Genomic DNA, 144,179 nt, shown 5'->3' with positions numbered 1-144,179 from the left:
ATCGAATTCACCGTATACCAAAACTGAATGAAATATAAAAATTTAAATGAAAATGAATATATTTATATACTACATTCGCTTCTGGTATTAAATGAAATACAAAAAAAATTTATTTCTTATTGACTGGTCAATTTTATCAATGAGGCTCTATAGTGCTTTTGTATTATGTTTAATATTAAGAAACACGTTACGATGAGACTTTATAATACATTATGAGTATCATATACTGCTGTGCTTTAGATTTATCGTATATTCATATATATGTATACATGTATTTACAAATATATGTATACGTGTATATAAAATTAAAATATATTTATATATATTAAATTAATTTTTTATTTAAAAAGCAATAAAATAATAATAATTTGAAAATTAACCATTGTTAATTTAATTTTGATATGCCTCAAACCTCATTAATTTATTAATAGTAAATATATTTTATAATACATCTTTACTCTCTATTTATTAGTTTTTCCAAAATTTTGTAGAAACATTTTTTTTAATAAACTTCTTTAGTTATTGCTGCTATTGAATCAAGCTGATAAGTTTTGATTTTTTTTTATTTCAATTTTTGTAAAAAATTGTTTTGAATTAACAGTATTAATCGAATTGAGCGAAATTTCTCAAAAATAGGAAGAAATGGTAAGTATTGCGCTGACAGAATAGTGAATTATGCCAGTCATTTTCATTAACCTTTAAGTTTTTGGTAGAAAATTATATAAAAATCTATTGCAGAATATTTAAAAGAATAATATGGTGCCCTGTAGAATTACTCAACATGGATAATGGTCTTATGACCAAAAATTACTATTTGAAATGCTTTGAAATACATTACTTTTAATGGGATTTTTTTGATGATTTTCCTGTTAAAATTTGTTACGAAAGTGACAATTTAATTGTTCCAAAAAGTGTTCATTACTTTTCAATCATTTTAAATGTATAAATCAAGCGTGGCTTCATTTTTATTGATTATCTTAGTAAGTATTTGAATGAACGTGTAATTTTGATTAATCCAGGAAACTGCTGAATATTTCACTTAAGAAGGGGTTATTAACTATAGAGAGTTTGAAAATTCTTTGCGTTTCTGAGATTAATAAAATTCACTACCTTAATCAAGATTAACAAAAAATTAATATATATAAGAATTTCAGTAATTCAAAATTTATGAAGATATTATGAGAGCAAAGTTGAAGATAAAAAATGTATATAAAATGTTTAAGTTCTTCACAATTATTAAAAAGGTATGTACACAAAGTTTGGCATCAACCGAATAAGAAGGAAAGGAAAGAATATGAAGAGAAAGAGGAAGAAAAATTGAGCGATAAAAAGAGGGTGAGAAAGAGAGGGAAAAAGCAGGTATTAATTGAAAACTCTCTAGCCAGGGTCTCATTAAAATCGTTCTATCGCGTTCCGCACATTCAATCGCAAATTGCTGTCTCGTCGTGGCTTCGCGCACTTTTCTCGCTTTGCTCTGCAACTTTGACTTCTCTCTTTACAGCGCGATCACAGCCCTCGAACGTGTGCGGCAGCCTTAAGCCCAACTTTTCCCGTACGTTTAGCTTGTAATTAATTCTACCAATTCAATTAATTCTCTATCATATCGTATATACATACTCGTGTAGCTTGTACACGCGATATTTTGCATACTATTCAAATGTGCCAAGTCAGGCTGCAGTTGGGTATTGCGATCTGGCCGTATACGATCGTCATTAGCGCGAAGGGCCGTAAAAATTTGTCATCAAAATATTAGGAGAAATATGGAGCGTTAAAACGCGCACTCCCGAAACATCAATTAATCACGCTCGAGCAGCATAGCGGAGCGGAAGCAGTTTTATAATGTGGCACGCACGCAAATCATAAACGTCAACCTTGATTTCGTTCGACGACATGGAGAAAGAGAGAGAGAGAGAGAGAGAGAGCCCAAGTACCGGCCAACCCTAAAATTTAATGCATACCGCTGCATTTACATCTCTCCGTCTGTGTACGTGAAAACATATGGTCAGGTATATGTATATGGGGATGCCGGCCTGAGATTGCGTGCACCATGAGCACCACTGCGAGAATAAGTGTGTTCTATGGCTCGTATATGAAAAGAGAAAGCGACCCCATCGCGACTCGATGCAAGCCAGCCGACAGTTACACGCCATAGCCCAGACGTATACGTGGGGCGCATAAGAGGGTGCCTTTTGTATATTGCTCTACGTGCGATGTAAGTGTGTGCGTGTGTGAGCGAGAACGTTGTTATACGCGTATTTTTTAAAAGTCTTGGCTATAACAGTCAGAGAGAAAAGATGCTAATCACACCTCTATATGTACGAAGCTTCGATAGTATCTCGCGTGCTAATGCGCTATATCGAAATTTCGTTTCGCTCGTGCGCGAGGCAACTGTGCGCTCACGATACGCGAAGCGACGATTTTTCTCTCAATCGATGAGAATGAAAAATTTCCCTCTCATACATGTTAAGTGCATTATCCTAACACTCTTGGCAAGGCATCAAGAGAGCGCGAGCGAGAAAACTTTTCGATATTTTCCGCTGGCGTTGCTGCACTACACACTGGCGCGCGAGAGAAATCGAATCAAATGTAAAGTCGTCGCGCAAGTCGTCAGATTTCCCAAACTCGCGCCCTATGTAATCTTCGGTGTCGCTTGAAAAATGCATTATATAACTTTGAGAGCACGTTCGCAAACACGCATACGTACAGGGATCGAGAAAAAAAAGTGCGCGAGAGAGCGAAAAAGTCTTGACTTTCTCGGGGTGTGACTGGCACAGCGTCTGCACTCGTTGCGGCTCTCGAGCCGAGACGGCGATGCGCTTGCGCGTTACGATTTTGAATTTCAAATGCGACCGGAGCAGAGCAGTTCTCCCGGCTCAAAGTCCTGTGCGCGCCACATAATTCAATTCTTCCATCTAAATATGTATTTATGCAGATGATGCGCTTCACCTGCACACGAGCCCGCTCGCGTATATATATCGACAAATGTACATGGGCGGCACAACAAATGTATATAGCCATCGTCCCGGGCCACGGTATCGTCGCGTTACACGAAAATCTTCGAGTAGGCGATTCAACAACTATTTATTCGTCTTACGATCACTAAGCTCGCACTAAATTCCAGTAAACTGCAGTACAGCTACAAAGTCGCTAATTTATCCATAAAGGCGGTAATGAATTGTCGCTTCATCGCGCGAGATGCCTTATCTTAGCTATTTCTCTTGGTCGTAAAAAGTGTCGGGGGCAATTCCAAGTTCGTTTCGAGCAATGCCCCCAAGACAATCGCGAGGAGGAAAAGTATATATCTTGGCTGCAAGCTGCGCGGAGCAAGGCCCCGGAGTTATAGGAGAGCAGAGCATCGCTGCAGCCTCATCCCAGTAACGTCTGGCGCACGCAGCCGTGCGAGCGCGGCGAAAAACCCCTGCGAGCGTCACCATGACGACGGGGGCGCAACCCAGGAGCAGCACCAGCACCAGCACCAGCAGCAGTAGCAGCGGCGGCAGCAGCAGCGCACCCAAAAGGCCAGGCAGTCGCACACATACATGCGCAACGTCTGTGCTCTGCTCTCTCTCTCTCTCTCTCTCTCTCTCTCTCTCGGTTCATCCACCTCTTCATGTTTTATATACAGCCTCGTGTTTTATATACAGCCGCTTGTTCCGCAGGCTCTGGCTCGCTATATAGTATTTTATTCTGCAGAGACGCGCGAGTTTTGTTTGTCTGTCTGCGCGAGGATGGATTTCTCGCCCGCACACCAGCCGCCAGATTTTTTTCCCTGAAATTTTGATCGAAAAGACAGAGATGGAGCGAGCGATGAGATAGAACCGAGAGAGCGAGCAGCCGATTGAAGAGCTTTGATTCGCTTAGCTCTGGTGCATGGATTACCGAGTGGACGATTACTTTGACGATTTCATTTTATTTAATAAGTCTGTAAGCCGCACGTCACAGAGCTAGTTTGTTTAATTGTTTCGAGCCCGCCTTTGCTCTTTGACCGTTGAGCCTATTCACGGATATTTTTTTCTCCCTTTTTTGTATCGCCGCTCGGAGCGATCCTCTCGCAGCTTTCTCATTCCTAATTGAAGTTATTTACAATTTCAGTATAGCCCATCAAAGGAAGCAATAAGCAAATGGATGTCTCTAGCTGACTCTGGATTTTCGTCGGCCGCTGCGTATATATACACAACGAGGCGCAAAGCTTCATCTCAAGGAGTTTTATTCACGAGCCAAGAGAGAGAATACTTCAAGAAACGAGATTTTTTTCGACTTTTCAGAATCTTCCGAGCTTTCTATATCGAGGGGAATGTTACATTCATTATTTTATTCGTTCAAATACTCCGCAGAGCTATGACTCGCCCTTACGATTGCATATATACGCTGTATAATATCCATGCGGTATCCGCAGCCGCTTTTATTCAGCAATTAATTAAAAAATCCGGATCGTATCGTTTTAATTGCAATCGTTGAGATATTTTTTCCAGAGCTCGATAAAAATTCATTTAATGCAACATTTATAGTAAACGTAAATATTTCCTCGAATAATGTCGACTCGCTGAATATTGAAGGAGACGAAAGCTCTTATTAAACCGTCTGGCAATGTATGCGCAAACTCGTCTGTGTAGCTAATTTTCGACTCTTCGCGCAGACACAAGCGCTATTCACCTTTTTTTTTATTTTCATTCCTTCGAAAACACCCCTTTTTTCAGTGGGCGCACGCGCCGACAACGTTGGAAACAAAGTTCTTTCCTCTCACGTATTTATAATGTATAGACTTTTTTATCTTCGAGGCTTGCCGGACCCCACCGTGCGCGTCTACATTTTTCTCTCCCTTAGGCCATTCGATGGATAACGACTTATTGAGCTTTGCTTTATGGTCTTCGATCGCGTCGTCCCAACGTCGTTGTCATTTTTCAGACAACATCTATGTATGCCTGAGTAGGTCCGCACGTTATTGTCACTCCACTCGAGGCAGCGCAAGTAGAACAAATCAAATTTAGTCAGTCGCTCCTTGGGATGAAAAACAATTGAAAACAGATTGAAACTAGTCGCATAATGCGCCATCGAAGCGAACGATATTCCCTTTTTCTGATCCTCGCAGCCCTTTCTATGGCAAGTTCATAGTCCAAATGAAAATATCAGCTTCGCGTAGTTCGTTGAAAGCATCCCTCGTGCATTTCGCTCCTTTCTTCTGCACCGAGGCAAAAATCACGAGCCACCTACGCTTTTCTCTGCGCCGAGATGAAATCGGTACTAAAGAGCTCCTCGATCCACTCCCCCTTTTTAGATATCACGCACCCGCGCCACGCCCTTAAACGCGACTACAAGTCTCGCTGTGCACTTCTCTTTCTCTCTCAGTCTCTCTATACTATATAACAGACATACATTTGTGTCTGATCCATCGCACTTTTCCGGCTCATTTTGTGATAATACTGATGCGACTACATTCACTAGTACATTTTTGTGTGTATAATAATGCCTACGCCCGCGCGTTGCAACGAGTAATGATTATTGCAAAGGAGGGGAGACACACGTGATGGATTACATACGCGTCATATGTTAGCCGCGTCTGTCGCTGTTTTTCTTTCTTCTCCTTTTTTTCGCTTCGTGCTGCACAGTGCAAACTGTGATACACGGACGATGTAAAAAGGGATGAAAATATAATCCGCACAATGTAAAAGGATTAGAGTCGATTTTTTTTTCGTGAGCTGTTTATTCGAGCGACGCTCGTCGAACAATCATCGGTACCCACATAGCATGAACGCTTTCCAGAATCTTACAGAAAGCTTTCAGAAAAGTTTAGAGAGCTTCCAAAATACTTTCTTGAAAGCTTCCTGTAAGTACGAAATGTCTTCGACAAACCGGTCGCAAACAGGTTCCATGAAAGCTTCCCAAACCCTGGGACGAAGACTTTCAAGAAGCTTTTCTGAAAGATTAGAGAAAGTTTACATTTAAGGTTTCAAAAAAGTTTTTAAACAGCTTCCAGAAAGTTAAATAGCAAGCTTTCAAAAAAGTTTTTAAACAGCTTCCAGAAAGTTAAATAGCAAGCTTTCAAAAAAGTGTCTAAACAGCTTGTAGAAAGTTAAATAGAAAGCTTTCAAAACAGTTTCTAAACAGCTTGTAGAAAGTTAAATAGCAAGCTTTCAAAACCTTTTCAAAAACCTTTCAGAAACCTTTCAGAAAGTTTCCAAAAACCTATCAGAAATGTTTCAAAGTCACATTTCAGAAAAAATTTCAAAAAAATTTCATCGTAATATTTCACAAATTTACCAATTTCCTCCCATTCGTATTGACTGAAATATTACGTTGGACCCTTTTTGTAATATTTCATGTAGATTAATTTCGAAACATTTCTGAAAGGTTTCTGAAAGGTTTTTGCTAGGTTTTGATATTAATTCGAGATCATTAAATTAATTATTAATATATTATTATTCTGATGGTAATATATATGTGTTAGAATTATGTAAGAATTTATATCAGATTATAGTGACGCTGAAAGTAGAGAAAAAAGTTTATTATTATTTTGCCGGTCTCGGGGCTCGAACCTGGATCCTTCCGCATGACAGTCGATTACGCTGGCACCTTGACCACGATGACTCTTTACGTGTGAACATTATTTGTAGGTCAAACGATAAGGATAAAGATATTTTAACATTGATTAAAAAAATATTTGGCTGACTTTTAATTGCATAATTAACGTTTGTTTAAATTTAACTGGGAGTGAAAAATAGTTTTTCCGGGATGCGAAAAACTCAATCGCGATGTATATGAGTGAAAGATTTTTTGACAACTTTTATGAAACGTTACTTTTGAAACGAAATTTTTGAAAGTTTCTTGAAATTTTCCAGAAAGGCTTTATAAAGAAGAAAGAAGAAAGAAAGAAAACAGGTTAGATAAATTCCAGCAAGATAACTTGCAAGATTACAGTTACCATTCCACTAAACTTACTATCAACTAAAAACAATATTTTGGGAAGCTTTCAAAACTCTTTCATAAAAGTTCTCCTATAACCTTACAGAAAGTCTCCGGAAATATTACATCAAAAGTTCGAAAACGGAGTTTTTGAAAGTTTCTAGGAATTTTCCAGAATGGTTTCATGAATCTTGCCAGCAAGATAATTTGCAAGAGTATAGGTACCAATCGACTAAACTAGCTGTCAACTAACCACAATATTTCGGGAAGCTTTCAAAACTCTTTCATAAAAGTTCTCCGACAACCTTACAGAAAGTCTCCGGAAATATAAACGTTTGAGGGCAAGACTCCTGAAAGATGAGGATTTCAGGCGTACGCAATTTGATGCTCTCTCTGAGTGGTGAGTCTCATGCACACTTCGAGTCCGTGAGCAAAGAGCAGACAAGCCCACCCTTACACCCAAGGCTAAACGGGAGGTCACTGCTTTTATACGACTTTCACTGTATAAAGATTGTAGTTTGCGTCGTGGCGCAGCGCGTAAGTTTTTGCCTTTACAGCTGGGCGCCCGAGTTCGATCCCAGCATCGAGGTAAATTTTTTTCGCGATCTTGCTTTCTTGATCTGTACAATTTTTTTTCCTTTTCTCCGGGCTTCAGACTAGCATATTTTCATGTGAGCACATTATGCATAATTAATTTATAAATAATTAAAACATTTGAGTTTAACTTAATAATGTTACAATAGATGATAAATACGGAAAATTAACTTCATTGTAATAAGATTTTCATTTTTTAAATTATTATCTTACATTGTACTTATATTATTATTAATTAAGTTAACCTCAAATGATTTAATTATTTATAAATAATTTTTACTTAATGCATTCATATGCAAATATGCTAGTCTAAAGCCCTGAGAAAAAGAAAAAAAATTGGACAGATCAATCAAGCAAGATCATCGCAAAAAAAATTTACCTCGATGCTGGGATCGAACTCGGGCGCCCAGCTGTAAAGGCAAAAACTTACGCGCTGCGTCACGATGCAAACTACAATCTCTAGACAGTGAAAGTCGTATAAAAGCAGTGACATCCCGTTTAGCCTTGGGTGTAAGGGTGGGCTTGTCTGCTCTTTGCTCACGGACTCGAAGTGTGCATGAGACTCACCACTCAGAGAGAGCATCAAATTGCGTACGCCTGAAATCCTCATCTTTCAGGAGTCTTGCCCTCAAACGTTTATATTTCCGGAGACTTTCTGTAAGGTTGACGGAGAACTTTTATGAAAGAGTTTTGAAAGCTTCCCGAAATATTGTGGTTAGTTGTCAGCTAGTTTAGTCGATTGGTACCTATACTCTTGCAAATTATCTTGCTGGCAAGATTCATGAAACCTTTCTGGAAAATTCCTAGAAACTTTCAAAAACTCCGTTTTCGAACTTTTGATGTAATATTTCCGGAGACTTTCTGTAAGGTCGTCGGAAAACTTTTATGAAAGAGTTTTGAAAGCTTCCCAAAATATTGTGGTTAGTTGACAGCTAGTTTAGTCGATTGGTACCAATACTCTTGCAAATTATCTTGCTGGCAAGATTCATGAAACCTTTCTGGAAAATTCCTAGAAACTTTCAAAAACTCCGTTTTCGAACTTTTGATGTAATATTTCCGGAGACTTTCTGTAAGGTTATCGGAGAACTTTTATGAAAGAGTTTTGAAAGCTTCCCAAAATATTGTTGTTAGTTGATAGTAAGTTTAGTGGAATGGTAACTGTAATCTTGCAAGTTATCTTGCTGGAATTTATCTAACCTGTTTTCTTTCTTTCTTCTTTCTTCTTTATAAAGCCTTTCTGGAAAATTTCAAGAAACTTTCATAAATTTCGTTTCAAAAGTAACGTTTCATAAAAGTTGTCAAAAAATCTTTCACTCATATACATCGCGATTGAGTTTTTCGCATCCCGGAAAAACTATTTTTCACTCCCAGTTAAATTTAAACAAACGTTAATTATGCAATTAAAAGTCAGCCAAATATTTNTTTCCGGAGACTTTCTGTAAGGTTGTCGGAAAACTTTTATGAAAGAGTTTTAAAAGCTTCCCAAAATATTGTTGTTAGTTGATAGCAAGTTTAGTGGAATGGTAACTGTAATCTTGCAAGTTATCTTGCTGGTAAGCTTTATAAAACCTTTCTGGAAAATTCCAAGAAACTTTCAAAAATTCCGTTTTTGAACTTTTCATGTAATCTTTCTGGAAACTTTTTTCAATCTTTCATGCAAGCTTACTTGACAACCTTTTTGTTACCTTGGAGAATGGTTACTATGAGCTTCATGAAAGTTTGTATTGAAACCTTTCTCGAAACTTTCCTAGTAAGCTTTCATGCTATGTGGGTATTACTCATAACAATGGTCGGCCGATCGGTCGTCATCTCGGGATATAATTTTTGCAGACGAGCTTTGCATCGAAATACAATCAATCGATCCCCTTCCGCAGTACGTGTGTGTGCACAAAAAGCGACGCGAATAATCATCCGATACGAGCATCATTTATGCTTCATAGGCAAGACATTATACATTATACACACGTATACAAACAGAATCAGCATAATTGATCAAGCGCATGATCAAACAGGATATTGCGAAAACAAATGAAATTAGCAGCAGCAGCAGCAGCAGTCCAGCCGTGGGCTGGGAGGTATTATCATGCCAGCATTGGCTAGATTCGTATCGATAGCCGAATACGAGCCGAGCATACACGCACGGTCCATGCACGCAGGAGCAGAGCAACAACGTCTCCAGCAGTAGCCCGACGCGCAAAAAGAGTAGAGCTTTATGTAGGTGCGGGCTGCTGCTACATGCAGTGGCAGAGAATGGAGAGCTTTTGAAAGGAGAGAAAGAGCTAAAAAAGAAGTGCGTCGTTCCCGGGCAACGTGGCTGCTGTTAGAGCTGCTTCCCCGGTAATCGCTGCGCGATGCGCCACGCCAAGCTGTACATAAAACCCGGCCGGCCGGGTCGATATACTATATACTACGCCACATTGTAGTCGTTTCCCGCGCGCGCGCTCAATTCCGCTAAGCGCCAGCTCGTTGTCGTATTTTTCGCACTAGCTGCTGTTTACGTTGCAGATCTAATTAGCGGATCTTCGATCGACTCGTCATTTTTTCGCGAGCCATTCCTGCGCTCGATCGTGCAAGCTTCATTTTTTCCTTTTATTTGGCGAAAAAGTAAAAATTCGAGTAAGAAAGACCAGGTGAAAATACGGCAAGATGAACAGATTAATAAATAAATAAAAGAAGAGCAAAGTTTGAAGATTGGTAGAGGAGGATAATTGGGGAAATCGAGGGGGCGAATCGTTGCCGCGTCGTCGTAGGTACGGCATGGCGCATGAGGCTGAGCGAGGGCAGCAGCGCAGGCAGCCACGAGGTTTGCACGTTGCGTTTATTCTCGCCGGGGCTCGTGTGCTCCGCTGCTCTATAGTATCGATTCACCGCAGAGCGCCGCTCGAGAACTGGCGGCAGCCGCCACCAGCGCGCCAGCGCGCGACTTCTGCAGTATGCGCATATATATACAGCAGCAGCAGCAGCAGCAGCCACCCCCGAGCCACCCCCGGTCGCTCTAAATATATAAACGTACGATGGCCTAGGATACTGACGAACTAACTTGGCCCCGCAGCCGCGTCTCGCTCTCGTCGTCCTATACGTTATACGTACGACGCGGCGGCGCACTCCCCCTTTTGCAGCGCCAGCAGCAGGATGCTGCGGTGGCGGCAAAGTTCCTCTCTCTCTCTTTCTCTCTCTCTTGCTCACTCGCTCGGCAGATCCTTTTTTGCGCGCTTGCTTTGGGAATTCGCAGATAGCCGCTCCTGCGCCACACGTATCAACAGCTATGACTGTAGAATAAATTCTTGAGCCTTATCGGATTGTTGTACAGCCCAGAGATACGGTTTTCGCACAACTCCAGAAAAATAACATTTTTCCCCGCTTTCTTTTTAAACATAGGTTTACGAATTGTCGTTAAAAAAATAGTTGAAAAGGAGGACACTATCGAATTGAAAGTGTAAACATTATTTCATCGCCTTCGTGAGAACAGTGGAGATATTTTAAAAAATTTTAATTTACTACCCGAAAGCTACATTAATCAAAGCTGAAAACATACCTTGCAAAAACATGGAAATTCATTACATGCTTGTTGGTGCTAAAAATATTTACCATAAAATTAATGTTAGAGTGAAAAAGGTTTTTTTATTTCACGTAGAACAAACAAACGCCATTAACTTATATGATTCGAATTAGAATTTGAACGTTTTTGAAATAAATTATTTGGGACTGACTGGTTTTCTCAGTACCATGCTTCACTTATATCAAATTATGTGCACTTTGTCACTTGAAGTTTTACAGAAAAAGGTACCCGCCACCTAACGGTAGAAATTAACTTTAATTATGATTGGACTTAATATTTTTAAGGATGAAAAATATACCAATGTTAAAAAGATGATTATGATCAATCAAAATGTTTAAGTTTCAGTATTTTTTGTTCGTATCAATTATTTTTTGTTCGTTTGTGCATTAAAAATAATGTATATGATAACATTTTAGTGCATTTTTTGTCCGCTTTATGTAAAAAATAACAATACTAATACATTTATTTTCAACAAAGATTTTATCGCTACCCTAGCGCAGAAAGGTATTTGTTTAAGGGCTAAAAGGGGGCTTAATAGTTTTTAGTTTCTCATTTACAGTATTAGGCTGTAAAAGTGAAAAAAAATTTTCTTCTGAAGAACTGGCATAACAACCCTTTTACAATAATAATTTGAAAGTATTTTGTCCAGTTAGATACCTAGAAACAGAAATCATGGCCAATTGTCTATCGAACAAAATGAAACCTCAACCAATTGTTTTGATTAATCCGATGACTTGGAATTCTAGCATAGGTATCTTAGATATGTGAAATGGTTATGAAGAACGTTAGTAAACTTACATCATCGTATTTAACTTTTTCTAACTGGATAAATACTTTCAAATGGGCTATTGAAAATGGTTGTTATGTATATTCTTTAAAAAAAAATTTCTTTCACTTTTACAGCCTAATACTGTAAATGAAACATAAAAACACCCCTTTTAACCCTTGAGCTCAGAGGAAAAAAGGGTTTAAGTCCCTATCTTATAACATAGTCCACAGTTACCTTTCTGCCTCCAATTTTAAAGATATACTTTTCTGTGCTGGGACGACGTTACGTAAAAGCACCTTAAATGAAATTCTCTATTGGTTACTTGAATTTTAATGTCTTATTTCACATTGAATTTGGCTTAAATTTAAGATTATTTTCAACAGTGTATACTCTTTCAGCTAATTATGTCACTTTAAATATTGCGACAAGTCTTGGATAAACCTCGCTAGTCACATCTGAGCCTCATATGTATCGTTCGAAACAATACACTATATTCTCTATGCCTACAGACAGAGACGGGAGGGGTCGCGCAGCGTATATATACGTATATAAATGCGGCGTAGCAGATATAGGTACTTGCGGGAGTCGAGTACGAGCTCTCTGGAAGCTCCACGCTGGTATCGAGGCTGCGGCGGGGCACACAGGTTCGTCCACCCCGCGAGCGCAGCCAGTGACCGAGGCAGCTGGGTGGTCCTGGCGGCTGGAGCGTTCCAGGATAACTCGACTGCGTACCCATATCTGCATAACGCTTACATATTCTACGCCTATCTTAATCCAATGGGCTTAATATTTTATTTAAATCTTTCCTCAATCAGTATTTCATTTGAATTTCAATAATACTTAGTATTTATGTTTTAATAAATTACTGACAAATGTTTTTGTATTTAAACATCTTTTTCTTGAATAAACAATTTATATACTTGTTTTAATTCAAATCGCTCGATTTATCACAACTATTGTCACGTTCAACAAACAGAGTAAATTTGTATTCGTCATTTTTATCAATAGTGTTTGGAAATATCTGCATTGACTTTAAATAAGACATTAGATCACTACTTGAACTCAACTCAAATGATTGTAGCATGGTAATCTAGCTAGAGGCAATGGTATGTGACGAGTGTACTCCATCACGTTAACCGCAAGGACATATGGCCTAACGGCAAGTGGTCGAAGAGCCAGAGAATGAGTAGATCATTTTACTGGAATCTGGGAAGGATATACAATTTTGAATTACCAATTACTTCGTTACCTGCAACGGAAAATTTAAGCTGAGGTTAGATGAACTCGAACGTGGCATAAGGGACGCAGAAAGTCTCTAAGCGCAGGTCAAACGGAAATGAATAAGATTCGTCATCACCTTTATCTGAATATAATAAGACCAGTTGACGATTGAGTTCTCAATTTTTATGTGTATCAAACCAAGTTTCATTTTCTTGAAAAAACAAATAAGTATATGAAGATATTTTTTCAATTTATTGAAACATTTTCATTTACTGACAAATGAAACATTCAAGTCCGATTCTAGTTATGTAATAAACAAATGTTCAAAGAAAGTATATTTTTAATAGATGTATTCAGCTTTATACAATATTGATTCATTTTAAGAATTTGCGCTAGTGTTGTTCTGTTAAGAAAAAGCCTCCATTCAGTAAAGTTTTGGTTAGCGTAAAAAGTAACTTCAGAGCAAAAAGTTCATTCACACAACATTGATTTTTTCCTTTTTGCCATGTGGCGGTGGCGGCGGCGGCTGCAGCAGCGGTAGCGGTCTCCATTAGCGATGTTCGCGTTAATTTCAAAATAGGGAGTGAAAACCGAAAAAAAGAGAGATGCAGGGATGAAAAAGGTTCGAGTAATGAGTTACTGCACTTTTAGCCAGTGGTATATAAGAGCATGATTAATCTACACTTTGCCTCGGCTATTGGTCGTAATTCAGTGCAATACGGTGTACACCGACTGCGCGCAGTGCTTGATCAAAACTAGACGTGAGAGATATTTTTCACGAATCATCATCGTCATCGTCCTTGTTATGATTCCAGCCTGTAGGTAATTAAAATTTCATCAATTTTGAAGATCACCGATCTCCGACGCCTCAACGATTAAAGAGCAATCATCGTTCACGCGAGCGGTTGTATTTTACAATCTGCCAAATTGCGCGCCAGCTGAGAGGCTGCGGCGATATATAAACACGTATGCAAAAGACAGGTGTCTTCGTGTTTGTAAACACCGAAGTTACACACGCGATAGACGACGGCACCTGTGGGCCGATGAAATATTAATGCGTCAGTCCTTCGATTAAATTATTATCACGAATTGGCTACAGCTGCAAATCGATCTACTTTCATCGTGACGCTGTATACGATAGTTGACGAGTTGATAAAACTCGTGAGCTTTCGAATAATTACAAGACTTACATTTCATGGAGGGGTCGAGTTGATTTGCAATTTCATTCGTAGCAGGAACGAAAAAGAGAATAATCCTCGCATATTACTCTTGAGAGGTTTAAGCTTTCGTGCGTATTAAAAAAAAAAAAAGAAAAAAATGAAATAGTCTGGCGTGCTGGGCTTGAATCCTTCAAATGTACACGCAGACGGAGCTTCTTCGCTGGCACATACACAAAGCTCTCACTCCTATCTCTCGCTCTGTCTCTGTTTACGGGCGAATGAGTTTCGCAATAGTCGATACAGTGTAATACAATGTACATATATGTGTGTGTGTGTGTGTGTGTGTGTGTGTGTGTGTGTGTGTGTGTGTGTGTGTGTGTGTGTAGATAGGCACATTCGCGCATTCACGTACATATACACGAGCCGAGCACATACACATCGTAGCATGCGAGAGATCGTGAGCAAAGTCCATGGTTTATACGCTGCAGCCCCTGCGCAAACATCGACGACTGCGTAATATGTATGGTGCTTTGAAGAGCGCCGCATATCATCCCTTCCTGGACTGCACAGCTTGGGTTGGGTAGCTGCTACTGCCTCGCGCACATATAGTACACAAGGCATTTAATTCTGCAACTGCTCGAAGTATAAACGCAGCGAAGTAAGGGCTTCACCTATACCATCCCTTATGCCATTATTATCATTGTCGCTGACTTTAACCCAAGTGCAACCCTTGCTATGCTGGATTCAGAATTTCTCGCCGTTGCAGAATTAAAGTGCCACACAGTGTACGTACGTGTAGCTGCTCCTAGCTGACGCACATACCCGACGAAGAAACCAAGGTAAAATATGAACTGTGCGTGTCTGGGACGATGGGCAAATATTTGTTCAATGGCTTGATTGGCCAAAGACCGGGTCTCTGATTGCGTTTGGCGTGTATACGTGAGCGCGGCTCTTTGCATACACATTTTGCTGTGCACATTTTGCAAACGTGATTTCGAGTCATGCAATTGCGATGCTTTTTCAATAAAAAAATAATATACCGACGCATCGAATGACCCGTAGAGAAAAAATTCCAATCGGTTAGAGTTTCGAGTCTCCTCGAAGAGTTGGAAATCGTAACATCTGTAGGAGAGCAATGCGTGCCGATAGGCATCCCTCGCATAAGTACAGCTGAGCGTTATCGCGGCTTTCCAGGCGAGCCTATATACGCGTACCAGCAATATATATTCGTATGTTTGACTTGTGCTGGCTGATCTCTTGCCTATATAATATAATCTCATTCCTCCCTGCTCCGCACAGCTGTACATTGAATTTACTCTTACTTGTATGCAAATCGATAAATAGCTTCTATAATTTGAATATTCATTCGATTCCATGTTACAAACCAGTTTTTTATGCGATTTTCTAGTTTATTTTAACGCAAAGATAGATTGTATAAACTTTGTGCGCCCGGAAGTTCATTCATCCAGGAGACAATAAAACAATCATTTTCTGGCAGTTTCAATAAAATCAATTCTTTTGACAAGCCTGATTTAATGCTTGTGCTTGTTCGTTCGATGGATTACCAAGGGTAATAAAGTCGCGCCTCGAAAAATAATTCAGTAATCGTTATAAACGCTCGGGCAAAATTTCCAAATATTCCAAAGTAAATCACTGTACTGTACGTAATAACATAGTGAGGCGCGCGCGCTCGAGCAAGATACACATTATCATATTATATCCACTTATTTAATCCTCTTGTCGAGCCGAGCTTAAAACTCGTGATACATATCGCGATGGGTGTGCGCGTGTGCCACGTCGTACCTAGCAGTTCGGCACAAAAAAGAACGAAGTAAAAAAATGCACAGGCCGTGCACTGCACCTGCTGCCCCGAAAGGAACAACCGATTGACATTCGACGCGAGCAGCCGATACGTAAACGCATACACCGGAGCTGATTTTTATCGCCAGCTGGTGCGTTTATATACTGCTACGATAAATAAACGACGTGAGTGCATTACTTTATATGCATGCGTGGTTGTTTACATGCCATTTCTAAATTTCACAGTGTCGGTTTTAGCGTAGGCAAATATATTTTCTAAGCAAAGACAGAGCTCCATCCTATGGAAACTGCACACAAAAGCCTCCGTCACATGTCGCTCGTGGTAATATTGCGTAACGTGGCTGCGAAAAAGTCGGTAGCCAGTCCCAGTAATACGTACATATATGTGTGCGTTGTCGATGTCTCGGGCTCATGAGCGCGCGCGAGCACACATACAAGCGGAAGGCAGGTGATGGCTTTACCTCATACTCGTTTCTGCGCGTGCCGAGCACGTGTGTGTGCGAGTACACATATAATATATATCCTAAATGGCACGCGTCTTGCGTCTTTCTCCTTCTCGCTTTTAAGCGACTCGCTGCTTTCGCGCGCGAGACCGTAAGACGTTAATAAATGGCAGGCAGGATGGGCCTAAGGCGGCCGAGCCAGCAGCAGCGCACCAGCAGCTGCACGGACGAATACATTTTTTCGTGCGCCACACAGACGGACGCACGTACATACATATAATATAATATAAGGCGCTTGGAGAGAGAGAGAGAGAGAGACAGAGACTGGGCCCTCATCGTCGCGATGTATATGTTTTTTTTATCGCGAATGCTGTCGAGATCCTTCGAACGATACGCGTGCGCGAATCCTTGGCGTATTAAACGAAGCCTCGGAGTTTTCATTGGGTCACGCGCGCTGATACCCGTACCGATGTTTATCGATAACCGATTGAATTTTGATCCCGCAGGACTCGCTGTTTATGGCGCGCGACAAACGAAAATAAGAGTTTTTTTATATTGGCCAATAAAATAGGCAAGTTATGGATTTTTGCGCTTGTGCCACGAATAAATTATGAGCAGCCCTGGAGCACTGCTACATAAAGCGAGCTACTGCGCACCCGAACTGTATGTACTAGCACGAAAATGATACAATATCGTCGGAGTAAAAATAAGAAGCTTGAGACAAAAGAGAAATTGTGAATGAATAAGACACTGGACCGAACTACTTCTTCTTCTTTTTCTTCTTCTTCGCCTTCTTCGTCTTCGGCTACAAAAGAAAGCCCGAGCACGACGAGTCTTTCTCTCCCACAGGCATAAAATTACTCTATACGTTGCTCGGGCCGTCGTTGTCTACACGAACTACTTGGGTGCATCCACCAGCTGGTATGCGGCGACACACAATGCTCGGACCAATGAACTCCTTTTTTCGGAGCGAAGGAGCAACGAAAATGAGAGGAAAAAAGCAACACATCCACGGATTCATCCGCCGACGAGAGCTGCTGCTGCAACCTGCTTTAGAACAAAAAGAAACACAGGATTTCGCCCCGTTTATTATGGAGCACGCACGCTCGACGCTCGATGAGAAGCACAGGGACAGGGAGTTTCCTGCCTCACTATGTGGCATTATTTCGTATTTTCGATTGCATTAAACCAAATTTATCATAATGAAACGTATATAAAGGCACTCTATGGTAACGTTGATTTTAAAAAATAATTATGCTCAATTTCATGTAGTACAACAAGGATGATGTGTCTACCATTGCCTTGCCACAAAAAAAAACAATACACGTAAAAAGTAATATGTATTATGAATAATAAAGGTATGATTAAAAATATTTTAATCTTTTATCAAATAATAATAGTATTTGGGAATATCATTCGGACTAATTGATTTAATTATTGTATATTTCGGTGTAAAACTGTGAACTGTTTTTTTTTTTTTTTGAACTGTGAGTCATTTGTTATGATTTTAGTTGTTAAGATTATGGTGCAGTTTTATTTATTTTTTTTTTTTATTATTCTAGTTTTAAGTGCATTTATTGATTTTTTTGTAAGTGTGCCTGAGCACAAATGGCAATTCCTTTCTTACAGGGCTCATAATCCGCCTCTATATGGGTTCATATGTTTAAATCGAATGAATAAATAAATAAATAAATAAATATTAATGGGAAAGCTGCGCGAACACTGAACCTTGTGAAAAGTGTGTACCTGATGGCAAATAACAGTCAAACAACCATAGTGAGCTCTCAGAACGTAGTATATATTTTTTGCGCCTCAAGTTGTTGAAACTCGAAGAGGGTGGCTATTATATGATTTTCTCTTTTTGCCAATTTCAACGTATAGTATGTTTTTAACAACCCAAAAGGAAGCAAGTCCAGTCGAATAGTTTTCCCATTAAATTTTCATCCTTGTGTAACGTTAAAGGATGAGTTTTCCGCTTCACTTAATTTTTAACCCTAATACTTTAAACTTTTAAATATATTTTTTCAGAGAGGGGATAATCAAATGTAAATATCGCATATATCAGTAACGGGTCAACCGAAGAAAACAAATTTGCACACGCATATGTGCACGTATAATAATGACGCCAGCATGTGTACGCGTGAAAAAAGGAAAAAAGGAGATAACCGCTCGACTGCACCACCTGTCCCGCACCGAAGCGTGCCATTTTTTTCACTCCAGCCCATGCTTATTTTTACGAATTGTTGTGATGATTATGCCGAGCGCTGGCCAGTATTGCGGCACTATATACCTTTAATTAACCTTAATGTGAGTTTGATCATGACTTCTGCCACGCGACACGTTGATACCAGCATTTTTCTTCGGTGCTACTTTTTGTTTTCATCCAAATAATGTGGATATCTTTATTAATGGTGCAAACACAAACTGTATAAAATTTGAAGAAAGAGGGATTTTTTAAATGTTAAATGCTTGCAGTCCTTAAAATCGTAATATTGCGCGAGATATTTTGAAATACTTTTAAGTGAATAATATACATAGTGACGTTGTATCAATAATGATATTAGCAATATTTTATTCAAAATAGATAATTTTTAAAATTAGCAAAAAAATACCAACCTGTCTGATGCATCGGATGCAAAAATGCTTTGCTTAAGCCATGTTGCATATACATTGACGCATGTGAGAAATATCCAAAGAACCAAACACACGCATCAAAAAAAGAGAGCATCGTTTATAAGACAAAGAGGATGAAGAAAAAGGCAGGTGTTACCGCTGAACTCACCGAAGCCGCCTGGCAGCTGCCTCTTATACACCTTAGATATGCCATGCCTCTCCGTCTCCTTCTCTTCCGTCCTGTGTGGTTGTTGTTGCTGCTGCTGCATGTGTATTGGAATTGCTCAACTTCTCTTCAGGTAGTACTCGACGACACTTATTAGTACTCAATAGTAGATACTTACTTGTTAGTTGATTTTCGTAGGAGTGCTTAACTACTTTCTGAACCACAGTGGTGCAGAATATATTTTTTGAATGAAATAATGTCTAACTTGAGAAATTATATTTTATGTATTATAGTGTAATGTATCCTGATAAACACGCCTGATTATTGACTTGATTATCGCAAGACATTGTTAGAATGGAAAAAGGGGAAAAATGTTATTCTTATTACCACTTAAAAAAGCGAACTAACAAGACACACAACTCAAGTTCACGTCGAGCCCTGGCTTCTATAGATTTTTCTTTTCTTCGTCTCGTGTGCATGATATGCCAAGCATATCAGCTACTGAAATGATAAGTACTCTCGACTCTTGAGCCCTCGAAAAAATTTCATTCAAATCCTTGATGCAGGAAATGATGCACATTAAAGGTGTGGGAGTACTCGATTTTTCTAGACTCACTCGACTCGAGTTCAAGTCGAATCAGAAAAATTCTGGTACTTGAGTACTTTTTGAATACTTGAGACTTTTCAGTATCCGACTTTTATTGAGTACTCTAAATCCAATTTAAGTTTATGCAACAATTCATAAGGTCGAAGTCACAATATCTTGCCAAAGTAATTCTCAGAAGAGAAAATGGAAAATGATTTGCTACAGCCCGCGGTAGTAGTCTCAGATCCTTTTTGTCTCGGGCATCGATCTGTACCGGCTGCTTAATGTCTTTGTTAATCTTAAAGAATGATTCCGCCATGTCATAATGTTTTATTTCTCAGTTCAAATTTTATTATGCCTTATCTCAGCAGTGATTCGACCATCTTCTTGTGGCTTTAGGTCAGAGCAAACCGCAGCGGCATCCAGCCCAACTCGTTAAGGACATAAACTCGCACCAGCTGATATTTGTCACTTGTAAACTCGAATATTATCTTTACCAAGACATCAGCATTATTGGTTCTCTTGCAAATAATATATGCATGGGTACCTAACCCTTGTTTGACCAAATTTATATTCACGCCGTTTATCAGCAGTAATTGTAATAAAACAGAGCCCAGTGTAACGGTGTCCAGCCCATCTTGTCTCGGGAGGTCCACCAGCACCGAAAGACGTTCATCGTTATTGTTTTTAAAGATTAGTTTTATAAAGTTATCATCGTAATATTTTTTACAAATAATGTGCAGAGATGTGCATCCATTTTTATCAGCCAAATTCGAACTGGTGGCATTTATCTGCAGCAATTTGATCAAATTTCTGTGGCTGTATTCCAGTGCCAAGTGTAATGGTGTGTTACCGAAATGGTCCCGGGTGTCAACCTGCGCCGGCTGATATTGCTAAGTTCGAAGACCATCTCCACTAAGTAGAGTGAAAATAATGTACAGAGGTGTCATTTTCACTGTATTGGTCAATTGGCATTTTTCTATAAAGGATATTTTATCAAATAAAATTCAAAAGTGAAGAAAAATTATTCTTGATGTATAATATGTATTTGTATAATCTTCTCAATCTTCAACGGTCATCTTCTCTTTTTACATCCCAATATTTTCATGACTGAAAGAGTAAAGAAAGATGAATCTAATCAGCTTTTCAGGTTCCGGGCCTCATAAAAATAGTATTGAATCGAGGGCAGTGGAGAATGATATTTTTTCTATCCTCCATCGCAAAAGAGTAAGCTGCTTGCTGACTCTTGGAAATTGGACTGATGATGCCAAATTTCCGAATTTCCAAATTTTTTAGACGTAAAAGTATTAAGAACTTCCACAAGCTTAGTCATCAGACATTCAGCCACCACCTTTGCGGGACCTAAATGAGCCTTTGTGTCACACACTGGTGCAGTGTTACAGTCGATGTCTAGTACGATTCACCAAAGATAACCTAGCAGCATCCGGGCGTTGCCTCGGTTTTTGGTATGGATGATCTCAAACACTATAGATTGTGGTGAAATTTGTGGAGGTATCACTCATTTGGTAGGACCTCTCTTGATCAATCAGTGAGTCACTACCCATACTGGGTTCAACGATAGAGCTTCCCTGTGTGTGCTTGTAAAGAAAGATTTGGCAAATTTCAATTGAACTAGTTGTAAGTTTTTAATGTAACAGAATTGCTATCATATTTTGACATAATACACAAGTAAAGATATTGAAAAATGCTTGTACTAATTCTCATGTTTGTGAGATATTTTAAAATTGATAACATTTAAGGAGGTGTATTAACGTCGATGAAATATTAAATCAAAGTAATGATGGAAAATATCAGTTGTTATGTTGAGGGATCAATTTGTAAAATTATGAAATAAATACAATAAGAATATCAATAAGTACATTGTACTTATCGAAAAATATTGGATAATAAGTTAATAGTTTTATAAGCCATAAAGAATAATAATTTTTGTTATCATTATTGGAACAAGCTCGCAGGCACAGTTCAAAAAGGCAGTTTTTCTCGTGGCTTACTGGTAACACAATTTTCATAAATATAAGCGCGCATAAAAATAATTCCTCATTGAAAGTTGCAGCATTTACGTGCATACATATACATCTCACTCCTTCTTATATAGCTTATTACGCCATGAACGTAAGTTGAGACTACTAAAAAAAACTCGATTGCCTCTCCTTCTGCGCCGCAGTCTGGCGCGGCGCGCGCGCCTTACATATACCAACGCAATCGTATGCGTGTGTACGCGTCTACAGTCCTTCGAAAATTGCAGGTTGCTGACTGCCACGAGCGGCGACGGCGGCGCAGCATCAGCAACTTTTGTTGCTCTCGTTGTATTTGGACCCCAAAATCGTTTCTCTTTCTCTCTCTCTCTCTCTCTCTCTTTCTCTCTTTCTCTTGTGTGCCTCTTTGTTCGCGCAGGTATACTACCTGTGCAGCTACGTCGACCATCCGGCCTCTACATTGCAGCCGTAGACCGTGTGCGTGTGTGCGTCTGTCTGTGTGGATATATTCTGGGGCCTTTTTTGCCAGTGCTCGGAGAAGAGAAAGCGCCTTCCTTGAAATCTCGTTCAAAGCGACGAGATTGTAAGCGGGCCTTTATTTCTTATCGGTCTCTTTAATGCTGATCTAGTAAGTGTCTCTGCTGCTGCCTCTACACAGGGTGTCGCTTTGCCCGTCGACGCTCATGCTAGACCCAGCAAAGAACTTGTTATACGTATTCCAAAATATTTTTTTTTATTTCTGATAACTGGCAACCAGACTGGAGTATTGCCCATTGTTGGCCTTGAATTCCTACCTATTTTGAAGCGCATGAGTTGGAAATAAAAATCAAGTTACTCGGTTTATTTGAAGTATCCCATAAAATCTTTAGGTACGTTTTGTTTTGTACATTTTGGAATTCATCGTTGAAAAGAAGAGAAAGAGTTATATTTTACCAAGGATGGCGTTCACACGAGTGACCCTGAAAAAACTTTCATGCATTGCATTAATGCATGTATTTATTTCTTATGAGCATTCCAATAACAACAACACCTGATGAGCGATCTGTTATATTAAAATTAATGTGATAGTAAAGGACATTTTTTTCTTTCATTGAAATGTTCATGTAAAATTACTTTGAATAAAATTTGCAATAAATTTAAGAACATTTTAACCGTGTACATTCGTAATTTTGTTTTAATGTCCATCGATTAAATGCAATCCATGTCTATTATTTTGTACTTCGTAATGAATGCAAAAAGACCTTACAATTCATAGGCGAGAAAAGAAGGAGCTGGTTTTTTTAGTTACTGGTGCGTATACAAGCTATAATGGAAAAAATATTTTAATCAGAGTTCGATCAAAGAAATCGTATAGATCTGCGCGCTACGCGTCATGGGCAAAAAAAAACAACTACATTTAAAAGTCAGGCATCAGCCTCGACTTGGTTCCTGGAAAAATTGGGTATCTTTCTTGAAAAAGCACCGAGCGGCGTAGACAAAAAAGCGATTATCTGGCTAGATGGATATACGATTAGTCTGATTTTCGTCTCGCACTCATTTACTACATCCTTAGGTGAAAAAATTTCACCTTCAGTCGAACATTGTAGTTTGCTGCGGCACGTCCAAGGTAATAAATCGAGAAGGAGATCCAGACTGATGTACGAAAATTTTCGGTTAAGTAAATAAGGAAATAAATTATTTCGCCTTATAAAAACGTTAATGTTTATAAAATTTCTGTGTTTCATACTATCGAACTTGTTTATCATTAGGACAAGTTGATGAATCAAGCAATAGGAGCAGCGGCATTGCTGCAATCTTGGACGAGACAAAGAAATGAGCGAGCATCCAGGCAAGTAATCCACGTACTCCCTCGTACACGTACAAGGGGTTTGTTTTCTCTCTCTCTCTCTCTCTCTCTCTCTGCCGGTTTCGGCTTCAGCCAGGGTCTCTTGCGAGGAATTCAATGCACGCTAGGTAGGTATACAATGCATCGCTGCACTTTGCTCGCATACTAGGTGTGTTTACGATCGCGAGCTGCCGGGCGATGCGCACGTGTTTGCTCGAGTCTATGCTCTGATACTTTAGAGAAGCGCGTGACCAGCTCGCATACCGAATGTTTCTTCGACTGTTTGCGCAAGAGAGTAAAATATTTTCATGCATCGATTTGGAGCGTACGTGCAGTATGCGCGAGCTAGGAAGCTCGGCCTCGTCATGTCACAAAATATATATATGGGTCAGATTCAGAATTTTTCAAATAAACCTGCGGGCGAGGTTCACGGATTTTCCTGAAATTTTGGTATGTTATAGTACATGATAAAAAAGTGCCAAAACCAAAATTTTGGACCCCCTCCCCCCTCCTACCCCCCACTTCCGGTATATACGTCCATTTTCTATCTATATTTTTTCTGAAGGCCTGAAGCTATTAAAAAATCTGAAAAAATTCATGAAGGTACTTTTCAACAATCCAAACAATCTTGAATTTTTTCAGATTTTTCGAGTGCTTCAGGCCTTCAGAAAAAATCATTGAAAATTTAAATTATTTTATTTTCGGTGAAATGGTTCGATATACCAGACCGGAGTATTTTTTTCTGAATTCTGACGTCAAAAAACGATTCCTTGAATTTTTTCAGAATTTTTCATTCATGTCCATTCAGCCTAGAGCTGAAAAACCGCTTTTTTTCACGAAAATAATTTTTTTAAGGCGCTACGGAGCCTCAAAAAATCTGGAAAAATTTTTTTCTCATTTTGTTCATCAAAATACATAATCTCAAATTTTTTCAGATTTTTTAATTGAAGGCGATAGCGTCTGGAGCCGAAAAACGTTATTTTTAACAAAAAAGGTTCCTGGAACCCGATGGTTCCGGTAAAAAAATTTGAAAAATTTTTTTTTGAATTCCTTGTCAAGTTTTAATAAATTTTGACCGTTGCAAAAGTTCGATTGGAGCTTCCTAGCTCATTCTAGAGCATAACAAAGATTAATGCGAAATTCTGAAGACATCTGAAAAAAATTTAAATATGATGAATGTCTTCAGAATTTCGCATTAATCTTTGTTATGCTCTAGAATGAGCTAGGAAGCTCCAATCGAAATTTTGCGACGGTCAAAATTTATTAAAATTTGACAAGGAATTCAAAAAAATTTTTTTCAAATTTTTTTATCGGAACCATCGGGTTCCAGGAACCTTTTTTGTTAAAAATAACGTTTTTCGGCTCTAGACGCTATCGCCTTCAATTAAAAAATCTGAAAAAATTTGAGATTATGTATTTTGATGAACAAAATGAGAAAAAAATTTTTCCAGATTTTTTGAGGCTCCGTAGCGCCTTAAAAAAATTATTTTCGTGAAAAAAAGCGGTTTTTCAGCTCTAGGCTGAATGGACATGAATGAAAAATTCTGAAAAAATTCAAGGAATCGTTTTTTGACGTCAGAATTCAGAAAAAAATACTCCGGTCTGGTACATCGAACCATTTCACCGAAAATAAAATAATTTAAATTTTCAATGATTTTTTCTGAAGGCCTGAAGCACTCGAAAAATCTGAAAAAATTCAAGATTGTTTGGATTGTTGAAAAGTACCTTCATGAATTTTTTCAGATTTTTTAATAGCTTCAGGCCTTCAGAAAAAATATAGATAGAAATTGGACGTCTATAGGGGAGGAGGGGGGTAGGAGGGGGGAGGGGGTCCAAAATTTTGGTGTTGGCACTTTTTTATCATGTACTATAACATACCAAAATTTCAGGAAAATCCGTGAACCTCGCCCGCAGGTTTATTTGAAAAATTCTGAATCTGACCCATATATATATATTACAATCATATTGTTGCAGCTTTTATTATACATTTTACAAGGAGCAGAACAGCTAGAGCAGAGACGTTCCTGCTGCGACAGTATATAGAAGGAGCAGAGAGAGAAAATGAAAAATAAACCGGCTATAAGAGCTCGAGCTTCGAGCTCAAGTTGAAAAAGAATCGAGAAAGAGAGGGAAGCTGCGCGCGCGAAAATGCTGTACATGTGTGCTATACACATATATAGCCAGAGAAAAAGGAAAAAGAGGCCGACGTAAGGGGGCTGCTGCTTCTGCTGTTACGGCACCCCTCATCTCGCTTTTCTCTCTCTCTCTTTCTCTCTTACACACACACACACACACACACACACATACACTCGCACAAACTTGTGTGCGTGGGTATGTATATGAATACCCAGGCACATACACACGTTCAACTGTACAAGTATAAATGTGCATATATAGCAGCGCTATTGATCCTCACATTTGTAAGTGTGTGTGCATGTATATAATACGCTCTTACCGCGCGCAACATCCGCTCGTACTCTAACACACATGCAACGCATACACTAATACACGTACACCCTGCAGATCCGCGTACTGAATCGCAAAACGTGTACACAACGACGTGTTCATTTTTTACTTTCGATGCTCGCAATATGTACGTGAATAATCTTGGACTGAGGACTTTTTTACGCGTAAAAATGATGGTTTTGATGACGAACGACGTTCAATGCTTTGCTTCAGCATATTTTCATGTTTTTTTCTAGTTTTTGGAATCGCGTGTTTTTATACGATTATGAATACTGCACACTTTCCGAGGTATTAATTTCAGAAATATTACGAGAGCCATTGCGTACGTTTTCGATCGAATTTTGTGAAACTGTATCGTAAAATTTACAAAAAAAAATGATTCGAAGCTTGCTATGGAAGAGATAAATGTCGCAAGCATAAATTGTTGAGAATCGACGTACGTTCATTATGCATTGCACGGCTTACTTTCCATCTCTTTATAGGCCGCGTACAATGTAAATTGTTTATACAGCGATTTACATGAAGTACTATAAATATCGTTTGCTCTGGTCGAGGGCTTTTTGGCTCTAGCCAAACGCAGCTCTTCAGCAGTTTGATTGATTCTTGAGTTGAAATGAAAATTCCTCGGGCGAGCTGCAAACGGGAAACGTTTTCAAGTACAAGTCGTGTGTGCAACGCTCCGAGGGTATCCAGCGAAAGTGTACTTAATGAAATTGCACGAATTGTTTTCATTCGAATTTGATAGCCCTATAAGCAAAGCCTGTAGCCACAGTGCACTCGAGCAGCGCGCCGAGCCGCGTTGTTAAAATTATCCGATGAAAACTTGATAAAATATTTATCCTAAGCGGGCGAGTACTTTTTTTTCGTCTTTGTTTTGGCTTTTTTTGTATTCGCGTGCTGATCAAAGAAGCGAAATTTAACTCTAACTTTGCGCGTTCGAGGGAGCAGAGTACAGCGGCAACGCCAGTAGCAGCAGTAGCAGAGGCTCACGTAGTATTGAAATCCACGTTACATAGGGATGCTGCGGAGAGAAACTACGAACTGCCGAGCGAGACAAACAGGGCGTGTCTGCTACTGCTGTATGCGCTGCTATACTGCCGTATTACTAGCAACGCGCGCGCGCGCGCCCGCTCTGCAGTGCCTTTGCCGCAGTGGATAATGATGCCGATCTCTCTATGTGTGCGTCTGTGCGTATACGATGTGCCTTCTATGTACACATATAGGCATGTATTCAGCGCAGAAAACCACGCAATTTCGTTATTTTAAGAGATGAAAAATATTTCAACGCTATGCGAATGTTAAAGGGTGGCGGAGGCGGTGGTGGCGGCGGAGGCGCTCATTACGATACTAGCTCTCGTATTAAATTCAATTATCTCAACGAGTCTTCGACAAAATATTACCATAAACCATATTAACCTTTTGAAAAGGTCTTAAACCTATTACAAGTGCAAACACACACATACACGTACTCAGGTACGTGCATGAGAGTGCAGCCAAGTGTATTAATATATAACGTATGTACTGAGTTAAGACCGTTCCACGTCGAAGAACATAATATGTGTGTTTGTGTCGTCTTTTGCAGCTCTGCAGGCTGCCATGTGTGTGTGTGTATGTGTGTTTATACGTGTGCTCGTGTGTGCAAACCGCGTGCAGGGCTCGTTACAGGGTGACTGCGCATAGCTCTCTGTGTGAGTACCTATACGTATATGTGTGCGACGCACAAAGTTTTGGCCGCGTGGAGAAATAATCGCATTAAACTCGAGCGACGCCGCGTATATATAATATATATGATGAGATCCAAGAGACTCGTTGGCTCGTACCTTACAGGAGCTCCGAGCAAATATTTAAAATAGTCGACTCTGAAAAGTCGGGAGCGATTCGTCGAATTTTAAAATAATAATTTCGACTTGAGTTGAATTTTGTCGTGCTCTCGCGGGCGAGCGGCCGAGAGCCGACTTTGAAAACAGCGTCGGCGACGACGGCACCCCCTTGCATGCGTTAAGTTCACTGAACGCCAGCGCAATGCTCCTTTCAGAAACGGGAATAAATTTCAATCTTTCGTTCCTTCTCTCGTAGCCGCGCGACCCTCTCTACCCCTGTACCGTGCGTTCTGCTCTTGTGCTCCATTGCTGTGTGTGTGTGTGTGTGTGTGTGCAGTGTGTGTGTACAACGCGGTATATATTGCACAACAACAATCGAAGGGCCGTTGGACGAGGGACGTTGGCGTCTCGAGTGCCATTTATATGCATACGTATAGCAAGCAGTGCCCCAGCGCGCCAAACAACGTAATATTCGCGCGAAATGCTTCATCGTCGTGAACGCGGCTGCATATGAAAAATTTCAGATTACGCGATTGCGCTTCGTTTAAATCGAATATGCGAGTTGTAATGTGCGTAGAGTATATATATGAGCGTGCCAGACGACGCGAGCTTGATGCAGATATTGGCTTTTTCGAGTGTTCGCCTCTCTCTCTCTCTCTCTCTCTCTTTCGCTTCTATTGAGCTGCGTACGCATATATATACGCGCTTGCGAGGAATTTCCCGGATATATTATTTGATTATATACTGAAATTTTGCTCGGCGATATGAAAGCGCCTATGTGAAAGCGCACAATACTTTCGATTGGGAATATTTACATAGATTAGCCGCGCGAGTACGTTAAATATTTCAATTCGAATTCACGCAATTTTTGATTTTTTTCTGCGCTCCTTTAACTCTTTCTCTCCGCATGCTGCGTTATGGTGTGGCACGCGGTTTTTTTCTTAACATTGTCGTCACGCTGTCTCGAGTACCTCAGGCGCGCCTGGTCTCGATGCGTGAAGTGAAAAAACAAGAGAGAAAAAGAGAGAGAGAGAAGAAAATAATGATAATGATAAAAAAAACTTGGCCAGACCCCTTGGAAGAAACCAAAACATAGCAGTCTAGTGGGGTTCTCCTTTCTTTTTGCACGCACACCCTTTTTGCAGAGGCGCTCATTAAACCAGTTTATTAGTTGTTGAATAAAAAATGAAAACTCGCTCTCGTGCACACACACGCATTTTTGCATGCATGTGTGTGTGTGTGTGTGTGTGTGTGTGTGTGTGTGTGTGTGAGTGCGCGTTTGTGTGTAGCTTTTGTGCAGCACGAGAATGGAGCTCGGCTACCTTCTGCTGGTGCAGCTACTGCCGATGGTTTTATTGTAACGGACGTAGTTCTATGCTAATACGCAGCGTGTGCCCATGGCTGAGTGCGGCCGCACAGTTATCAAGCCTTCCTTTTTCTTGGCCCATCGTCTTGGAAAATAAGTCGAGACTCGCGCTATATCAACGTATATGAAAAAACTTTTCTTCAGCGCATTAATTTTCGTATTGTTTTAATGAAATGCTCGGTTATTAATTCAAGATGATAATTAACTCGTGAGAGGGAGGAAAAGAGAGAGAGAGAGAGCGAGACAAAGTTGGCGTAAGGCAGCGGTAATATTCGCTCGCGCTTTAAGCCACACATAATCCCAACGTAAACGAGCGGCGGCGGCGGCGGCGCGTCGCAATGGTTCAAGCGGATATACGTATAGACTAGCGGATCCTCTCCCGCAAGCTGTAGTCTCCTCAAAAGAGCTTTTATTAATTTGGCATACCTGTGCTTCTCGTTGCTTCCGAACTTCTCTCTGTGTGTACACAAACACACAGGCAGCAGCTCAAACAGCCTGTAGATTCCCAACTTGCATAATCATGCACCGGCTGTTTATATCGTATACTACACGCAGATTATTTAATATATTCTTGCCTGTTTGGCGACGAAAGCGGATAAATATCAAGCTCGTTCGTTTGCAAGTTCAGGAATTCGTGATCGTCGAGGTACTTTGTACCTTCTTATCGTTACGATGCCATCTTCTGGCTGAAAAATGTCGATCGCTTCTCGCTCGCTTCTTATACACATTGATATTTCGTTTATAGGAAAATGGCATTCACGTAGCGCCAGTACATAAGGGTGGCTCCGCACAAAAGCACAGGAGATTCTAATCTCTCAATTACTATCGGCCGTCATACGACGCGCGCACGCATCAAGGGATCCCAGACGGCCACTATATAGCTTAGTCGACGACGACGACGACGACGACGACGACGACGACGAGACGTGGGCTAGACGTCGAGAGCCGAGTAATATCATGGGAAATATTTGAGAGCCTCGAGGATTCGCTTACATTGAAAGTAATAGTTTACCGAGTATTAGCGATGATACAAATCGTATTTTGAGTTAATGTAAGCATTCTTCATACGTATATTTTTATCGAAAATATGTGTAAATACGTGGATGGATCTGCCGCCCTAGCTCGAGCGCAAGCATGAGCACAAGCATGAGCAATACTCGAGGAAAAAAAATAGGAAGCATTTTGGCTATAAAATACAGCAATAAAGGTTAATAGCCCAAGCCAGTTCGTGCTCGCACTTGTCGTAGGATTTTTTGCAAGCACAACTTTTCATACGATATACATCGTAGAGCGTGGCTATTAGTATATATATCGAATATTTTCAGGGCGGGTCTCTCTTTTCTGGCTCTCTCTCTCTCTCTCTCTCTCACTCTATAGCAGTAGCCTGTGCCACTTTAGCACGGTACAGAGTGGTGCAGTGACCCGCGCGCAGGATTTTCTATATTCAGGCGCCTGATAAATTATCCACAGCCAGCCCCCGAAATATATATCGGTGCACATAGCTGCGACCACAGCTCATTTATAAAATCTGCATAATACATGCCCTCGCGACCCGACCGATGCACGTGTCTATAATGGCCATTTTTCAGAGAGAAAAGCACGAGAGAAAGTTTGCGAATAAGCTGATACAATTCAATTCGACGCTTTCGTGGATATTTTTGTCCATGACTATCGCAAAAAAGCCGCCCGACACCTAGAGAAGAAGATTTAAATAAAAAAGTGTACAAAGTCCCGTCAGGCACATAAGTTACAGCATTACATACTTCATAGAGAAGCGTATAATATACGTTCCATAATCGTTCTTTTTTTTTTTGCAGCTAGATCCAGGCATGAGCGCATCGTCTGTGTGAGTGTCTGTGCGTGTAAGTAGCATCCACACACGTACACGAACTTGCATAGCAGAGTGTATGAGTACGCGTTCAACGCCCAGGGGGGCTTTAACCCCCCTTTTCCACAGACATAGCGCAGAAGCAGCCCGGGCTGCTGCAGCGGTGGTTGCTGCGTCAGGCACAGCAGTAGCGCTCGGGTCAGTGGCCTCTGGTAACATTGAACCGTTCCACACATACATAGTGCGCACACATCGATGGTGTGCTATACCACCCCTTCTTGACGGAAGAGCAGCAGCCGCAGTTACGGGCGTTGACGCATGCGCATCAAGACGTGGAACCCAATCTCTACGCCACCCACTCTCTCTCGTCTGTACTGCTCCACTCTATATAATACTACTGCCGAGAGCAAAAGGAGAATTTTCCACTGCAGTAAAAGTTGAGAGAAATGTTTGTATGTGAGAGAGAAAGAGAGCAAGAGCGAGAGAGAGATAGAGAGAGAGCGAAACGAGAAAAGCAAATGTGAGATTTTATTATTGTGATGTGTAGAGATAAATTTATTTTTTATGAGGACTTTTGCTGCAGTTCAACTACAAGAATTGTAACAATGCTGCTAATTTTATTTGCATACACTGATTGTTGCAGATAAATTTTTTTTCAAAAAGTCCTTGTTTTCAAACTTTTGCTACTAATTTTTTTAACTTGAATCAAATCTTTATCAATAAAAATGTGCTCGTGTCAAATTTTCATTGTCAGTACAATATCATTGTGAGTACAATTTTTTTTGGTCGTTGTCAAAAAATGTTAAAACCCTTTCAAATTACAAGTGTTTTAATTTCAAGCGAATAAAGTATTATTTAATTTTCTTTCGTATTCATAAGCAAAATTTACGTTACTAACTTTATATGCGCAACTGCTTTTTGTATACGACATAATAGGATTTTTCAAAGTATAATAATACGCCAAGTTACACTCTTATTTAGTAACAAAGATCAAAGAGACGAGGAGTCCAGCATGGGGATGAAAGTTGCAGCTTAAAAAGATATGCACTTAGCACGGTTTATGAACAAGAATAGAAATGAAATTAAAAATGTTCAAGATATAGCAAGAATTAGAAACAAGCAAAGAGAACTAATATAGGGGAGAGGTTTCATTTGTAAAGTTCACTCGAAGTACAACATTTTCCCGAATGAATAACTTGGAAAAGTTTGTCTAAAATTGTATCAGCTTATTTTTTGCACAACAAAAATTATTCAAAAAATCTTGTAAAATGGGTGACGCTAACTTATCACGTCCGTTGGTCGTGTACTATACAATGTGAAAAATTTCCCTCGCGAAAAGTTCTTTGCTTAGAAATTAACCGAGCGATAAATTATTTCGAAAAAGTTTGCCATGAGAATAATCCCATACAAACACAGCAGAAACTTGGTGCCATAATTCAACGTTAAAAACATCAAGAAATCTCTTTACGCAACGTTTCGCTCAGTTATAGTAATAATCCAATTAATTTTTTTTCACCCACGCTATATAGCTACAAATTAAAGATCGAGCTTTTTTTCTCCCCCATCGACGCAAACTGCGTTCCGTTCGCTCGAGCAGCCCAGAAAAGCTGCGAAGCAGCAGCAGCCCCGACGCTATATTTTTCTTCTCTTTTTACTCTTTCGCTCTTGCCGCCGACTTTTTCTACTTAACGTCGAACTGCGCACGGCAACCGTTACACACGTACTAACGTCGGTGGTCAGCGGCAGAGCTTTGACTTTTTATTGCTCGCGATAGCCACTGAAGAAATGGTGTTAGTGAGTTAAGGGATTTATGGCTGATAGCGTAGCTCGAAAACGCCTATATACCGGAGGATTCTACAGTATCGAAATGAAATTGAAAAATTTATGGAATTTTGACCCTTTTTATTGTGAAAACTGATCGCGATGTTCATTCCGTGGAGCAGCTTTCATTCTGTTCTTTTTGCCTTTTATTCTGTCGGCGCGACTCGTTCTCTTTCCTTTATCTAATCGCTCGAGCTCGTTTTTTCTACGTAGCGCGCTTTACCACCTTCTTGCATTCCCACTGTAACATGGGGACATGTTGAATGTTGGTTTTGCTTATTGCTTTTTACCGAATTCGTGCGCAGTACGAATGATTTGTGACTTTGTATCACGGCTGCACAGGGGGTGCCAGCTTGTTTATAAGAATGTTGATTTTTCCAATGAAAAATGTTCGGATCATTGGAATATTTGAACAACTTTTTACACTCGTTGATTGAACGATATAACGTTCCGACTTATATTTTTTATACCAAGCATTTTCTGTTGACATTTTTCAGCTTATCTGATTTTTACGCCTTTAGCCGCGCCAGTAGGTAGATAAAATAATGAGAAATGAAATCAGAACTTCTTCTTTCTTATGCGATATTTTTAAAATTACTCTCGAGAAGCTCTGAAAAAAGAAGACGCGCAATTTCAAAATATCGTTTGCATAAATATCTAAATGAATTTCAACTGACGTCAGACACCAGACCATCTGTTTTTCGCGGCATGTTTGAACTTAAATTTTCATTTGCAAATTTAGCGTTTTATTACTTTTGGAAAAAATGGTTAACCATAAAAAAAATATTGAATTTGCGTATAAAATAGAAAAAATGAATGTTACCGTATCGGAGCCATTGATTGATTTCATAATTTATCGGTAGCATTGCAATTTATTGCTCTCGTTCTAGCTATATAAACTAATTAAATTCATGTTGTAATTTTATATCTACTATAAAGTATATACTTATGATTCTTCATTTATACAGGTAAACAAATCCGTGCGCGTATCTATATAATATGTATATGTACAGAATAGAGAGCGAGAGAGGGTAAAAAAGTATGTGCAAAAAAAGACTGACTCGTTTGCGAGTGAAGCATCGCCTCTATATATATTTACGAGCTTTGCAAGCGTAGGCTGGAGAGATCGAAGAAGACTTGCTTCGCTCAAAAGCGGGGGTAAAAAAGGCACTGAACTCTCTCTCTTTCTCGCTCCATGAGGTCGAGGGTTGCAACGGCCTCGTTTTATTTCCCCGCAAAGCTCGTGCGTGTAGGCGAGTGTATTTTTTGCTCTCCATCCGTTCGCTACGATGATCTTTACGCTATTTACATGAGGCTCTTATAGATGATCATACGATGAAGATAACTTTATTAGCCGATCCGCATCAAGAATATGCACTTTATGGATCTTGACTCAAAATTTTGACTCGCACTGATACGATTTTTTCTTTTTTTATGAGCTTTTTTAAGGTCACTAAAAAGTATAAAGCTCAGATAGATTTTTTAATGTATGTTCACATTTTATTGCTGGTAAACATGAGATATAAGGATTTTTCAAACGTGGCTTGCGCGTTAATAAGAAAATGGTAAATATAATACGAGAATTCATTTTTGTATAATTTCAAAAAATTTAATTAAATGCCCAGTTAAAATTAACAGCATAATTGAAAAGTGTAAATGTATACGCGTACGAAAATCTAAAGTTTTGTCTTTCGGTTAAATCCTCAGCTGGAGGTGGAATATAATCGCAAACATAATCTGTGAAAGCTCCTAAAATAATTGCGAAATCCAAATGAATAGCTCGAAGCAAGTAGAAATACAAAAGTACAGTCAGACACAATACGATCTAATAAAAATAATTGACGCGGCGAGGAAATTTTCACGTTCCACCCGATCGCAGCCGAAAACTCGATGGTATTTGCGCAGCGATTGAAAAAATAATACCGGAAGATCACGTGAACGGGTTTCTTCCGTCACGGGGGTTGCATATAGTATAGGCTGACCTCGCGTGACCGAAGTTTCGGGTGCACCGCGCTCAGCGATTGGTATATATTATTATACGGCTCCTGACGGTGTTTCTCGCGGTCGTTGGCCGCCCAGGGAGTGCCCTCTCTCTCTCTCTCTCTTTCTCTCTCACTCGCATCTCCCGGGCGTTGCGCGGGTTGAACGTCCTCGACTGACCCAGACTCTGAATCGATCTCGACACGACTGTATAGCTGCGTACTGCAACTTGCGGCACATATATACTGCACACCCACCCCACTCCCACCCCCACGAGTTTGTGTGTGTATTTTCTAGAACTACTGCTGCTACCCACGTGGCTTTCACTACGTGTCGCGTGGGGAGTTACAAATACGTAATGCGATGTTGTTGTTCATCAACATTCATACCTGAATTCATACCGATACCTTTTTTGTTTATATTTGCCAAGCCATGTGTGCGCATAATAATATAGCGCACAGAGCTTGCATAATTTTCTCATACCAATATTTTTTATCTATTTTTCACGATGCGCTTATATCGTGTTAATTATCTGGTATGCATTTTTTGTACTTTTACATACGTTGCGGAATTGAAAAAAAAGTTTCGCTGGGTTTTCATCGCGAGTTTCCACGGCGTTGACCTGTACTACTGAAAACGTTATACACAGTCACTGTTCTAAATTTTTCTCCAGAATCATCGAAGCACTTCGCATCGTGTGTCGTATTTTTGAGTGTTACGCAGTTAAAACTTTATTAATTTATGGGTACTTGCGAGGTTTTAATTCGTGTAACTTTTTCTTACTCCGAAATAAATGTGTACATGCTCGATTCATTCTCAGGGGGAACCTAGATCGTCGTCGCCTGAAGAACGGCCAAAGTTACGAGTAATTTCAACTTCGAATCATAGAAATATGTACGTATAAAATTTAGTTGTTAGATACGACCAAACGAATTTCATTTCGACTACTGCAAATAAGTTTTGCGCGCCTCGGCTTTACGCAATCTCGCAATTTCCTAATTAAAAACAAGTTTGTTCGTCGCTGTCCGGAGCTGCATGCGTACACGGCTTTTATACTTCTATACCTATAATAAACTAGTACTATGAGCGTGTCTGCTCATTTCTATCGCATAGCAAGACTTTGAATAGCAGTAGCATCAGTAAATGTACGCGCAAAGCTTTTTACTTCATTTTTAATAAATAAATGGAGTATTGCTCTTATTCCCGGAGGCTGCTGCTGATGCTGCTGTTGCTGCAAAGTCACTATCGAGGGGTGGCTCTCGAAAAGAAAGAAGGGATGCGCGAAAGGGTCGCGGGGGTAATGGCCGGACAGTGTGCCGAGCCATGATTTCAAAAATCTTGAGTCACACTCGCTGTTATACAGTTGCAGATATAGTGCAAATGTGTTGCAAGTCACGTTTACACGAGCTCGTAGCATTAATTGCGGAAACCGAGTTTTCCCAGTGCGACGTTTATTCGCGGATTCCCGGCGCATTAATGTGCTAAGTAGTATGCGTCGAGAAAGTGGAACATAACGTGGCCTCTTAATTTATAAATCATCTACTCGTATAGCCGAAATAAATAAAACTAATTATATTATTATATCGTGATTAATTTACGGATCGATGAACGACTGATTCGATTTCACCTCGTCACTGCATTGGTAGATCGGTATGTAAATTCGCATTATGCATCAAGATGTATCTAGAACTGCGCATTTAATTAAAAACGACCCGTACGTGCGAAGGGCTTGAAATAGTACAAGATTTCGGACGGGAATATACATATCGAGTCTCCAAGTCTTTTTCGCGCAGCTACATAATTCAAGCTCACAATCTCATTCGGCGCGATCGTACAATTAAACTCGCTGCGGATTCTCTCAAACGTACATGCGTATATAGATATATTATACATATGTAACGCCTATAGAGCGCATGAAGCTATAGTTATACATGGACGCCCAGTGGATGTCTCGTCAGCACATATACCAGCCACCCCCCGACGCGCGAGTCTTTGATTTATACGCCTCGGACTTACTCGAACACGTATCTCACGCTCAGCAGCGACGCTGCGATTGATTTGTGTTCGCGTTTTCTTCCCCCAGCTCAATGTGCGCGTGTGTGTATATATAACGTCAAATTTGCACTGCTCCAACATATATATGTATATCTAGTGCGACGCTACTAATTCAAAGAGGCAAAATTTATCGCGTGCGAAAGAGCAGCGATTTGCTTTGAGCGTCAATGATGCGCAGAAAATGTTTTTATCTCCGACGATAGACGAACAAAGATCGAAAGGATATAAAAAAATTAATTGAGGAGTAAACAATGATTATAATTTGATAAATTTTATCGCAAATATAAAAAAAATGTTCACTCTCTCGAAGTTTATTAGCGCACCGAATAATGGCCGTGTCGCTTCCATACCATTACGCTAAAGTATGCACACATTTACGAGACAAAATATTGGCCGAGCGTGAGTCGAAGCCCCGGCTCGTTATTACCCATATCAATAGTCGATTTGCCATTTGGCGACGTGTCAAAAATTCGCTTTTATCCCTTTCCAAAATGCGGAGCAAATACCTGCTCTCTCGGAAACAAAAATGTCGTCTGTGTTTTTTTTTCATTCTCATCTGCATGCCTCGCTAACATTATATATAGGATGGAACAGCTGCTCTGGCAAAGTGCCTAAAAAACTATTTGCGACGCGCATCGATGTACGGATATATATCTATATAAATGCCTTGCCAACTAATCCGGGGAGAGGGACTCGGCGGCGCAGGGTGAGTTCCGTTTGCCGTACTGCCAGGGCCTGTATAAATTTCCAAAGAGACAATTTTCTATTACTATTCTTGTGAACAGGAAATCGAAGCAAGACACTTCCTCTCGCTCTACGGCCAAATCGTGTATACACGGGGTGGTGTTTACGGCAGTATTCGTTACGACGTTAGCTCTCTCTCTCTCTCTCTCTCTCTGCAACGTCTCGAGACTTTTAATTGAATTTGCTGCTTCGTGACGTGCGATGGGGGCATTCTCCGAATAACAATTCTAAACACGAATCAATACCATTATGCATTGTATAGCGGAGTCGCGCGAGCGGAATATGAATTTTCCCTTCATGGTATAACTGACGAACGAAAAACAAGTGCACGTGAAAACAACGAGTAGCTTTTTAGTCAGCGATGAAAAAAAAATCGAAAGCTCGCAAAACAATACGTATATGCTGCACTTCTGCCTCGAGAGCTCGAGCTGCATACATGCTTAGCCAAGTGAAGTTTCGCCTCTGTTGGGCTGAACAACAAACTTCGCCCAGGGAGAGAGAGAGAAAGAGAGAGAGAAAGAGGGAAGTTTTAAGTTGTTTAGCTGGTCTCAAGTGTTTCACACACCGACGGCCGCGTAATAATCATGCGAAGGAACATTTTTTAACCGCTGTAATATCTCGCCCATCGTGACGTGTTCTCTCGGCTAGATTTTAACGATAGTACACGCCAGCAAAAAAATGGTTTAATCGCGCACGCGAAATTAAAGTTTTTCTCCGTATTCAAGAGAAAAAGAGAGAGAGAGAAAATAAGTATGAACAAGCAAACTCTATGTAAATTCGTATGATATGAAAATTGCATGTGCTGAGCTTGCACGTTACACACGATGTATAAACTTGAGTAGTACGCGGTGCGGTGTGCTTCGCACCCGGAAGCGCCTTGCTATACGAGCGTGTGTATGTGTGTGCAAGTGTGCATGTGCGCAGTTCTATAAAGGCAGTACAGCTGCCAGGAAAAGCTGTGCCCCCGGGAAAAACTGCAGTGCGAGCTTCTCCTTCGTCTTGCCAAAAAGAATTTTCTTGACTTATAACTCAGCGCGAATCAGACAACAATTTTCCATGTCAATGCTTTTAATACGTCCGTTTTTCCCGCTCTTAATTCTTTCTTATTCAGTGCAACAATTATCCAATTGAACTTTATACATTTTTGCATGCTTACCCAAGTAACAACGGCTTCTTGAAATAAACCATATACTAGATAACAGAGCGCAAACATTTTCATTAAAAATTCGTTGAAATTTGAAACAATTAGAGAGTCGTATGGAGCCAACTAACACGTTATTTAATCAATAAACTACTTTTGGAAGTGAATCTACCTTATAAGCGGTACTAATTTTATACGCTCAATAATTTTCGTAAAATGACGTATTTGCAGCAGGTCGGCGCAGCCATTGTTAATTAATAATGTAGCATCAGTCGATAAGCCACGCCGCACATCATCGATCAATTGGGATTTCTCCGCAGAGTCAACAAAATGCCTAAAGCTCGCGAGTCATATTTACCAGAGCTGATCCTTTAAGCTTTTTACAATTACGCCATAGAAAATGTAAAATTATCCAAACAGAGAGGGAGAGACAAGTTGCTGGGCTACGTGCTCGTGCAACAAATAAATATTTATCTCAGGCATGCACCACGTGTTCCACTGTCTAAAATTGTGAAACCAGTTGGATGGCAAATTTGCCTACACATCCAGCCACCCACACTCGCAGTAGCTCTAACGATGGAAGAGGGAAGGGATGGCAAAAAGGAGGTCGAGGTGCATTCACCCTCGCGACCGGGCGTCGTTGCTGCGGCGGCGCGCGACCTCGGCCCCGGCAGAGCAATGCTCAGCAGCAGCAGCAGCAGCTAACTCTCTAGCACCTAGAAAACTGTTGCAACCCACACCCATTTGCGCGAATGCGTACGTATGGGTGTGTATGTATGTGTGTGCGAGTGTGTGTGTAGATATAAAGTTGAACGAGCCCGAGGTTGCGAAAGGTCACGCACCCTGTCGAACGTTCACCTCTAGCCTCTCGCTCTCCTATATCTCTATATGCGCGAGTATCGAGAATTCTAGATGACGCCGAGCATCCTTGTTGTATATGAGTCACATGTAGAGGATGCCTGAAAGTCTTTAATGGTGATGCAGTTTAGTTTCTTTGTACGATGCTTGGCAGATGAACTAGCGTGGAAAAGTTCGCTAATATTTTTTCTAATGAAACTAAATTATTTTTTAAATTTGAACTATTTAAAAACCAATGCAGACACTTATTTCGAAATTTTCAAAGTTAATTTACATAGACTGGAAAAAATTGTTTTAGACTTATTTCTCATTTTGTCAAAATTGATCATATCTAATGTCATTTAATGTTTTCGTGAGAACCGAGCTCTAGTTCACTTTTAGAAATAACAAATACATAGTTGATTCATTTTTACAACTGCGATTTTTATAATTAAATTTTGAAATGAAATAAACTAATTAAAGAAATGTAATCTTTTTATTGAATTAATGAAGTACCTATATTATAAAACATACCTATATTATCATTTGAGCCTTTTACCTTCTGTGAATTTTCAATAATTTATACCAAAGCTGTTCGTGAAAAATTTGAAAAGTTTAAGTTAATTATTCACATTTCCCATCGACGCTAATTTAATACATATTGTACAGCTACTCAAGACTTCTGATTCGAAACGATCCATTTTAAGAGACTGCAGAACTTAATTTTGACAATTTTATAATTTATTTCTCTATAAAAAAAGAGTTTAATCTATTTAATATTACTTCACAAGAGTAATAGATTTATAATTCAAATTTAACAGTTCTTCTTAACTTAAAAACTACGCAGTCGGTCTCTAATTCAAATCAGTCTAACAGACTATATAGTATGAGTTTAGCTTTTTTAAGGAAACCACTTTCAGAAAACGCGTGAGCAAGCACACAACAACTTGACTATCTTTTACAGAATATTACTCGCTCTCTCATATATATAAGGTATAAATTTTGCGTCTTTTCATCTTTCAGTAGATATACAGCCAGTAGCCTTTGAATAGAGAAAAATTACAAAAATTAATTATTTATCTTCTTACGTTTGTTGACGCTGCGTCTAAAATGATTTTTCTCTTTGTCTGACAATGTCTTTTGTTCGAAAATTAAATTAAGACTACAATATTCAAAAATATATGAAAAGCGTCAACTTAGTGGCAATATTATTGTGACAATTTGATTGTATTACAATATTAATGGTGTTTATTAGTTAAAAATATTACAGCATTTTACATTTTTAATGTATTCTATATTTATTCAATCTCTGATTTTATTACACAAACTATATAATAGCATATCAATTTAATGTAAAAGTATTTGAATCAGAGGTTATAATGAATACTTAAAACTAGTCCTTAACTTCTTAAAATTTCTACTTTTCGATTGCAATAAGCGAAAATGGAAATTATTCTCTATTATTTTATATGATAGTTATTAATATTTGTAAAAACATCCACTAGTCATTTGTGAAAATATCAGAATATTTTTCAATTATTTTGCGCAAGCTATTGATATTATTATTAAAATTATCAGTCTCTGCACATCTTTATATAGAAATAATTTAATATTTACAGTTTTTATGCTAACTTTTTTAGACATTCGTTTTAATAATTAATGTTTTAAAGCTTAATGAGTTTTCAATGCTTAATTTCAATAACGAAGTACTTCTTGTAACCTTTGTCTGGCTGCTAAAACTTTTTCTTCTTGTTTTTTGATATCTTCGTCTGTTATTGTAACAGCCTAAAACAAACAAACAAAATATCCATGTTATAAAATCTTTACAAATATAAATCAATTTATTTCCACCCATAATATGCTGTAATAATGGAAAAAATTAAGTGCATTATATAAAAACATTTCTAATTTATAAAAGTTAATAAACCATTTATGCCTCTAATGTTGCAAGTACTACTTTTCTCAAGTACCTGGATAAAAAATAATATTTACTGTATTATGAATATAGTAATAGTATACTATAATTTAAGATTTTAGTTTTAGGGCTGAAAATGTTACTTTCTTAATAGGTATCAAGTTAAAAATTTTATCTATACTTAAAACTAAATTATAGAATAGGTAATTGTTGCGAACTAGCAAAATTCTAATATCATAGAGGTTTTAATCAAAATCCTAAAATTTTTTTTAATTTTATCTATTTGCAATGATAAGATAAATTTATAATATTTAGTACATTTATGTGATAAGCTTGAATAAAATAAGTACAAACAATAAATTCTATATTTTGGAGCTAAAAATCAATAAAATATTTGGCTCTAACAAACTAAACCATGTTATACACCCCAATGTAAAGTTTTCATAAACTTCAGAGGTAAAAACACCTTTAATCCAATATAAAAAAGATACCAAGATAAGTTTAGATATTCGCTAAGCAGAAGAGAAGCAGCAATATTTTTTTACAATCATTTTGTGATTTTGATTATATAAAGTACAGCAAAGCTAGCCCAACATGCAAATTTTCTATTCCATTTTTTGAAACTTCTAATGAACATTTTTCTGAAAGGCTCTATCGTTTCCTGTAGAACAGCAAAATTAAGGTAACCATAAAGCCTCATATAGAAATGTACAGTAGTAACAACACCACAAAACTTGATTAAAAATTTTATTTTTGAGCTGGCTTTGCCATTGTCTTAAGTGTGCATTAAGAATAGTATACCTGTAGTAATGGTTGATCAGGATTCAAGAATGATCCAGGATTTTTTTCTAATTGAGCTTTAAGTGCAGTTTGCCCAGTAACAGGTCCTGAACCAACGTGCAATGCTGTTGCTACACTTTGAAGAACTGTTTCTTCAGAAACGTATGGACCAATAGGTTTCAGAACTTTTGGAAGTTCCATTCGACTGAGTTCATAACCTTTAGAATCACATGCTCTTAAGCCTTCCAACCTTTTTTCCCAAAACAACTAGAAATATTAAAATTTATTTTAATGAATAATTTGAAATGTTTCAGATTTCATAAAATGATTTTCACAAAAGTTTCAAAAGATTTAATTTTTTAAATACTGAAAAGCCTAATTTGAATTAAATTTTTATAATTCATCCAGAAAAATGTCAGTAGTTTTGAATTTATAGATAAAATTTACTTTTTCTTAAGACAATTAAATTTAATGTTAATCATTATTTAATATAGTTCAATAATCTGATGTGATACCAAAATTTGTACCCATAGATTTATATTGAAAAATGTTCAGTTATGTTATAAATATTGTTTATTTACTTAAAAGTTAAGTAGTCTAGATTAATCTTAATGTCAAATTAAATGAAATTTTGCTTGACATTAAAACTATTGTTTTTCAACTAATGATTCTACATGCGAGATATTTTATCGTTGCAGTTTTTTTGATAAGTTAGAGATTAACATTAATTTCATCATTGTCTTACAAACCTGTTTGGGCTTGTCTTTATTATTCATTCTATTTTGCAATTGCTATAAGACTCTTATACTATGATTTTTTATTGGTTTACTAACCTGTTTGGGCTTATCTTTTTCATTTAGTCTAGTCGGTGGATCCTTTACTACGCTTTTGTGATTTTTGATTATTGTTACTGGTTGCTTGAAAATGGATGCAGTTTGCCTGATAGGAGCTAGCAAGGAAACATCCTGTTTAACAGGTCGACTGAAAAATCAGTGAATAAGTTTTGTTAGTGTCAATTTTTAAGTAGCAATCATAACATAAATTTAATTTTTCGTTATATAAACGATCTTTAATTAATAATTTTTTTTAGTAAAAAAATAGCTTCTTTTCAAATAGGTCTTGAAAATAATTTGATCAGTTCATAATTGATCATAACAGATAATATCAAGACAATTTTATGAATTAACTCACTATGAAGTTTATAAAGTGGTATGAAAATTCAATTCTACCATGAAATAACATTTTAATACATAACTTGTGCTATTTATGCAAATACACATTATACACATTAAATGTAAATGAATGTACCATCTATAAGGTTATCACTGTATATTAGGGAGGTTATGTACTAGTATACAAAACATCAAATGATAAAAAATTGTTTAAGTGTAATACCTGTAATAATAAGGGTCTTTGGAGGCAGTTGTCAATTGTTGGGGTGCTGTGGCTAGGGGAGCTTGTTGTTGCTGTTGTTGTTGCTGTTGCGGTTGATTATTATTGCTTTTTCTGGGAATTTGATGTTCCTCTCTTTGATTCCAATAAGGCATTGCAGCTTGGCCATAATACTTTTTTTTATCAATGGACATATTCATGTTGTCAAGATTGTTTGTTTGTCTATGCAGCAAAAAAATTCTTAAGATTAAACAATGCTATAAACTAAACTAGCGAGTTTATTGAAAATAACACGATTGCCGCGAAATGACAAAGAAAACACAACATCGAACAACTCCGACTTTGTATGCAACTGTGAGAGAGTAACCAGAACGAGTGTAGAGTGTAGACTGCAGATATAATAATAATATTGAAGAAAAAGAAACTTTCGCGATTGATCAAACGATACGCATGCGCCGTGCTTTTTATCTGAGCGCTGGCGATGGCGGTGACTGGCGAGTGGCGACTGGTCGCTGGCGAGTGATGTCGGAATTTGGATTAGTGACCACGAGTGAAACACGAATCTCACGAAATTTTGAGAATTGAGAAATCGGGCGGGGGCGAGAAATTCAATCAAGGTTGAATTTGTAGTACAGACTACAGATTGGTAAAACCTGAAATGATAAATTGGTGTAAAATAATGCATCAATCGAGTTTCAACAAATATAGAAATTATCCATGTTTTTTTGCTTCATTTTGAATTTAAAAAACCACTACGGACCTCTAGCATATCATTTTAAATGTAAAGACCATTAAAACAAGTTTTCAGCTGAAGTGAGTTTTTAACCAATTTTTATGGTTGACGGTTTAAACTCTTTGTAATAGTTTCTCCTCCACTTAAGTGTAACAGAATTTTGGAAAATTTCATAGGAACATTTGTATTTTTATTTTACAATGCTATATAAACATTTATATGAATACAATTTCAGTATTTTTTTATTTCTTGTACATTTATAGCCATACATTTGACAATTTTCAAAATTCTGTTACCGTTGAGTGGAGGAGAAACTTTTACAAAGACCGTTTTTTAAATCGTCAACCATAAAAATTGGTTGAAAACTCACTTTAGAATCCTGCGGTTAGTATTTATCGAAGCTGAAAACTTGTTTTAGTGGTCTTCACAGTTAAATTGATATGCTAGGGGTTCATAGTGGTTTTTTACATTCAAAATGAAGCAAAAAAACGTGGATAATTTCAATATTTGTTGAAACTTGATTGATGCATTGTTTTACAATCATTTTAGGGTTTAATACTGGTGTGTCCCGTGTAATACGATCGCATCGGAATAATACATTTTGATCGCATTAACCGGCAGACCATATTAAACGTTGTCTTAAGTAAATAAATGTTATTTGTGAGAAGCAATAATTTGTGTGAATAATTTCAAAATTGTTCGGACGTAGCAATAATTATTCTTCGTGAAATATTCGTTTATTGTACCTTGTTTTTGATTTTAACGAATGAAATGTAGTATAAAATATTTATATTCATACGTCATTTGTGGAACATCTGAAGTCTGCAACCAATTTTTCATCGCATTTTGATAATTCAAACGATCTTCTTGTTCTTGAGCACAATTTTCTTGTATTTCATTTCTATTTTTCAGTATACGATTAAGAGTAGAATTATGTAGGCCTAGTATAGATGCAGCTTCTGACGTAGTTGCTCCGCTTTCTATTAGCTCGTCATATTGTTTTAGAAGCTCTAACTTTCCTTGCGAAGATCTAACTTTAGCTTTAGTTTTAGTACTCATTTTGACAGTTTAATGAATAAAACTATACTGAATAATTCACTTAAATCAAATTTTATTTTCAAAATGTACCAATATTTACAAATGATATTCGTATCTCATGATTATGTTAAACTGTTATGTTTGTAACAAGCGATGTGATTTCAATGTAAATAAATACAAATAACTCGGAATCGAATTCGATCGTATATAAAGCATTAAATAATATTTAGTTCACAAAAAGCGTATCGGTTTTTAATTTGATTAACCATCAATACTCGCATCATTGATGTTGGTCAAAATTCAACAGTCAAACTTTTGTTGCTACTATTAATTTCTTGTAGTGATGTTATATGGGCCAATCGAAAAATAAAATGCAGTTTGGTCAGCAAAAAAAAGGTGAAATTATTTTTTTCTTGCCCAGGGACCCGGAAAAAACCCGTGAATGTGAAATGTGAAGATATAGTTATTTATGCAACAAGTACCCTAAAGGCGTTTTGGGGTACAGTGTGCGGAAAAAGGACAAGCATGCCGGCTTCACCGGCACGAGTGGGTGGTTTTTCCGCACAATGGGCGCAAAAAGCTTGGCACGAGTTGCCATACAAAATTATTTCGCAACGGGTGCACATATGGATTTTTAGCAAAATCAGGGATTATAGCACGAGCCAAAGGCGAGTGCTGTAACGAGTGAAACTTTGACATTAAGCATTTTTGAAAATATGCAATAAAGTATTTAAATAAAATTATATTTTTCAATTGGTGTGATATTGTGGCTACGTGAGTACAGCACTCATTTTTTGCTTGTGAATGAATTTCACGTATGGCATATACTTGATATCTCATAAAAAGCTACACTCAGCGTTTGAGTCTTGAATATTTAGTTGGAATGAGGCAATATTTTTACTTTAATAGTAACGTACTGATCATCATTGAAAAACTAATTCAATTTGAAAATAAAAAAAATAGGGAGTAATTGGGGTAATTATAAATGAATGACCAAAATTTTTTCTTGTATATATAATTTATTTATATATACGAATATACACCCACATATCCATAAATATGCAAGTTTACACGTTTATGCATACGTACATGTACTCAATATATAATTGCCAAAAGAAACAGTTTTTTGCATAGCTATAGGAACAACATAGACTGTGTGCTTGAACAAACAATAAAAATTTTATAATAATTTTTTTCTTCGTCTCTAATGTGTAAAAGAAAAAAATTGTTTCACATAACGCATTTGTTGTGTACATTATATACACGTATACGTGATGTAAAAACAATCTTTTGAGTAAAGTTATGATGCAGGTAAACGCGAGTCTGTTATTGACTTTACTGCAAAATTTTATTTTTATAACTCTATTATTTCCCTGTAAAAGAATATTTATTTGTACAAGTCGGTTGAAACTATTCCGATTTTGTTAAAATCACTAGCTTTAAAATCTATTGGTCTATTTTAGTCAAGTCGTGATTGTCGCAAAGCTTTGCATTATTCACTTACTAAATAATATACTTTTTTAGCCTTATTTTTCTCGTGGCACTAAGCTCTCTTGTTTTTTATACTTAAAATCTATTACGCCGTTATGTAATTACATTTACTCATGGACAAAGAAAACTTTACGACAGTCACGACCAGTCGTGGTTGTAAATATTAAATGTGATAATTACTAAATCTGCGTAATTATTTCTGCGTGAACATCCTGTAACAAAATATAAATATCCGTATCTGCATTTGACTCACAGTTGATTCTAAATAACATAGCAAGGTGTTCTCGTTATATAAATACCTTTTAGTAGAGGCCTTTTTGGCTACGTTCGAGGCGAATAAATGTTTTTTGCTTTTTCTTGTTCTTTCCTTTTACATTTTAATCGAAATTCACGCTCTATTCAAATTATGCAGCGATAGTGTAAAACAATTTTGTACACTCATACTTGCGCCATTGAACACGCCCATATATTATTCATAGCAAGGTGTCTCTTATTTCAACAGTTAAAGATCTTCTGCATAGAGCAACTTAAATATTACTATATCATAGAGAATAAGCGGTCCTATGTATATAAATCTTCAACTTTTGAAATAAGAGACACCTGATAGACACATACATTTTGTGTGTTTATATATTCAAATGATCAATTCTCTGTAAAATTGAGACAATCGAATTTTTTTATGATGCAAAAAGTTTGTTGTTTTTAATGTTAGAAGAGCGTCAAAATTTCAATACATTTTTTGTGTCCTCTTACAAATTATATTCAAATATAAATAAAAAATTTGTGCGTCGGTAAAAAAAGAGACTGTTAGAATTATGTAGGTCGGATATGACAAAACCTTGGTTTTAATAGTTAAAAAATCGAAGTTTAGTTTTAGTTTAGAACGCAAGGGCAAATTTAGTATAAATTAGTGAATTTCAGATATGTGTGGATATTTACACCAGAGAAATTTATTGTGTAAGTGAGAAAAAATTACAATTGACTTGAAAGTGCTTGTGAGAGATAGTTTAAATGTTCTACGGATAATAAAAAGTATCCAGGTATGAATTAAACACCATCTAAACAAAAAACAACAGGCTTTTTACATAAAAAAAAAAATTCTAGCCATTCGATTTCTAGCTTGACCATATATTTAAACTAAATAAATATTATATGAATATTTATTCACATTATTACGAGTTCGTGAGAAATAAATTTTAAGAAGCACGTGCGTTCGATAAAAATGTAAAAACCTTTAATACCAAATATCTAAACTTCTCCAGTTTAAACCTTGCTATCTCTCGAACGAGCTGTTTTACATGTTAATGACAGTCACAAAAATATTTCATTGAATATCTGGTAATAAGTTTGCGGTATATAATTTTTAAATACACTTAATCGGATTTTTGTTGTCTTGAATTTTATTTTTTAATAGCGCACAGCCATCGCTGTTCAGGACATCAAAATATGTGTGTGTCTAAATTTTGCGCTAAATATTTTTTATCGTCTTAATAAGTTTTCTATTTATTTCTTTTTAATACATTTTATAAGAAATTTGATGGGGGGTTTATAGCAATATATGCACTTACTTAAACATACTTTCACAATATTTTTACTCTCTTCATTTTAAAAGTTGTATTTATTCTTTTAACGATTATTCGCAATATTCACTTCTTAATTCTATACCCACAACATTGAATCGAACAATCTTTCTCTCGGCTCTCACAATTTTAATGACCATTCGTACATACACAAATACATACATAAACGTCTGAAAATTAATAAACTCTATATTACAAGATTCTCAGGCGACAAAAGGTGTCGAAGGATAAATCAATAGACATTTATTATCACTGATATATACTCTTATAACACGCTTTCTACATACAAGTACATAAAGTTTATCTTTCATACTTTTTTACAATGTGTTATATTTAAGCTATTAATGTTTCTGTCTTTCCTTATCAGTATGGTAGTGCGATAAATCCCTTGAACATTTACATGAGATTCTAAGCAACTTTATTAGAGCTAATCAGTATATCGTACGGGTAAATAAGAAAAAAATTAATAAAACGAGTTTAATATCAACAAATACCATTAAAATAATAATAGTATAGTCAAAGTGCTTATTTTATTTCAATTTCTAAAAAAAATTGTTTTGTTACAGAATTCGTGACCATAAAATAACAATGGTTTCACAAAAACATAATTAAAGTACGCCATCATCTCAAACTATAGATGCGCAATTCCGTTTTAAAAATGGTTCAAACGCAATATAGCACCACAGTTTCTATTTTGCGCACACATCGTTTTTATACTTTTTTCTCATTAGTTTTATAAAATACTTGCTAAAAATTCGTACCACATAACAAGCCGACGATCTTCGATTTATTTTGCGTCCTGCCTTTTTCTGCAGCGCTTGTTCTTTTTTTTTATAAATATATCTTAACAAACTTATACACCTATTTTCCTTTCATTTATGTATAATATAAACAGTATACAGCTGCAGCGCTCTAATATATCACTTCATAAACTGTAGCTTTTTTATCTCCTGATCCTGTGACGATGTATTTGTCATCTGTCGAAATATCGCAACTTAAAACTGATGATGACTCCTTGGACTGTTAAAAAAAAATTAATTGTTAATTTACAGTTCCATTTTAGTTATCGCTTTAAGGTTTCATCAAATGAGATTCTTACTTGGAAAATCGAAGCGCCGTAAGGTGTGCGCCATGCATTGAGAAGGTTGTCCTTGCCAGTAGAAACAAACCACTTTCCACATGCAGCAAATCTTAAAGATAATACACAAGACTCGTGCAAGTGTAGTTGATATTTATCTGGTTTTGTAGCATGTAACACCTCGACGTTAGAATTTTCCATACCCACAGCTAACCATTCGCCAGTGGGACAGTAACCCAAAGAGAAGATTTGCGATGTAAAATCGTGTTGCTGCAGTTGTCGACCTTCTCTTAGATCCCATGACCTAAAAAAATAATAAAGATTAGCGAGAGTTTAAATGTGTCCTAACAAAACAATTTTTAAACTAAAAAATTAGTTGATATATTTACCTAACGGTATTGTCCAATCCACCAGTCCACAGTTTCGAGCCATCAGCTGATATATCGATGCAGGATGCACCATCAGTGTGACCTTGGAATTGTCTAACGAGTGTTTGATTCTGCAAATCCCAAACGGCAATGTTACCGTCGCTGCAGCAACTGAAGCAAACTTTCGAATCCGGCGAGATCGCGAGTGCGTAGCAGGCTGGTGCCGAAGACGTTAGCTCGGCCTTTATTCTGGGTGTGGGACTGGCTAGATCCCAAATGCTCAAGTTGCTGGCCTCTCCACCGACGATGAGTGTTCGGCCGTCGGGCAATAGTTTAACTGATCTAATGTAATTGTCCCGCTGAAGACAGTCTAATTGTGAGACTGGTTTGGCACTGCTGCTACCAGCTTGACTAATGTCCCACACCTTCACGCAACCTTTTCCGCCTGTATACACATACTTCGTCGGATTAGAAATAGTCACTGCGCACACTACTTCGCCATGGGTTAATGTGTTGATTTGTCTCGCGTGGCGAGGTATTCCAGGCCCAATAAGGGCATCTGGCGGAAAGGGCACCGGTTGCATTTGTCCTTCACTTGATACATGAAAACTATATGCTCTGTAAAAAATATGTAATTAATGAAATAGATTTATCTTTTTTGCACCGATACGCAACTTATAATATCAATAATAAATACTCACGGTTTTCCACCGGGTACAGATAAAGGTCCAAGAGGTGCCCTCATATTACCATGATGATCATACAGCTGTTGTAGAGGTGGTCGAGCTGGGTACCCATTAAGAGCTCCTGGTGGATAACCAAGCATATCGACATGTGGACCAGCTGGTGGATGATGTGGTGGATAATGAGGCGGGTAAGGTCCCATGGCTGAAGCCGATACAAGTGGTTTTGACGAGCTTGAGGCCTTGAGACCGCTTGAACCAGAACTGCTGCCTCCTAAAAGTTAAAATAATTATAATTATTCAATTCATTCTATTTATTTAATTCATTTAATCTATGAAAACAATAAATTTTGTCTATTCGACAGAATAGGCTCATGCTTGGGCTTTTTTTAAATCTAGACTATGCTTTTGGGATACAGATCGACTTATCGAACCGTATTAGTTATTTTTTAACCCTTAAGCAAAATTAACCAATAAAAAAGAGAATGGTAAATCATTTTTAAGAGCTTATATTCGTTTGAAAAATCCAATCTTGATATTTGTAATATTTGTTGTTTACATATCAGCAACTGCAGTGAAATTGAATGAAAACCATTCCGAAGTATATAAAAATATTTCAATTATATATAATATCACAATTACTAACCGGCAGAAGTAGGTGTGACGGGCTTGGATATCGGCGTGGTTGGTTTTTCTCTCTCTTCCATTTTTTTGGCCGATGGTGTGCTAGCATTACTACTCGTTCCACTTCGAGGCGACGGAGGTGGTGCCTCTTTTTTGACGCTGCCACCAAGCCCCACGGAAGATGGACCTAATTTTTCTAAGCCATTTTCTCGTGGCGACGTAGTACCGTTGGCAGCAGGACTATTGACATTGCGTCCATCCTCACTTGCATCATCAACAACGAGATCTTGATCACTCTTCTCACCGTCGCTCTGCTGTTCGTTTTAGAAAATTAAGTAATGTTTGTCTTTCATAATAAATCGAATTACCGTTAAAAAGTTGAAAACTTACGTGACTGATGTCTTTGTCTTGTTCTTTTTTCAATTTTTTCAAATGTATGTGATCGTGATGCTGAGATTCAGGCGTACTTCGTGGCCTGGAATATTTTTCACGTTCAGCAGGTGATATCGAATTTCTCTGCAACAAAATAAACAAACGACAAACATTAGATTGGTCATTTAAGTAATTAAAATTTATTTTTCGCTTAAATGGAAATTCTAGATAAAGAATCCGAGAGAAATAATTCCAATAACATCAATATCACTTAGAGAAACGAGCTATTTTTTCTACACCCTCGACTTTCACGATAACGAAGATAAAATAAAAAAAGTGAACCAATATGAATTTATACACAGAGAGCTGTGTGACCCTCAGGAGACTGACTCGCAAAAAAGGAGGGAAGAAGGCAAAAAACCCCCCACGATTCATCGACCGATTAAATGAAATGGCTTCTGTGCGCGTCTGGTCTGAAATTACTTATGCACCCGATGAGAAGGAAGAATGAAAATAATTCGCAAGACGCTCGATCGGCTTTTCTTCTTGCCTACTTTTTTTAGGATATGAAATTGAGCAAAGTCTCGAATGATGCGCCATTGGTAATCAGTTGGGGGGAAGTGTCGAATGTTCGGGGAATATTGATAAATCGACGTATTTTTAACACAATTTTCATTTTCAAGCCTGAAAATGATAAATTGCACTTAAATTGAAAAAAAATATATCAAATGTAATGCAATTAGTGACATTGCAGTTAATAAACTCGATTTAAGAAGAAAGAGAGAAAAAACTACAACAACTTCATTTTAACACGCTAAAACGATTCTAATTAAACTTTCCAGTCTCTTTAGCAGCAGAAAGCAAATGCTTGCCGCGCGCGCTACGCGACTGAAAGCAAAGGGGCGTTAAATTTGTTATACGCAATTTGTCCTGTATATATACTACTTTCTGCCGCTGTGAGGTAATTTCCCCGGGTCGTTACAAGAGGCGAGTGGAGTTTGAATTGATCGCACTTAATTAAGTACTCGGCGAGCTGCGCAAGCTTTTCCTTCAATTTCTACTCCACCCTTCTCGCTCTCTCTCTCTCTCTCTCTCTCTCTCTCTCGCTCTCATTCTCCCTTGCTCTCGGATATATTTATTCAATCCATGTACTCCTTTCTCTGAATTTATAGCCCTGTTTCTACTTTGCCCTAACGCCTTTTTTTCTCCTAGCGCCACCCCCCGGCTGAGAGAAAAGTTGTGTCGACAAGTGAGCGCGAAAAAAAAGAAAATTGAAGCTCGTCGCGTATTACTCAAGTCATATTTTCTCGTTTGCAAGCTCTCGCGCTGTAAAGTACACATAAACATGCGATGGGTATTTATCTTTCTCAGGGAAGTCATCTTGAACGAATTTTTTTCTTCGCTACTTTTTTCTCGGAATATCTTCTCTCTTTTTATAAATTACGTAATTATCGACGAAGTAAATCATTCGTGAACGAGTATCACTGCTGATATATCTAGACTTTAATGTAATTGCGTAAAATCAACCATTGTCTATGTATATACAGGCACTCGAGACAACTCGCAAAGGTATTTCGCAGACCGTACTTTTTTTCAAGGATTTTTCTTACTTCCCTCTGCTTTGCTGCAAGTGCCCTCAGAGTTCGCGAAAGAAACAAAAAAGAAGCTTCAAGCACACTTTTTCGTTCTTTTTCGTACAAAAGAGACACAATCGTTCGTGCGATGAAAAAAACATCGAACTTATGTGTCCAGTTGCCGTATTTGCATGAAAGTGTATATGTACGCGAATGCCGTTAAAAAAGTTTTTGCACCCCTGAAACTTTGAGAAAAAAACAGGCTCGCTGGGGTTCTAGAGATTTATTCCGACTCTTATTTGTCGCAAAGGGAGTTTTACGCAGCTGGCATCATAAGATTACAAGTTCTCGAACCCCACGAAGCAACTATGTATGTGTCAAGCAGCTTTATGCGAATCAGGTGGGATGAGACTTTTTTTTGTAATTCAATCAGTTCAGAGGGGGCCTATGCGTATAGTAAATTATAATATAATTTTAAATCTTATCCCGTGACGTTAGATGAAATCAATAAGTATGAGGGAAAACTTTAGAAATACTAATACTCTCCTCATGGCACCACAACGTGTCCGAGTGTACGGAGGGTATGATAGAGAACTTTTGAACTAACCCCCCGAACTGCGTGAGTAAATCGCCTCTTCTCAATTACCCCCATTTCATGGCATTTGTAGCAGTATAGGCAGCTAAGGCGTATACACAACATTTCGAGCTCCTAAATTCTAGTCTTGTTCGTACAGCTCCATTACCTCTGGCGCCTTCGTGCCGACGGGCTTTTACCGGATCACCAGTAGTAATACTCGGTCTGAAGACATTTCGAGTGCGTCAAATGTATATCAATTACTCAATTCTAAATTCGCTATTTTATTTTTCGTGAATCGCTGTAGCAATAACAGGACGGTAATCGACTTTTAAGCGAATAATTTCCAGGCTGATTATAAAGTCGATCCTCTTTATAAATCGACGCTAACACAGTAGAGGAGTCGTGTCGTCGACGTCGACTAACAACTACGTTAAGGCCGTCTACCGTATAATATACAAGGTATATAACCGAGGTATTTACATGCTCGCGCGAATAACCAGGCAGACCGAGTTAATTGTAGCTCCGCAGCGCCGGTCCCCGTAAACGAGCCCGCGCGCGCAGTAATTGCTTTTTATTAAGATTGTAGTCTGAAAGAGGGAGAGAATAACAGTTTACCAGGCTAAGCTCATACTTATATTGATTTCTTACGAGCGACCGAGCTAATTGCTCGACACCGAAACAGCCTTTTACTTCAGCTTTTTCTTGTAGCTTTTTTTTTCTTTCCGCGGCTACGAAAATCGCTCATGAAGTTGTAAAATTGGTTGTGAAATTTTTTTTCCCTACCTTTTTTCCCTCTCGACAAATAATAAAGGAGGAACGAAAATCGATTTATGTACGTGCGCGCGTACATAAAAGCTTCAAATACAAATACCTCGGTCTCTTATCGAATGAACACGTAAATCAAAGATGTCTAACAGCTGTCTATAAACAGCTTAGCTTTGAAAGCTTTCGAGAAAATCGAGCGAACAGGAAGCTAGCGCGCTTGCACCGTTGAAATGACACCGCCACCACTATATATTTCAGCTAAAGAGTCCCCTACCTATATATACGCTTCGGAGATGATCAGATCAGCGCGCTGGATATTGCTTTGCGAGTTTGCGCGACACCGCAAAATTTTCTCCGTGAAAAATGTAATAAATCATTTTTTTACGAATAAAATGTAAGCAAGTTGAAATGGATTTTTTGGAAATTATTTCAATATTAGTCAAGTAATCATGTTAATATGGCAGTCGAAGATTGAAATAAAACTGAAGAGAAAGATTTCACACATGAAAACACAGCAACCGTTTCGTGTGCCTCCGTAAAAAGAAGTATGGCATACATAAATTTACGTATAACCGTACGAGCGATAAGCATTAAAAAAGTCGAAGACAACGTTGGAAAAAAGTTGTTCCATCTTTCTTGGCATAAAGTCGTCTTTGCTCGTCGTTGAAAAAAGCTGCTGCCACTTTATCTTTGGTTAGTGGCTCTTGTGAAAAGATCGCAGGCAAAAGAGAAAAGAGAGAGAATCTTTCTTTTTGCTTGGGATGATCCTCTGCGATGCCTTTGATGCGTTTTCTCTCTGTATTATATTTTCTCTCGACATTTCATTAAATATAGCTTTTAGCGGAAAGGAACAAGAGAGAATTAGTAAATGAGTGAACTGTGAGTTGGGAGTCTATAGTTTCATCACACCGTTGGCTTATGATATTCTTAATTGCAAATAAATAATATTTACTTATTTCTTCGTAAATATCGTTATAAGTGGATTTGGGTTTACGTTGTTATCAGCATTTTATTATAACTATTATAACTATTGTAACTTTAAACAAACATAAGAAGACATCATTATTTAAATAATCCCAGTAGAAACATATCTCCGAGAGGTGATCTGGCGACAGTAACAGCAATACAAAAATTTTTATGAAAACTAGAAAGTCGTGTTCTTCAGTAGGGTAATATGCACACATCTATATTCCACACTGTTTTCAGATACAATTTGATAAATCATTCAGAATATCTGTGAAAACAGAAAAAAAGAGAAAGAATGAGAATAGGATCGTCAAGCATGGGAGTTGAACGTCGACGATTCGAGACCTCATAAATACAATGCTTGTGCTACAAACTGCGGTTGCGACGCGATTTTCGTAATGTCGCTTGCATTTACATTCCTAGTCTTCGCTTCCCGGCACTTTTTTTCTTTCTCTTTCCGAGCTTTATAACGTGTTCGAGCACTGCTTTAAATTTTAACTCTACTGAGTCAAAGTGCCTTGCATTTATTCTCTATTTCCTTCTCTTTCTCTCGTATAGCTCGGATCTTTCTTTTTATTTCATAGCAGCAGCGCACGTTGAAGAGAATAATTATTTAATGGAAAAGAGGCGTTCGAGTGGTTTTAATTAAAGAATAAAAATGAACTGATGGGCGATGAATATTATAATTAGCTGGGGAAAAGCCGCATAGAGACAAAATTTTTCAAGAGCGAATTTTCACGTGATGAAATTATGGTCCGGGAAATTTGTTGAATTTCACTTATTTATAGGACTTTTGTCGTCATCGAAGTCAATTATATCAGAATTCGTATTTTTTTTTTTTTGCAAGCGCATCATCGATTGCGAGGATCGTTAGTGAACTCGCTTGTTTGTTGCATAGTCTTTGATGAATCTATAGTCGCGTAAACGAATAACACCGGTAAAATTTCGGTTATTATATAGTTAAAAATTAAAAATCAATTTTAGCTTGAAACAAAGCCTTGTTCGTTACTCGTAAAAAGCCATCCATATTTTAACTAAACTTTTCGGTAAAAAGAGCAAAAATACAGATATATAATATATATTGCTTGGCGATTGCGAATTTCGCAAAACAAGACAAAAAGCAAAATGGAAAAGTTTTAATTGATAGAATTTTCAAGTGTATATGTGGACTGCCGAAAGGCCAGAGATGGAGGAGAGCGGAAAAGAGAGCGAGAAAGATAATACGAAAGCTCGCGTGGTAACACGAATTATTTCGAGCAGCGAATATAAAATCGTGACCAAAAACGACTGAGAGAATAAACCGATGGCGACGGCCACGGCGGAGGTGGAAAAAAATGAAAATAAAACTTTGTCAACAAAAAGAGAAAAACATCGATTCACGCGCAAAAATAGCGGGAAAGCGAGAAAGAAACGAATCAGAATAAAAGCGACTCTCGCGCGGGTTTCGATGTATTAACGCTGAAGGCAGCGGGAACATAGACCAAAGTAAAGAAACGAAATTTGAATAATAATTTATTCATGAAAAAGGTGAGAGAGTAGAGTAGAGAGCAAATAAGGGAAAGAGAGTTGGTCGGGAAAAATCGAGCTGTGAAAGCGGAGGATTTGAATAGGGATATATACATACATAGCGGGTGGAGCGAACAAAAAGAAAGTGAGAGAAAAGCGGTAGGTTGGAAAAGTAGGAAATTGGCGAGTATAGAAGAAGAAGAAGAAGAGAAGAGAGAAAAAAGGTGCGAGCGAGCGCACAGCCTCCGAGCTGCCGTACTTCATTGTCTAACTGGTTGATGGGACGTAAGACACGAAGCAGAGCGGCGAGCACTTTTTTTCGACTCGCTGAAAAGAGAAGAATAACAACAATAAGTGACTAGCGCAAGCGAGAAAGAGAGAGAGAGAGAGAGAGAGAAGCTTGGGGAAGCGTGATACTTGGTAATTGAGAAGCTTTGCCAACAGCAGCGCAAGCCTAACATCTCGATCGCGTATTGCACGTATTTTTCTATCTGCAATTGCCTATCACAAGTTTTATGCTTTATTTATTTTTGCAACGCTTCGATTTAATTGAAAAAAGATTCATATTTCACTTTGATACAAGAACAAATAAAAATTGTTCACTCGACGCATCAAAGGTTTTCATGAAAACGAAAATAAAAAGGAAAAAAGCGGTTAGTTCTTTTTCCATCATATTTCAAGTATAAAGTGCGGTAAGAGCATATTATAAATGAAAAAGCACGGCTCTGCCTTTAAAGCACAATACCTAGCTAGCGCTGGCGCGGTAGCTGTACGACTTTCGCATTTACACGCGGTTTTAGCGGTAGAGACTTGAGGTTTTCGACTGCTTACGCGCGAGCCGCTTATCTCTCGAGTGCGCGCGCGTAAAACGGTCGCAGAGATGCTATTGCGGTATTATCTATGTATGCTGTGTGTATGTGTGTACGTATTTAAAAAGAAAGGCTTGCACATTGTGGTCACGAGCGACGAAGGAAATGCTTTGAAAAGTATGTACGTGCAAAAAAAGGTAGCAGAGCGTGGTTCACTTTGACGAGAGCTTTTTTCGAATGTACTTTCACTGCGTTGAGAATTTTTTCAACTTACAGTGCGTTGGTTTTTTCTATTAAAAATAAGATTTAATTAGTAGATTTATTGAAGAAAAAAAAATTAAATCACGAATTCATGCTGGAAGAGAAAAAAGTTTGCGTATTTTAAAGTGGAAAGAGATAAAAGTCACATTAACCCACTTGCGCAATCGTAGATAACTAGGAAAAAACGAAAAAAAAAAAACGAAAGAGCTTACACCGGTCAAATTTAAAAAGACGTAGAAAAATACTATTATCAATTTGTCTGACTTGTATAGCTCTCAACACTTGCGGTAGAAATGTTCATCAAATCATTTGTCACGTCGCATAAATAACACTTTTGTATGAAATAAAGCTTTGCTTGTCTTGCTCCGTATAATAATATAATTCCTTTTGCGCGTATCTCCATGTTTCTATTAGGCCGGGGGACGCGATCGTTGCCAACTTATAAAGCAGACTGAGAGAGAGTTGGTATATATAGGCGAAGCCCATGAATCTTTCTACGCGTTTACAAACGAGGATAGAGAAGCTTGCGAAGGTAGAAAATCGAATTTGCGAACGGTATAATTCGACGGTTCGAAGCGAGGAATAGATTGGCTATGATTTTAAAAGCTCGCTGCAGCCATCAGGGTCTCGATGCCATAGATTGTTCGCGAGCGGAAAATGTATGATATCTCATTTTCCTAATTTTGAATTCATTTAGTGTTTGTTTTCTTTTTACTAATATTTTCTCATGCAGAAGAAAATTTATACGTCGCTGCTCTGAAAAATTATCGCGCATGAATATAAATATTTACGCCGCGCTGCTTTTAGACTTTTTCACTGAACTCGCGCGATTGTTAATAATAAAATAGATATAGTCTGCACGTCAAACATACGAGCAACACTGATAGCTTTGTTAAAAATGCACCAAGCTTCTCTTACAAATACACGTGTGCGCACGCGCGTATAAAATTAACATCTATCTTGAAAATATATATTTATAATAATAAGAGAGTCGTATATTTAATAATGGCGCTTGCGACGCGTTCAAGCTCGACGTCACAGATAATTTTAAAGTCTTTTGTTATGCTAAAACATATATGTGCGCGCAATATATATACATACACGCGTACACGGACTATCTATTTATATTCAACACGACATCGAGTACTCGAATCGGCGTATTAAATCTCTCTCTGCCTCTTTCTCTCTATTCCCTGTGGCAAGTAGACCGCACATCGAAAGCTTCACTAGCAGCGTTTCAATTAGTAATTAAAACGTGCCGTCGTACTTTGCTCCCGCTCACGCTCAGACAGAGATTTGATAGCTTCTATAAGCGGATTACCGCGCGCGCGCACAGCACAGCTCCATTCTCTGTTATGTCTCTTTCTCTCTCTCTCTCTCTCACTCATTCGCTCGCTCTACCTACCTACCTATCTATATAGCATACACATCGCAAGCTCTCGCATTTGTTCTGGCCTGTTGGGTGACACTGATTGCAAGCTTTGCCGCGTACTATGTATATATACGTATATGAAGCAACTCGGAGGATTCGACGCGTTGATTACATTATGTAGTTGACTGTAGCCACTGTAGCTTTATTATTTATACTCTTTAACGCGTTCATCAGTCGACTCGGGCATTTTGATTTTTTTACCAATGATTTTTTCAATCCTCTCATTATATATCGCTGTTCTCTCCGTGCGACAATGGAGAGTATGTATAGGTTTGCGGGAGTCGCCAACAAGTACCGTTACACAATCAATCGAGGCAACATCGGGTAATATCTGAGGCAGCTGTGTATCGATGATCCTCGAGTCCCTGTTATGTGTGCAATCGATCTCACCAATTCCCGTGGCGTCGAGTAAACATTATCCCTCCACCCTCCTCGGATCTGCCTCCCTCTGCTGCTCTATTACGTTCCACATCAACGCGCTAACTTTTGCATACATAGCAACGTATAACCTCCCTCTCGGAGCGACGTGAGCGCAACGCCAGCCAGCGGAGGCTCAGGCGGCGTCTTGTAAATTAATTAATGCGCGCATACTCCCTAACGAGATCGCTGAGGTGTCGGTGAGTAAGTACTCTCTTGTTCGCCTACGCGAATGTGTACACGCTTGAATTAGTCGTGCAGTCGTCTCTCTCTCTCTCTCTCTCTCTCTCTCTCACTCTCTCTCTCTCTGGCTGCGGCTGCTTTGACGCGATTCATCTGGGCTTCCAGCAACCCCCTTTGCTTGCAGAAACTACTCAAAAGCTAGCTCGCCTTACTTTTTTATTTCTTACATGACACACGACTTGCAACTTTTTGATCTCGGTATTTTTTTTCCTCGATCTTACGCCTATGTAAATGTTTAATTAGAACTCAACGTGCGGCATGAAATTATAGAAATACTTGAGGTTCACTTGTGCCGGCGTAGATACTCATACATATAAAGCTTACCGAGGATCGACAAGTGTGAAAAAGACAAGTTTCTGAAATAGTTTTATGACGACGGGCGCGTAATTCTCTAAATTTTTTTCATACGATACACGAGAGCAAGAAAGTTTGTTGTGTGTACACAAAGAAAAGCACTCGATTCACTGGGAAAATTTCTTCAAATACTTTAAATACCACAGAGCATGGAGGCGATGCCGAGCGTTGCTGTATTACTCTACTTTCGTTCTCTCGCTTCTCGTTCCTCTTTTTACTCAAGCGGCGCGCGAAACAGCCCTTCTCGACACCCCCAACCGTCACTTCTTTTTTTATACCCGAGGCGTCGCTAGGCTTACTCTCTTTTCGCTTACATAATATGCAGCCACTTTAATTAAAATAATTACACACACGCTTGTGTTTTTTCTTTGCCGAGACTGCGTTACTTTATGTGGAAAACGTTATCATTATTATTTTCACGCGCGTCAAGTATTATATAATGTACAATCAAACGTACGCTGTAGTATATATTATATCGGCGACGCGCTAATTAATATTCCTTGATCCTGTGAAGACTAGTTTGTACGGCGAGAAGCGAGTGAGATCAGAGGGGGAGGGGGAGGAGATGGTGGGAGAGAGAAAGAGAGAGGGAGGCAGAGGAACTTTTTAGCCGAGGGTTTATTTGCACTTTATCCGGGATTTAATTTACCGAGCGACGGCTCGCTGATGGGATTAAAAGATATAAAAGAAGAGACCCCGAGGCTTGCAGAGGGGCTGACGCGGGGGAGGAGGAGGAAAGCTTGGAAAAGGGTGTGAGAGAAATGGCTGCTGGTTGGAATAAAGAAGCCGTGTGCTCTGTAGCTGCTGCAGCTTTAAACAGAGAAAGAAAAGCGAGGGGTGAGCTCACCGAGCTTTTTTGCTTGTTCAGAGGTTTTAATAAATGTGTTTCTTTCTGACGGCGAGAGGATGAGAGCCTCTTTGCCTCTATATATACATGCACACAATATATATGCGACAGAAAAGTTTCCACCGTCTCTTTTAATTAGAGAGTAATTAGAGAGTGAGAGAAAGGTGATGCGATATATATTATATCATTTGGCCTTTTTGTCGAACGAAAAAAATTAAAATAAAAAATATATATACGTAGATGCAAACACTTCGTACTTTGTTTTCGGTTAAATTTTTTTCTCTTCTACGAATCATTGCTACAAGTAAGTGCGACACGAGTTTATTGAAAAATCCAACCCATTTACAGAAAATTGCAGTTCGCCCATGCATAGTACACGAATATACAATTCAAAGCTACCTACGAATGTAACAAAAAAAAAACATAAAAACAGAAACAGTGATCGGAACAGAGCAAGTCAAGCGAAAAAAGGCGTAAATGTATATAGCAGTAGGTAGGTACAGTGAAAAAAAGGGGAGAACGACTCAACCGCTGCAGTGCAAATGGACCGTATAGTAGAGGAAAATGGTCCAGGCTACATTGCGGTGGTTTCAATCGATAATTCAGTCACACAGGACAAGACGAGGCGAGAGGTACCGGGAGGGCTGGAGGATGGAGATCGATCGTTTTTTTCTTTTTTTTTTTATCTCTTTTACGTTCAAAGCTCACTGATTGACGACGTCGACAAAAGTGTACGCAGCTCGTGCGAGCAATTTTTTCTCTCTTCTCGCTACTGTTCAGTAAGCATCAACGGTTAAAAGCACAAGCTCGGCGCGGCCGATACTTACCTTTGTTCGTTCGCATGTGCTCTTTCACCACTCTCCTACTCGGTCTCATTCAAGTTCGATAAATATTTTTTTTCGTCGTCATCCGTACGTGTCGCGGTATATTGGCTCTATACATTGCATTTCCATTTACGCTGATGGCTCGCGAAAAAGAGGCTCTCATAGATTTTTCCTTTGTCTAAGCAAATAAAATTACCGAGTTTCTAAAAGTGAGCAGTCCTTAATGGCAATAACAATTGCGAAAAAAGAAGGAAAGCGAAAGCGGAATTCACGTCAGTAGCAAAGAACACAAAGTGGAATCACATCGTTTTTCTTCGACGCTCTAAGCCATACAGCTTGCCTATAAGAATCTATGTCGAAGTATAAAACTGAAGCTATATTTTCACACCTCCTCCTGTTTGAACTGTCTGACAAAAGTAAATCGATACATCTTTCTTTTCTCTAGCTCGTTGCGTTACTATTCAGCAAATACATATATACGGAGAGCGAGAGAGAAAAAGAGGAAATAGGGATGAAAGCTCGATATAGTGCGCTCGGTAAAGTGGGCGCGCAACCTGAAGAGAAGAGTATCTCTCCCTCTACCGCTATGTGCGGCTATAGCACGGGAGGGTGAGTGTACTCGTCGTCGTCGCGCGAATAACGATCATACTCGACCTCATCGCGACGATCCCCTCTTCTTATTTATGTCTGTGTGTGTGTGTGTGAGTATACTTTCAACTCGACCTCTTTTGTCTGCGTTTATATCTATATTTTATATGTATAATAGTAGTAGTAGTAGAAGAAGAAGAAGAAGAAGAAGAAGAAGGAGAAGAAGAAGGAGGAGAAGAAGAAGAGCAAGCGAAAGGGAATGAGAAAAAAGAGAGAAATTGTTTTTCAAAGCTGATGCGCATCCGAAATATAAACACACACATTCGCACATTGACTATTTGAAATGTAAGATGTGATTGTGATAAGAAATTATCTTTGCGAATTCTGAATTCAATTTTAATGAATACATACATGAGAATTGTTATTAAAGAAAAAAAATGATAGGCCTTAACGCGATAACGATTATAGTACATAGGAAAAAGCGACATGAATAATAACAAGAAAAAAGTTTTCAATTGAAAAATTCAAAATTTCGATGTAAATGCAAAGAATGAAAGAAAAGAAGAACATTTTCACGCTGCAGTTTTGCTCTGAATTTTCCGCACGCCAACCCTCACAACTGATGAGTGAGAAGAAGAATAGTATATGTGTGAATATACATGCGCGATACACAATAGTAAGCTAGGCTTCGATCGAGATTCCAATGGAACGAAATCGGATTCTCCGGGCACGTCGTCGTCGTCGCCGTCGTCGTTGCCTCTGTAGCTCGGAAATGCCGAGACAAAATGAAATCGAAGCGTACAACTACTGCTAGCTCGAAGCCGCAATTGCGAACGTGCGCGGAAATAACGTTCTCTAACTCTTTCTCTCTCTTTCTTTCTTTCTCTCTTTATGTGCGAGCAAGGAGAGAGAGAGAGAGAGAGAGAGAGAGAGAGACCGAAAATGCATCAGTTATCCGTTTTTTAACCGTCTCCTTTACTTTTTTCGTGTTTACTCGTTGACTATAACGGAAAAGTACAAAAGTTTTCTGAAGCACACACAGTGTTCCTTTGTCAGTGGGTGTACGTGTATGTATTCGTTTTAGTCGAAAGAAGTTATTTCTTGGGGCTTTTGCGGCTTGATACATAACACACTCGCGCACGCCTGGAAGTGTATCGATTGCAGCACGTATATAGGCAAGCTTTATCAGCTTTTTTATTCAGCTCGAACAGTTCGAGTCGAACGCGCCGTACTACCACGACTTTATACGAAACAATTTTTCTTCACAAATCCAAAACTTTTTTACTCATCCGCGATTCGCCGCATTAGGTGATTCATTTGTTACGTTATTTATGTAGGAAGAGAAAAATCAATCGTTTCCCTCTTCATCTTTTTTATCGCCATTAATTTTAGCTCCCTTTCTGGGGAGGCTCGAGAGATCTCTGCACTGCATTATTTATCGACTTTTCCATCGTCGTCGATCGTGAGCCGCAAGCATTAGTTCGTCGCTCGCTGTATACATAAACTCGTTTACTCTGCTAATACTATTTGCTGGGATTGCACTCGCTGAATGAAACTCGTTTGTAAGTGATACACGTTCGTCTCTCGACGGAGAGGTAAAAATTGTTACAATTCATCGTATATAGTGATTATTTCCGAACTACATTATCGCGAGTTGAATTTCGGTTGAGCCGAGCGCTAACGTACACGATGCCGTTACACCGGGCTACTTTTATATTAAACGTGTCGCATTATGGTATTTCATATAGCTGGGACAAGTTTCGCGTGCAATGTAATAGAAAGAAAAACGAGTATCGAGTCTTTTACGGCTTGTTGCTGCGTGTGCGCGCGCGCGGAGCTTTCATGTCCCACCGTTGATCCGGTTAGGCACTACAAGGCGCTTACGTAGGCCAGTCTGCTGCTACTAGCTCTTCGTCGTTTAATCTACTTTACGAGCTAAAATCGCATTCAACGCCCAGCACCCGTACTTATTTCATTTTTTTCACTCCTTTTACCCTCTTTCTCTCTCAGCCATATGAGAGATCATGGCTTAAGGTCTTCATGTATATAGATAAACGTACCGCCGAGGATTTTATGAGGACTTCTTTATTTTGTACTTTAAAACTACTGTGATTTGCTTCGGTTGTAATGAACTTTTGTTGCAAGGATATTTTTTTCCCTCCTACTCGGTTGGATGAATGCATTTTTTTTATATTACATCGAGGAAAAATATTTTGAGTATATTTTGTGATATGGTGGGGCGTGGAAGGGTATGAAATAAAACATTTTTCACTTTGTGTGGGTAACCATCTCTCGATATTACGATTACACGAGCGAGAGCAAAATTATAGAAAGTCATCTCTCCCTTTATAATAATTTATGCTCAATAAAGTCGGCTTTAATGTTGCAGAAAAGCTCGTCGCAATGTTGGTGCTTTGCAGCTAGAAAAAATATCTTATTTAGTTATCCAATAACTGGGAGAATTCTTTTTATCCTCTTTATTCTCCTTCTTTTTGCCCCTAAAGCACAATAGAGTCAGGAACACGTATAAAAGTTGTGTTGCGTATTATTCCAAGTTCAAGCAATATGAGAGAGCTTTGTGCTATGCTGGTTGCTTTTATTGCACAAGAATTATCGCTTGCGCCTCATTGATGTTACATAATAGCATCGAATTTTCCTCGGCTGTTTTTGCACGACACTCGTAGACACTCCACCTTCGCTTGTGGTATACTATTCGGTGTGTATAAAGATATACATACATAAGCACGGCACGATCTGGTACTTATTATTATTGTCCCAGGCGATTTTTTGTTTTCTGCCTTTTCGCTCTATAGCATTTGTCTTATAAGATACAAAGAAAAGCAGTCTCTCGGTATGCTAGTCACGCTGCAGCAATATTACAACGGACGTACTTTTTGCATGCTGATTGAAAAATTTAATGCTCGGAAAAGTCAAGTTTATATTTTCTTGTTAAAGTTTAATGGGAATACACTAATTAAGCTTAATAGTAAAATAAAATAGTGATCCGTGGAAACTAAAAAAAAATATCAACAGAGATGATGCATGTATGATATACTTACATGTCTCTCTTCCGATGGATTCAAACCTGTAACACACAAGCATGACAAATTATTAAATGTTTAATTGAAATGTATTTGTTAAAATAAAGTATCGTTTTTCCTATTTCGATGTAATGCATTAACAAGGAAGATGCACAAGAGGGGTGAGCACCTGGTTTTATATACATACACAGAAGCTGCGGCTTTTCTTTTTCTTCTCTTATGGGTGCAAGAGAGTGAAAAATAAGAGCGAAAAATATAGGGAAAAGAAACGTGTACGTATACATAAGAAACGTTGAATTTTATATAACAGAACGTAGCGACGGCAGCAGCAGCAGTTGTAGTGGAATTATTGCGCTGCAGGTTTTGATTTATAAAGAAAGGCCCCCGAAGTACTTTGCTCTGGCAAAATATACCCGCTACTCGCGAATACATAATGCTTCTCGCCAACTTTTTCTTTGTTCGAAAAAGAGAGCGAAGGCCTTGTGTAAGCACAGACTTCCACCTTTCTTTTTTTATGTTTTCTTATTTGCGAGCTTGTATTATTAATAATGACGTCGAGCTACTGTTACCTTATGCCCGCTTGCCAAGTTGCTTGTGTATTACAAAACTTTCATTATTTATACCCGCGCAAAGACGTTTATGCATTTTTATTATTTGCCTAACCTTTCCAATTATTATAATTCGATTAAGTTTAGTTTTTTTCCTAAACGAGACATGAATTTTCGAGAATGAAAATGCACTATTACGCTCTTTTTACGCATTAGAAGTACCGACGAGTTGCTTTCGTACTTCATTCTCTGACTAACCACGGAAAAACCTCGGACTTTAGCACCTTCGCATGCTCAAGGCAAATCCTTTTTTGTGTACACAAACACGCAAGCTGCTGTTACTAGAAAAAAGAGGACATAAAAAAATCAACTTCCTCGCTTACGTACAAACTTTGCGAGCGCGCATGTATGCGTGTACATGGATGTGTTAGTAGGTTCGTGTGTATTTGTGTGTGTGTGAGAAATAAAAAAACAAGCAAGCAAGGAACTCGCTTGTGAAAAGAAGCGATCTAAGCCCGCAATATGTACACATAGAAAGTGCAAGAGTGGGAGGCGGTTTTTTACCCTCGGGCGAGTTTTTCACCCTTGTATAGCGCCGTAATAATCGGAAAATATGAGAAAATTCTTTCGTTGCAAGATATATACGACTATGACAACGATTACAAGCTTTCAAGAGCTACTGTGTTGTGCGTGTATACATTGTGAGTATATACGTATTTACTCGTACATTGAAGATCACTTACTGACAAAAATATATTTTATATGAAACTATCGAGTGCATTTACGAAGAAAGATAATCTTTTTAATCGAGACCGATACATTATTTATGAAGCGAAATTTTTATTCTACTTCCAGTCAAATTTTGATACGAGTTTAATGTTGAGCATTTCTACCAGGTCAGATGCATCCACCTTTGAAGTGCTTGAGTTTGTACAGCTCTACGTATAAACACTTGAATAAAATTAAATAATAATTTTTTTCAAGAATGTTGGCGTTTAGTTACGTGTTATAAACGATTCAAGTTTGATCAACTGCGTCTAGGCCTATTGATTTTTTTCAAAAAGTTTTCAGTGTGTATTTTTTTAGTTTGTTCATGTGGTGCGAGTTTTATACGTTTATAAGGGCATTATAAAAAAAATGCGCGAGCTAAAATACTTTTGTCAGCTGCCACAAAGGAGCTTGCACGTGCAAAACTTACAAAGGGGTGAGGTTTATTTCATAGTTGCAAGGTGAAATTTTACTTTCTTTCTAAAATGTTATTACACCAAGTTCATGTACGTTGATTCAAATACATTTTTCTTTTTGTCATGACAATTTTTGATAGAAGCAAGCGCAAAAAAGTGTACCGAATTTATACACAATGTATTTCCATAGCCTTGTTAAATCATCCTATTTTCTTCTTCTTTAAAGACAATCGATTCCGATATTTAATGGCAAAAATCAGCATCTTATTGATATTCAGTCAAAATAGTAAGCACACTTACAGAGAAATTTACTCGTTAGATTGGAGAAAAAGAATTCGAAAGGTCACACAGGTAAATCGAACAGTTTTTACAAGCATACAGTAAAAAAGGTCCGATTACTCATAGCACTATAACTTTAAACGGTTAGATTTAGAGCTTATGTACACTTATCACGTGCAATGGAAATTTATTTCGCTCGAGTCCATGTGACGCATCGGTGAGCTTTTTTACTTGCACCCACCATTATGCGTGGCCAGTTGTAAGCAATCAGAAATGAGTAAACTTTTTTTGAAAATCAGAAATGTGTGCATAAATTACGCAAAAGAAAATCGTTCGATTCGTGCTTTATTGGAAATTTTTCAAGTTCAGATTATAAGATTCGGAAGAATAACAACGTGGCGACTCTTTTGAATTCACTATATCTATTGCTCTAAATCGTCATGAGTCATTTTAATAAGGCAAGACGGCGCTTCAAGCTGGTATAGTCACTTATAACATTCCTCTACATAGCCATAGGGAGTTAATGAATCTCGGCGAGAGAAACTCGATAATCGTGCAAAAGTACCGGCAATCACGACGGGCTCCATTCATACAAGCAGTTTAAACGAGCCACCGACGCCTCCCATCCTCCCTTCCTATATACGATGCCAGGAGCTTAATGACTCGACAACGTTGCGTGGCTACGGCAATGGCGAGCCGAGTTAGCGAGGGTTCCGTATCGAATGACTGGCTTGTGTGCTTCATTACTGTGCGAACGCGCTGCACTGGTGTTAAAAGCTGTGAGCCGCTTTTCCGTGTATAATTGGAATAAGACATTAGAACAACGAGCGGAGATTTGGAAGCTACAACTGTTGCTGGCTTAAAGCTCACGAGTTACGCAGCTAAATTAAAGTCACCGATTGTATATGAGTGAAAAATATAATTTTTTTCAACGATTGATTGAAGAAAATATTAGGTCTTGTAAAGTAAACTGGCTAAAGTAACACATAAGCGCGCGGAGGCGAGCGAGCTTACAGGCAGGTATATATCCAAGAAGCTTGAAACTCGACCTCTGCAAAAAAAGCTGCTCTCGAGTATAGTGGAGCAAGTGCAGCAGCGAAATCTCTCTCTCACTACAGAGATAGTCGTTGCAGTAGTGGTAAGTGGTAAGAGGCAAAGATGAAAGAGGAGGTACAGGGAGTTCTCGTGAGAGATGACTACGACGACGACGACTATGACGACGACGTAGAGGACAGTCGGAAGCGCTCTTGAGTGGAGAGATTCTAAGAGTTCTCTCCCGCTCACTCTCTAGCTCTGTATATGCGCCTCAGCTGTACTACTCGTGACTTTGTCAGCGTTCCTATACTGCTACTACTTATATTTGCCGTCGCACCGGACAAGTGGAACGTCATGTGTGCCTGCTACTGCTGCTGCTCTCGTCTTTATTCACGAGGAAAAAAGCGTCTGCAAACTTATTGATAGCAGAAAAAAACATGAAATCGTACACGATTTTACTGGATCACAACATTGAGGCCACACTTTAATCAATTCTTAAGTTATCATTTGCGAAAAATTAGATGTGTATCAACGGCGTGAAAATCGATGCAAGCTCGACATCAATGTTCTAGACAATCTTGAATAGATGGCGCCAGCAGAGTTAAAAGTAAATACGGCTCTGGAATGGGAAAAATAATTAAAACTCCGCAGCAGTATATGGAAAAATGTGGTTTTTCGACCGGGAAAAAAGTGGCCGTACGGTATTGAAAACAGGAATTTAAGCAACATCGATAAGGCAAATCGAAGTAATCAAAAGCAAAATTCAGCTCCATCCCCCAATGCAAAAAGATAAATAACCGAAGCCCATTTAAAACGAAAACAATTGCAGAGCTATTGCGAATAGTTGCTGTAGTTTTATCCTCCTTTTTTCTCTATTTCCAAACACAATTTTGATTTTCACAGCGCGTACACGTACATTCGCATATATAAAAGATAGCAGGAGAGTAAAAAAAAAAAGAAAAAATAAACAACACGAGAGGCCAGCATATAAACCAAGCAAAAAAGGAAACGGTAAATATTTTTTCATTTCTTTCTCTGCCTCGACCCGTGTATAAATGCGCGTTACTGCACTGCGCGCACGCGTATATTCACGTTCGTGAATCATTCATCTAGCCGTCGTAGTTGCATCGTTTTCTGACGCGGGCGCGCGCACAAGCGTATAATGCTAAATCGAAAAAATCACTGCAAAAATTCAATCGCTTCATAGAAGCTGTGCGTTTGTTTACGAATTGATATTTTTCTAAAAGGTATTTCATTTACTTTGTCGAAGAGGAGAAAAAAAAACAAGATTCACCATTCTTTAAACAACTCTGCGAATGATTAAACAATGCGAAATTACTGAGGGGAAGGCGATTTTTATAATCAAATAAAGCGATCATTCCGCGTAATTCGCGGCAAATCCATTAAATCTGCAAACTGGGAGCCGAGCCAAAACGAGAAATTTTTGAATTAACCTAAATCTCGAGAGCATCGTCAAAGTTGGCGCGAGCGCATAGCGTTGAAAATCATCCTAATAACCGTGCCGCGGTTCGCTTTATCAAGCGAAATCGTATACACTACATTTTCGCGGCTGAAAATACGATAAATCAAAACGACGGTTGATGCAAGCGAGAGAGTGAGATATGATGTGTATACGCGAAGCCAGACGTACGACTAAAACAAACGTAAGACTAGACAATCGCTCTCTGCGCAGGCAGCTATTATATATACGTATGAGATTGGCTATTCGCCGAAACATGTCACGGACTTCCCCGTACAATGTCACATGGCATACAAGAGCATATAATACAGAGGAAGCGAGAGAGAAAGAGAGAGAGAGACAAGAACACTATTAGAGATGGCTTTGCTGGCACGGTAATTCGCCACTATACACTTCTACAACTGCGACTTTAATTACGAACGTGCGAAAATCACAACGCAGCCCTACAACAAAATATATAATGACGTTATTAATGCCTTCGCTATTCCGTGTTTACAAGCGAACGTCGGAATGAATCTATTATTCAAAGCACGGCTTTTAATTAAGACACTGACTGCGTGCATATTTAACGAACAAATTACGCAATAGTATCACTGCGCGTCGCGTACTATTCGCAAAAAGAGAAAAAAAAGTATCATATCGCCCAAGGATTTATTTGCCGTCTGCTTTGAGCTTATTGCAGTGGGCACTTTTTAATGGCCAGCATCTTGCTTCAACTACACAAACGAGGTCAAGTAGAAAACATTCTTTTACGAATAAAAGCTTTTTCGCGCTCTTAAATACTGCATTACTCTCTTACTGCCGCTGCTGCGCTTTGTCGAGGGATGCTTTTTATACTTTTCAACGGAAGCAGGCGATCCATTTAGCACTGGACGCAAAGCGTTTGCAGTTTGCTTCAGAAAAAAACTCTTTTGACCACTTTTAACTAACTTTCCAGATGTATTTTTCATCTGTCGTTCCTCATATTACTAGTCTTGAAACGACGCCCCTTCTATGTCTCTAGCGCGCAGCTTAATTGGCTCACTTTTTTAATAAAAGTAATAATAATAATGATGATAAAAACGAACTTACCACCATTAGTTTTAAGATCGTCGGGCGCGCCTCTGTGTAATTCTGGTTTGGCAAGCATACCGAGTGGGTGAGCCGAGCTACCCGGAGCTGCTGCGGCTCCTGGTGGCAGACCGAGGCCCAAGAGTGCCGCTGAAGCCGATGTTGGCACTGGCAGACCAGCACCCGGTCCCAAACCTGGCAAGCCTGGCAGTCCTGGGTGTGGGCCCATTGCTGCACCTGGTGGCAGTTGTTGCGCGTGCATTTGTTGCAGTAACCTTGGCAGATCAGGCCTCTGTTGCTGTGGATAACGCATCGAAATAATAAGAAAATGTCACATTATATTTTAAGAATTTATTTTAATATATAATTTACAACAATTTTTAGTAAAAAAAATCGCCTCGATGTTAATAAAAAAAAAATTACTAGCGGTTATCGATGCCAAAGCTTTATCATTCACGTGCATTTCAGCAGCAAAGCTAATTCTAATTCCACGCAACTCTTATTTTTATTTTGTAATCTTTGCCTAACAAATTTAATTCTCTCCCTTTTACCTCTCTGTCTCTCTCTCTCTCTCTCTCTCTCTCTCTCTCTCTCTCTCTCTCTCTTTTCAATTTTAAAGAATTAACTCTGTCGGACACAAATAAAATTATTTATTCGCCGGGTTGCGTTTGCACACACATAGACATATGCACATTCGGTTTTGCCGCAGACACGTGTGAGCTTACTCGTGATTCCGCGCGTTTATTTGCTCGGTCGTAAGAGCACGTTCGCTAAACACACTAACTAACGAATCTTTTTTCACCTCCCTTGGCTTACTAGATTTGTGTGGCTATGTGCTGTGCGAGTGTACGCGACGTTGAAAAATCGAATTTCAGCGCCGAGCTTCCGCTTGCTATCTGGAGTGAAGGAAATACGTCTATTTTTTCGCTCTCTCCGCTTCGCGAAATAATCGCTTCGCATTGAGTGTCAGGCAATTTTCTCTTTGAGCTTTCTGTAACGAATTTCGATACGAAATCTGATTGTTTTGTAAAATCCGAGTCATTTTCCATTATAATTCGAATACGAGAGATTTACCAAGTTATAACAGCAATGAAAACTGAGGCGCTTGCGCGCACGTGCAAGGTCAAGAAGTTCATGGTTGATATATATCTATAAGGCAGCAGTAGCAGCAGCTGAATTAGTTGGTCGAAGGCAAAAAAGCAAAGTCGGGGGATGAGTGTCTCAGCTCAAGGAAGCTGCGGGCTCGGCAGCAAGCGAGCCGATACCGCACGCGGCGGAGAAAGCTCGACGAGCAAGTAAGAGGGTACAGGCGGCGAACACACCGAGAGGAGCAGTTTGCCGAGATAATTAAATGGCTTAACGATATAATAAGCCCAGCAGCGGCGGCGGCGGCGGCGGCGGCAGCAGCTAGGCAACACTACAGAGCACTGATTTTCGTGTTCAGCTGCTGTATACATATACTCAGGCAGGTTAATTTATACTTGCGCGAGCTTGCGCCAACCGACGACGATGTGATTTTCAATGAATCGCGCCGAGCTTGTGTACACAAAAGGCTTAAGCTCGCACAATGTTTGCATGCTCTGAAATTGTTTCTCCCTTAAATCAAGATTCCACGGATTGCTGCAAGTTTGTTGATACTCTTAAGATTGAAAATATAAGCGTGAAAAATGTCACGATTGAAATGAAAGAATAAGAAAGAAAGCCGATAAATTGATTGGAGCAAAGTCGGCAAGATCGACCGAGACCGCAAAACACTAAAATCAAGCTATAGCCTTCGTTTCCAAGAAAGTTCGCTTGTATGTACTTGGATATATAGGTAGAGAGTAGGTCTCGAGGTAACATCTGCAAACTGGCGAGACACGACGAAACCGGGGACGCGATGGGAGTTTCAGTGGACAATTCTCCCTCTCAGGCTCGGTTAACCGCTCTATCGCTCAACATCTGTTATGGTTATCGAGGATTTTCGTCGCTCGACCGACGCTCGAAATGTATGACGCGCTCACGTACAGCTCTTGCGGAAATCAAGTGTGTACATACGGTAGGTACGTAGTAGTACGACTCACTGGCGTGGGCTGTACGCGATTGCCCTTTTCGTATTGATATGCTCCGCGGAATTTTCGAATAAAATCCCGAACGATAATCACGCGCGCGCTCGCGCACACGAGCGGGAATTAATCGATACATACGCGGCGAATGCCTCGCGCGTTTTTCGGATTTTCGATGAACATTTTTTTTCTGCCACCGTTGCTATACACAGATACGCTACTGGAATTCTCAACATTTTCTCTGTCTGTCTTTCTCGCTCTCTCTCTCTGTCTCTCTCTCGACCTTCTCGTGCGCGCGTGCACGGCTGCACGTTCGTGAATGCAAATAGCATCGGTGCAAAAACTCGTATACAGCTTATACGTAAGCAGATGTATGAGAATGGTAAATAAGAAACGAAAATACACTTTATCTGAATTATTACGAGGCGTAATTCTGCGACATGCCGTGTTGATAAAAAAAATCCTGGCATTTTTTCTTGTTGTCACGCAAAAACCAAATACGCTTTTCATTTTTTTTTCATTTCTCACAGACAGCACGAAGGCAGAAAGAAAAGAAAGAAAGCGAAAACCAGTAATACATAATGCAAGTTCCGAATGCACGCATCGTAGTTCAGTACGGGCTTGTACACGTATAACAACGACACATATCCTTATATTCGCATAGCAGCTGTAGCAGCAGCAGTATGAGGGAAAATATAAGAATGTCACGTAGAGCCTGAGATAAACCGAAAAACTAGAATACATACGTATATATTCATACACGCGCGCACATAGATATAGACGATTGAGCTGTTTCCGCGACATTACCCTGTCTCCGCATCAAGGTTCTCAGCTTCTCCTTAGTCTCGGAAGCAATTCCGAGTTGCTTCGCTCGCCAAATAAGTTCCACTTATTCGCTGAATGCGAACAAGGCCAGGACGCGAGGATATCTGTATAGAATACAGGCTCCAACCTCGCACCTTCCCTCCCGAGCGATACTTCTTGCCATCGGCAAAATGGAAGAACTGAGCTCGCTAAAGAATGCACCCGTGAGCGAGTAAGTTTGGTATTCTTTTCCACTTGCCTCGCTATGAGATGAAAAAAGAGATGCGTATAAAACAGCATCTAGCGAGCTTGAACAATTGTAGAATTCAGATGCGCGCGCGGGTGTAAGTGGTTGCGTCTATTAAGGCGGAAAGAAGAATGAGTAGCTGCTGCGTTTGGAATTTATATATGAACGCAGTTTACTACAGTAAATTCTTTTTTACTTTTAGCTTAATATAGCTAATACAATTCGTTGGTACATGTTTCGTACGAATTTGAGAGCGAACGAAATGTTTTAAACAAGATACTATAGCTGAAAACATATTGTATAAAAGCTCTCATCGTAAGCTCTAGCCTAAAATAAACCAGTAACAAGGAAGAGGTACTGTACTCCTTATGTAATACAAGCGAGCAGAGAATGGAGTAATGAAAACAAGAAGGTAAAAAGTGTAAAATGAGAGAGTGCAGGCGCGCTTACATGAATACGGCAAATTTTCGGTAAAATTGAATAACCAAACAACTATTATTTTTCTGACAAGGAAAACAAGTTTTTATAAAAAATGGGAGGTATTCAAATATAATTTATATTTATACTCGCAGCAATGGGAAGAGATCCAATTGGTATAAAGTAGGGTGTATTTAGGAAAAAAGTCAGCAAGAACAGGAAAACGAGAAAAAATAGTATATACGATCGGTTTCACGCAGCAAGCAAGCTTGAGGGAAGACGACTTCTTTTAGAATTTCTCTTTTCTTTTCTTTTGTCGAGACGATAACCGTATACTTGGTTCTATATTATTATGTCTCATGCGCGTAGCACGCTAAAAGTAAGGAGTGTATGTTCTATTTTATTCTGCGTCGATGGGGTGAGAAAAACTCTTTCCAGACATGTGAATTTTCACTTCTCCATTTTTTTTCAATAGCTGTGTAATTTTTATTGCGGCAACATAAATTGAAAAAAAATTAATAGAGCTTCGAATCAATTTCCAAAAGAGAAGTGAGAAAAGTAACAACCAGATATCATTTCATACATATGAACCAAATTAGGTACGTGAATATAATGCGATCTTAGTTTACGCAAAGGAAACGCAACGAGAAGCAGAGATAGAATTAGTCTTTGAGCTCATAGGAAAAGAAGAGAATCTAAGACGAGCTGTTCTGCTAAGGACTTGATGCACGTAGGCAACATTTGCGTCGTCGTTTGTGTGGATTCCGAATCAAAGTTCTGCTACTTGCGTACGTACACACAAACCCACTACTCCTTCACTCACACACACAAACTGTGTACAAGTTATACGTATTTGAAGAGGATAGAAATGCTGATTAGTCGGTGGCTCTGTACCATAACACATATAACTTATCCAGACAGAGCGAAGTATACGGGTGGTTCTGTACCAAATTGAAAAGCCCAGAAAAGTTTGTTTCAGCTAATATGCATCGTTATGAAAGGAACTTTTTTGAACAATGAGCACATGGTAAATCCTAACCTTAATATTTTTCAAGAATTGTCGATCAGTGAGATCACAAACGGCTATTTTTGTATGAAAAAGTAAAAATATTTTGTGGATGTGGAAAAGTATTTTTAATTTTACTTCATCGTGGATAAGCTTCTAAAATGCATACTGTTTTTGAATCCCTCTTTGAATTCGGGCAATTTTTTGGAATAATTAAGAAACCAATATTTTGTAGGTACTATAACACGAGCACAATCGCAAGAACCACTCTAATGCATTTAACGCGATCTACCAACCAATTTCTCAACATTTTAAATTTTCTGAGATTTTCTCATATATATGGATCCAGAGAATGGGAAAATTGCACAGCGGATCGTGCTTGTAAGGATTTCATATACGTACATATATACAGAAATGAAGAGAGAGTGCGAGCGAAGTAGAAGGTAGGATATATATTCACTATCTGTCCTTATCAAGTCCGCTTCATGCTCTTTCTCTCTCTCACTTCTCGGAGTCTGCTGCGTCTCTCTTCTGGCAAGGATAAGACGCTGCTTCTGCTGTGGGCACAGAAGGCTGAGGAAAGCCGGTGGCTTAATAGGGAGGAAATTGAGTGCTCGAGAGCAATATTGAAGGAGAGTTTCTCTCTCTCTGCCCTCCTTTAAACTATATCCATCTTGCACGCTTTCGAATTCCTCAAGCGTGCACACATCGACTAGGTGCTTAGTTCTCTCAGTGGTTCTCAATTCCCTCCCCTTCAGCCATATAAATACAAGTAGCCTAACTCTACGTATGAGCTTACCTATACGTGTGGCAGTGCCTATGTGTATGCGTTTAGAGGCAAAACAGCCAGATGGGAATTATTGACTTCACCCACCTGCCTGAGAGAACGAGAGAGAGAGAGAGAGAGACGTGATTCGCCAACTGGTTGTGCAGTGCCAACACCGTATACGGATTGAGGTGTCGAGGAGACTAATTTAATGGGACTTGTGTGAGATGCTTATAAACTCGATCAATGTGTATACGTACGTATTCGCGCGCATCTCTGTGTGTTTGCGTGTCCGTTAATGCATATATCATGTATGTTTATCAATTTACAAAACTTTACTTGAAAAAAAAAGAAAATAATAATATCCTTAGCGTGAATCTTTTTAAAATTGCTTGTAATTTGTTAATAGATTTTTGACTCCAAATGATTAAGGCGAGACAGGACGTTTACTACAATTCACGATCGTCATTCATGGACGAAACCCTACACGAGGAAACAAATGCAAGCCCACAGCCAAAATGGAAAACAAAACAAAAAAGAAAAAGAAAAATGCAATATTGCAACATATACTCACTCCAATGATTGCGTTGAGCTCGGTCATGGTGACTTGCTTTGCACGGTCGACCGCCGTGGCCACTTGCTGCTGGTGTTCCTGTGATAGGAACGGTAGAATTTGCGCAATTATCGCATTCAACCGCTTTGCTATTTCCGTCTGCAATCACAAGAGAAGAGAAAGAAAGTTAAAACATGTATTTTTTGTCACAGATGCTAAAATTCCTGATGTTTTTCAACTTGAAACAAATCGACCAACAAATCGCTTTTTTGCATGTACATTACAGATTCACTGACAATTTTGGTAAAAAGTCTATTGGGCAATTACTGATATTAAGCATTTCTATCAGGTTTGAGCTTTTAATTTACACATTCGTTTGATATCGAGTTCTAGTTTCGTTGAAGTAACCGCAACTCTATACGCGTTTGCTCAAAATTCAACCGTTTTTTTATCAGCGTTAGTGAGCAGGTGCACAGGATTGTGTTATGTTGCTACTCGTTGACAGAAACACAAATATTTTGCCAGTCGTTTCCAATCAGCCTCGCACTGAACATTGAGAGGAGTTTGCTGCTGCAGAAAAAAACTTGGGCAAATTCACGACGCGCGAGGTCAACGCCCTCCGTGCGAGGCCAAATAACTAAATGTACAGAGACGATGGAATGGCGATGAGAGACTAACTCTCTATAAAAAAAGGAAAGAGAAGAGCAAGGTAATGAATGTTTGCGCGCAGTGAAAACTGAGCGAGAAAATAAGCTTCGTGGATATCGATGAAAATGCGTTCGATTTACGTATTAAATCGCGATTGCGAAAAGATCTGGGGGCTTGATGAATATGTAAAGTTCGTTGAACCACTGTAGCTCTTGATAGAGAATTAATATTGATTTTTTTCTGTTCCATTAAGAGTTGAGTTGGTAAAATTTCATTATTTAAAGACTTATACTTTGCCCGAATTAAATATAACGGATAATTTTGGTATATCCGGCCAATAAGCTTTTCCAACTCTCCATTGCTCATCATTTTTCCAGTTAATGCAATTACGATCCGTACAATGGCGCATGAATTTACATTTGATTCGAAGGCGAGTAATAAATTTTTAAATCGAGTTACATGAGTATGCGCGAACTCCAAATGCTTAATACATGTGAGCGCAGTATTTAAAACGTAATCAACAAATTGATACCAGCTAGGAGTGCCAGTTATACGAGACAGTTATGACGGTTTTCTAGTTTATCGCTCGCGTTAAAGATCAATAAAAAGAGATATCGGCCGAGTGTTTAAAAATAGCCGCGCTTCACTCGATCGAATGCGGCGGGTACACATTGCAAAATTAAGCGTCGCTCAAGTAATAGCATTTGTATGTGTGTGTGTGTGTGTGTGTGTGTGTTTTCGCACTCTATTAAATACACGCTCAACGCGACGTCACATCGCGAAATTGATAAATGTATAAATATGTACGCGGCCGGTTTTCGCTTTAATATCCGTCGAATTCAGTCGAGCTACTATATCATTCGATACGCAAGTTTTCTATATACATTGGCTTGAAGTTTGAAAGATCAATGCTTGGAGCGCGCGTACAGTGTATATGTGCTTCGCGAAACGTGTATCTTTGATCAGTAATTGAAATAACTCGTCTACTAGCGCGACTTCTTGGCAACTTTCCCGATTCTGGCGCGCTACAAGACCAAGACTTGTCCGTATGACTGCGGACAAGTTAGAGCTGCCGAGAGACGGGAAAAAGTCACGATGTATGAGAAAGAGAAACAAGTTTATTTACCAAATGATTAAAACTTGACAAAACAATTACACATATTAAATGTATAAAATTATTAATGTTACTTTTTTCCCAGTAAATGAATCATGGAAAATGTGAAATATTTGAGAAAAGATTTTCTCTCGCTCGAAGCTGCGGTAGATGTGGCTTGAGACATTCTTCGCGGGGTTCGCAATCGATAAGTCATATCTAGAAGTATAAATATACCGAATATGAACGCACGAAAATTCAATGGTTTTGAAAGTATAAGCGAACAAGAACGAGAAAGAAAGAGAGAGAACAAAGAGCCAGAGCGAGACATCTTGGCACATAAATTCCCCCGGGCAAAATAGCTCGGGGTTTCATTTCTATTTGTTTTTTTTTTCATTCGATTTTTCTGCTCTCGACTAGAGTCGTTACAGAGTATAGAATCCGTGTGCACGTGAGCGAGAGAGAAAGAAAATCGAAGTGGAAGAACATAAACAGCGAATGTCTGGCGTCATCGTCGTCGCACTTGTCGACGTATCTATATACCAAGAGGAGAGAGAGAGAAAAGTTGGGCCGTTTCGTTTAGTTGGCAAGCAAGCCCTCTTCCATACCGAGTAGTAGCACTCTATAGTGAGTTAAAGGGTCTCTCTCTTTCTCGTTCTCCCTCAACCCCATTCGTTATTTTCTTGGTTACCTCTTGCTGTCACCCGGTTGCCCTGCTCTAAAACTTTGTAACGCAATTACGCAACCCTTTTACTCTGTATATACGTATATATATCTCAACAGCAGCAGCAGTGGCAGCAGCAGCAACGGTGGTATACTCTTTTCTCTTCCATTTCTCATTCCGCGGGTGAGTGAGACTACTGCTTTCTTGCTTGTCTCTCTCTCTCTCTCTCGTCGCTCGTTCTCTCTCTCACTCTCTTTCTCTTCTTCGACCTTTAATCACCCATTCTGCTCTGCTACTCGCTCACGCGCTATCTGTCGTGGCAATTTCAGCCTGTCGCTCTTTCCCTTTCGTTCTATTCCAACTGCCACATAGCATCCACTGTATTGCTACTGAATACTTTGTGAAGCTCTTCCTCTCACTCGCTCTTTAGTCTTCTTCTACTTTCCTTTTTGGCCGGATGGCTCGACTCATTTTCGCGTACGTTATAATTAGTGGCTTAATGACTACCACTCGCTTCTCTCCTGCTCAGAGCTAGGCCTCGTCGTAGTCGTCGTAGTCGTCGTCGTACCAGCGCAAACGGGGTAATTAAAACAACAACTCTCTCGCCGCTTTATCTTGCCCCTTTTTCTTCCTTCCGCTTTTGCTCGCGCTGCCATGCACACACACACACACACACACACACATACACTCACACACACCCTTTGGCCTGTTATATACTAGCCTGCACCGAGAGAACGGCTTTTTAAATACGACCATGTCCGGGATTTGCTACCTCTCTTCTTTCCCTCTCGCTTCGCTCTCGCTACTCGACAATCTTTTTTTGATTCTTTTGCTATTATTCCATTGGACTGAACAATGGGATTTCTCTCTGTCATTTCGTTTATCTGAGCGTGCCCCTCAGCCAGCAGCGTATATATACGTTCGGAGCTTTCTTTTTAATATGCCTTATCGTTTGGTCATTCGTGATCGAGTCTCCCAGCGTGTACACAGAGCTTTTTCGCTTTAACCTTTTTCTCCAATTCCTTTGCGCATTTTTCATTTGAATAATGAAAATATATACTTTCAATAAATTTCACTTGCAAATAACTCATACTATATAACCAGAAAAAAAAACAATAAATAAATCACTTGCTCAACTTTTCACTCGTAATACTTCTATATAAGAATAAGAAAAAAAAAAGGAGAAGAAGGGGGAGGAACCCAGCTGCGATCGCGATTTTGGCACACAACTGCACTGAAGGAGGCGGCGGCATCGCTTCTGCGACAATTTAGCAAATGGAAGAGAAAAGTCGCGGACAACGACGCTAAGTAAGTATATAGGAAACGAGAGAGAGAGAGACGGAGAGCAAGAAAAAACGGCAAAAAGGAGAAATCGACTGTGCGCCTGAGAATAAACGAGGGTAGCACGAGATACGTTGAGCGCATAAATATTTTATAGTACAAGTCGTCTGCGCGCGTGCGTGAGCATATTGTACTCAACTACATAATTCTCCATCGCTACCGAAAGGAAATTAATCTCCTGGAGATTCTTCCCGTCGCATTATAAGGGAGTAGACGGCGACGACGAAGACGATAAAAAAAGAATAAGAAAAAAAGAAGTAGAAAAAGAAGAAGCGAAGGCAGAAAAAAGTAAAGAAGTTATGCGACTGCTGGATACGCGAGGTGTGAATAACTGCCAGTTGCGAAGAATTCCTCTGTATGTAAATCTTGAATGCGTGGAATTCGATTGAATTCAAATTGCTAACACGACGAAGGAGTAAACGTTATTTTGGGTCTCCACACGCGTAGTGCGTCTGCGCGCTTACGTATATATATGAATTTAATTCGAGCTGCAACTCTCTATTACAGAAATATACATGCGAAAAAACGTATTAGCGATAAAGGCGCCATTCGAAAAAACGTTCATAGATCCGAAAGCGAGTGCATTATAAAATATATACGTATAGGAGGATTTTTAACACTTCAGATACGTCGAATTTACATTTACATTTGCCCAGGTAATACCCTTTTTTTGCTATACAACTGCTATATACGTCTACGACTGAGCTGCTACCGCTGCTACTCTATATAAGATACATCCAGGCGCGCGCTGATGTTTGCCATTTTACCCGCGCATACACATGCCGTAGTGCACACCTCGACGATCAATATACATGTGCGGGTATACGTATCTGTGCATACGTATATATGTGAGCGTGCATGTATCGAGTGTGTATAGAGAAGCGCAAGGCATCCTCTTCCACTTCAGTCACCCGGAAAGTGCCTTCTCGCGTGCTCAAGCGCGTAAAGCTCATGCTAGTGATAGCGCGTTATGTATACACGCGCGTCTCTATATACTCTATGTTACTCTCTACTACACGTGTTACCCCCCGCACACACTCACACGCACACACATATGTGCATACTCATATACGAAGTTACATATACATACGTATGTATATTTCGACGTTCTATTCGAGCCCATTCACTGCGCAAAGCAGCAGCTTGAGTAAAGCCAACGACGTACTAACTGCAGCTATCGCGACGAGCCCTCTGTCTTGTATATGGATTACATTTTTGAATCTAAATTTTTCTTCGCAACGAAAAATGTCGAAAAAAGAGGAAAAAAAAATTACGACGTACCCGAGGCAACGAGAACACGCAATTAAATTGAAATAGTAAGTTTGCGCTTGAAGCATCCTATATTGGACGCAATAAAAGGAGTGCAGCGCATCGCGTAATGTACAACGCGCGCGAGTCTAGATATTTCATAGTACACACCAGAAGTGGTATAAAAGCGAGTGGAAAGGATGGTGTAGCATAGCGTCGTAGTTCCGTATACATATTATATACATATATGATATATATGATGTATATGTATAAAAGAGAAAAAGAGAGAACGAGAGAAAAGGTTAAAAAAGCTCTCGCGCAACAGCGTAAAATATGACGCACGAGAGATAGCAGGTACGTGACGCACAGGGGGAAAAAATCATATATAGACGCCGCCGCCGCCGCCGCCACTGCTCTGAACCAAAGTGAGAAAGAGAGGGCGAGAATAAAAGAGCGACGTGCCGTACGAGTATGCTCTGTATATATGTACGAGTGTGTGCGTGTGAGTGTGCGGCGGCTGTGAGCAGTGAGTATGGAAAATGCAAAGCGTCGCAAGTGCGCCGATAAAATTCTTCGCCTGGCATAAAATGTTGACGTGCACCGAATGCCTTCGTCGACGCCCCTCTCGCTCTCCTTGCACCAGGCGCGCAGCACATACACACGCACTCGGGCGCAATATAACTTTTTGCGCGCATATATACCTTATACGTACGCGCACATGTATACGAGCTTTTTTTCTTTTACCATCAGATATTCCGATAATCCGATACATGTGAAAGTTTTGCGCGCATAGAAAAGCGAACTCCCCCGCACATACGCACGTATCTGCGCTCTCCAATGTTGTCAACTTTATTGAGATTTCTTCGTGAGCTCGCTTCATACATATATTTGGTAAGAGTTTTATGAATAGTAAAGGTCTCCATTTTACAGTCACATATGCTTGGCTTTTTTCTTCATCTGCTCTCGTTAATTATACTGCGTTAATTAAAGAATTCTGCGCCGTCGTACCAAATTGTTCGCCGACTTTCCGCAGAGAATCGAATGCCCGTTCAATAATGATCAGCCGGGGGAAACAGGAATTTTTTGCAACAACATCGTATAAAAACTTAATTTCCACCTGGATATGGACGAACATTGTATATTTTTACGCAGTAGGCGTGAAATTCGATTTCACGCCTGGCCGAGGAAAAAAACAAAAGCGCGCGCAGCATATCGGGAGCTTTAAACAAAACAAAGAGAAGGAATTGTGGCATATTGTTCGGTGCATTGCTTTTCAACCACGTGCGCTGCAAACGAAAATATATACGCATGTATGTATGTATGCTATGTGCTGCTACGTGTGCTCGGTACACCGAAAATTGCTCGTATAAATATTCAAGCCACACACGCACACGCATACGTAGCCTCCCGCGCCGCCACGCACATGTGTACGTGAGCGTGTATGCATTAGCCAGAGGGAGTAACTCGTCTGCTAATTTTCTATGGCTCGTTTCATGCATAGCGCCACGGTAGCTGTTGGATGCATCGCTTATTTTTCGCTTTGTTATCCCCCTTTCCAAATAAATGTATACGCAAGCGTACGTACATTATATTCTACACGCACGTAGTTTCGTACGTATATTCGTGCGCGTATAAATGAATTTTCAGCGAGTGAGCGTGAGCGCGGACAAGAGCAATTATATAATCTGTGCAAGCACAGCGTTGGCTGCCGCATACACGCGTACCACGTACGTACACACGTGCACCGACACGTGCAGACCCCAATCGACAATTCGAAAATGTACGTATAATTTCATGTTAAAATGTCTGTATATTTGTGTGCCGCTGCATTGCAGTATAGAACAGCACTATAGTATACTGTATAGCCGTTGGTTTGTCCTTTTCCTTTTTCTAGCGAGCACACGAGCTCACTCGCGTGTGTAGTCGAGCGATGATTATTGCAAAACTGCCGGCTCGGCTTGCTCGCGGCTAAATCACCGGCAAAATCGAACGGCGCCTGTGCGCGCGTCGCGACATGCCACCGCTGTAACACTGCTACTGCAGGTATTACGGCTTTGTAACTTCGACTCGTGTGTTTGTACACGCGCGCGTATAAATTTATACGAACGTGCATGCGCCGCAGCCAGACCTACACCCCATTCATATGCTATTTCACACTCAACGAATTTCTCGCTTGTACGAGCGATTCGAATTAATCGCCCAATGAAAATCGATCGCTCCGCGTGGAGGCTAATAATTATCACTGAGCCGAGCCAATTATTTTTCAATACATAATGCTATAGTAGCCAAGTAAAGATAACGATTTTCGATTCGTATTATACCTATGTACTTGTAACACACGTGACTATTGACACGAGCACGAAAAAATAATATAAATAACTACGAGCGTCGAGGGAACGAGCGGAAAGCAATCAATTTTCAATTCTGCAGGGAACCGTCTGACTCGGTGAAAGAACTAAGATCTTGTACGCCTATGCTATATAGCATGGCAATCTTGAGAGAAGAAAAAAAGCGCACTGTCGATACCACGTATACGTACAGATCTACGGCCTGAATGCCCGCTCATGTACAACTATACAATTACCAATATACTATCTGTGCACGAAGCGGCAAGAGATACAAGTGGATCTCTTTGACTCTTCTCGAAATCATGGAAGGGTTATATGGTACATGGGTTATAATACTACGTGAAGCGTGGTGAATCAAAAAATAGGGCGTTACAATGCTTGCTTTCAAAAGTCACTTTTGAACCTACATGACAGACTTTGCACTGGTAGAAGCAATTTCGGACCATTCAATTTTACAGAGAATCGGCCGCGAATACTTATATGGATATTTAACAGCAGTCAAAGATCGTCAAATGGTTGAGCTGAAGTAAGAGCTGCTGCGTCAGTGCTTGATAATAATACGGAGTAGCGAGAGAGGGGGAGAATTGGAAGATGACACTTGAGCAAGCACAAAGCAGAATACAAAGCAAAAGGCTTAAAAAAGATGCCAAACCCTCTTCGGTTGCCAAACTCGTGAACTTTCGACAATAAGTGCCAAATGCTCAAATGCGTAAATTCGATTTTTAAAGATTGAAGCGTACCCACAAAGCTTTTTTGTATTCAATACAAATGAGCTTAATGTGCAAGTGCGCGTTGATATTACCATATCGATTGTCAGAGAAAATGAATTTCTAGTTGCCTCGTAAAATCTTTTAGAAAAGCTCACCACCGACGAGTACGCTTCCACATAATAAATAGTTTCACGTAGCTGCTGTTTACGAGCATGCGCGCCTTTACGAGCTGACTAACATTTTCCACCGTTATACATTTATATATATTTTTTTATATTCAAACATAGGTCGAGCGAAGAAAGACACTTACGAGAGCAATGAAAAGTATAAATTTTCAACTGTTCAAGTATACGAGTACTCTAGGGTATTGAAAGAGCCCAATTAAGAATGGGGATGTGAGAAATATGATCCTGGGGATGTTAATGGCTTCGAGCGGCTGAGATAGAGTCAATTAATAGCTAATTAAAAGCAAAAGATGGCTGGTATTATGTATTTAATCTGGTACTCGGCACTTTGATAAATTTGGGCTACAATACAATTCTGTAATTTATCACTCGTATCTATATTTTCCGTGGATGCTTTCCGGGGAGAAAAATGTACGAAAGTGTCGAGACATATGCGACAAGTGACATTTTTAGGAGATTCATGCGGCAGTGAATTTCTGACATTTTCGAAAGCTGCTGAATACATGGGTTTATTATACGCAAAAGCAAAGTGTATCTCTGCAGTACTGTACTATGGAGTTGAGAGGAGGAGAAGTAGGAGAGAAGCGAATGAAGCGTCTAGTGTAGATACAAGTGGATTCCATGCAGATAGATATATGTATGTTATATGCACGTATACATGGAGGCAAAGTGTAGACGATAGAATGCCTCGTATTCGATTTGCAAAGCGGAGATGAATAGCATCGTCGCAGTCACTGCGTATATCTCTAGGGCTGTTCGTTGTCTGTCAGTCGTCGTCGTCGTCGTCGTCGTCGTCGTCGAGGGTATGTGCTTGGCGCTTTGAAAGCGTATGCGATGTACCGATGTGTTTGTATGTATATACCGCGGCGGAGACGAGTGAGTTAGGGCGAAAGGACCATGTATACATTCCGGTCAGTTTGTTCTCGGTTATACGAGACCTTCAAACTCGACGGTCCAGCTTGCCCACACACTCACATACACACAAGTATGCGATTGATTTGAAAAATAACAACTTGAAGCACAAAGACGATATGACTTTCTCAATATTTCAATATAAAAAAATAACGGTGGTACATTTTTGAATAAATAATGAAAGTCGTTGAAACGCGTGAGGGAGAAAAAAAAGAAAAAGCAATGAAAAATTAGAAATACGTCGTCGAGATTTGAGTTTTCGCACTTGGCCTATAGGTACAGAGCAGCCCCGACTGTGCGAGGGTACCTAGAGTCGCGATGCGGTCGTAAAGTTGTTGGAGCAAGTGGCCACTATATTACGAGGACGTATCGTCGAGAGCAAAAGCTCGGAGCAAAAGCAACGCTGCAACGCCTCGGACACTGACCGCTAAGCCCACCCAAGCCTATCTATCTATATGTACACGCCGAGACTCTCAGAGAGAGAGAGAGAGAGAGAGAGACTGGTATATAACGCAGTCGCCGCGTTTACGATGCTCTTGGCTAGCAGCAGCGCTAGAGGTAGGTGGAAGCAGTTCCTGGCGGCTAAAGCCCTTTCGGCTTAAACCGCAAGCCACAGAGTCGGTACGCCGTCCGTCGCGAGGGGGGCACAGAGGGTGGGAGGGTGAAAGCGTCGACTGGTGGCGCGAGGGGATGGCAGCAGCAGCAGCACAGAGTGGGCGTCGGGTGAGCCAGCGAGAGAGGCTCTATATACTACCTTGATTAAACGTGCCCATAGACCGCCATTATCGCTGATTGCGCTGAACATTAACGGACTCGCAGTGCCAGTCGACGGTGGCGCTACCACTACTATCCGGCTATATATTGTATAGTGCTATATAGTATACAGATAGATGTGTGTAGTGGTGCAGCTGCCACTGGCAGTGGGAGTATAGCGCGTTGATGATGCTACCTACATGCTATAGAGATGAGATTATCGCACGCGAGGATCGTCGACGTATGATTTCGTGTTTGATTACCCACACTGACGCGCCGGCTAGAGTATATACGCAGAGGATAGGTAGCGTACGTACTGCACGACTGCCTCCGAGTGGCGCACGTACAAGCGCTAATTGGCCTGTTTGATCGAAATGGCAACGTAGACGCGCGCGCGCGTGCATACACACACCAATGGCATATAACTACGTTGCTTGGATTGATGCTGCTGCGGTTTCGGCTCAATGGCGATTTTGCAAATGAGCTTGGTAAAGCTGGGTGACTCGACACGTTCGCACGGGGCGCAAGCCTCCGCTCTCGGTCGGACACGTATTTACTGCGTCTATAAGAGTCGTAGACTCTCTAAAAGATCATGCATTTTATTATGGGATTCTGGCCTCCCTGTCGAGCGAGATAAAAAAAAAGAGCACTCGTTCGTTCAAATGAACGAGAACGAATGGATTTATAGCAATAAAAATACTCGGAGATTTGTTAGTTGAGCGGGACGCGAGCAGTCAAGCATACACGACTTTAACGTTCGGCCAGCAGCGAAACGAGTCGAGAGAAAAATGGATACAGTTCCGTAGCAGATAAAAGCGTGGTAAATTCTTTCTATCTATCTCGACTACTGGTAACAAGGAAGAAAAATGGTCAAAAAAGAACGAGAGAAGAGGGGAAAAGGACAGAGGCCGTACTCACCCCAAGATTGCTCTCACGCTTCGATTAGCCATCCGGGCTTCTAGCTCACGTACGAACTCGCCAAGTGTATATGAAGGAGAGGGGAAAAAGTGCTGACGTATTACTCGGAATACACAGAGGGAAAAGAACAAGTTGACAGGACGGAAGGAGCTGAAAAAGCTTGGCACGCGCGACGAGCTAGCAGCCAGCCAGAGTAGCAGTATATATTCGATTGTCCTGGCTTTTTTTTCCCTTTTATATAGTAATGATGAGTAAACAGACGTGCCGAGGGCCGAGAAACACACATAAGATTGAAAATGTATCAGGTTATATGCGATTCTCTCCTCGGTCAGCCGCTACCGCTTCTGGTGCGGTGTATTCCGCTCGCGAACGCGTCGCGAGAGCTGCTCGTTCGTGCGGCTCCGCACGAGCACATAAATTTCCCGTACCACCTTCACACGTCTCGCACATATGTATAAAATCAAATTAAGAACGAGACGATAAGTTGTGCGAGCTCTTCGCTACATATAGTAACTGCGCACGATAGATAAAATCAAGCGAAGCGTTCAATATCGTATAATCCCCAACAGATCCGACCTAACGAGTTTGAATTCTCTCCCCTTTCTCTCTCTCTCTCTCTCTCTCCCTCTCGGTGCACATTTCGCTCGAATAATTTTCGCGCCGTAATATAATCCTCATTGAATTCAACAAGCGCAAGAGAGAAAGCTCACCTACACCACCCACCCCCTCCACGCACAGGAACCGCAGTGTAATGCGAACATCTGCATCGGCATATCAGTCGAAGCGTGAAAGCGATACAAAGAGTGAGGGAGAGAGAGAGAATATTCAGGCCAATGTGGAATAAATTAACGATGTAGTCGGCGAGTCTTTCTCTGGCAAATTTACCACCATCCGGAAAATCTCCAAGCTGTAAAACAGCTATTTCTCGCGTGCTAGTACAGTGAGGGAAAGAAAGAGAGAGAGAAAGTACGACGGAGCGTAATTAACGTGCACTATATAAGCGAGCGGAAACGCCAAGGGTGCTTTTTACCTACTATGTACTTTTACAACTACGTTTCCCTAATTTTGCTGTCTACTGTCTCTTGCTTTCTCTCCTTCTCTCTCCCTCTCTTTCCTTCTTGTGCGCCAGTTTCTTTCGATTTTTGTTCTTTCTCTCGGCTACGCTTCCATTGTGTGTTACGCCCCAGTCGTCGTACTACGAATACTACTACTACTACTACTACTACTACTACTACTACCATTACTGCGACTCTCAGTAAGCCCGTTTTCCCGCTTGTCTTTTCGACCTGGCATTTGCATTTTCTCAACTGCTGTACTACTAGCCGAGACTTACTTTGCCAAATGAAAGTTGGAGGGAAAAATTATTTATAGTCTCGCTTCTTCCAACTCGTAATGAATTTAAAATTGTAGTGCACGGGCGAGCGCGCGCAAAAACTTATGCATGCGATGACGCGATTTAACTCAAGCGCTAGCTTCCTTCCTTTTTTACTCTCTTTCTGCAGTAGTGCAAACAAAGTTTAGTCAAACTGCTCTTGATTAAATATAAGACAGTCTGCTAAACGAGGTGCCGGGCAAAAAGTTTCGAAAAACATTAATCGCTGGAATTTAGCGTCGAGGTATTACGCTCAACGGCCAATTATTCGCGTCTCATCTCCGCTCTGTATTTCTAGCAACAGCAGCAGCTAGCAACGCGACGTTCACCGCATAACAAATGAACGTTGAAACACTGTAAAGCTTCCGACTACTTGCACGCGGCTCCTCCTCTCGTGGTTGCCTTTATCTCTCTCCGGCTTCTCTTAACTATACCGTGTGAGCGAGAAACCCAAATTAGTACGTGGCTCTGCGGCGAAGCCATCCCGACTCAGCCTCCCCTACCTCTGAGTGCCCCTTCCCCTTTTAAAACATCCTCTTAGTTTCCCTCTCGTTAAGACGTTGACGCCCTCACGCGCGACCAACTTTGTACTGTGTTAGTTGCGTACACCCCCTTTCGTACAATGCCTCCGATGGTACTTTAGGCTGAAAGACATGCTATGACTACGGCCTGTTGACTAAGAGCAATGGTAAACAATGTGTAGCTCGTGAGTCGCTCAGCGGGAGTAGTGGGGTAGAGATCAAGGGGGGAAGGGGTAGACGACGACGAGAGGCAACCCCACTAAAAAGCTGCGCGCCCTACGGTGAATGGATTTGATTAATTGTACTAGTTTGCGGACTAACCTGACTCAACGCTGACTCGTACTACTTGCTTTATTTCTGTCCGTATATATTTATGATATGCACGCTGATGCGGCTTTAAACTGTCTGAATAAAAATAAGAGTGAAAAAATGTTTTAACTACGCTCGCCGCCCCGGCATTGTCGAAATGAATAATCTCCAACGAAATCACAGCTCGGACTTTTTTTTCAACCTTGCTCGACGAGTGGAAAGTCGTAATATTTTTTATGCAGAGCTTTTTTAAATGAACGATCAAAACAAAACAGCGCCTCGGCGTTACGCGTCGCTAATAATCCAAGAATTTTCGTTTTATAAATTGCGGAAATGCGCTAATGTAAAAGCAAGAGAAAAAAATACGAATTTCTCAAGCTCCTTTTTTCATACAAATATACCTACATAAATACACACGAAGAGACAAAACACCAAGCGCGAGTGCGCTAAGAAAAAAAGTAGAGCTGCTCTGGTGTTAGTACTGGCGTCAGAATGTAAAATAGTAGCAAGCGGAACGTTTAATATCGTGAGCAAAATTCGCGTGCTTTTTTATTACTCACTTGTAGCGAGGAGAAAGAAGGTGAGGAAAGAGCACGGAGAGAAAGAACGAAGGGAAAATCTCTTTTTGGAGGAAAAAAGGCGCAGAATTAGTGCGCTAGCTGCAAACTTCTCTTTTCTCGTTTCTTTTCTTTTCTTTTCCTCCCTTCTTTTTTTTTATTATCCATTCCACTCTGCAAAGCTGCAGGTTCTCGGCAAATGGAATAATCCAGCGATTTTCTGACGTTGTATGCGCAAGCGAAGGGAGCCTTTTGAATGGACGCGTGTGTGCGAAAAAGCGTCGAGTGCGGATATCATCGTTGAGTCGACGGTAATTCCATCCAATACTATGGAAATCGACCTTAACGATCGAGTGGGCGAACTGTTTCTTCTTTTCCTATTTTTCTGAGCTCCAATGACGTCTCTTTTTAACACTTCCTATCGTTTTTCACTCCGTTTCTCCCTCTCTCTATTTCTTATACATACACACACACACACTTTTTTCACGCTTATACGTACGTACATAAACATGATAGAAAAGCGAACGCATATGGGGAGCAGAGTACGAGCGCGCATAAGACGATACTCAAGGTAAAGCTATAAAAAAGCTAGCGTTGAGGTTAGTTATAGATACTTGTCCAGAACAACCCTCCATGAGTACTTTTGCTTTTTTACTGTACACTTTTATGATATGATTTTTTTGCAATACCTTATAAAATAATAAAATTTAATCTTTATCTATATAAATTCAGAATATTTGTAGATATTTTTATACGTGTGTAAGTCAAAACAAACAATCATCGCTTTACATTTCTCATTTTTAATTTTAATTTTTTGTATAAAATCATACTGGTAAATAAAAGTGTCGATCAATGCAGCATGAACAGATTTAAAGAGGAGATATCGAAGTGCCGATTTTTTTTTACATGAAACAGTGTAATAATCGCACACATTTGTAGCTGAACATAAAAGCAACTAGTACTCGCTTTTATGCAGATAAAAGGCTAGCACAATGACAAGAGTGTTATAAAAAAATACTTTATCACTTTTATAGAAAAAATTTCGATCTGATTCTTCAGTAGTCAAGAATGATTTTATTAGTGGCACAATTACATAGTAATTTTTTAATGGGTGAATATTTTATTAAGAATTAAATCGTCAATTCAAGAGTTTAAATAGTTACAAGTTTGTTTTAAACTATTTGATTAGATAATTAAATGAATAAAACGTCAACGGCGTAGAGAGCTTTTCGATGGTAAGCAAGTGCAAATTGTTTCGTAGGATCTGCTTTATGTAAACTGTTTATAGAATAGTGAAAACCGAAAGCAGTCGAACAAAGTTAGCGAGTTAATCAATCGTGCGCACTGGTTATCCGCTGAATAATCATAACACGCGCACTAGCTTCGCTGCTCGGAGCTCTCGCACAGGCGCTATTGCTCCAGTTCTCCGCAGAGAGATTCGAAATGGATCGTTTAATTAGCCGACGAGCATTGCCCTGCGCGCTCGGTATATCTATACAGCTGCTGTGTAGCAAAGCGCGAATAAGCCGGAGTGAGAGGTAGAAACGTATTAATGCACAGGAGACGAGCGCGCGCGAGCGACTGCCTGGCTTCTCTCTATACAGTTCTGTAATATACATATATACAACGACGAGTTTACATTTCCCTGAGGATTGCAAAAGCCTTTGGAAGTAGAAAAGTCGGTCTGCTGATGGTGGTTGTACGCTGAGAGTCGAGGGAAAAGAGCCAAGTACACAGAGTTATATGAGGGTTTGTTGTAGCAGTTACCTCTCAACGCTTGCAAAGTGTCGCTGCTTTCTCAAGACTTATATCGAATTACTTCGTTACGCTATTTTTGTCACATATACTCTTGGCGGACCAACTACTATTTCTTTTAGAAATCGAAACGTTATGAGGCCAAAAGAAGACGACGCCTATGCAAATTCTTGATAACAACATATTCTTTCCTCGATTATCTATTTTAAACATCGGCTCAACAATAGATTTTCTATACACAGCTAATCTTGAATAATTTTTGCGCAAACACGTGTTTATCTCAAATTTATTTATACAATATAATGATCTAGTAATAACACAAAATTTATTGATTATAATTTCCAGCCCATGTAGCAGTAAAGGCCGGCAGCGGCGTATGCCCCATAAACGCGAGCAATAAAAGCTCCGCGCTCCCGAGAAGAAAAGACCCGAAGGCCAGTATAACAGTAGCATAAAGCAGTTTCACGAATTCTCAAACGCGAAACGATTCCACTACTTATACTGCAACGTTTAACGATCCGTTAACGAGACTAAACCCGTGGCTCGTCTCTTTAATATACCACTAGCACACAGAGTACAATACGTCGCCGCCGCCCGCCGCCACCGCCGTGTGCGCATCCGCATAAAATCTGCCGTAAAGCAAGACGCTAATGGAGGCACCGCGCGAGACAAATGCTCCGAGTATACTTCTTATAATGTGAGTGTATCGCGAGCAGCAGCGGCCGTAAATGCGAGTCGCGAAAGTCGTAAAAGCTCTAAAAGACTCTTGTTGCTTCTCTTGAAAAGAGATAGCAGCAGTAGTCTACTACTGCTTCCCTTTTCTGACTGTGCATACGTGTGTGTATATGTGTGCACTATATACACCTATAGATATATATAAAATAAACTTTTTTCTCTTTCTTCCTTTGCTCTGTATAACTTGCGCTGTAAAGGCTTTTAAAGAGCCGCAGTCCACTTCCTCCTACTGATTCTCCTCTTTCTTATTCTTACTTTTTTTATGCTCGGGCTCGACGATAATTGCACTCTTTCGCGCGGAGCTTTGCAAGACGAGGTTACACGAAACTTTCATAAATACACTATTCTATACCCAGCTCTTTTTCTAGCCTTATATACTGTAACCCAGCTGTTCTGGTTTCTATCTCGGGCGGAGACAGAAAAGTTTTCAACTTGTTCAATGAAACGTAAGTAATGAGTAGAACCTTTTTTCATGTTCCTTTGCCTGCCTTTTCTATACGTAATTGGTTATGTAAATTTCATTTTCATTCGTCGCTCGCTCATTTTTACATATTGAAATGCAAGATGTTGTTTTCTGATCAAATCTATGATTTCGCGATTATTTTCTTTATGTACTGATAATTTTTAACTAAATGACCATGTGTGATCACATCATTTCTTTAAGCTTGCGACAGAATAAAGTCAATATACGATAAAAGAACACAAAAAGCGCTGGTGCCTGTAACAAACGAGATTTGAGGAGATATAGGAAAAGAAAAAGAAAGAAAGAAGCCAAGAGAGAGAAAATAAAAAGGAAGTTTCTCACCCTCGAGTTTTACGGGCGATATCGGCTGAAAATCTTGAGAGCCATTTGGTCGGATAGAGGAGTTTTACGCCTCACCTGCGCGCAAGAGTGAGAAGAAAAAATCCGATTCCAAAACACCGAGCGTCATCCACCATTAAGCGCTCCCCTGTTAACGCTAATGTCTCTCATAAATAAAGTCGCACTGAACGCTCCGACTAGTACCTGTGTGTTAGTATATACTTTCAGCATAGCCGACGCTTAATCTTCTATCAAGTCACGCACGTTTTACAGCGACTAATGTTCATTTCTATTATCCACACGTGAAGGTAGCAAATGATTTTAATATGTAATTGGCTTTTTCTTGATATAACTATTCATATGTATTCCAATTTAAAATCAACAAATAAAATCAACTGTAGCTCGGCTCATCGAAAAATCAATATTAGCTGCAGTTTCTGTCATTAAAAATGTCATTACATTGGATTTGATCATCAAGAAAGGGGGGGAGGCAAGCGAGTGATTTTGATGTGATTCATTATTGTTGATAGATAGATTGCTTGGCCTTTAATGCTTATTAAATCAATCAATCTCTTTTCTCTCTCGTTGTCTGTATCTTTTCGCTTCGCTTCGTTGTACTTTGGCGCTGTACCCACCTCTTGCAGCCTCACGCAATGAATGCGATCTTTTTTTCTTTTCATGCTCATGGTCACGAACGCCCTCGAACGCTATATACATTTTTTCAACCCTCTTTGGCGCACAGTACTGCTGTTTATTTTTCAGCCCTGTATATTCTCCCACCTTAGAACCGGCTCGTTCATTATTCATTTACCGGTTTAACGAGCTCGTCCACAAAAAAGCGAAGCGCCACCAGCCTTCCCCTCATTCTCTCACGCTTGACTGTTTGTGTTTCTCTGTTCTTTTTCTCGCTTTCCCTTGATATATGAACGCGATTCACATGCGCTGCCGCTTTACATTTTGACATTCTTTTTTTTCTTCTTGTTTTGCAATGCGTTCTTCCTCTTTAACGTCAGCTTCATTCCTACCTAACGCTTCCGCTTTAATACGCGGGTGTCGAGATTTTTTTCGCGCGTATCTGCAGAAGAATCTATTGCAAAAATCGGAATATGAGTTGTTTGGGCATGAGAAGAATGCTGTATTTTGACATCTTAATTTGTCGAAAAGAAATATATTAATGTTGATATTAATAATAATAATAATAATAATAATAACAATAATAATAATTATAATCGAATTGAATTCTGTTTATATAGATTATGTTAAAAGACCTAGTTTGCAGTTCATAGGTTAAACAATGTGCTGAAATTGTGTCCATATGTATCGGGTAAAATTTTAATTTGGCAGTTTGAAAATAATGAAATTAGATTAAAACGTATCGGGTATCATATTTATTACACCCTGCAACAAGAAGAATCATTTAAAATATATTCAAAAAAACTTCAACATGATTTACAATCAGCAGGTAAAAGCATCACGTAACTTTATTCCGTTAAAGTTATTTTATAGTCATTTGTTTTAACTTGAACTTGCAAATTTTTTCCTAAATAACATTGCTCTACCTTTGAGCTTTTCCATTGGTTTGCACAAAAGTTCGACGCATCCTCGCACTCTCTCTCCCACTCTTTATCTTTTTCTTTGCAATGCAGTTTGTTAGAAAAAAGTTTTTGAATCGAACGATAGCTCCATTGTTGAAAATAGAGGCAACGGTAGCGTCAGAGCCACCGAATAATCGGAAAATAAAAGTAAGTCAGTCGTTTAGAAAAAAAACCTTAGGGATCCCTGACTCTGTGCTGTCGGCAGTTAAATGGTAGCGACTGAAAAAAGAAACAAAACGGAATTTGCTTCGGAAAAATCGAGCTTTCTACGCTCATACCCTACACGTCTCACTCTCTCGTGCTACGCAACGTCACGCTACGTTCTACAGGCCACCATCCTCCGTATCCTTTTTTTCATTTGCTTGCTCTGTGTGTTCCGTCGACTCTGAAAGCTCCGTGTACAAAATGAATGACCGAGTACCAACGTTGTATCTTCTCTCTCTATCGCTATATATATTTTTTACCTTTTTTTTTATTTACATGTGTGTGTATGAGTATTTTTTTTCTGCACATGCGCTCCTCTTTCACTCGCGCTCTTTCTCCCTTTCGTCATCCACATAGGTGTATATGCAAGTGAAGTTTTTTTGGCGACGCTTCTATTTTATTTTGTTCTTAATCTCTTGGCGCAATAGCCATACGATGCCTAGCGTTCTCCCGCATATGCGTGGCAAGGGATTTTAGCATAGGGGTTAAAAAATTCTGCGAGAATTACCAAGGTTTTCATTGTTGTCGTTGTCCTTGCTTTACAGGCACTAATGCACACATGCACGCATACTAACTTCGGTGAAAGAGCCTTTTTTTGATAGCTGGAAAAACTTTGCTTTTTTCACCGTAATTATTCAAGATTCACTTGCAAACATTTTTTCACTCAACTTCACCCGAGGCACTGGGGCACTAATTAAGCGAGGCGTAGATACTAGAATAAAAATAGTTCCAGATAATTTCTTTCAGTGAACATATTTGCTCGAAATAGCTGCTCATAAAACATTCACGAAGCGATGAATGGAAATTTAAATTCAACGCACCCTTAATTAATTATGCATGAATATAAACGACATAGTAATAACAACAGTAACGCAGTGGCGATGATAGAGATAACAAGAACAAGAATAACAATGATAATGATAATAATAATATTAAAAATTTAATAACAGTAGTTCAAATTATGATCAATGATAAATTGAAATGGACCTCAACAAATAACTGCGACTCCGATACACGTAGACATTTTTAATCAACTATTTTCAGTTGATAAATAAATATACAGTAGGTATCGTCTTTATAGATGTATATATCGTACACATGCACTTTCGAGGATGCAAAATAACAAAATCGAATCATTCGCGGTGGGCTGACAATATTTTTCATGTGTGAATTTTCTACGTCCCTGGATTCGCGTATGCAGCCGTTCCTGTCAGCTTCAATTTATATACTCCCGAGTGCTTTTTTTCACTCGCTTTTATCGTATACACATATACACGCAATTTTTGTTGTTGCACATTTACACATTGGCTGTGGGAACGTCCCTCTTTTACGGACGCTCTCTACAATGCAAAATAACCGATATGTTCATTGATTACAACCATAGAATGTGAACCCGCTTTTAAATTCACGTGAATGTTCAAAATCATTCGAACGTGTTATCGTTGGGTTATCGGTTGAAGTTTTTTTTTGTTCGAGCTTTAAATTTTTGTAGAAGCTTTTACATATTCACAGTACGAGCGTATGTTTACGGAGAAATACAAAAGACATGATAATAATGTTTATCTAAGGGGTAAAATAGATCATACGGTTGCAATTCAAGATGGTCGGAGCAGGGAACACATACATTTTCGTAATTTTAATCAAAATTTTAATGAAAATAATAACGTAGTAGGAATATTCAGTATTCACTGATTGATTTTACTTCGGTTCGAAAAAAATTTTGAGTAGTGTATTTGATACTTATAATATGAGAACTTTATTTTTCGTTACAAATGCATTGTCAACATTTTTTAAGACCGAGTATAGCAAGAAGTAGGTAGAAAATACATGACGAAGCGGCTTTGGTTGCGAACAAACGAAAAAACTTTGTATACATGCTTGGGCTTCATGAAAAATCAAAAAGCGCCCAAATGGTATTGCATGCTCACTCGTCCCTCGCTTCCTCCCTCACTCTCTACTTTTGGTGTGTGTGCATCGATATTGCGCGCGACAGCAGTTGAATTCTGAAATACGGCGTGCAGCGAATTGCACAAATCTCTCGACGATTTATAGACTTTGGTTATGGAGAAAAAAGTATACGCAGCAGAATTCAAATTCAACCGAAGCACGACGAAAAAAAAAAATACTGCTCTCGCTATCTGCTACTCCCGGAGGCTACTCTGTTTTTGCACCAAGGCATGTAATCGAGATGATAGGAAACGACCAAAAAAAATTTTTATTTTAAAAATTACCTAATAATTTAAATTTATCATTTAAAGTTTTTATTTGTACTTCACAATCGAATTTTTACATTTTATTGATGATCAAATTAAAGTAGCAAATTTTCTATTGACACGCATATATAGCGAGCGTCAAATTGCTACATAGAAAAAAGAAATGAGATTTTTTGCAAGCATCATGTCGCTCTGTTTTTTTCGTAGCAGCCCTTTTTATTTTTTTGTTTTATTTTCTCTTCTCTTCAACAAGAACTGGGGTTGAGCGTGCCAAGATTCGATTTATGATTCAGGCATGTCCGGTCAGAAAAATGAGGAAGTGAACCGCAAAGAGAGAGAGAGAGATGGAGAGAGGGAAAGAAGTATGTGTATATGGAAGGAGAGAAAAAGCGCGCGCACATGTCCCGGTAAATATTCAATAAACTCAACCATTATTCTCATCACGTCAAACTCTAGACAAAAATGAAGAATTGCGAAAACGATTGCGCGTCTTATCCGTCAAGCGTGCAAATTTGTTTTATTTTATTTATTTTTTATTCATGCTGAAATTTAAAATTCTATTTTAAATATTGATAAAAACATTCTCGTATTCAAATTTGTTTCATTAAAAACAACGAAAAAGCTCTCGCCTCCTTTCTCTCCATTTAAAATTTCACACTTATCAAAATGTTACTTTATTTTTAAATTAAAAATCTTAATTTTATCTTCTATACTATGCTCTTTCATATCGACTAGGAAAATTAAAGTGGCTATTTGTATTTTTTGAGATATTAAAAACATAACTCTTTAGTCTTATAAATAAACATTTTTCTCTCTTTTTCTTCCATGGTATAATAAAGCAGAATAAACAGCAAATACTACATCCATAAGACTGAAAAAATATCAAGCAAAGAAGTAGATAGAAAAAAGAGAGCGAGCGAGAAAGAGAAAAGAAACATGAGGCGCCGAGACTGTTTATCCCTCTGGATTACAAGTCAAGTCTGGTGCAGCATCCATATTCTGTAATTTGCCGCTTACCTCCCTCTTCCTTTTCTCCAAGGTAGCAGATCTTTTTCTTTCCTGACATATAAATACACCCAGTTTCTTCTCTTTTATTCATTTCTCCCGTGGTTCTTTAAGTCTTCAGATGCGTCTACCGTGCACGTTATATACAATCCCTTTTTTCCCTTTTTTTCTCTCTTCTCTCCTCCTTTCTCTCTTTCTCTCGCGTTTCTTTCAAGCAGAGGAGCGCACACGAGTAAAGTCGCTGTTCTTTTCTTTTTTGCCTCCTTCTTAAATTATTCCGTTAACTTCTTTGCGCTCGAGCCTGACTCGAGCTATCGCAAGTTTCTGCTACTATTTTACCGAAGCGGTAGAAAATTATGAAGAGCTGTGCGATGCCGCGTTTACACGCCCATCTGGCACCTTTCGTTTTTTAAGGGGTAATCGTGTTTCGTACAAATAATCGATTTTGTATAAATATTTTAAAACATACTAAAGAAATATACCAGTGTCAAAACCTTAAACTTGACAAATTTAAAATCCAAACTGTTATTTCTATAGATGTAGCATAATAAAAAACTATTTATAACCTTAAAAAATGTTCCTTCATACATAACATTTTAATAATTGTACAATTTTATTAACAATTTTGTATCAATGGGAATTTCAAGAGGCAGGTAGGTTCAAACACTGGTCTCTTTTATATAAAGTATAAAAAGCTATTAGAACACCTTTGAGAAGAGAGGAGAAAGAAAAGAAAAAAGGATGAAAATGCAAAGTACGCGGTAGATGCCAATTTTGGAAAAGATAACATTTACAATCATTATCTGGCTTCCTCACTTAATAAAAGAGATAAAAACAATAAAAGAGACGCGCGCTTTAAAAGATTCACTTTCTCGTTTGTACGATAAATGAGAGAAGCGATCTCACTGTCTGTTTCTCTCTCTCTCTCTCTCTCTCTCTCTTTGCATTCTCAGGACTATAGTGTACCTTCGAGTGTATATTTAACTTCCTAAAGGAGAGTACGAGATGATATAAAGGATACTGTGAAAAAGAGAAGAAGAAATTATTCGACGATCCGTGAACACGTGGGGTAAATTGTAAATCTAGACTTGGAAAATAGGACAGCATTATTAAGTTCGCTTGTCAGGCTCTGGAATGCCGCTAATTTAAGTGTCTGTCGGTGAAGAAAGGGTGAAAGATAAATTTTCTGAGAGCGTTGAAAGTTTGAATCGATTATTTATACATTTCTAGGTCCTTATTGTTGTAAAAAGAGCAGCTCAAAGTCGCTTGCTACCTTCGACCAGTGCGTATATGTATAGATATACTTTACCACTCGTGCGATGATACGAAAGAGATAGTAGAAGCATAGATAAAGAGAAAAAGTGTTTAACCACCTTTTGTTCGCATTAGCTTTATATTCTCTTATCCGCGCGCTTATCCGTTGGCTATTCTTATATACACTCGGTGTGTAAAGGCCATCGCATAAATTCGAGTCGAATTTTTCACGCGCGCTCTTTATTACCGCACGTACAATTTTAATAAACAAGCTTCCCTCGCGAATAAAACAACCACAAAATTTATAAATGAAACGAAAGTACAACTATTTTTCATCGAAAAAATGCCATTGTCGTGTACGCAGGTATATAACGAATTGAAATCCCGAGCGGAGAGAGAAAGAAGCTCGAGTTCTCGTCATTTACATGTTATTATACCTTGTTTGCATTTATTTCCGAAAGCCCGAAGCGAAACGCGCGAAATCATTCCAGCTTGGGCTATATATACCCAACTGCTATCCGCGAGAGCAAACTTCCACCTACAGACGACGTCGGCTTTTCAATATTGGATTAGCTTCGAGCACTCACCCCTGCCCTCCTCTATATATACTCTCCTGCCTATGCACACCAGTCGTCGGTAGTGAGAAAGGAAAGTTATACGTTGATAGTTGTTACACGTTGCTGGGCTTCGTGAACACGGAATATATATACACACCCCATATACGTATACAGCTCGTGCTTGCGCTTCTCTACGCACAATAAATGTTTATTTTCAAGATTCGAGCGTGCAACTTTCCTTTAACGTCGAGCGAACTTTCAAAATTATTAAATCTAATGAAATTGAATCGGATCGCGCAAATATGTAGCAATTACGCTTTTCAGCTTTTTTGTTGCATCGATTAAAGTTTTCGACTCAGCTCTATGTCGAATCGCAACATTTTATTGTAGCAAACTCAGAGTGGCAAGTATGCGGGGTTAGTGAAAGTGAATTTGCAATTAAAAACTTAACTTATACACTTATGAATATTTTACACGGTCAAACCAATTTTCAAAACGTATAAAGCTCGCGCAAAAAATTTGATTTAATATACGACAAAGAATATCAATTTATTTGTCATATACTCTGTGAAACTTTACTATTTTAAGAAAAAGAAAAGATAAAAATACATAAAAACTCACCTGTTTGTGCATTTCGACGTTGAGACCGTATGACATTTCGTAGTACTGAAATAAATAAATTGTCATGTAAGAAAAGATATTTATTTGTTGAATTTGTGTTTTCTGTTCATGATCATTTGTAATTTATGAATAATGTTCATGCTGAATAAACGGTGAAATAAAAAGTTTCAAATCATGCATGCACTCATATTACAATAATACAAATCAACATCTTGTTAATTTAAAATCTGCAAGTACGATAGAATATATTATGATTGATTTAATTCCACACTCAAATGTCATAATTGGTGCTATATCGATGCGGTTGAATATGAATTTCCTTTAACGTTTAATCGCTGGTATGACGATTTAATTTCAAAAAGGAAGATTATATCGACACTTGATATCTCCGTCTATGAGGCACCAGTAAAACAAAGCAAACAAGAAGAGGAAATTTATCCGATCCTTTTATTTTTCGCAAGTTTGTCAAGTTTCTAATTATCATAAATTGACTAGGTAAATTATAACAGTAAATTGAATTGAAATTCAGCGCTAAAGAGATTCTCATAGACTATAGGTGGAAAAAAGCTCAAGCTCGCGCGTAGATCAGGAAGCTGAATATTGAATTCAGTGGATTTTAATAGCGCGAAGCCGTATAATACATGCGCATCCGAGTCATTGGCCATAAAGCAGCAGCAGCGCGAGTCGAGCGCGGCGTTTACGGTCCGCGCTAGTTGCATGGTGTGGCGCGCGTATATGCCCACCATAAAGTGCGCATTATATATCTATATACGTCTGAGCTTTAACGTTTCGCTCGTTATAAAGCGTGGCGGGGGGTAAAAACCGCAAAATGGCAATGCGCGTGCGCGAATAAGCGAGAACTTGTATGGCAAGCACACGGCAGTGTAATAACGAGAATAATGAGTAAAAAATAGCGACTCTGCGGTTCGTTTTGCGTAATTTGCATTTACACTTAAAAGCGCGCGCTGATTGGACAAATGATTCTTCTTTTACGCTTATCAAAAATGACTTGAAAATTTTTCATAATATTTCATCGTTATTTTTTGTAAAAATACTGCGACTATTTTCTTTAACGCGCAATTATAACTTACCTATTCCAAATTTTTACTTTATTTTGTAAATTCAGTCTAACGTTTTCGAACATTTTTTTTTATTTCACACCAACGAAACATATTTTTACCACTTGTGGATTTATGCTACTCCACTATTGATGGAAACAAAAAAATTATTATAAATCCTGTTATAATACAAAACTTATTTCAAAGTATCAGTCCTAACCAATTTCCACAATACATGCTAAATTTTGTTATAGATCAATATTTACTAAGCAGATCGTTATAAAATAGATCGCGCCTATAATTTGGTCTAAATTTTGGTGAGTCACACAAATCCATTTAATTCATTGAATATTTTATAGGAAATAATTAATACGAAAGATACAGAAAGAATATAAGAAAGTAAATGAGTTTAAATAGGATAATAAATTACAAAAGCGCAAAGTTAAATTATTAGCTATTCAGTCAAGATAGTTGAAGTTGTTTCATGAGATATAATTTTCCTGAAGAATGTGTTATTTGTAGGCTACAAATGAAAGTGCACCCAATTCATTTCAATGCTCGCACGTCTCTCTTTCAGAGGATTATGTGCAAACGAGAAAAAACTTACTCTATCGAGTTGTACCGATACAATTCCAGGACATTCAAAATGAGATTCTTCAGATCCATAAATATGCGATTATTATAGTGATCGCACCTGATCCGTACAAGTTGTCATTGATGTTGACTCTTTCTTGCAGTCAGAATCGCATCGTCGTATCGCTTTATTTAACTTTTTATCGAGTGAGAAAAAAAACCAAGTCTGAAAAAAGTACTCGAGTACGGTAAATGAGCGTATAAAAGTAAGGCATATTGAAGGCGCGAGTTTTAAAAGTTATATCTTGGCTCGACGATGCACCGCAGCTATATAAGCGCAGCGACAACATAGCTGAGAGCTAACAATGTCTTGTCCGTGTTAATTGGCTCTTAATTAATGGACTCCCTCCCGCAGGGAAGGCGCCTTCAAAAACACAGCTTTAAGCGGCTACTGCGCTGTTAGGTACCCCTCGCACGTCGAGTATTTATACATAGCCGCACACGCGCACACATACTCCAACACATACACAGCTGTTTGAGATGCGAGAGCTGAAAATGTGCGAAATACCATGTACGAAGCGTTTGCAGAAAAAGAAAGAGACAGAGAAGGAGGGAGAACTGATGCGAATTACGTACTTTGCTTGTGACGTGCGCGCGCGCTTCTGTTGCATTTGCTGCTAGTTTACGTTTTACTGTTTACGTGTCGAGGCTAATCCCGGTACACGCGAAATCTCTGAATGCCAACGGAATAATATAACGTGCGTGCAACGGGTTATACGTAAGCCGTACAGAGATAACTCGAGTCAAGTACAGTGTACAAAGTCTTCTGAAAATTTGTAAAGGAAAAAAAGGCGAAGAAGCCAAGGATTGTATATAAGAAAAATTTTCGAGGATAAGCACGCAGACTGTGTATACGTATCGAAATGAGAAGAGAGAAATTCTTACGTGTGCAGAATGTGCACACAAGCTCGAAAAACAGCAGCAACATCGGCAGAGGCGAGCGAGCGATCTTCCCTTCTCAATATTATCGGAAAGTTTAAAATTTCAATCTCCGCGATGCCGTGCAGCGGTCGTGCTATAAGCTCGTTCTCGTCGAAGTTCTCCATGGTGGCGAGAGAGAGAGAGCTCGAACCGCAAGAATCGCCCGACCAATCATGCACGTTCTCCCCCAAAAACAACTTCTCTCTCTCATAACAACGAAATATCTCCCGTTCATTATCTAAAACTTCCTTCAAGCTCGATCTCTTCCAAGAGAAATTCCTCGAATGTACGGAGCTCTCCAGCAAGTTCTCTCTCGAAAAAGAAAGAAGCATATATATAGAGAGAGACTTTGCAGCGAGTGGCTCTTTTCAAGAGAGAGAGAGAGAGAGAGAGAAGGAGAGAGAAAGAGAGAAGAGCGACTCCATCGAGCTGCATACCATAAACAGATCGCACAGCTGCAGCGTCTATATATGTATGTATAAAAGTCGATAGAAATCAGCGATCGATATCTCGATAAAATGCTCGGCTGTGCGCTGGCGTGCAAGAGTAATCAGAGCCGCCGAGACTAATGGATCGTACAGGAGAGTGCCCTATGCAAAGTGTGATATATAAGGCTATATATGAGAGTGCGAGCACACAAGCCTATACAGAGACTCGGGGCGCTGTACATGGGTGTCAAATTGTTTATTCCTTCTCTCCTCTCTCTCTATATACTGCGAGAAACTTTGTTATGTATAGCCGTAAGAGCGCCTGCACCGATAGAACGATAGAGTACAACCCTTCTGTATGCCTGACTATTGTGTTGGAAAAGTTCTTCCTCTCGCAACGGCATCCGTTTATAAATAAAACTTCCTAAGATATTAATGAAATTTAAAAACGCCCGCGTAAAAGGTGTTAAAATTTGCTGCAGTTGCTGTCCGCCCTTTCTTCTTTTGTAGAAGCGTTTGCAGTACAAGAAAAATTATGAGAGCAAAAGTTGATAATAATATGAGGGCTCGAGACTTATCGCGATCGAATAGACAAACAGGCGGCAAAATATAACTCGAAACTGCACTGTGTTGCGCAGCCCACGAGCACCTGTATACCCGCATACAAGACGGCGTTCGAGCACGTGTGTAAGCCATGAGTCCCAATGAGCGACTTGTTGCGACTTGTATATTTTGACCCGGATACATATTCTGTGCTTGACTGAGCCCATTCGCAACCGATTCGATCGAGAAAAAGAACTCAAAGTTTTGTTTAATGCAACAGATTTCCGAGGACTGATATCGAAATCAACGGCGATCCAAAAGTTTAAGCAATCTAAATGACTCGATGAACGTGTGACACCTTTACTGTATATGTCACCGACGCCACGAATTCTAACTTATTCAATCTATTCGATCGAGAAAATCATGGGAGCTGCTTTTTTTACTACCCGCGCTCGACTTGGAAAGACATAATGCCCGAATAACGGCTGCTGCCCTTCTCTAGCTCGTAGCCACGGTGCGTCAGCGACGCGCTTTTACCGCTACGTTCAATTTTACGACGACCGGATGTTGAAAACGCACCGCGCGGAATTTTCGTATCGCGCGCGATTTGCGGGAGGTGCTACGTGAAGAATCTCGTAAAACTCGACGAGCTCGACAATTACATCGAGAGAGTCGTAAAAGAGTAATACCATTCTACGCTGTGTGCACTGGGCTACAAAGTCGCGCGCAACCCGACGCTCGCAAGCAACGACTCGACTCCTTTTTTCGTTTTTCGTGGGCAAAAACGGAGTAAAAATGCGTTTTGCCGCTCGAGTTTTGTTGGTTATCCGATAATTCTATTCTGCATACAAAAAAAAGACCTGCGTTGCTTCAAAGAAACGATTGTATAATAATACGCGAGAAGTAAAGCGAGACCCACTGATTAGCGAGAAAATGTAATCGTTGGCATACAAAAATTCCTCGTGGAAACTCGATACAGTTGTTGTGTGTGGCATCGCGTATCCTTTACAAGCATCAAACAAGTGCAAAGCATTTTTACATTTAAATGTATGTGTGTGCATGAAGAATAACCAAATACTTGATCTTCTTCGAACGCGTAGCGTTGAAAGAAAGCTCTATAACACGCAGAGCCAGCTTTAGCTAACCGCCAGGCCGATAAGATAGCGTCATGAAAATTAATATATACAAGATCGTATAAAATCCCAAGAAATTCGAGATATCAAACCCGTGGAGAGAGTTTGGTCAATTCTATGAGAGCTGAGAGTCGAAAAAGTGAAATTGGTGGCGGAAAAACCTGAAAAGGTATATGTCTGTAAACAATTTCGTAGATAAATGAAATTATAACACGTTCCGATGTAAGAGATAACTAGTTACATTTTTTTCTTTTTCATCGTGATGATTAAAATTGACTGCTATACTCTTGATCGGTGAATTTGATTATTTTGATAATTATTTAATAGCCGGAATAATTGCAACATTTTGTTAACTTGAGATAAGCATCAAGATTTACACCGAAACATAAATTACCGGTGTATCTTTTGATCGTCGTATTCAGCAGGTGTCCACAATATTTCAAGGGTATATTTTGTCTGATAAAAGTGACCCTATTCAAAATTGAAATTAATCAAAATATTTGCTTGATATGACGTCCCACGCAATAGCCGTAAACATTAGCTAGGCCGAGATAAGACATAATTATTAATATAGTAGAACTCGATCGCAGGCATGATTCATCAAACTTCCTCTTTAATTCGCAGAATAACCGCAATCAAAATTCAAACAGTAACATACGGAATTAAATCAATAAAATTTTCTATCGTACCTTTAAATTTTATTTTGAAAAAATACTTTAATTATAGATATTTGAAATATAATGGGGGCGCGATATAATAGCGCCATTTGTACATGTAATAAATGTAAGTATGATCGAATACTCAATACGTAGCACATAGAATTATGCAACAAATTAATATTAGTTATTAAATTTTTTTATTTACACGTGAGTAGGTACAAAGGTCATGCAACGATTGAAAAATGAAATGAGAATGATCAGAATGATGAAGTGAGGTGGACTATTATGATGTACTTACCATAACGTAGTGGCGCTGCATTTCGGATTTTTCTTGGGCAAGCTTTTCCAGCTCCAATTTAATACTGTACAAAAATAAGCAAGGTAATGCATGTGTAAAGCTATAAACGATATTCATGTGCGCGTCGTGAAGCATCTCAAGTGTCAAAGGACGATGAAATACATTAATGAGGTAGCATATTATGTAGTTTTTTTAGGCTTTCTCATTGACATATTTCACAGCTTTTATCCGCACGGGAGAGAAGCACGGAAAATGGCTGCGAGCGGAAAATTTCAGTGTCTCGGTTATCGTGTGCTCCAGGCTCTTCGATGATGGACGACAATATATAAACAAAAGGGAACAAAATTGAAATTCTTCGACTAAATCCTGTGCTCTTTGCTATTAATGAATTAATCTTTGACGATAGTCTACGGGTTTATCGTTATTTTGCATTTTTAAGTGAAGGCGAATGTTAGTGAACTTACAAAAACCTCTGCAAATCATCGCAAAATGTATTCGTCGCATAGTTAACGTCGTTTGCTTAAAAGAATTTAAAGAATGTGAACAAGTGCGTGAAAATGACTTTTTTGCTCATAATACTTACGCAACGCTCAAGTCGGCTAATCGAGGATACTCGCGCTAAGTGTGCATACCTCAGCTATACATTCGTGAGGAAATGAAAGTCGTCTCAGTAATTTTCAATGCAAGCGCAAAAAGTATTACTATTATGAGTTTATTGGAAATTTTTTTAGACGAACAAACATTTGAAGAAAATAAAATTCAAAAAAATACTCGTGAACACTAGTAAATATCATTGAGTTTCGAGGAGTGGCGATGGGATAGTGCAAAATTACAATCAAGCTTCAAATAAAACACACAATTAGTGCAGTCGCAGCAAACAATGATTGTATTATAAAAGAATCAAGTGATTATGAATTGTCAATCGTAAGAAGAATTTCATTATTTGAAATGTTTCTAGTTACGATGAATAGTATTTAATTTATGACTTGAATGTTGAAAAATTACAGTTATATTATGTGTTTTTTAATATTATTTAAATTAAACGTCATCTAACAATTAGACACTACGTAATGAAATGATACATTCATTTTTACACTTTTTTATGGATGATTTATGAACGATTTATTCAAGTTGATTCGACGTATTAAACATTGAAAAAACGTGCTTCATAATTTTTCAAGCAGATTACAAAAATATTTACATCGAGAGAAAAATTGTATTAGTTTATATAAACAATTTTCTATTAAGTGCACAATTATTATGATCAATACAAGATATTCAAATAGACTAATAAATGTTAAAAATTAATGAAGTGAAAAATATAAAAGTATGTATGTGTAACAATAAGTGTGAGACTTAAAATTCATTATTATGCTCCTAGGCTGCTGCTTACCATAACGCAATTCCTCTGAATTTCAATTTTCTCACTGACAAGTTTCTCGAACTCCAATTTAAAGCTGTACCGATGCACAATGAAAGGAAAAAAGTATAAATTAATATGTATCACCAATCCTCGAAATTCCATGAAACGTTTTTATAAATACGTGTGGATTTATTTCAAATTTACTTGGCTTAATAAATATTGATTCTAATGAAAAAGTACATTTAAGGGGCACTTTCGTAAAGCAAACCATTATCTTTTGTTTCTGACACTGAATAAATAAAAATTATAATTTTATCTAGCTTTTTGCTTTACACGCGTAGCGAACACTTTTATATATTTGTGATAGGTAAAATACACACCAAACGATCGCTTAGAACATCTGCTGTCAACAATTATAGTTGTAATGCAAACTGTAAAAAAGTATCGCGTTCTATAAGATTACGCAAACTCAACTTAATTTGAATGGACGGGAAAAGTAAAAAAAAATTGTAATCATCGGTATTAAAGTGATATAAATTTTAGGCTTTACATTGAATACGCAAATGAATCAGCATATTATAACATTATAAAGATTCTCATTTTAATTCTCATAAACTTGAAAATCGTAATTTTTTATTGTTTGCGCGAATTAGTCGTGTATCATAGAAACTCTAAAGAAATAGCCGACCAACACTTAAGCTTTAAAATATTAGTCAAGAATACAAATTGCTTGGTTAATGCCAAAAGTAAAATTTATCGGCTTCATGTACTCATTTTCTTTGTACGAAAAATAATAATGATTTTATTACTCGTATATTAATTTACTTTTCTCCGAGATCTATACTTAAATTAACACTTAGCGAATCTCAACAGTAGGGAAACGCACCATTTTCTGTGGCGAGTTTTGCTTTTTTAATAAAACATCTGCACATCGAAACCAATCAAGAGAGCAAATGTCCGAATTAAACCGTGCATTGAATTGAGAGATTTTCGCTCATTTTATTTCGTTGATTGATTCTTCTGTAGTTCTATATATATTGAAAAAGCGAATGACTATCATCAAGCCATAGAGTGTATACGGTTAAAAATTGAAAAACTGATAAATACGAGTTTTGGGCTCAGGGAATCGGTCTCTTTTCAGATATATATTCCGATCGAATGTTCAACGAGTACACAAAAATCAACGAAATACATATAAATGAAAGAACTATTTGGAAACTCTCTTTCTCTCTCGTTCGTTCTTTTTCAAAATATGTACTCTTTCCCTCCCTTTTTTTTCATATCGTACAAACGTTATTTTTTCTGCCGGGAAAATCCCAACCACGCAGATATTTTTCAGATACGCGGGCGATGGCAAAAAATTAACTGCTAGAAAAAAACATACATGTTCGGTCGTTTACACACACGGGTAGAGTCGAAAATATCCATGCATGCGTGCGCGAAGCCTATGCCACTGCCGTCGATTGATACGATAGAGCAAAAAAAAACTCCGTAAACTGAAATTACTCGATGGCACAGCGGGAGAGATGGATTTCGCGGTAACGTGTACAACAACTTGCTAACTGCCCTGCCACGACCAATCTCTGTTTTGCTCTCTCTTTCTCTCTCTCTCTCTCTCTGTGATACCGTAAGCCAGACGAAAAATGTTGGCTTTTTTTACGACCGTGAACACGCGAGTTCGATATTAATTTCTATGTATAGCTCGGCAATTGCATATGTATATAGCTCGGCAACGCTAGCGCTCACACACACATGTTCGATGTATGCACACATATATAAACGATAATTTTACACTCGATGCAGTTCATTTATAGAATTCGCCTGAAATTATGTTATTGGAAAGTAAATTTAGATTTTATAATGCAGCGCAGCGCTCGTGTGTATATGTATGCGCGGAGCTTGTTTCATTAGCCGCAAAAGCTGCTATCTAAATCCAATTCTGCTCTCGTCGGTATAAATCCGATTAATCATTTCCTACGCGCGAAATACACGTACAGATCGCTTGGGAGCTAAAGTCGATAAAATCCACGCGGCGAACGCGCGCGCGCGCAGCACGTATTAAGTAAATTATCCACTACAAATTCAACTGCATCCATCCTTTTATAAATGAGTTTGAGAACGCGACAACTTGACTCTGTCAAGTTTCTCAAATGTATAAATTATATATTACCCAGACGCGGGGCGCGCACGAGCGAGAGAGAGAGAGAGGCTCGTATAAGCCATTATTTAAGTTCGCACGCGGCTCCGAGAGTATAACAGTTTCGCATTGAAACCGGTGAAACTTAGCGCGCGCGCGCGCACACGATGGTGTGGCGTGTAGAGCAAAGAGGGAAAGAGGGAGAGACAGAGAGAGAGAGAGAGAAAACACGCTCGAGTTGGCTTACACGCTCAGCTTGCGGTCGAGTAAATACATAATAAATTAATATTTGCTCGCGCAAGGCTAGTAGACAGGTGTTCGCCATCGTGTATATACATTATATATTACAATTCCCAAGCCCGACGCTAAAGTGCCAGTGAAAGAGACGAAGAGATATTATCACTTTGCCAATTGCTTGTATATACGCGAGGGCGCGCGCGAACATCGATGCTCATTCCTACGCGCCACGGCTCTGTTATATTACATGTATATAAGTACGACTTAATTAATGCCGCACTCGGAGAGCCTCAATGGATTTGTTTATATTTATGAACGTCCGTCATCGAAGCTTATTACAATCTAGTCGCCGAGATCTTTGCCCGACAAGATGACGATGATTATTTGCTCGTCGAAAAAATTACGTCAACATTTCTCGGCAAAGAGAGGAAAGACGGATAAAACACGAGTTTCGTACTTTCGGCGATACAGAGACGACAGAATTTATATCATGTATATAAAGTCACGATAAATGTAGAGAGGAAAGATCGAGAGCAACTTGGTATTATATATGTATGTATAATATCGAAGGGGGAATCATACCTGTGGTACTGTGCTTGGAGGAAATTGAATTCCTCTTTGATTCGATCGCACGACTCGAGGATTGTGAATTTGAACTGCTGGCCGGCCTGCGGTGGACCCTGGAACACAAACAAAGCGCAATCATTAAACAATGTCGGAAGCAAGAGAGCTGCAAAATCAACACTAGGCCGCTGCTTGCATATAACACGCATGCGTATGTGTACCGCACTCACACATCCTGTTCGATGCTTTCTCTGGCCAATAACCTTTTTACCATTCTCGCATTTAAACAATTTCTCGAGTCAAGAAATTCTTCGAGCCTTCTTCTTCTTTTTGTTTTATTGTCTATAGTCTTTGAGGAAGGAAAAAAGGCGAAGAAATTTCTTGGAAATTGACAAATACCGCCAACGAATTTCAACGGTGACACCGAGATAAATCACACGCGGAGTCAATGTTCTCTCTCTTAATTTGCCGTATACATTAATGCGTTATAAGTATAACGTGAAAAAATACACGTTTGGTGTGCAGGATACGCCATTAACATAATCTCGTAGCGATCGATAAATTAATATTTATTAACGTAGCTCGTCGAGAACGAGCCGGTCTCGCCTCCTCCCGAACGAGAGTCAATTTGAAAATAAACCTTTCCTTCGTGAAACGTATTTTATAGGTGTTGGCGTTACGTCGGGCTCCGAGCAACTCGTATTTATAACGTAAACGGCCTATTCGCGGCTAAATATTCATCGACGCAGGTATAATTTGCAAAACAATGCCACACGTCATATATTAGAGACAAAAAAGAAGGCGCAAACTATTGAGCTGAACACAGGTGCAGGCAGCGCGAGATAGATGAAAAAAAAGGCCAAAAGAAAGAAAACAAATTTTATAGACCATAATAATGCGCACGCGCTCTCCTCGCCAGTCGGCTTGGTAATAAATACGAAAAAGCCCGAGCATATAAGGAGCGTTGGAGCATGTAATTTCGCGACCGTTAGCGACTCTGCAGTTCTGCTATGCGCGCTTGTGTATTATAGCGTATACATAATATATAATGCCGAGGTATTAACCTAATTATTACATGTTGCCAGGTAAATGCGCGCTCGCGCGGGGACGAGCCTCGCAGTCGGTCAATACACACGAGCGAGTCGACTGCATATCGTGCTCGCGTGTCTATACTTTCTATTGTTCTTTGTGCAAACCAATTTCTCTCCGCGAGCGCTTACGACGGCTCCGCACGTGTATGCGATATGTATAATATTCTATTACAAGGTTCCTGCTTCTCTCGGCAAGCGGCATGACGCAAGCACGCGAGTACTACGGGCACGAGCGAGTAAAAATGAATTTTAAATTGTTAACTATTTGTTGTATCGGTGTGTATACAATCTACTGCTTCGATACCCCGATTGTATGCGCGTCGGTGATTTTCACGTAGAGCCGATTAATTTCACTTTGTCCGTAACACGTACGCACGTCATCCGGAGCTTGCGAAATGCAAGGCTTTTTTCGTCACTCGGGCCCTGGTGCGTTGCGTGCCTAATCCGTCAAAAAGAAAAATCGTTAACGGCTTATAACTCGCATAAATCGCAAGTGTAAGTATCTTGTAGCATGAGGCTATCTCGGCCGCAAGCCGCACACGAGACAATGCGCCATTTGATTCTGCTCGCGTGACTTTAACGTCGACACGCCACATAACGTGGCTAAAAAAAAAGCAAAAGTATGCCCGTACTTTCGCAGCAAAAAAAGGGAGGAAAGCAGATGCTTGTAAAAAATTCGGAGGGGCCGATAAGCCATCTCTCGAAGGTGCTGCTGCTTTCGATAACGATCGCGTATAGAGGGACGCTCGCAATACAGCAGCCTTTGTCGAACGCCGATTCACGCAACAAGCCAATAAGCGATAGGATTCAATGTCGTTGCGTGTGCAGGCAGTGCATCAATTTTTCATCACTTTTCATTAGGCCGAACGTAAAGTAAGTAAGAGAAAGTCGAACATAAAAAGGAAGGCTTCGCCGATAGACAAGTTCGCTAATCTCGCCTCTTTCTCTCTCTTTGCGCGCAAAAAGGGTTGGCGCGCAAAAGACTGCGGAGCCGTAGTAGAGTCTCTAATCCGGTTTCCGATACATAATACTCTACTCGTTGGCCACGCAAAAGAACTCGGACACGCTGGAACGACGACGACGACGTTGATGTTATTAAGGGTCTTCGGTGCGAAACTACTTCGACGCCTCGCGCGCTAACACGTGTAAAAGCGCGCGGCGGGTTAGCCTATCTCGCCTCTCACGCTCGGCTGGATGTGAGCACTGGACTAGCGGCGCAAGCAGCAGCAGCAGCGGTAGCGATCGACTTGGGAATCGCTGATCCTATTTGTCGTTATATAGCTACACTGCAGTCTGTGTATACACAGCAGAGACTCGGTATATAACACAGAGGTGCGCGCGCTAGTAGCCGGCCGATCCAATTTATTCATTGGCTTTCGCCCCTATAGCAGCCAGCTAGCCCTTTCTCGAGAGCCAACTTTCTTCTTCTCTTTTTTTCGTTCGCCTACACACGGCTACGGCCACGCGCAAATCTTGTTGAACACAGCTACGTACGCCATGTAATACATCGCAGCTCTCTGCCTTATACGCCTGATTAGATGCAACTGAGAGGCTATAACCGGCCTTATTTTCCATTTTTCGCGATCGATATCGTTTCCATGGCAGGTGGCAATATTGTTACAAGTTAATTGGTCGAATGTTTGCGATGCTCGCTGCTCGCGTATTCAAACATTATACATAACTGCTGCAGTCGCGCGTGGTGTCGCTGCCTACTGGTGTGTATGTAGAGGCCGAGAGGGTAGAGAGTCGATGAATAATGAAAAAGACTCGCTCTGCCCGATGGTCAACGCACTGGTAGTCCGGGCCGAGCGCTTTGAAATCGTGAGTCTATATGTGTGCGGGGGATTTTGCATAACAAGCGTCGCGAGCCCGAGCCCCGTGACAGATGAGTGAGTTTTGTGCATCGCGGCAATTTCCAAGCAAACAAAATGCAACACGAGCGGCCAGAACTGCTCTGCTGCGTCGCTGCTCTCTCGCCTCTCCCCGCCGTGTGTGACTAACGAATGACGTTTAATGAGAGAAACGTCGCGCCTCCCTTCAATCAGCATCAATTTTCCTTTCACGCGCGTTTTTCTCTCTCTCTCTCTCCCTCTCGTTGCAGTAACGTAGCAGCGACGCGGACTGTTCGATAATTCGATCAACCTACCAGTGCTTTTATTCGTTTCTCTCTTCACTCTTTTTTAACCCCCTACCTCACTCGTTCTCTTTTAACGTATAACTATGCACGCATTAGCTCGTTTTTATTTTCCCTCGGTTCCTGCTCGACTACATTCCTCTTTTTTCTCTCGTGCTCTCTCTCTCTCTCTCTCTCTCTCTCGTTTTTTCGCGTAAATTTATGTGGTGGACGTCGAGCATAGGTGAAATTTGATGCTGCCTTTTTGTTCTGATTTGTTGAGCGAATTGTGGCTTGAGTTGGAAAATGCATCGGGCATGTTTTATATTGCACCTAAAACTCGAGCGTATACTGAGAGGGAGGGAGACGTACGAGATTGATGGACACATTTGTGATCGGACACGTTTGAAGTTTTGGTCTTTTTTTGATTATTCAATGCACGTAGAGAAAAAAAAGGTAACTGGACAACTCAGCTACCACAGTATATACAGGGCGATTCGGAAACTTTTTTAATTCGATGGAGGAAACAGCGTTAAAAGCGGCCTGTAAAATTAAAACGACTTTTCGGCTGGAATACAAAAATCGCGATCCGTATATAATTGAGCTTTAGCACGTCGAGGGCTTCCAGCGCGTCGAGTACGCTGGCGGAGCTGCTGCTGCTGCGCGGGTATCCAAAGCAGTCGAGAAATAACTAGATTATTTTTTCAAAAGGCATCAATTTAAAAACATTTCGATAAACAAGCGGTAAAATTTCATTCCTCGTCGTCGTCGTCGTCGTCGTAGTCATAGCAACGACCTCGGGGCGGCTGTTTGGGCTCAACTGCACACGTATAAGCGTATACATACACACAGTAGCATTCATGCGCGTATATAGGTATACGAGAGAACTGTGAGGCATCGTGGATGAGGATATACAGAGAGAGAGAGAGAGAATCAAATATAGTCAAAGCGAACTCACTGACGAAACGCAATTGATTTACTCTGCGCGTTTCCCTCTCTCTCTCTGTCTCTCTGTTTCTCTCCCTCTCGCATGACATTTACCACGTTTGCGGCCGTACTCTGCAACACATACCACTCTACAAGGTAAATTCACGTGTGCAACTACGACGACGAGCTACTACTACTACTACTACTACTACTACTACTACTACTACTACTACTACTACTACTACTACTACTACTACTACTACTACTATTGCCATACCACTACTACAACTACTGGCACTGCTCCCGCGCTACTATTACAACTACTGTTTCCATGTGTATCCCGAGCTTGTGGGTGGTTGGCGCTGGCGGTAGAGATGTGCGGTGGGAGAAGGTTAAGCGCGCGCACAAATAAAGGTGGATAACGGGTGGTTAAATCTCGTTCTCTCTGCCTCCCTCTCTTTATTTAAATATATATCTATATATACCTACAGCACTCTTACTCGCACACCCACATGCACACACACACACACACACACGTACACACTCGGGCTCGTACATATATATACCTATAGGTATACGTAATACTCCGACGTAGTTTCCATCTGACCGCAAGAACCACGAAATCGCGGTGGCAGGCGGCATACCCAACCACTGAATGACCATGGATGACCAGCTTTGGTCACACAGACGACGAGGGGCGTGGGTCAGAGAGAGAGAGAAAGTTCAACTACGAGATTCGGTGTACGTGTGCGCGTCGTATATACATGTATGCGTGTGTACTCTCGTATATGTTGCCTATATATAGGATACGTAGGAGCGAGCTTTACTAAAGCAATACAATACGGATAACTGACCTCGAGGACACTCGGCTTTTGAGTTGTTCTGTATTATGGCCCCTTCGCGCTCGTCGACCGTTGCCGACCCTCTTGACATTTCGATCTCTCGCTCTTTCTCCGACTCTCTCTCTCTCTCTATGTGCGCGCGATATCGATAGCTGGCCACGTGTCCCCCCTTGTGTAAGCTGCAGCTCGCTCTTGTGCCAAGATATGCAGTGTGTTGCGCACGTTTCTCGAGGACTCGATTCAATGGCTCGTTCGTAAGTTACGAATCTCGACTCGACCATGGGAATATTTGTATACGTCCGGCTCCTAAATTAGTATTCGAATGCGTGTAATAATGATTAATTCCAAGGGTCGACGCACTGCCACTGTAGCCACGCTTTTCAGCTTATATGTATTCATTCATTATTAGTTATTTACACATCAAGGGCTGTATGTGGTGTGGATACAGTCGAGGTGTGTTTGCAGCGTTGGGGCGCTGTAGTCGCCGAGGCTGCGTAGCGAAGCGAAGCAGCCGAGGCACTACAGCGTCCGCAACGCTGCAAACACGCTGAGACGTATCCACACCGCTAACAGCCATTGATGTGTTAACAATTTTTCTGCATAAGAGCTCGTTTTGAGAACTATATCATGCATAATTGTTATGTTCCATTTAATTTCTTTATAGCACTCTAAACTTAAAACTGTAACTTTGCCGCTAGTTTTAGGCTCTCGTCTACATACTGTATATGCGTATGTCTCGTGTAAAATACCTGTACATGCAACTTGTGTGGATATGTTTTTTCTGAAAAACGAGGGGTTGCATAAAGCACTGGTTGTGCCAACTTGAATCTCATTACACTGATTTTCCTAGTGTCTTGATGAGTAAAGTCGGTATAACATCGGTCACGCTGCATTTCTTTCCATTATTAAGTTTCTACTGCTTCATTTTTACAGTCATCGTGTTTAGTGCGAACACAAATATGAATTAAAAATGACATTTCTATCTCGTGTAGATATGTTTGTATTCAAGAAAGAGAGGTTAAAGGCAGCGCGAGTTGGCCTGCCACTTTGACATGTAGCAGACAGCACAGGCTACACGCACGCGAGCTGAGCGAGTCGTCTCGGCTCGAGTCTGCGGGATCGCATACAGTCGAGGAGAGCAGCGCGCTACGTGGCGACAATTCACACTTCTCCTCGACTGTAATCAGGGCTCCTCGACTGTAATCAGGGCTCCTCGACCTGTATTCAATTGATTTCAGTACGAGGAGAAGTGTGAATTGTCGCCACATAGCGCGCTGCTCTCCTCGACTGTATACGAATGCCTTACTCACTGAGCACGCTCAGCGCGAAATCAGCCTCAAACGGGCTCGTATGCTGAAAATATATATGCTATACGTATATAATCATATCATCGGTGCGCGCATCGACTATCGATTAGGCGCATGTAAAACGAGCAAGTTCGACAGCGAATACTCGATAACGTTGCACATCAATTCTCTACCCCCGACACGGCGTTTGTACGCCAAGCCACCGAAATTAGATTTCCATTTACGTGTGTGCAATGCGAATTTACACGCTCGAATAGCTTTACACTTGCTGCCAGGCCTTAGCTTTGTACACATTGCCTCGTGTAGCTTTTGTTGTTGTTGTTTTTTTTTTGTTCGACTTGACGTAATTAAAGGTAGCATAACGATATCGATGTTTGATTTCTTTTTTAACAAAATTTTCAACAATTGTCGTTGTTCTAGTTGGAAAAAATCGAGCGAAAATGTAAATGACGCGTCTGGCCCTTGCCAGCAATCGTAAAAACGTCGTTGATAAAGAGCAAAATCAGTCGTTGAACTTTGGCATCCGCTACGTGGCGCCTCTCACACCCTCGACGTATTCATTACCGTAGGATCGCGGGTGGCCACGATCGCACGAGGGCCTGTATTTACATAAGCAATGCATTTTGATTCGCACTGCTCTCTGCAGCAGCAGCAGCAGCAGCTCGTGACGCTTGTATATAGTGGGTACGAACACGCGGGAGGGGAGACGAGAAATTACATAAATAATGCATGACTTAATGATCGGCAATGGGATTCCAATGCGGCGCGTTGTGTATTTCTCTTTCTCTCCCTCTCTGGTCGGTAGTTACGCGTACATGTGTTATATGTTTACGTATACGATAAAGAGAGGGAGATTTTGCTCGTTTCGATGACGCGGAAGCGGCGCACACGCTACGATTATTCGCTCGCTCGCCCACACCCGCCCGCTGTACTCGTTGCCGCTGCTATATACCTACTAAATCCTCGCGTCCGACCCCTGCGCGTCTGGCTGCGGGATGTGCGCCCTAGTATATACACAGCGCGCGGCAACGATGACGATTTTCACCCCCGTCAATTGAGGCTAGTAGCCGCCTCGGCTTTCTCTCTCTCTCTCTCTCTCTCTCTCTCTCTCTCTCTACGATACATGTATGTATATACGATTCTGCCATTATGCAACGTTTGCGGTTTTCATTGCTGGCTCTCGGTGCGGCTTGCGCACCCTTACCCGATATGCTACCTACCACTATTTTGCATTATGTTTTAACGCATACGGCCGGATATGTGCACGCGGCAACTGATTCGCAACTTCATACGCGACCATCGTAAATCGATCGATTATTGCATCGACGAAATTATGATACTGGCGCGCGACTTAGTTATATATAATAATGCGCACTCGACCCGCATCCATCTTTCGTCGTCGATTAAAATCTATGTATCGGGCGCGCGCATCGAAACCCGCCTGACCCTGTGAATTATTTTTGCAAAATCCATCGTGTCTATGTGTGTTCTCCCCTCTGCGTAAGTGCACGATCGCAAAGACGGGTCTATTGTCCTCTCAATTGAGACATCAATTTTTTTTCGCACGACAAAAGGTGTCACTTTATTCACACCATCTTGCACCGCATGAACTCGCAAACTGGATACGCGAGTGCAGAAAGAAAACAGAGCAAGGCAGATAACACCTTGACGTGTGTTTATGAGTGTGTGTGTGTGTGTGTGTGTGTGTATAGGAAGGGTAGACAAAAGTAAAATGCGTTCACACATAAGACGCCATCGGGGTGTGAGACATTTATACTTATACAAACTTGCGTGTGCCCGCTTGTGTGTGCGCGTAGCAGCAGGGTTAAGGTAAAAGGATAGAAAACAGATTGAGTGCGCAGAGAGGGTGAGTCGTCGTCGGTGCGCCTTTACAAACACGGACCGAGCACCTAATAAAACGAGCAAGCGGCAAAACAGGCTTTTATAACAGTAACAGATTAGGTAGTCAAACGGGTTGTAGCGCCTCTCTGGTTGGGCTCACCCTCTCTGCTGCTTTTCTCTCCTTATATATTCTTGGCTGCTGCTGCTGCTGCTTCTTCTTCTCTTTCTTCGGCATTATCACTGCGCGACGTGCGAGCTTTTGTGCAGCTTCTTAGCATCTCTCTCTCTCTCAGTGCGGCAGCAGCCTTTTCACTCGAAGGCTCATTCGGCTCGAATTGGCCTTTGTACGACGGCGCGCAGCATCATCCCTCTTTCTCCTTGCGCTTATTCGCATACCGTCGCCGCCGAGTCACGCCAGCCAGCAGCAACCCCTTTCTATTTGGCAAAAGCTGCTACTGCTGCTGCTGCTGCGAGAGAGATAGGAAAAGCTTGTATACGGTGTACCGCCCGCCAAGGGAGTTCGCGCAGACAAGCGGCTTGTGACAGTTGGCCGATATTTGTACACCCTTTGTCGAGTCAGAAAGTCCCCCCCCCCCTCCCCTCCTCTTTTATGTGTAAGCCTGTGTGCGTTCATATACATGTATGCGCGCGTGTGCGTGTGCGTATGCAAGTGTGTAAAGTATTCGCCTTGTTGGCTCAGCCACTAAACATCCAAAGAAGTAGCAACCCCATCGGCCTGACTGCGCAATTGCGGATGTTACTCGCTACTGGAAACGACTGAATTTCAAATAACAATGCTCTTCAAAGCGCCTCCATCTGTACACTTGTAAAAGAGAAGAAGTAGAAGCGCTGCCGCAGAACAGATATATATCTCTACTATACTACAGCACACGCACCGACGCAAATATATCTATACGAGCACGATGCGGATGAAACAAGCCAGAGAGGGAAAGAGAGAGAGAGAGAGAGAGAGACTATCAATTTCTCTTTCGAGGGTTCGCCGACTAGACTCCTAGGGACAGGGGAGTTAAATCTGCACGCACCGAGGGGTTGAAGGAAAAATCCTTCGGGATTATTCGTTTTATTATTTGCTCGATATGATGGAAGCGCTTACTTATTTGCCCAGGGCCAAGTTCCCGCTGATTCTGCCGTTCGAATACATCTCTATATATACATAGGGTAGAGAGAGAGAGAGAGAGAGAAATCCCGAGCTCGTAAGGATATAAGAAAAATATTTCGATAAGAAGACGGAATATAGCAGTCCATATAGCATTGATCGGCTGTTCAGTCTCGGCAAATCAAACTTCCCTCTACAATTGGCAATGCTTAATGAAGCGTATTGTACACGACGAAGGCGCGCTCCGTGACGCTGAATTATTCCATCCATTTCTTCCCTCGGCAGCGCGAAACTCCATTTATCGTAATGATTTCCACGATGCGAAAACTTTCGATTGTCATCGAAGACGCAGTCTGCACGCAGTCGCAACCTCCAATATATAAGCCTGCTCCAACACAGATCGCTCGAGGCTGAAAACGACATCGCAAGCACACATGCAAAAGTGTATACATCAATTCGAGATAATGGAAAGGACGCGTCGGACATTATATTTACCGAATAAGTAGGTACTCGGTGGCATCGCGTGTATTTCTATCGACGCTACAAAGCTATTAAAAGCAGAGGGGTAAAAGTGTATAAAGCTCGTATCCATACATGCGGGGAGGGGTCGAATATGTTACAATTATCACTAAACCGAAGCGGTTCGAACGCGCCCCCTACCCCCTGTCCTTCTTATGTATGCACTGCCACCGAAGCTTCTCCGTGTGTGTGTGTGTGTGTGCTGTATAATGGTTTAGCCCCGCATCGTCCCGCGGCGCGTAAATGGCACGCCTGCCTTGACACTTACCGACAATACCACCCTTTTATATACACGCACACAGCTCAGCCAAGAGTTATATACCGACTTCTACCCTTTTTATCCGTGCATATACACACACACCTATCGCCTATCACATACTGCGCGCGAGTTTTTCTTTCTTCCCTCGAGGCATAAAATTACCTTTTTACGATGTTCCGCGCGTTGCCGCTTGTACATTGCCGCTACAAATACGTGCAATTTTTATGGGCGCGAATGGGACGAAAATGAAATTTACGTTTACGCGCCGCTGCATGAGCTGCTGCTGCGAGCATGTGTGCGCGTAAATGCATTATGTATACGTACTTTAAGGTATATATACTTTGATAAAGTCGCCAAGCGAGTTTATATATTCTTCAACCCTCTTAAACACCAAGAAACTCGTGAATTGCCCCTTTTATATTTCTTGTCCTTAGCCGCAGGCTCGACGACTGCTCGCGTGTGCGCCTTTACATTGTGAAAATTTGTTGCCGATGCGTGCGGAGGGATATATAGATGGTGAGCGCGCGATACGTCGCTATAACGTGAGAATTTATATACGAGGCAGAAAATCGTAAAAAAAAACGACAGAACGTATATAAGGCGAAGGAAAATTGAAGAGAATCTATGGAGCTAACAACGATCCGCTGACTGATATGTACTACATTCGAAAGGGTCGTCGAAATGTCTGCATAACTGTATAGAAAAACAGGGTGCGAGGGTAATACTTTCTCTCCGCTGTACGTGCGCGCGCGTATATAGATATATAAAACCACTTCGTCATCACTCCCCCCGGGTGCAAATCGACATTTTCTCCCTTACGCTGTGGGCTGTGCTGTCGTTTTCGTTTCATTTCATCATATAATACCCAGTAGTAAGTATAATCTGTGGATTCTAACCTAAGCGTACTTGGGAAATTTCGATATAGCCCTTATTAAGCGATAATGCAGAGTGAAGGATCGACGCGAAGGGTAAATCCTTTTCAAGTTCTGCGGAGTTAGGACGATCGAGTATACCATGCTATGAGGCGAGCGGAAGAGAAAGTGCACTGATGAAATATATAGTCGGGCGTTCAAACACAAAAGTTTACTTCAAGCGAACCGTAAGTACGTAACGATGCTGGCAGTGTGTATGTACTCAACTTTTTGCGGTTTACAACAAATTACGAGCATAAAAAAATTAACACTCCGCCGCGGCTTGTTGTTGCGTGTGTGTGGGAGAGAGAGAAATAAGTTTCTACGCTATTATTTCCCTTGTTTCCCCCTGCAGCTCGACATCGAATTCGTGACTATTCTATTGATCGTGGCATCTTGTAAGCTCGACGGAACGTACATTTATGATTTCAAAACATGAATTTCAAGCAGTCATTTGAGGGTTTTTTTACAGAAAAAAATTGCCATCTTGCAGTTGCACGCAGATTTTTATACACAGCTAAGTGAATAATACACATACAAACTCATATTATATAGAGAGACGCAGCCAAAGGTGAAGAGAGAAATTCAAATGCGTCGTATATGTAAGCGCTTGCGAGACATAAAGTAATAAATGCCTTGCAAAACTTGAAGGTACATATATAATATATTCCGCATTCGTCGTTGGAGCGATACAGAGAGAGAGAGAGAGAGAGGGAAAGAGCGACACGAGCAAGCTCGCGCACACGAAGACGTCGAGCGCGATCGTGAGTTAAATCTGCGAGTATAGGTGACACGCACGCACATATCCGCGAAGGAAACATTTCTCCATTCAAATCGAGAAGAGTGTCTCGTTGCAAGGAGAGAAGAGAGAGAAACTACGATAGAAACATGCAGAGAGAGAGGATGGAAGGTCTTGTGCGTCGACAAGAATGTGAATCGCTACTAGTAGCTCTATACGCTCGCAGCCGTATATATATTCACCGGGGAGAATGAAAGGCTAAGGAGTCGACGACGAGTTCCGCGTGGGTGTTGGAAAGAGAGAGAGAAAGAGAGGAGGAAGAGAAGAGACGTGCGCGTACAGACTGCACAATTGTGTATAAAGCGAAGAGACAACGCTAGACTTTGTACCATTACTACTAAAACTACTGCTAATATTGCCTGTATAAATGCAAGTAGCACGCAGCGTTCATCTTAATTAAATTTTCAAAACGAGTTTTCGTTATTAATTATCAAAGTTTTACAAGTGTCGAGGTATTTGTAAATACTGTTTTTAAAGCTTTATTGGCTATGCAATATTAAATTAAGCAATAATAATTTGAATTGCTACAGTAGGCAAACGATATTTTCAGGCTGTTTCGTTTTTAGTTGGTTAATATTGATGTTGTCTTTACTTCAGAAGTTCGGTATCTATTACTCGTATTGATTTTGATCATATACTTATTTTACAACATCAGTTTTTCTTCTAATATGATTTTTTCCTTTCATCATATACTTTGCCGCACCAACAACATTTAAATTCAAAAGTTTTCAATTATTTATTTTTTTATACTTAAGATATGTTCAATGTAAGTTTTTTCAAACTGTACACTTCTGTATACTTAAGAACTGGGGTAATTTATTTTTTTGAAATACTTTTAATAGCATTGAAAGACTTTTTACACGTCAAAAAAAATATTACATGAAATAGGGTTAGATACATGAAAAGACAAATCGATGTGGTCTCTCTATTCGGGGGGAAAAAATATTATATCCAGTTGCAGTACGATCATGGCGCACACCGCGTCTCTCTCTTTTGATTCTTCCGACAGAACGCGCTTTTCATACCTTCGCTCTTGGGCATACATAATCCAACATTATTATCATCGCTGTATATGTTCATTCTTGTGCTTTTAGTATAGAGCAGAAATTCTCTTCATCTCTCTCTCACTCTCGGCGTTCAGAAACGAGTAATTAACCATCTCAGTGAGGGACACGTGTTCCCACCCTTCTCTTCTCTCCATAGTTTGCTAACAGCCGTGATCTCTATCTAGCTCGTCGACGACGACGATGACGACGACGATGGCAGCAACACGGAGCGAGAGAGAGAGAGTACATATACGTTATATGTACAGTAAGCTCACACACATACATACTCTCTCGTCTATCTCTCTCGCTTCGCTTCCCTGTAGCAGCAGCGTTGCTGCCATTGCCGCCGCCACTGGTGCTGCTGGTGCTGCTGTTGGTGATGTTTGCACACACGCTCTTATGTTAATTTAGCTTAACGCCTGACGAGACCCTCGATCCCAGTGTGCGTGCGTGTGTACGCGTATTAGAGCCACTGAAGGGGGATGTTTTGCTCCCTTACGACTTCTATCCATCCTTCTTGCTGCTTGGCAGCTTACTTGGCTTGTGTGGATAATGTATACGTGCACGCACACTTTGCGAATGCCATATCCAACTTTGAATATTGCACTACCGTCTATTTACACACTACTTTATCTTGGTTTTGTGGTCTACGATGATAATGCGATACAACGAATTTTTTTTATGTTTGAATTGAATTTCGTCGTCTAAATATAAGTAGAATCAAGGCGAAAAGTCGAGCTTTTCACAACAACTTCGGGAGCAATTTATAAAAGAGTCGAGTGCAAAACGATGGTATTATAGCGAAAACATATAAAATTACCATGAATTCAGTTTTTACAATGGAGCTGTCGTTGTAAATCGAAACAGGTTAGTGGATACTATTACGCACTACGAGCAATAGGTACAAGTAATTGGAACGCATCGGTACACTGGCGCGCGTACGCGTTTTTTATTACAGATCGGCGTGATTTTTCAAGTGGTCATTAACGGCATCGACGCGATGAATTCTGGCAGTTATAATATAATACGTACGTACGTGCGCGAATGTATATAATGTTATATACGTGTGAGCTCGGGCGCGCGTATACACACAAGGAGGGTGCAAATACGCCAGGGGAAAAAGTCCTTATTTCGAGAGGCGAGTGCGGCGGCGGCGACGCATTGAAGCGCGCGTGACAAAGGCCCGAACGCGCGCGCGCTAACACGGGGCTACAAGCACCAGGGGAAATCTCGTGTATAGATAAGGGTCGGCCTGTGAATAAAAATAAGATTAAATTTGATCCACCATTGACGTTTTACTGCTAGTTGGTCACGCAAAGAGAATTGGCCCCGCGCAAAAGGTATAAGGGGGGATCGACGAGCTGCGCACACACACACGCGCGTTTACATTGTAGGTATATTATACGATGTTATACGTCGAAGAATGGCTCTGAGAGCAGCAGCAAAAGGTCCATATGCTAAGCGACAATGGAGCAATAATCGCGCCAACAGAGATTGAGAATTTTTCTCGATGGTATAAATGTACGAGCAACTCGAGCGATATACAAGTCATACACTCGATTATTATTGTGCAGAGCAGAGAGCAGTCGGTACATAATCGGAGGTAAATACTAAGTATTTTTCGTGCTTTTCACTTGAAACAATGGATGGGTAACGACGTGCTCGAGAGTTGCCTTTTTTTGCGCGTACTCAGGCTCTGCACGGTCGGGCCGGGAATATATATCGGTATTATTAAACATTCGTTACAGGCATTAAAACGAGCAGCTTGGAGCGCGAGTGCGAGGATGATTTATATACACATTGGTCGAATCTGCTTTTCTATCGCTTCTTCTTCTTCTTCTTGTTCTTCGTCGTTCGTGTCGGGGCGCTATATATTGCATGCACAGCGTGAGCCCACACGTAGCTCAATTTGAAATTCTCGTGATTTCCCTTTGCGTACACATACATATAGGCATATATGTATATAAAGAGCACAGCAGAGACGGGGGCCGAGTGAGCATTGACGAGCGTATATACGTAATCCGGGCGATATCGTTGTCGTCGTCGACGTCGTACTCGTTCAGTCGTGCTCGTTTGCCATCAGCTTTTTCGGCTGCGCATATAATACATGTATAAAAAGACAGGAACTTGGTTGGAGAGAGCAGAAGCAGCGCTCGCGCACACACAAACCCAGTGAGTGCATATTGATACGAAGTCTATGTCAGTCTGTCTGTCTCTCGATTCTTCCTCCCTTCCCCTCTGATCTCTCTCTTTTTCTCTCTTTCTCTCTCTCTCGCGGCCTTCGGGATTTCGAGAGTCTCTCTAGCAGTGCAAGTCGGGCCTTCCGCAAACTTCTCCTCCTCCTCCTACTCTATGCGCAAATATTTGCCGGATGCTCGTTCGTTCCACGAGGGCCCTGCCAGTATATAAGGCTTGACGTCGTCATGGATACCGACGAAAAACGTTCAAATATTTGCAGCGCGAGAAGAGAGAGAGAGAGAGAGAGAGAGAGGAGCAAAAGCAGTAGCAGTTATATGGGAGAGCATTTTCTCTACTGCTCTCTGTGCTCGTTCGTTCATTCGTTCGTTCGTTCGTTCGTTCGTTCGTTCGCTAACCAATTCCGCTTCGTTCTCAATTCTTGATTCTACAAGACCTCGGCTGTTAGTGCAGCTCTGCCTGCATTTCTACCTTTTCTCTCTTTCGGCTTCATCTCTTTTTGCGCTCTTTGAACAAGAAAAACAAATATATACCCGAGCATGTGTATATACATATGATGTGCGGTACAGAGGGAAAGAGGGGCGAGAGAGAGAGAACGAAGAGGACGCGTGAGTGTGTGCATTTTCTATACCGCGTCGCCTCTGGCGCGAGTACTTCCAATAATTGCGTTCGTTCGCTCTACACGCAATTGTTTCTTTCCACGCTATTCTACCATTTCAGCTATATGTGCGAATGTGTGTCTGGGTGTGTGTGTGTGTGTGTGAGTGTGTGTGAGAGAAAAGAGCTCCCAACCGAAAGTAACGACAAAAATGTTGGAGTTTACACTACGAGTGCTAAAGTGCAATCGAAAGTTGCACTAGTCAAAGTGTTAAATGATTGATATTTATATTTATTTTTTCAGAATCGAATCTCTTTCTGGCTTTCTAGGATTCTCGTAAAATTGATTTCCAACAGCCAGAGTTTAACATTCAAGATACGAAAATACGAGGAGGGCATATTTCCATAATAGTATTATCCGTCCAATCGCTACAGCGAGCGAGAAAGAATGAAAAGCATAGTTTAGTGCGCGGCACGCACGAACTCGTAAACCCACCTATTTCCTTCGATGCTCGAGAGCGCAAGGAGCGAGGAGAGAAGGTAATAGAGGGTAAAGGAGATGAAGAAAAGAGGGAGAAGAAGAAGAAGAAAGGCGCGCAGTATACAGCAAAGCGTGCATTGGAGAGTTAACTCGGCGCCTGTAATAATGTCTCTCTCTCTCTCACTCGCTCGCGAGCTCTCTCGGCTTTTACCCGCACTATATACGTATATACCTGCAGCAAATGCACGCACACACTGAGCGGCAAATTTATCTCTGGCATTCATCTTCCCATTAGCGGTGAATAATACTACTACTTGGCATTTTACGTGCCAATTTTTCATACGACCCGCGCGCTCATGGTCATCGTTCCCGAGTCGAGAAAGAGAACGTCGTATACGTAGCCGCCACCGTCGATTTACGTGAGTGGATTATACGCCTAATATACGAGCTATTTTCTACGCGAGACACTTGGGCATCATCGATACTTTGTCGCACTTTACAACTCGAGGCTATAACGCCTCGAATGCAGTCCACCCGTGCACTTGTGGGGACAATTGTGTGACCAACAAGTACGCGAGCTTATACGTGTTATTTGCAAGTGTATTATAATAATAATCTGCGGCGGGAGTTGCTGATGGCGCTGGAATGATTGATGCCTGCTTAAGACCTGATTATACTCCAATTTCGTTCCAAGGGCAATTATTAGGCCAGATGTGCGCACCAGCTCGCAGCCATATAATCATTGCTCCGCTGCGATAGTATAATCGCATCGCATCGAGTTAATATACTGAAAATCTGTCGGGACACTAGATTTCCTGCTCCTCGAGTGTTGAGGTTTGGTTTTGAAAAATTCCTTTTTCCCCTCGCGCACCGCAGACACGATTCGCTTTGACAGCGCCGTGTGAAATATACGCTACCAGCTTTGCCACCTACGCACGCACGCCTCTATAAGACTGAATAATACACGTGTTCTCGCGCATGAAAGCCCGTAGTCGTAACAGAACAAATTCGTCGAAAGCCGGCTGCTACTTCTCCTCGACGCATTCATCAATAGTAGCATCAAATGGAAAGCATGACCTCGTAATTCTAATAGCAACAATGGCGGAAATTCTTTCAAGTGTCCTGCATACTCTTCTATATGTGCCATCTTTCGGGTTCTCACATCATCTGCGGACGAATAAAAAAAAAATCGAGTACAGATACTTGCGATGATCGTGAGCACGAATATATGGATCTAAAAATTATACGGGCATATGCAAATACGAGCGCGAGTTACTTTACTCAACTCTTTCATTTGAATTATGAACAATCGATACTTGACTTCTCTCATTACGCGTACGAAGCTCAAGTTGGAATATCGATGACACTTACATTCATTTGAAGCACCGGCCTTGAACAAGCAGCATAATATAGAGGTAAAGAGTGCAGTGTGCACATCAACGACTAAGCGATCAGTTCTTTCGAGCGCGTGCGAGCATACAGAAAAAAAATGAATAATCCATATAGCGAAAGTGACAAAGGCAAACACTCGCGACTCGGGTCGTTCGCAGAACTGAGCTCGATCTGCGCGTTGCGCGTATATAGATATGCGTGATTGTGTGTATTTATCAATGGGCAATTATCGCACTTAACGATATATATCCGCGAGATACGGATCGCAGTACGTTCGGCGCGGCCAAGAGACCGAAACGCTTGCTGTTACGGCTGCTGCTGCTACTTTCTATGGTCAATTAATATAATGTGCGAGAAGTAGCAAGGAAATGCGCAACCGACTGTGCAGAGCGGCGGCTCTATAGCACAACTGCTGCCTGGCTCTTTTTTTTTATTACACACCAGCGTATAATGGCCGTACTGTAGCTGCTCCTGTGTGTGTGTGTACTTTTCTTACCTTCTCTTTCTCTCTCTTGCGCTCGCGCCTGCTTACAGCACACACCGCACAGCTTGATGAGAGCGAGATTAGTTTCAAGGTGTGTTTTGCGTGCGCGCACACGTATAATATGAGTGTCAGGACAGCGTACATACGTATACGCTTATTTCGAACTCTCGGCTGGCGGACTTTGATCGCGTTATCGCGCGCGCCATTATTGCCGCTAAGAGAATAAATTATGCTAATGCATTCGTTTTATTGAAGTGTTAATAGTCCCTGGGTACAGACCATTGATTAGCATACAATTACGCAGCGGCGACTATTGCTGTGCGACCGCCCTAGCTTGTATACGCCAATGATGACATTTCGAAAGTCCAGAAGCTGCTGTTATACGAATATATATACGCTTTAACTATCCGACACTATCTCGATAATTAAATTACGCGTTTTCTTTTTTTCTTTCAATTATCCTTCAAATGGAACTTTATTAAGCCTGAGAGATGACAGTATCTTTAGTGTTACACAGTTTATGTGTGCGTGCATCTGCACAAAAACAATATGGAGTGAATGCGGAAAGAAGAGAGGAAAGAAAGAGGAGATGGCAAGGCAAACGGTGCGTCGTCTTCTGGTTAAATTGAGAAAAAAACAAAGAGGGTCAGGAAAAAACATCATGGGAAAAGAGAGAAAGAGATGGAGTTTAAGAAAAGTGCCGAGACAAACTGCCAGCCCTAATGGCAATTAGTGCCATTCTACCAGTCACCATCTCTGCGAACGCAACCACGCACAATCAATTAATATAAAGGGATTATTGCACGAGCTTTTTTCTGCACATTTGTATTTTAGAAACCATTTCGACCGCGAACACAAACTTACCATCATAATTCATGCTATCATGCAACGAATGAACTCGGGCTTTATGTGCTTAGACAATTGAATGTGACTTTTCTACGGTGCTTCGGCAATGGCAACTGAGTAGGAAATCGCCGTAAATAAAAAGAAAAAAATTGACTCTCCGAACTCCTGGGAAAACAACTGTGGCTGTCTTGGTGCGAGTAAGGAAAATCGAACGCGATTACTGTCAAGAAGACGAGAAGCGCCGCAACAGCGTAATGGATGCTTTCTTGAGGCATGTGAAGTCGTGCGCGCACATAAGGGATGTATCGATCGCACCGGGCCAAGCGCGCGAGTTAGAAAACGGAAAGGAATTCTCGTGTGCCAATCTAAAATATCAATTTGTTTCAATTCGGTATGAAGTTACAAATTACTCAAACCGAGAAAACATACTCGTAAGTGGCAAAACTTGCGCACGCTTATGCTTCGGAAAATTTCAAGCTCGACATGTACACAAACTGTTAGAAGTACGCGATAATGATTTCACGAGAGAGCTATGCGCTCGGCTCCCAAGAGTAAAATTTTCCTTATATGGGGCAAATTTCCTGAAGTGTCCTAGCGCTCTGCCGCACGGCATTTTTTGGCCGAATCACTCAATTTCTAACTCGCTGTAAAAGTATCAAAACGCCCCTCAAAAAAATAACTAACTAATGATTTTGATAGGAAATTTCCTCAGCTTTCTGATGGTGAGGTCCGATTTTCCGGAATTTTCCATTTTCACCTCGGAAAATGCAAGTAAACATTCAAACTCGAATATCTCGAAAAACGCCACTTTTTTTGCGTTTTTTATTGTTTCAATCGAAAGATGAGGTCTTTTTACATCGGATATGGTAGTTTTCAGAGTGTATTTTTGATGAAAACTAAGGAAAATACGGGAGGTTTTAGTTAGCGCTCGGCCGCTCGACGCGATTTCCAGCCTTGCGCGGCTCGCTGTAACTTGTAACTCGCTCTTATGACATTGTGATTTGGCTGGAAAAATTATTAAACATATGGTTTCGATAGGAAATTTTCTCAGCTTTCTTATGGTGTATTTGGATTTTCCGATAATTTTCATTTTCACTAGAAAAAATGGACTTGAATGTCTATTTTCTACTTTTTCTAATGAAAATGAAAATTATCGGAAAATCCAAATACACCATAAGAAAGCTGAGAAAATTTCCTATCGAAACCATATGTTTAATAATTTTTCCAGCCAAATCACAATGTCATAAGAGCGAGTTACAAGTTACAGCGAGCCGCGCAAGGCTGGAAATCGCGTCGAGCGGCCGAGCGCTAACTAAAACCTCCCGTATTTTCCTTAGTTTTCATCAAAAATACACTCTGAAAACTACCATGTCCGATGTAAAAAGACCTCATCTTTCGATTGAAACAATAAAAAACGCAAAAAAAGTGGCGTTTTTCGAGATATTCGAGTTTGAATGTTTACTTGCATTTTCCGAGGGGAAAATGGAAAATTCCGGAAAATCGGACCTCACCATCAGAAAGCTGAGGAAATTTCCTATCAAAATCATTAGTTAGTTATTTTTTTGAGGGGCGTTTTGATACTTTTACAGCGAGTTAGAAATTGAGTGATTCGGCCAAAAAATGCCGTGCGGCAGAGCGCTAGGACACTTCAGGAAATTTGCCCCATATATAAATGCGAGAATAATGCCTTGTATAGAATGTACATTCTCCACCCACCCTTTCTCTTTCTCTCTCGCTCTCTCCTTCTTCTCCCCTTGTTTTCGCGGAACTTAATCCAAGAGGTTCAAAAGTTGTTTCAGCCAGGTTATGCGCGCTCCGCTGCTGTTAAGGGCAAAACAATATATATATGAACGATTCTCCAACAAACAAAATAGATGAGATCTCGTTGAATATCTGATTCTATACAAGTTATACTTCTAATTAAATAATTCATTTATGTGTTTACATCTGTTATCGCGCTTACCAACTCGGGTTGATTGACGTAAACACGTGTTCACACTGTCTATAAGTAGTATTATTATAATTATTATTATCATAAATATTATTATTATTATCATTATCATTATCATTATTATTATTATTATTATTATTATTATTATTATTATTATTTGAATATTTTTTTCACTATTATCATACCATGCATCAATTTATTCATATTTCATAATAATTAACGTTCGCATGAACGATTGATTGTAGAGGGGTCTCTATTACAACACATACTCAATTTGCTATGAAAATTACACCACCTTATTCCAACTTTAGTAGATTTTTCATTGCAAGAATTATTATGTAAGTTGAAAAAAGGAAATTGGCACCTTGCAAGACAGGAGGAGAGCAAATCTTTCCAGAGTGTATTTATGGACTAGTTTTGCTGAGCTAGTGCGCACTGGTAATTCGAGAGTTATTTAAAGTAAAATAAAGAGAAACAAGCCACGACGACGACAAAAGGGCGCAGCAACAGTAGTAATAGCAGTAGTCGTCTGCCTATTGCCTCGTTACATTCCAAGGGCTTAAACGTGTCGCCGACGCGTGTGGACGTAAATACAATTGCGGCTACAACAGAATGGCTTATAACATCCTGAGCGCGTTTAAACAGAGCGACCCTTTTGACTGTGCGCTGCGCGCGAGCTATATAACATGCGGCTGCTTTTTCTGCGCTCCGTATCCTATTTATGCGCGTACGGAAACGCCGAGAGGTTGCTTGAAAAGAAAGAGAGAGAAACAAGTTCTGAAAAGACTCGTTGAGCGACGAAGAAATGAACGAATACGATTTGGCGTAAACACGCATACATATACCGCATTAGTCCAGCGCTCACGCTTTTTCTCCATTTTAGAGCTTGCATTCATTTTTCGAGTGCTTATTATGATCTTTGCTTCTTTTAGACCTCGGCGAACAATGAGGGTTACAAGAATTTTGACGTGTGTAATTTTTTAAGTTTGATCGCATCTTCACCTGCTATTATCTTCGAACAATTTTTCAAAAAAAAGATTCAAAATGGTTGAAACATTTTTTAAATTAAACCGTACTAAAAAAAAAAACAATAAAGGCGACGGTATTTTTATTTTATTGACTTTTTGATTACAATTGCTGGTCTAATTAAATAATACAACACTTGGATGTTAATTTAAAATGTCTACAATGGAATCTTTATTCCAGCTTGATAAATCACTAATAAATAAACAAAATTTCAAGTAAGTCTCCGCTACAACATGAATATTTTGTAAATAAATTCTTCTGTCACTTAGTATCGCATATCCGTAAATTTTGAGAGATCTTTTGAAAATATCGAGCGTGAAATTCAAATAGTTCCGTTGTTGGGAAACTAGCGAGAAAATATAATAGCTCTGTTCTTCTAGTACTGAACAAAAACATGAACTGGACAAAATGTATATCGAGTGAAAAAAATAAAACACGAGAAGAGAGAAATCACGAGGGATAAGAAGGTCGCTAAATCGCAGGACGAAATCATTTCTTTTCCATCTTTCTCTCTCCTGTTCTCATGTTAGGTATCAACAGTATATATATGCTCGAGTCTTGCCCTTCCTAGTGGACCAATTTATGGAGCTCTTAGGTGTTATTTAAAGGGGGTGTAAGCGAGAAGGAAGATGAAAGGAGGGTAATAACACCAGGCAAAGCATATAAAACGAGGGACCCGAGGGGTCGTTTCCGGCTATTGTGTGCTACTTACGACCACCAGAGGAATTATTTTGGCGGGAAAAGGGATTTCACTTCCATCGGTAGGCACCTAGCTCGAGTCTTATGACTGCTTGTGGGGTTAGCTAAAAACCCTCGGCTTATTGGGTACAGCACCTGCAATTGAGAGTTTAATTTTTTTTCTCTTTCTCTCGCTCTCTCGCCTCTTAACTCACTGGCTACTTTTCTCACCTCCTATGTCTCAAGAGCAACTTCAAGACCCCGAGTAAGATTTATAAAGCGACTTGAAGGAAGGGGTTACACACGGTTAAACTGCATGATCTCTCAAGCAGGCTTTTTTCAAACTGTCTTTCATTTTGTTTGGCTTCTTACTGCTGCGTAGTATCTTGAGTAGACATAATCGAAAAAAGTAATTTACACGATTAGTCTTGCGATTAGTGAGATTTTTTGAGCGCTACTACATTTTGTTTATGTTTTCGAGCAAAAAAAAATGAATAATATTTTTGTTTGCGTCTAGTAGTAAGCACAATGGGTTGTTGAAAAACTGATAAGACGATTGACGAGAATTTCATAATATCTCGCTGTTGACCGATAAAGGCTTCTGAGAAAAAGAGGAATCTTGTTTGACGTTGATATCAGAATTCAATCTGAAATATTCCTTAATGAGCTTTTATCGTAACGCAAACTTTTTGTAATACAATCAGAAAAGGCGTTATCGTAACATCATTATTGTACAGGTGTCAAAAATGGAAAATCAAATAATTTGTCACGCTCTGCTAATATTAAGCTGAACAAACATATCTATAATATAATGTGGTGAGTGAAATTTATGAATGGCATTAGTCTTTTTTTATTTCATGGATCATATTGAAAAATCTGAGCTACGATCATGTCTTTCGACGCGGCACCGTTTCCTAAAATTCAGCCATCAAATACAATGGAAAAAGAAAAAGAAGATTAGCAAACTACTCAGCCAAGACCGTCTAAACAAACCGATTAAAAGTATCAATATTTGACGAATCAAGGGGATCGCGAGTAAACTTACGAAGCTTTACCTTGACGCCTCGATGTGCGTTCTTGCACGTTTCTTCTTCAGTAAAGTCGTACTTTTTTTACAACTTATTTTGAGGTAAGCCGTTGACTTTTTAAAATTAATTCATATTCCATTGTGTTTACAAATTCGCCCGGACTCGGTGCAGTATTGAAGAAATAGCATTCGCAGCGCGTCGGGTTAAATTAACATTTTACCGAAGAATTCGATACACATTGTATCGGATTGGATTTTGCTGAGCACGAAAAAAAGGAAGCAGCGCAGGACCATCGGTAGCACGAAAGAGCGTAATCGAGTGCAAAATCTGCAGTCAAAAGCACAAAACAAAACGGGGTAATCCGACTTGGTTCCCTCCGATGGAGCGAGCGGCGCAGCTACAAAAAAAATCTCCGAGAAACCTTAAGGCCCACAAGGCCTATTATACAGGCGAGGATAAAAAAAAGAAGCAGAGGCATTGGCGCAGTAGTGGCAACGTATACTTAGAGCTCGGTGCGGAATGGACAGGTAAAAAAATCCCCGCAGCGAGCAGCAGCAGCAGCAGCAGCAGCAACATCGCGTATCGAGCTGAAAAAAAGAAGGGAGACGACGCGCTCTCTGTGTACGAGGAAGAAAGAGGCCATATAGCGGTCTGAAAGCGAGAAAAACACGAACGAACACGGGGTAGAAAAGTGTGCGCGCGCGTAACACGCCACCACACACAATAGGGAATCGTCATCATCAACGATCTCGCGCTCCCTTTTTGCCCAAGCCCAGCTTGCCTGTGTGAATTACATACGATTCGGCATACGGCACTGTAAAAAACGTGCAGTACGACCACCACGTGCTTATATACGGGGAACAGGGGGGCAAGTCATAGCAGCAGCGAGTCTTCCTCGCTTGTTAGACATCCGGGTCACATTTTCGGCCTAGTGGTGAGTGTGACTGCTGTGTGTACGCTTGCGAGAGAGAGAGAGAGAGAGAGAAAGATCCGGAGAAATTGTATTAGGCTACGAGTGCGAATCTCCCTCTTTTATATAAAACACTATTATTACCGTAATCATTATTTGTACGTTCAGGCAAGCGCTCGCTCTCCCTTAAGTCTCGAAGCCGTTTAATTTTGCTCCCCCTAGGATCTACGCGTATGTACATTCGCATGCAAGCATTAGTATACTAGTTGTAATTTCATACGAGGGGAGGAGGCGAGGCAGCGGCTGATTGCATGCATAGACTCTGCCGCTGCGTGTCTATATGTACGTACGTGTAAACTCACGTACACACACGCATAAATATGTGTATCAGCTATATTGACTCGTCGCTTGTTCATGCCCGCTTTGAAACACGGTTTTATCGGTGCACACACGCACACACACAATATACATAAGCACAAAATATACAGTGCCTATAGAGTATATAGTAGCTAAACGCCAATAAGAACTTGCGCGCCCGTGCACGTGCTTGACGATGTTTACTTTCGCGCATATACTACACGCTCGTGTTCATCTAGACGCGAGTGTGTAGCTGTGTGCAGGAGCTTATGTGTGCATGGCTTCGTGTATGTAATGTATTACATGCACATTGCACATTGCATATCCGTACATTAGCTGGACTGGTATAGTTATTGATCTACTTTTTAACGATTTTCGCTTAAATTTTCCGTGCTTTTTTTGTAATACTGCATCTTAATAAATGTACATTATCGTTTACACAGCAGGAAATACCGTAAATGATTCGTATCGCGTCTATAAACATTTTAGCATTACAGCTTATCGGATTAATTTGTAAACACGTAAAAAACAATCAGTGGACTTGGTTCGGTAAGATATACATCCCTCGTTTAAAACAATAGTTAAAATACCAATTACCAATAGGCCAAAGCCCAGTGTATAACCAAAGTGCTTTTCATCTCGAATTCATCCGACTCTCTCAACTTTGAATCTAATCCACCACGACGTCTCCCCTCTCGTCGTCCTTTCTCTCCCTGCGGAACTAGTATAAGTGCTGAAGAGATGCTTTGTTCTCTCTCTCTCTCTCTCTATTGCTCTTACCCACTGATATTAGCATACATGCGCGCTCGTTATGCTTTTATACGCACACGCGCGCGCGCGTACACACACGCAGCACAGCGCACAGTCGAGCTAGAAATTTGAAAGGGGCTAGGGAGCTATATAATATACTCGAAGGCGGTAAGCGCAAAAACGAGGGTAGAAGTGGGGAGGGCGTTATTCCGTGGCGATCTACCACTGCCTCTATATACATAGGCATACGTGGAAGGTATATAGATAGATACCCTAGGTAATCCGTGCCCTATTCATCGCCTCAATATCTTCCTGCTTTATCTAACGATTATACAGTGCTTGCACGCGCGACGTCTCTCGACCCTAACTATATTATAGCACAAACACACACCCTATTCTAGTTTGGCTCTTCTTTTTTCTCTTTTTATTCCGTGCGGATGATAAGGAATTAGTGCTTATTTCGTTATTTAGCCAGTATTTGACCTAGACACTACGGCCTGAATAATATTACACCCGACTCGTTCATCAAATCTAGTTTTTGAAATTCTTTTTATTTTACCCTTTGAAGTCTTGCAGCCTTGTGGAAACAAATTCGCTTCGCGAAATTTCACCAAAATACTTTTCGATTATTTTTCATTAAAATTTTATATCGAATTACAAATGTATTATGTATATTGGCACGGATTTCACCCGATAATCTCTGTGTACATACATGAAACACTTACAGTTGTGCATAATATAATATACAGAGTATCTGGACTGGAGCATCGGATTACACATTTATACACACACTCGTGTGAGGCAGATGAAACGCATTTCCTGCGATTAAACAGAACGAGTCGATTATCATTTTGCTATAGGTCAGAAAGCCATTGCGTGTAACGTATGCGCTTAGCGAAAATATGCAATTTTACTTTTTTTTAGAGAGAAAAAAATTGATTATCTATCTGCAAATGATAACATTTAAAGCATCAATCAATAGTACAATATTTGGATTTGTGTTTTGCTGATTATGTTGTGACGCGTAAAGTATGCAACAAAATTTAAAGAAAATGTTTGCAGATTAAGTTATTCATGGCTACAACTACTGACAGTTTAAATACGCAGTGTTCGGAAAATTTTTTTCTTATAAAAGAACACATTCGTTTTTAACTTAAAAATTTTCTTTGCTAAAGCCTGAAATGTAATTAATGAAAGCACGATTAATTATTTATTTTTGAGTGTTTAAGTTGGTTGACAAGACCACGGGCAAGTTTCCTTCGCATATTCATTCAGCGATGCATATAATTTACAACGTTAAAGCTGTTTTAATGTCATATAGATGATATTTCTAAACAGATTTATCGTCGCAGTCAATTTGAAAACTCAATCTCATAAAATTTGCATTGTAAATGACGATTAAAAAAATTGTGTTTCAAACAAAACATACCTACTGGTTGTGTGTGCGCGCAGACTTACACAGAGAGTGCGAGAGAACCGATAAGCCATTACGTGTTTTTTGCACACATTCCAACGATAACTATTTTAATGATAAATGACGCTTAATGCGTTCGAAATGCGAAGAGTCACTCGGGAAACAAAAAAAAAAAAAAAAAAACAAAAAAGTGAATGCAAGAAAGAACAAAAATGTTTAAAATCATGCGTGCATAAATACATTTGACGCTTTTATGCAAAACGAGTAAAAAAGATAAAAAGTCATTAAATGTCGAAACGGTTCGTAGGATCAAAACAAACAAACTAACGAACGAACGAAACTCATCCGAGTGAATCGATAAAGCGTATAATGAAAAAAAAAGGCTGGCGACGATAAACTTTGATACTTGTTACTATCAATTGAATTCTCTAGTCGTCGTTGAATTTTTTATCGAGTTGAAAAAGAGGCCAGCCAATGCCGTAATCGACATAACACGCAACGCGCGCACAAAAAAGTGACAAATCAATTTGGACAAATAAACGCGCATTAATGCACACGGAAAATTACGCTGGATAAACAAGCGCGCACGGACATCACTGGATGGGTAATTGTCACGCTCTCTCTCTCTCTTTCTCAGCAGCAGCAACGACGTTTAACAAGTTGGCAACTTAAACCCATACACAGGTATCTATATACCTATTACGTATACGCTTACATAGAAACGTCTCGCGGTACAAAGCATGTATAGGTATAGGTGCCATTAGCCCGAAAGCCGTGTCAGTCGACGCATGCGCAGTGCTCATCAAATCTGCCTGCACAGTTTCTAGTCTACATCATCATATATACAAGGACGTAGAGAGAGAGAGAGAGAGAGAGCAGAACATTATTTGTATATATATAGTATCGGTGTATCGGTTTACCTCGGGCTCGACTGTTACAACGCACGTGGTTAAATATCTATCATCTCTGTGTCGCTCTCCTGCACTACGGAACATAGGCAGCAGAATAGCGCTCATGCAAGCCCGCGCGTACTATAAAGCTCACGGTAATCGCCGGACGTATTTCCCTTGCGCATTTTCTACGCCCAGGCACTATCCCAACCCTAAAGCGTAAACACGCGCGCTACTACTATATACTCGGCCTGTTTATGTGTTCGCGTGTATATAACGTACATACACGTGCGCCCACCGGCGGGACCTCGTTTAAAGATGGATTATAAACTGAGCCATATAATAGCTCGAGCAAGCTTGCGAACGCTAGACTAGCCGGGAGAGAAGGAAGAGGAGGAGGAGGAGGGAGGGTGGCCAGGGAGTGACATAAAGATTTTATTGTGTTATACGGCCAACGACGAAAGTTGCTGGCGGCTTTAACTCCTTTTTTATGGATATAAGCCATTTCATTACGTCGAGGGTGTGGAACGATATCGAGGGGTTGAGAAAAAAAACAAGCATATAAATGGCTTCTGTGGATTTCGCGCTGCTCTTATTATGCTCGTCGGATGATCGATGATGTATCGACTCGCGTGTGCGTTAAAAAAAAGGAAAAAATTTCCGTCAAATAAAGACAACGACAACGACGACGATGACGACCGACTTTAGAAGATTCAGTCTCGCGTTCGATAGCGAGCAAAAAACATCATCATTTTATTGTCTCGCGGTCCCATTAAAAACTCCAGTGGCTAATTCATACGTAAGCACGTTTATCAAGTTAAAAAGCCGGGCAATAACGAGTCTCGCCGCGCGCCGACTGACTACTATTAATCAGCATAAATTACGCCGCGAAACACATTTAAGAGTCGATTTTTTTTACCCTCTACTACGTACATACACACGTATGAATTAATATATCTAGGTGCTACGCGGAGCTAGATGGGTACTTCTACGCAGGCGCGTCAGTATAACGAAGTGTTATTTGTCGCTTGTGAATTTTCACGTGACAAGACGTTTTTCGCGCTAACTCTTGTAATCATCGGCACGTACGCGCTTGCTCGAGTATAGATTGACATTAAAAGAGCTTATGATATTCCGTTTGCTTTAATAAGTCAACAGGCTCGATATATATACTACAGCATATGCGTTTGTGTATATAAATATATAAATGTGCATACAGAGATAGGCGCGCGCGTGAATACGTGAGCGCAAAGTGAATATTAAATGGTAGTGACTTGCGAGAAACGCCGCGCGAGCATTACCGGCATATAAGCTTTCGTTTGGGAAATCATTTGAGCGACTGATAATGCGTGGGTATATCCACTTGAAAATAATAGCAAATATAAAGGCGGAATATATTATTATTTACATAAAACATATATAAGGAGAGAGCGAGAGAGATAGTGGGAGATAGGAAAATAATGTGTCAAGAAAATCATTATTTCGATCAGCTTCGGAGCCGTCGTCGGCTTAGCAAGTGGCGCGGTTCATTTAAAAGGCGACGAACGACTATTAATAACACAAGTATTAGCATGTTTCAGCTCGTACATAGAGCGCGGAGGCAGACACGCGGCTCTCGAGTCTCGAGAGAGCCGCGCACAGTATCATTAAAGCATTTGAAAATTTCACCACAGTCATGCGCTCGCGCGACTATGCAGCACAGACGCAGTGCGAGAAAGACAGGTATATAATACGTGTATAGGTATATATGTGTTTGCACTGGTACGTGCTGCACAGGTATATATGCAGCACGAGAGTATCCACTTACCGGATGCCTAGCAGCTGCGGCCGCCGCTGCAGCGGCCGCATTGATTCCGGCGCTCGGATACATTTTTCCCGCTCTCGCTCTGTCTCCGTCCAACTCGCCTGCAGAAGACACGGCGGCGGCGAAGATATTGCTGCTGGCTCGCCTGATGGTTGTTGGTGGTTTCGCAGGGATGCGACACAGCGATGGTCAACAACAATACCGCGCGACACGACACACGCAAAACCAAAAGTATAGCAGAAGGCGAGCTTGTTCTTTTTTCTCTTGGCTTCTTTTTTTAAATCGCGAGGTAACGATTTTTTGTCTTCTTTATCCTCGCAGCGAGCGGCAGAAGCACACAACTATAATAACGCACTGTTTTTTTTTCTCTTTTCTGTCGATGCACAATAAACCCACTGATGCACGCGAATAACTGCTTTTTTTGCAGTCTCTGCGCACGATTATTTATTTAAGCGGGAAATTTTTCAAACACTCAAACACATTTAACACTCAGGCCTACGTATGCAATATTCGTATGCGCCTTTTCGAACGTTTTCACAGACACACTTTTTTGTTGCTATTTCTCTCTAGCTGGTTGGTAATCCAACTCGTTTTCTCACTCGTGTCACTTTTGTCGCAGCAGTAACAGTAGTAGTAGTAGTAGTAGTAGTCGTAGTAGGAGTAGTAGTAAATGTTGTTGTTGCAGCTGCAACTTTACTCACGGCTATACAAGCAGAGATATATAGAGAGAGAAGAAGAAGAAAAAGAAGTTGTTATCAAACGTCGTCGGTATTGAATCGCAATAGTGGTCGCAGCCAGACGAGCGACTGCTTTTTTCTACAGCCCCGTTGGAACGCCATCCACTCTGCCTTTATTCCTCGGGCTTTCTTTCTCTTTTTTCCTTTTTTTCTCTCCCTCTTTCTCGCTCGTACACTCACTGGCTCTTTCTGGCTTCACACTGCCGTCACTGCTCGTCCGCAATTGCAAGCCGCTTGTATACACACTTGTTTGTCGATCGATTCTCAGCGATTCATTCGGCAAAACGACGTCAACGAGGCAATTTTACTAGCTGTATTTGTTTGTGTTTAATGTCGAACGATCGTCCCCTCACAGCTTGGCTATACGAGCTCAAGTACAATACACACAACTGCGGTAGCAAGCTCGCGCGCGACTTTCAGGCTAGGTTCGAAAGAGAGAACTACCTTATCGACGTTCGTTGGCTCGTACGATGCACGACGAAGAGCGATGTCAAAGCTTTGAAAGCGGCGCAACGATTTCCACGAGCTTTTGGAATAATTCGAATGATTTTAAAGAAAAAAGGAGCAAAACAATCGGTGCACGCACTGTGTAATAGGCCGTCGAGCGCGATGCAACTATCTGTGTGTAATGCTCGGCTGCTGTTTGCGTACGCGTGTGTGTGTGAGAGAGAGAGAGAAAGTATATGTATTTTGTATATAGGTGTGTATATGCGCTGTACTATGCCGCACGGAGCTGTAAATTCGCACAGAAGCGGAGACTATTACGAACCTCGCTCGGCAATGGTTTCGGAACGACTGACTGGCGAAACGGTAGAGGGGGCAAAGTCGCGTCCCCCACCTCGAGTCGCTCCGTCTCTCTCTCGCTCGCTCGCCCTTTAGATGTGTGTGCGCGAAATGCATGCTCGACGCTCTCGTATAAAAGAGAGAGAGAGAGAGAGAGAGAGAAAGAGACGCGGCGTGGTGTATACACGCTCACAGTCACACGTAGACGAGGGCGCGCGTCATTTCTATACAAGTGTGTATGTGTGTGTGTGTGTGTGTGTATATGGAGTGGCAGTCGCGGCACTCGGCTGAGAGAAAGAGAGAGAGAACGACACCGACACACACGTACGAGTACGGAGCGATATTCGCGCGCGCATCCACCGGCGGCGTTGGCAGCGGTGGCAAGAAGCAGCAGCAGCAGCGTCGACCCGTACGCAGCCCCGCGCACCCCCCGGTTCGTTGGTCGACCCCCCCTTTCCCCTCTCGGCCGTCTCAGCTGCCGCCGCCACCACCGCTTAACCAATGTGTACGACGCGCGTCTGTGTGCGGCATAGCAGCAGCAGCAGCAGCAGCGAGTCTATATTATACGTGTGCGAGTGTATGCGCGCGTCCGTATACTCCGTGCCGTCATCCATATAATAGGTGTACCTCGCGCTCTCTCGCACTTCTTCGCTCGCGCTCTTTTTGCCTCGCTCCGCTCCGCGTCTCTCAAGTCTCACTCGCATCGCGCGGTGTGTGCGCGTCGGCCGGCTCATATTTATTTCTCTATGCTTTTTTCTTTCTCTCTCTCTCTTTCGCAGTTCGCTCGCACATTCTCCTCGCTTCTCTTTTCTCTCGCGATGCTCTCTTGTACGTGCACTCGCTGCGGCGTATATTCATCCATCCACGTGTATGTGTGTGTGTGTGCTTCACTGCTGCTGCGCACTAACATATGTGTGTGGTGTGCGTGGCGTACAGTACGAATGCACGCACGCTCTCGATCTCTCGTTCTTCCATCGCGCACAATTAGTTGCGCCGTTATATCTACTTAGCTATAAAGAGCCGCCGAAATTACTTTATTTCTCCGTACTATAGTGGTCGTTCATGCCGCTCTCGGCCTCTCGCACGCACACCGAGCCACGGACAAGAGAGATGCATGCTCTTAACGAGTATTACAATTATATGTACTGCGGCTCGGTCAATTTGTTTCTCGTATTTTCTCGCCGCGTCGACTACGATTTTAAGTTGCACACGCGCGCAGCTTATGTATTTCTCTCTTTAATTACGAACAAGGACGACTCGAGCAACTCCAGCTCGACTCTACTTGTATATACTCGCGCGCTCTCGAGTATACAACGCCGACGACGACGATGATTTCGGAGTCGAAACGTGTCGCGTGATGCATACCAAACAAATAAGCACAACAAGCCCGGATGACTCCAACTT

At 40.1% G+C, this 144,179-nt stretch overlaps 2 protein-coding genes across 7 annotated transcripts; both read right to left on the bottom strand.

Moving 5' to 3' along the window:
- Positions 1-40,942: 40,942 nt before the first annotated feature.
- On the bottom strand, positions 40,943-45,677 carry LOC106649409 (methyl-CpG-binding domain protein 2). Of its 3 annotated transcripts, none has more exons than XM_014366807.1 (5): positions 45,332-45,677; positions 43,803-44,021; positions 43,241-43,388; positions 42,429-42,674; positions 40,943-41,497 (listed from the first exon to the last, which is right to left on the bottom strand). In XM_014366807.1, exons 1-5 carry the CDS (start codon positions 45,589-45,591, stop codon positions 41,408-41,410), a joined length of 963 nt encoding a protein of 320 aa, XP_014222293.1. In that variant the 5' UTR covers positions 45,592-45,677; the 3' UTR covers positions 40,943-41,407. The 3 variants fall into 3 exon arrangements, with proteins under 3 accessions (XP_014222293.1, XP_014222303.1, XP_014222284.2); XM_014366817.2 differs by having other exon boundaries at positions 45,279-45,361; XM_014366798.2 differs by lacking the exon at positions 45,332-45,677 and adding an exon at positions 44,141-44,475.
- Positions 45,678-48,660: 2,983 nt separating this feature from the next.
- LOC106649384 (protein groucho-like) lies at positions 48,661-142,774 on the bottom strand. 4 transcript variants are annotated; one of them, XM_023460288.1, is made up of 13 exons: positions 141,259-142,774; positions 111,697-111,794; positions 108,771-108,834; positions 101,705-101,749; positions 77,406-77,543; positions 71,568-71,844; positions 65,989-66,014; positions 51,785-51,910; positions 51,417-51,708; positions 50,789-51,044; positions 50,109-50,705; positions 49,741-50,023; positions 48,661-49,661 (listed from the first exon to the last, which is right to left on the bottom strand). In XM_023460288.1, exons 1-13 carry the CDS (start codon positions 141,319-141,321, stop codon positions 49,554-49,556), a joined length of 2,373 nt encoding a protein of 790 aa, XP_023316056.1. In that variant the 5' UTR covers positions 141,322-142,774; the 3' UTR covers positions 48,661-49,553. The 4 variants fall into 4 exon arrangements, with proteins under 4 accessions (XP_023316056.1, XP_023316055.1, XP_023316057.1 ...); XM_023460287.1 differs by lacking the exon at positions 108,771-108,834 and adding an exon at positions 107,378-107,441; XM_023460289.1 differs by lacking the exon at positions 108,771-108,834 and adding an exon at positions 107,378-107,441 and having other exon boundaries at positions 51,417-51,705.
- Positions 142,775-144,179: the final 1,405 nt, after the last annotated feature.

This window comes from Trichogramma pretiosum, unplaced genomic scaffold (genome assembly GCF_000599845.2).
Source record: "Trichogramma pretiosum strain Unisexual culture from Peru unplaced genomic scaffold, Tpre_2.0 scaffold45, whole genome shotgun sequence".
In the NCBI taxonomy this organism is placed as follows: Eukaryota; Metazoa; Arthropoda; class Insecta; order Hymenoptera; family Trichogrammatidae; genus Trichogramma; species Trichogramma pretiosum.
Note: the sequence above shows the minus strand (reverse complement) of the source record. Positions and strands in the feature narration are given on the sequence as shown.

Excerpts from the sequence above, each read along its gene's own strand:
- LOC106649384 (XM_023460288.1), bottom strand. The coding sequence starts at position 141,321 with ATGTATCCGAGCGCCGGAATCAATGCGGCCGCTGCAGCGGCGGCCGCA. Across the intron at positions 51,911-65,988 it reads ATCCATCGGAAGAGAGACAT|AGAAATTCGATATCACCTGC; the intron begins GTAAGTATATCA and ends ATTTTGTTGCAG. Across the intron at positions 51,045-51,416 it reads CGTCACACCTACTTCTGCCG|GAGGCAGCAGTTCTGGTTCA; the intron begins GTTAGTAATTGT and ends TTTAACTTTTAG.
- LOC106649409 (XM_014366807.1), bottom strand. The coding sequence starts at position 45,591 with ATGAGTACTAAAACTAAAGCTAAAGTTAGATCTTCGCAAGGAAAGTTA. Across the intron at positions 44,022-45,331 it reads TCAGATGTTCCACAAATGAC|ACAAACAAACAATCTTGACA; the intron begins GTATGAATATAA and ends TTTGCTGCATAG. Across the intron at positions 41,498-42,428 it reads CTGATCAACCATTACTACAG|GCTGTTACAATAACAGACGA; the intron begins GTATACTATTCT and ends TGTTTGTTTTAG.